This window comes from Rosa rugosa, chromosome 5, assembly GCF_958449725.1.
Source record: "Rosa rugosa chromosome 5, drRosRugo1.1, whole genome shotgun sequence".
NCBI lineage: Eukaryota > Viridiplantae > Streptophyta > Magnoliopsida > Rosales > Rosaceae > Rosa > Rosa rugosa.
Window position 1 is genome coordinate 2292815 of NC_084824.1, and position 134879 is coordinate 2427693.

The 134879-nt window shown below is 39.2% G+C and overlaps 20 protein-coding genes, 1 long non-coding RNA gene and 1 pseudogene across 37 annotated transcripts; 9 read left to right on the forward strand and 13 right to left on the reverse strand.

The window, feature by feature from the left end:
• Positions 1–11851: 11851 nt before the first annotated feature.
• LOC133712081 (uncharacterized) lies at positions 11852–13066 on the forward strand. The gene has a single exon (XM_062138158.1). It carries the CDS (start codon positions 11987–11989, stop codon positions 12926–12928), a length of 942 nt encoding a protein of 313 aa, XP_061994142.1. The 5' UTR covers positions 11852–11986; the 3' UTR covers positions 12929–13066.
• A 141-nt stretch (positions 13067–13207) lies between these two features.
• On the reverse strand, positions 13208–19225 carry LOC133712080 (DNA (cytosine-5)-methyltransferase CMT3-like). 2 transcript variants are annotated; one of them, XM_062138157.1, is made up of 20 exons: positions 18624–19225; positions 18485–18519; positions 18275–18365; positions 17774–17881; positions 17560–17676; positions 17368–17467; positions 17051–17184; positions 16577–16642; positions 16203–16460; positions 15921–15979; positions 15773–15839; positions 15336–15665; positions 15193–15261; positions 14949–15120; positions 14404–14516; positions 14178–14282; positions 14017–14060; positions 13869–13938; positions 13619–13722; positions 13208–13519 (listed from the first exon to the last, which is right to left on the reverse strand). In XM_062138157.1, the coding sequence occupies exons 1-20, from the start codon at positions 18930–18932 to the stop codon at positions 13354–13356; spliced, it is 2517 nt and encodes an 838-aa protein (XP_061994141.1). In that variant the 5' UTR covers positions 18933–19225; the 3' UTR covers positions 13208–13353. The 2 variants fall into 2 exon arrangements, with proteins under 2 accessions (XP_061994141.1, XP_061994140.1); XM_062138156.1 differs by having other exon boundaries at positions 17051–17262.
• A 3654-nt stretch (positions 19226–22879) lies between these two features.
• On the reverse strand, positions 22880–24876 carry LOC133711960 (probable carotenoid cleavage dioxygenase 4, chloroplastic). Its single transcript, XM_062138031.1, has one exon. The coding sequence runs from the start codon at positions 24766–24768 to the stop codon at positions 23017–23019; it is 1752 nt and encodes a 583-aa protein (XP_061994015.1). The 5' UTR covers positions 24769–24876; the 3' UTR covers positions 22880–23016.
• A 997-nt stretch (positions 24877–25873) lies between these two features.
• LOC133711961 (spermidine synthase) lies at positions 25874–29189 on the reverse strand. 2 transcript variants are annotated; one of them, XM_062138032.1, is made up of 9 exons: positions 28914–29189; positions 28050–28126; positions 27849–27971; positions 27490–27594; positions 27140–27212; positions 26971–27042; positions 26674–26869; positions 26282–26402; positions 25874–26167 (listed from the first exon to the last, which is right to left on the reverse strand). In XM_062138032.1, exons 1-9 carry the CDS (start codon positions 29089–29091, stop codon positions 26102–26104), a joined length of 1011 nt encoding a protein of 336 aa, XP_061994016.1. In that variant the 5' UTR covers positions 29092–29189; the 3' UTR covers positions 25874–26101. The 2 variants fall into 2 exon arrangements, with proteins under 2 accessions (XP_061994016.1, XP_061994017.1); XM_062138033.1 differs by lacking the exon at positions 28914–29189 and adding an exon at positions 28300–28561.
• A 2557-nt stretch (positions 29190–31746) lies between these two features.
• Positions 31747–33842, reverse strand: LOC133709134 (dynamin-related protein 4C-like). The gene has a single exon (XM_062134769.1). The coding sequence runs from the start codon at positions 33840–33842 to the stop codon at positions 31779–31781; it is 2064 nt and encodes a 687-aa protein (XP_061990753.1). The 3' UTR covers positions 31747–31778.
• Positions 33843–37888: 4046 nt separating this feature from the next.
• Positions 37889–44217, forward strand: LOC133709138 (legumin type B-like; annotated as a pseudogene).
• Positions 44218–46162: 1945 nt separating this feature from the next.
• On the forward strand, positions 46163–48935 carry LOC133712721 (uncharacterized). Of its 4 annotated transcripts, none has more exons than XR_009847568.1 (6): positions 46163–46602; positions 46905–47005; positions 47544–47735; positions 48152–48270; positions 48370–48471; positions 48584–48935. XR_009847568.1 is itself a non-coding variant. In XM_062138821.1 (3 exons), exons 1-3 carry the CDS (start codon positions 47731–47733, stop codon positions 48792–48794), a joined length of 318 nt encoding a protein of 105 aa, XP_061994805.1. In that variant the 5' UTR covers positions 46786–47730; the 3' UTR covers positions 48795–48935. The 4 variants fall into 4 exon arrangements, 1 of the variants encoding a protein (XP_061994805.1); XR_009847569.1 differs by having other exon boundaries at positions 47567–47735; XR_009847567.1 differs by having other exon boundaries at positions 46905–47735.
• A 1383-nt stretch (positions 48936–50318) lies between these two features.
• LOC133712601 (uncharacterized) lies at positions 50319–53560 on the reverse strand. Of its 2 annotated transcripts, none has more exons than XR_009847499.1 (6): positions 53178–53560; positions 52972–53069; positions 52016–52116; positions 51829–51920; positions 51641–51710; positions 50319–51045 (listed from the first exon to the last, which is right to left on the reverse strand). It is a non-coding gene; the product is annotated as an uncharacterized LOC133712601 (long non-coding RNA). The 2 variants fall into 2 exon arrangements; XR_009847498.1 differs by having other exon boundaries at positions 52003–52116.
• A 426-nt stretch (positions 53561–53986) lies between these two features.
• Positions 53987–58241, forward strand: LOC133709200 (aldehyde dehydrogenase family 2 member B7, mitochondrial-like). The gene is made up of 11 exons (XM_062134863.1): positions 53987–54143; positions 54936–55088; positions 55214–55356; positions 55466–55619; positions 55709–55938; positions 56068–56157; positions 56889–57062; positions 57169–57306; positions 57455–57592; positions 57684–57745; positions 57825–58241. The coding sequence occupies exons 1-11, from the start codon at positions 54077–54079 to the stop codon at positions 58096–58098; spliced, it is 1623 nt and encodes a 540-aa protein (XP_061990847.1). The 5' UTR covers positions 53987–54076; the 3' UTR covers positions 58099–58241.
• A 212-nt stretch (positions 58242–58453) lies between these two features.
• LOC133709201 (probable xyloglucan endotransglucosylase/hydrolase protein 33) lies at positions 58454–59922 on the reverse strand. The gene is made up of 4 exons (XM_062134864.1): positions 59661–59922; positions 59462–59562; positions 59129–59337; positions 58454–59038 (listed from the first exon to the last, which is right to left on the reverse strand). Exons 1-4 carry the CDS (start codon positions 59890–59892, stop codon positions 58654–58656), a joined length of 927 nt encoding a protein of 308 aa, XP_061990848.1. The 5' UTR covers positions 59893–59922; the 3' UTR covers positions 58454–58653.
• Positions 59923–62147: 2225 nt separating this feature from the next.
• LOC133709320 (U-box domain-containing protein 19-like) lies at positions 62148–64459 on the forward strand. Its single transcript, XM_062135021.1, has one exon. It carries the CDS (start codon positions 62196–62198, stop codon positions 64221–64223), a length of 2028 nt encoding a protein of 675 aa, XP_061991005.1. The 5' UTR covers positions 62148–62195; the 3' UTR covers positions 64224–64459.
• Positions 64460–64609: 150 nt separating this feature from the next.
• LOC133709321 (probable serine/threonine-protein kinase PBL22) lies at positions 64610–68357 on the reverse strand. Of its 5 annotated transcripts, none has more exons than XM_062135025.1 (9): positions 66866–68355; positions 66452–66709; positions 66314–66361; positions 66050–66175; positions 65856–65966; positions 65435–65659; positions 65249–65364; positions 64893–65153; positions 64610–64804 (listed from the first exon to the last, which is right to left on the reverse strand). In XM_062135025.1, the coding sequence occupies exons 1-9, from the start codon at positions 67140–67142 to the stop codon at positions 64610–64612; spliced, it is 1617 nt and encodes a 538-aa protein (XP_061991009.1). In that variant the 5' UTR covers positions 67143–68355. The 5 variants fall into 5 exon arrangements, with proteins under 5 accessions (XP_061991009.1, XP_061991010.1, XP_061991007.1 ...); XM_062135026.1 differs by having other exon boundaries at positions 66452–67024; positions 67192–68352; XM_062135023.1 differs by having other exon boundaries at positions 64938–65153; positions 66452–68357.
• Positions 68358–70364: 2007 nt separating this feature from the next.
• Positions 70365–72170, forward strand: LOC133709432 (equilibrative nucleotide transporter 1). Its single transcript, XM_062135170.1, has 2 exons — positions 70365–71063; positions 71259–72170. The coding sequence occupies exons 1-2, from the start codon at positions 70508–70510 to the stop codon at positions 71987–71989; spliced, it is 1287 nt and encodes a 428-aa protein (XP_061991154.1). The 5' UTR covers positions 70365–70507; the 3' UTR covers positions 71990–72170.
• Positions 72171–73154: 984 nt separating this feature from the next.
• LOC133709430 (RNA-binding motif protein 25) lies at positions 73155–78270 on the reverse strand. 3 transcript variants are annotated; one of them, XM_062135169.1, is made up of 9 exons: positions 77715–77855; positions 77240–77320; positions 77004–77096; positions 76091–76347; positions 75837–75989; positions 75288–75696; positions 74459–75142; positions 73760–74349; positions 73155–73665 (listed from the first exon to the last, which is right to left on the reverse strand). In XM_062135169.1, exons 4-9 carry the CDS (start codon positions 76313–76315, stop codon positions 73414–73416), a joined length of 2313 nt encoding a protein of 770 aa, XP_061991153.1. In that variant the 5' UTR covers positions 76316–76347; positions 77004–77096; positions 77240–77320; positions 77715–77855; the 3' UTR covers positions 73155–73413. The 3 variants fall into 3 exon arrangements, with proteins under 3 accessions (XP_061991153.1, XP_061991152.1, XP_061991151.1); XM_062135168.1 differs by having other exon boundaries at positions 76091–77096; XM_062135167.1 differs by lacking the exons at positions 77004–77096; positions 77240–77320 and having other exon boundaries at positions 77715–78270.
• A 2790-nt stretch (positions 78271–81060) lies between these two features.
• LOC133712367 (ubiquitin-like-specific protease 1D) lies at positions 81061–86185 on the forward strand. 2 transcript variants are annotated; one of them, XM_062138475.1, is made up of 14 exons: positions 81061–81547; positions 81897–81942; positions 82081–82178; positions 82274–82548; positions 82725–82767; positions 82927–83006; positions 83114–83146; positions 83258–83353; positions 83578–83680; positions 84157–84254; positions 84888–85010; positions 85125–85236; positions 85496–85603; positions 85686–86185. In XM_062138475.1, the coding sequence occupies exons 1-14, from the start codon at positions 81197–81199 to the stop codon at positions 85827–85829; spliced, it is 1710 nt and encodes a 569-aa protein (XP_061994459.1). In that variant the 5' UTR covers positions 81061–81196; the 3' UTR covers positions 85830–86185. The 2 variants fall into 2 exon arrangements, with proteins under 2 accessions (XP_061994459.1, XP_061994460.1); XM_062138476.1 differs by having other exon boundaries at positions 81062–81547; positions 82277–82548.
• Positions 86186–86504: 319 nt separating this feature from the next.
• On the reverse strand, positions 86505–88427 carry LOC133712339 (serine/threonine-protein kinase STY13-like). Its single transcript, XM_062138445.1, has 5 exons — positions 87900–88427; positions 87650–87759; positions 87187–87555; positions 86961–87095; positions 86505–86849 (listed from the first exon to the last, which is right to left on the reverse strand). Exons 1-5 carry the CDS (start codon positions 88186–88188, stop codon positions 86667–86669), a joined length of 1086 nt encoding a protein of 361 aa, XP_061994429.1. The 5' UTR covers positions 88189–88427; the 3' UTR covers positions 86505–86666.
• Positions 88428–88548: 121 nt separating this feature from the next.
• LOC133712337 (uncharacterized) lies at positions 88549–94953 on the reverse strand. Of its 3 annotated transcripts, XM_062138442.1 has the most exons (19): positions 94656–94952; positions 93655–93692; positions 93535–93557; positions 93197–93303; positions 93060–93111; positions 92875–92959; positions 92200–92290; positions 91805–91843; positions 91589–91656; positions 91413–91475; positions 91120–91175; positions 90964–91037; positions 90764–90856; positions 90580–90681; positions 90336–90416; positions 90157–90248; positions 90025–90040; positions 89483–89593; positions 88555–89385 (listed from the first exon to the last, which is right to left on the reverse strand). In XM_062138442.1, the coding sequence occupies exons 1-19, from the start codon at positions 94740–94742 to the stop codon at positions 89263–89265; spliced, it is 1401 nt and encodes a 466-aa protein (XP_061994426.1). In that variant the 5' UTR covers positions 94743–94952; the 3' UTR covers positions 88555–89262. The 3 variants fall into 3 exon arrangements, 2 of the variants coding, with proteins under 2 accessions (XP_061994426.1, XP_061994427.1); XR_009847299.1 differs by lacking the exon at positions 90025–90040 and having other exon boundaries at positions 88549–89385; positions 94656–94953; XM_062138443.1 differs by lacking the exons at positions 93535–93557; positions 93655–93692.
• Positions 94954–95544: 591 nt separating this feature from the next.
• Positions 95545–98357, reverse strand: LOC133712338 (uncharacterized). Its single transcript, XM_062138444.1, has 8 exons — positions 97932–98357; positions 97753–97855; positions 97563–97660; positions 97274–97404; positions 97063–97171; positions 96658–96849; positions 96397–96533; positions 95545–96172 (listed from the first exon to the last, which is right to left on the reverse strand). The coding sequence occupies exons 1-8, from the start codon at positions 98238–98240 to the stop codon at positions 95884–95886; spliced, it is 1368 nt and encodes a 455-aa protein (XP_061994428.1). The 5' UTR covers positions 98241–98357; the 3' UTR covers positions 95545–95883.
• Positions 98358–98738: 381 nt separating this feature from the next.
• On the reverse strand, positions 98739–102300 carry LOC133712336 (uncharacterized). 2 transcript variants are annotated; one of them, XM_062138439.1, is made up of 2 exons: positions 100451–102299; positions 98739–99037 (listed from the first exon to the last, which is right to left on the reverse strand). In XM_062138439.1, the coding sequence occupies exons 1-2, from the start codon at positions 102166–102168 to the stop codon at positions 99031–99033; spliced, it is 1725 nt and encodes a 574-aa protein (XP_061994423.1). In that variant the 5' UTR covers positions 102169–102299; the 3' UTR covers positions 98739–99030. The 2 variants fall into 2 exon arrangements, with proteins under 2 accessions (XP_061994423.1, XP_061994424.1); XM_062138440.1 differs by lacking the exon at positions 98739–99037 and having other exon boundaries at positions 100447–102300.
• Positions 102301–106036: 3736 nt separating this feature from the next.
• Positions 106037–108482, reverse strand: LOC133712649 (2-methylene-furan-3-one reductase). Its single transcript, XM_062138759.1, has 4 exons — positions 107989–108482; positions 107044–107367; positions 106781–106940; positions 106037–106431 (listed from the first exon to the last, which is right to left on the reverse strand). Exons 1-4 carry the CDS (start codon positions 108409–108411, stop codon positions 106166–106168), a joined length of 1173 nt encoding a protein of 390 aa, XP_061994743.1. The 5' UTR covers positions 108412–108482; the 3' UTR covers positions 106037–106165.
• Positions 108483–118833: 10351 nt separating this feature from the next.
• LOC133712143 (uncharacterized protein At4g28440-like) lies at positions 118834–121888 on the forward strand. Its single transcript, XM_062138232.1, has 3 exons — positions 118834–118991; positions 119473–119707; positions 121347–121888. Exons 2-3 carry the CDS (start codon positions 119485–119487, stop codon positions 121535–121537), a joined length of 414 nt encoding a protein of 137 aa, XP_061994216.1. The 5' UTR covers positions 118834–118991; positions 119473–119484; the 3' UTR covers positions 121538–121888.
• Positions 121889–128637: 6749 nt separating this feature from the next.
• On the forward strand, positions 128638–131012 carry LOC133709722 (polygalacturonase 1 beta-like protein 3). Its single transcript, XM_062135557.1, has 2 exons — positions 128638–128801; positions 128937–131012. Exons 1-2 carry the CDS (start codon positions 128733–128735, stop codon positions 130761–130763), a joined length of 1896 nt encoding a protein of 631 aa, XP_061991541.1. The 5' UTR covers positions 128638–128732; the 3' UTR covers positions 130764–131012.
• The last annotated feature ends 3867 nt before the right edge of the window (positions 131013–134879 follow it).

Genomic DNA, 134879 nt, shown 5'->3' on the forward strand with positions numbered 1-134879 from the left:
AATTTTAAATTTCAGAGAAGAAGTGACAAAATATGCACATCGTTTGAAGTTTTGAACTTTGTATTAGTACCTCTTTTTACTTTCTTCTGCATGTCTTGCTTGTCTACTTGTCCGGCCACTAGTTTTTGGGAGATTCAACAACTAAAAACAAAGTAAAGTACTGTATGTTAGGACGTGCTCTGAGCATCACGTCAAATGAATACAATGACAAAGAACCAGCCGGAAATATAACATTGTTTTGAAATAAAATTGAAAGCAACTACAATGGATTAGATGTGTTAATGCTTGGATCCGTGGGGATCTAATTAACGATAAGTAAAGAGAAAGAGAGAGATTGACACGAGATGTATAGTGGTTCACCTCCCGCTAAGAGCGGGAGACTACGTTCACTTGAAAGCTTATACTAGTGTGTGTCAAGCCTTGCGGCCTAACATGATTACAAAGTGTGTTGTAATGGAGTGAATGGTGTTTAAGTGGGAGGAGAGTTCCTTTTATAAGTGAAGGAAGTCATCTCCTTTACATTGTTTTCGATGTGGGACAAGTAACAACTATTCTAGTGTAGAAAGCCTAGTTTGTGAGGGCAACTTTGCAAGGCCGGAAAGGTGGCTTCCCGGCGACGGATTTGCGACTTCCGGATACCGTAGCGTAGCTTGAACATAGGGCTACAAGATGCAAGTAGCGGTTGGGCCTCACCATGGCTTGTGGGTGTCCCAAAGAGGGTGTTACTTATGCTTGGTGAGATAGCAAATACTCCATATTGTTGGAGGTATGTACAAGATGAGTGACTGTTATTTTTTTAGATATTAAAATAACCGACAGTGCACTTGCACTGTCGGTGCATACAATCCTCTTCCCTACAATGGTTCCATTTTGTATTGTATATATTGAAGAGGCAACCATACCAAACCCACCTCATTAATTCAAACTTTGTAGCCGTACTGACTGACCGAAATGAAGAATCCGATAGAACTTGAGCAGATCAAGCCATGGTTTCTTGGCACCATTGGTATAATGGGATCAGCCATGAAAATCTTTTTGGGAAATCTCAATTTCATAACCTTCAATTTGATCACCTCCTTTCCTCTTTTCTGCATGATGAAGTTCATACCAAGATCACCTTATGACTTTTGGCAGCCTAGTTTCATCATGGAGGCATCATTGGAGCTAAGGCGGCTCATTACTCACCCTGGCACTCTGAAATCTTCTATACCTTCGATTCAAGATTGGACAATACGAGTACTCGATGCGTGGCTTTTTGACATGCTCAAGTTCCTCGTTGCACTCACATCTATCTACTCTGCTTCAATAATCTATACGACTAGTGTTGGCAAGTCAATGAGTCTCCGATATCTTGTTCAGAGTTCGATCACCAAAATTCGGTGGCCTGAGCCTATAATTACATATTTTTCTCTGTCCCTAATTTCCTCTATCTTTTTAGAAGGTTTTAGACATTGGTTAAGGGCAAGGCCTACAAATCTATACCTGATCATCCTACAATTTTTCGTTCCATTTGTGGCCGTTGCCAAATGGTTGGAGTTCAAAGCCTTGACTAATGTAGCTGTTGTTGTTTCCGTTTTAGAAGACAATATCAGAGGGCCTTTTGAAGCCTACTCAACCTCGTTGGAGCTAAGCAGAGGAAATAGACTAAGGGGGGTGTATTGTATTTGGATTTGTGCAGACTTTTTTTAAATGACAGACTTTTTGAAAAGTCCACAAACTCTTTAAAAAGTTGATAGACTGTTATGGATTTCTTAAAACCATTGAATTTAGCAACATATTTTTATTGATTCATGAAAATCTATATACTTTATTATGAATGACTTCTACAAATTTCCTAGCATGTACAAAATATAAAAACAAAAAACAATAAACAATAAACAAAAAAACAAAACAAAAGCAGCCCAAACACAAAACAATATAATAACTCGTTGTCTCTTCAATACTCAAGTATCTTCTAATAGAAATTGACTCAAATGAATGATCGTTAGTCTGTCTAGCAAGTTTGTTCTCATTCTTAATCTCCCAACAACATAAATATGCAATATAGATCACTTGATGTTGATGGTTAATTATTCTCATCAATTTTGTTTTCGCCGATTAACATATATTGTAGCAAATATTGGTCAATGTCTTGATCTATAATCAATCAATTGAAATTCAATTGTTCAACCTTTCTTTGAACCATAATATAAATTCAAATTAATGAGAATAATTAATTAATAAGATAAAATTTAGTATGCCATAGCAACACTATTCAAGGTCTTAGGGGTAGACCACAATATTTGGGTTTTAGGGTTTCATAAATCATTTTTATTGCTATTAGGGTTCGAAGTATCACAATTGAAAAAAAAAAAAAAAAATCACATTCAAGAACTATAATGAACATGTTGGGTATCAAAAAACGTTGATATCATAAAAAATTAGAGAAAAAAACAAAAAATTAAGAAAGAGAGATGATGAATGACCAACTTCTTCGTGCATAGAGAGAAAAACTTTGATAGACCTTTTTTTTTTTTTTTTTTTTTTTAAAGAGGAAACTTTGATAGACTTTTTCAAATCTTTGGTCTGGAGGCTGGAAATTATTGGAGTTTGGTATGTATAGTTAACACTACAAAGTCCATGATTTTCTAATTCCATAAGTATGAATGATATTTTGAATACCTCTATACTTTTATTCATTTTTAAAAATCCTAATTGAATACCCCTAGATTTTGGTGGAATTCATAAAGTCTTTAAAAATCTTAATTGAATACCTCAAGACTTTCATGGACTGTTAAAAGTCTATATTGAATACACCCAGATTTTTAAATTCCATAGATTTCTTTAAAAGTTCCACTAATTCCATATACAATACACCCCCATAAGAGGGTTGGTTTTGATAATTCTCCATTCTAGTGTGCTCTCAGGTTTGAAAAATCTCTTTAAGTGGAGTTTTTCCAGTATACCTGCATATCATTTCATTCAAAAAATCCTCTACTGTTTGCAATGGATTATGTTTTGGGTGGTTTTCACTATTTATTACTACGACTGTAAGAATCGTCACAAAAGCTTGTCATAAATTCTTACAATTCTGCGTACTAATTCAGGTGTAAAATTATGTACAACTTTCATAAACTATGTTCTCTTTGCATAAATTATTTGCTTCTCTATTATATAAGATTAGTCAGGCTTGAAGAACTTTATACAAAAAACTGTCTCGAATGGCTGGACTTCCCTTGATTATTAAACTGAGGGTCCAAGATGGCAAGCTGATCTTAAAAGACAAAAAGTCAATGTTTATAAACAATAGCTTCTGATGCGAAAAATTAGCAAAAATAACGGTGCAATGAGCAAGACAGTAAATTAAAGTCCTGAGTTAAGCTGATAAGTGATCAGATTCATTATGCTTGGAGGTGAAAACATGGAAATGGAAAGCAGCGTTATCATAAAGAATCAGAAGCTGCAAGCCTTCGATATTGTCAAAAAAGCTCTTATAACCATTACTGGAAACATCAAGTTCTTCATTTTCATTGTTCTTGTCACCTCACTTCCTCTCTTCTCTGTTTCTTGGTTTACTGCGAATCTTTTCTCCTGAAATTCCTGGTTGAAATGTCAGATGTTCTTCGACTACCTCATCAGTACATCCACTCTGAATGGCTCATACCAATTGGTATCATCAAAAATATTGAACCAAGACTTTCCTGATGGCTTGATTCAACTAGTCCTTCTCTATCTGGTGCCTCTCCATCTCCTAGAGCTCGGCACTGTGCTAGTGACTGTCGATTTGGCATCACGGATATACAAAGAAGAGAAACATTTGAGTCTCAAGGAAATGGTGCATATACCCTTCAACAAAACAAGATTGAAAGGCACTTTTTTTTACATCTGTCTACAGGCTTGTCCTATCGACTTGTACTCTATTCGTATCAACACGCTTAGCAACAACCTATTATGTTGCATCCAGGTACGCTAACAATGTGTTTGATGGAATGCTGTGTGGAATTTGAGCATTGTGACTTCAATATTGGAGGGGATACACGGAACAAAGGCATTTGCTCTAGCAATATATTACAGCATTGGTAACGAGTAGAGAGGGTCTATTTTGATGTGTATCTTCTTTGCTTGGGAAATATGTTTAAGACTGCCATGCTTATACATTAACTGCAAAGAAAGAGGGAATGGAATTCTTGCACAGGTTTGCTTGGTCTGCTTTGGGAATGTGGTGAAGTGGGTCGTGTTCATGATCTACTTTTACGATTGCAAGAACCGGGTTGCCGACAAGAAGTTGATGATGAAGGCTAAGAGTGTCGGTGAAAGATGTTGGTGAAATAGCACTATAGTCAAGCACATTATTTGGATGTTAATCTTGTTATCATGTCATGTCAAGAATTCCAGTTGTACTATCATAACTCAGTTTTATCTGATATGGACTATGAATTGAGGAGAAAAGAGCCTAAGCTAGTATAGATCATTTTAAGGTTTGAACTTTGTATTAGTCCCTGTTTTTACATTCTTATGGATGTCTTGCTCGTCACCTTGTCCTGTATTCTTTGGACATTTCAATACTTAAGAAGGTAGTGATTACTTTGTTTCATGATGTAGTTGGAATCATTGAGTCAGTAAACAAAGAAAATGAAGACAGCCGGTTCTTATTTGAAAAATGTTTAAGGATAATAGAATTGAGAGAGATTGATGAGAGAATTGTGTGTTCATTATTGAGAATAGGAGCCCTATATATAGGGATTACAAAGTACATGTTCTAATGTTACAAGGAAAACTAATCCGAGTAGGACTAGGAATTCTAGAACCTTCTCTCCTATTACAACCATGAAACTATTCCTAGTTTGATAAGGCACACTAAGTCGATTTTCCTTCAACACTCCCCCTTGTGCCGCTTAAACTTGGTGGTGACGCTTCATCCGTTGCCTCGTTAAAAACCTTGCTTGAGTGAAAAACCCTGTGGGACAAAAATACGCTCGAGGAGGAGAAAAAGAGTACAACTCGTCCTCTACTCTTCGAGATCGAACATGTAGACATCATAACTCCCCCTGATGTCGATATCTCCCCCTGATTGCTACAATCGTGGGAGTTTGGATAACTTTCTCAATACGATGCTCTTCACATGTTTCTCGAAGGTGGATTTAGGTAACGACTTAGTGAATAAGTCCGCTACATTATCCTCTGATCGGATTTGATTCACTTCAATCTTTAGAAGTGATTGTTGTTTCTGATTGTAAAAGAACTTAGGTGATATATGCTTGGTGTTGTCGCCCTTGATGAAACCTAACTTCATTTGTTCAATACAAGCTGCATTATCCTCATAAATGCATGTAGGTTCATCTGTGGTAGACTTCAAACCACAACTTCCTTGAATATGTCTAATTACAGACCTTAGCCATATACATTCACGTACGGCTTCATGTAATAATCTCTGCATGATTTGAGGAAGTAGCAACAAGGGTCTGTTTTGTAGACCTCCAAGATATCACAGTGCTTCCCATGGTAAAGACATAACCTGTTTGGGAGCGACCTTTGTGAGGGTCAGAGAGGTACCCTGCATCAGCAAAACCCATCAAAACGTTGTTGTCGTTTTGATGGAGGGGAATAGGGTGAGGCCGGCCACCATGGGCGGCGGCGGCGCTGGCTGTGACAACATGGCCGACGGTCATGGCGGCTCCATGCCTAATGGGGTCCGATCCCATTCTTCCATCATTCAACTTCTCTCTGTAGGGATAAAATAGGCCCACATCAATCGTACCTCTTAGGTATCGAAAGATTGTCTTTACACCAATCCAATGGCGGCGTGTTGGCGCAGAGCTATGTCGAGCTAACAAGTTCACTGCGAATGAGATGTCTGGTCTTGTGCATTGAGCTAAGTACAATAATGCGCCTATTGCACTTAAATAGGGCACTTCGGCCTCTAATGATTCTTCGTCCTCATCCTTTGGACGAAACGGATCTTTTCCGGGCTCAAGACTACGACCAATCATGGGAGTACTCACAGGCTTTGCTTTATCTTCATTAAAGCGCCTTAGAATTTTCTGAGTATATGCAGACTGATGGACCAAAATTCCATCACTACGGTGCTCGAGTTCTAAACCGAGACAAAACCGTGTTTTCCCAAGATCTTTCATCTCAAATTCGGATTTCAAGTATTTAGCAGTTTCCTTTAACTCATCTAGAGTTCCAATTAGGTTCATGTCATCGACATAAACTACTACGATTGCAAATCCGGAACTTGTTTTTTTAATGAACACGCATGGGCATATTTCATTGTTAATATATCCCTTCCCAATCAAGTAGTCACTTAGACGGTTATACCACATCCGTCCGGATTGTTTTAATCCATATAGTGAGCATTTTAATCTTATTGAAAACGCGCTCCGTGGTTTAGAGCCACTTGATTTGGGTAATTGAAGTCCATCTGGAACCTTCATATATATCTCTAAATCTAGATCCCCATAGAGATATGCTGTAACCACATCCATAAGCTGCATGTCAAGTTTTTCGGAAACTACCAAACTGACAAGGTAGCGGAACGTTATAACGTCCATTACGGGAGAATATGTCTCCTCGTAGTCGATTCCAGGGCGTTGTGAGAAACCTTAAGCCACAAGGCGGGCTTTATATCTTACCACCTCATTTTTCTCATTACGCTTTCTAACAAAGACCCATTTATGGCCAACAGGCTTTACATTTGGGGGTGTCTGCGTTACAGGCCCAAATACCTGTCTCTTTGTTAGTGAATCCAATTCAACCTGGATCGCATCTTTCCATTTAGGCCAATCTGCTCTTCGTTGACATTCTTCAACAGAGCGAGGTTCGATATCATCATATTCTATAATTCCTTTTGCAATATGATATGCAAATGCATCATCAATCGCCATAGAATTTCTATCCATCATCTCATGTACACTAGTGTAATTTATGGAGATCTCTCTACTCTCTGGAGTTGGTTCTGACATTGGAGCGTCCCCCAATGATGTCTCTTGGACATAACCATAATCCGGAATATTCTCATGAGATGGATTATTCACATCAATGATCAATGGATTATTCTTTGTCAAACTCGCCTTCTTTCTTGGGCGAGAATCCATCGAACCTATAGGCCTCCCGCACTTCCTGGCAGGAGCCATGGGCCTAGCCACAACGTCACCATCACTATGAGAGGGGACGTTGGCGCCATGCTCAGTTGCCCTTGAGATGGCGTCATGTCCTCTATTTTTAGGGACATCAATCCTTGCAGGCACGTTTGCAGCAGGTATGTGTGATCTCGTCACTTTAGCGATATCAGAAAACGCATCAGGCATCGATTCTGCTACGTTCTGAAGATCGAGAATTCTCCGCACTTCAATTTCGGACTGTGCGGTTCGGGGATCAAGATGAGACAGAGTGGGGACAGACCACGACAATTCCTATCGTTCCTGTTGAACATTGATGTTCTTATCTCCCCCTAACGACGGGAAGACTGTCTCATCGAAGTGACAATCCGCAAATCTAGCGGTAAAGAGATCGCCTATCAAGGGTTCTATGTAGCGGATAATCGTTGGAGAATCATATCCAACATAAATGCCTAATCGTCGTTGAGGACCCATTTTGGTGTGCTGTGGCGGCGCAATTGGCACATAAACTGCACACCCAAATATGCGTAAGTGTGAGACATTAGGCTCATACCCAGTCACCATCTGGGACGCAGAAAAGGGTTGAGTGGCAGTGGGCCTCAGACGAATAAGCACAGCTGCATGCAATATTGCATAGCCCCAAGCAGAAATAGGGAGATTGGTGCGCATTACCAATGCCCTAGCGACCATTTGTAGTCGTTTAATGGCGGCTTCTGCGAGACCATTTTGGGTGTGAACATGAGGAACTGGATGTTCAACTTCAATCCCAATGGACATGCAATAATCATCAAAAGTTTTTGATGTAAACTCCCCAGCGTTGTCTAATCTTATAGACTTAATAGGATGATCAGGGTGGTGAGCCCTTAACTTAATTATTTGTGCTAGGAGTTTAGCAAATGCAGCGTTCCTTGTGGACAATAGCATGACATGTGACCAGCGTGTCGATGCATCAACCAACACCATAAAATATCTAAATGGTCCGCATAGTGGTTGAATAGGTCCACAAATATCACCTTGGATTCGTTGTAAGAATGGTATGTTTTCTTTAGTGTCCTTTGCATAGGATGGTCTCGATCCTAATTTTGCTAAAGAGCAGGCTTTGCAGAACGAATGATGGGCTTTAGAAACAACCAATGAAGATTTTGGTTGAGCCACGAAGTCATAATTGACTTTAGAAGCAAAATTTGGAGTAGAAAGAGCATTGGTGGCGTCAATGCCACCTTGAGGCCGCAGGGGGACGGTGGCGCCGGCCAAGGATGGCCGGTTCTGGGGGTGAACAGCGCCGTGAGGCGCAGGTGCTCTTTCGGTGTCCAAAATCCGATTTTTACTTCTTTTCGTTCTGAAAAATGGATGTCCGTGTGAAGTTTTTAATATACGGATCATCATATCACGACCTGGGTGTCCCAAACGGTCATGCCAAAGCCTATATGTGTCAGAATCCCATAAATCATCTCTCATAACATGATTGGATTCAATTATTCGAATAGTGGTTGCATACAACCTACTAGATCGACACATAATTAAGTTTCTCTAATACTTGTTTATGTCCGTAGTCATTAGAGGTGATGCAAATGAACTCTTGTCCATTCTCACAATGTGTTTCCACATGAAAACCATTGGCTCTTATATCTTTGAAGCTCAAAAGGGTTCTTTCAGCCCTAGAAGCGTAGAGAGCTTCAGTGACATTAATGATTGTGCCATGTGGCAACAAGAATTGAGCTGGTCCTCGACCATGAATCAATTTAGATGACCTTGCCATCGTAGTCACTGAAGATCGAGTAGGCGTCATCTCAAGAAATAACTGCCTATTTCGAAGTATGGTGTGCGTAGTAGCACTATCCACGAGGCATTCTAGCTCTCCGGGAAACATACTTGAATGAATAAAGTTCGAATCAAAATCGACACTTTATTTCAATGAAAGCCAATGATTACGTCAAAGTTTCTAAATTTAATCCAAAAAGGATAATCAAGCATAGACAAGTAGTAGTTACTCAATTCGTTTGGTAATTCCAATTTGGTTGTGACCAGGTAAGGTAAGGCGAGATTTTGGTGGAGCGTTGCTCACTTTTAAACCGTTCTCTCAGTTCAAACATTTCCTAGACATCACAATTACTCTTGAGTACGCCTAGTGAGAAAGAGTTATAACCACTGTCTATGTTGATAGTTTCCAAATGTTTGGATTTGGATTGAAACCAATGACGTTTATATGGTCAAATTTTTTATGCTTACGAACGCTCTTAGTCCGTAGCCTACGAACGCTCTTAGTTCGTAAAAATCGATGCTCACGGACGCTCTTAGTCCGAAGATCACGAACACTCTTAGTTCGTATATAGCGTGAATCCCCACGATTTCGCTTTTAGCAAATCGAACCCACGTTACAGAAAGGTGGGATGTAGAAGAAAGGATTTTGTAAGTCCCCGAAAAAATAAAAATAAATTTAAATTTCAAAAAATGGGAACAACTTACTAGTGAAAACTTACTCATGAATTTCAGAATTTGAAATTCTCAATGCACGCGCGTGTTGATGCAGGCGTGCTATCGATCCTGGGTCGGGGATTGCAAACTATCTTTCAATCCCTGCTGTGTGGCCGATACAGGTCTGGCCGAGGTAAGCCGAGGAGCTGGCCGACGGATGCGTGCGTAGAGGCGCGTAGGCGCTGCAGGGGCAGGCACGTAGATGAGGCTAGCGTGGGCTAGGAGCTGCTACAGTGATGCTTGAAGGTGGCAGCAGCGGTTTTCAAGGATTTTTTGTTGAAAATCGGAGCAGATTTGCCTCTTAACAGCTTTCACTTCGATTGGTGTACAGGTCTCAAAACAACTCCAATAAGGCTGAAGTTCGAAGGTCAGATAGAAGAGACAGAGACGAACAACTTTGATGAAGGAAGAATTTTGATTTGAGGTCCTTATGAAGACGTTTCGGGGATTGCAAGAAGGCAGATCTGCACAGGAACGAGCGTCCTGCTGTGCTGCAGGGGCAGCAGGCGTGCGGCGATGCTGCAGGGGCAGTAGGCGGCACACAGGTGCGTAAGGGCTGCAGGGGCAGCGTGCAGCGCAGGGGTGCGCAGGTGGGCAGCAGCGGCTAGTCTAGCCCGGGCTAGGTGCAACGGTGAAAAGATGATGTTGAAGAATTTTCTGGTTTTGGATTTTTGATCTCAAGTTAGGGCTCGTGCTGATAACGTGTTTAAGGATAATAGAATTGAGAGAGATTGATGAGAGAATTGTGTGTTCATTATTGAGAATAGGAGCCCTATATATAGGGATTACAAAGTACATGTTCTAATGTTACAAGGAAAACTAATCCGAGTAGGACTAGGAATTCTAGAACCTTCTCTCCTATTACAACCATGAAACTATTCCTATTTTGATAAGGCACACTAAGTCAATTTTCCTTCAACAAAAAAATAAAAAATAAAGAAGAAGAACGGGCTAAGCTTGCATCATATATAAAGAAAATAATGAGTGAAAAAAACTTTAAAACCCACAATAATCAAACTTGGAAATGAAGAATCCAATAGATCCCGAGCAGATGAAGCTCTGGTTTCTTGGCACCTTTGCCATAATCATATCAGCCATGAAAATCCCCTTCAGAAATCCCAATTTCATAACCTTTACTTTGATTACCTTAATTCCATTATTTTTCATAACGTTAATACCAAGACTACTTCATATCCAGGATCCGCTTATTAATTTGTTCATAGAGGCATTAGAAAAGCGAAAAATTCTTACTTACACCTCCACTTTCGCCACCATAAAAACCTCTCGGGCTGTAGAACCGATCACTCAGTTTCCGAAAGTGTTCATGGATGACCTGGTCAACTTCCTCACTGCACTGGCAACCATCTATGCTTCCTCAACAATCCATACTAGTAATGGTGATCATAAGGCCTCAATGGGTCTCAGAGATCTTCTGAAAAGTTCCATATCCAAATCACGGTGGCGCGACGGTGTTTTCACATTCATTGCTATGTCCATGTTGTACAATATTTGTTTACCTTATGTGTCCTATTGTATTCATGTACAACAGCTGCATTTATCAGGTTTTAGAGACAGTTTAATCTTGAAGTTTGTACATGTTGTGGTTCCTGCTGTGACATTTTCTATATGGGTGGAGTACAATGCCTGGTGGAAGCTAAGTGTTGTTGTGTCCGTTTTAGAGTTAGAGGAGCAGAGAGGATTTCAAGCATTTTCAACCTCAACACAGTTAATGAAAGGAAACAAACTACGAGGATTCGTCTTGATGCTTCTTCTTTGGAGCTCGGATTGGCCAACCATCCTTAGAGGACAGAGTTCCAATTTGCCAACCCTCCTTAGAGGACAGAGTTTTTACGTTCCAAGTACAGATATTGCACATGTTTTTCTTCACGCAGGCCTATTGTGTTTAGGGAAGGTCATGACTTGGATGGTTTTCACAGTATATTACTTCGATTGCAAGAATCGTCGGCAGAAAAGGTCCATTTATTCTCTAGCTCTATAGTTTGTGATAAGTTTTTGTTTTGTGTTTCAGTTTGTACCACTTGGCAAGGTTTGAACGTCAAATAGCTCTTAAGCCATGTTGAATACTTCTTAATACTGTTTACTACAACTCTTAGCAATAACTCCCATGAAAAGTACTCGTTTAGTGATGTAAAATCAATTTTTGGTTCATTTTTCTGTTATGTGATCGTTGCTCTATTGAGTCTATTCAATGTCAGATTCAAAGTGAAAGCTGCAGTTTTAGAAATATTTCTGTGTCTAATAGACTATAGAGTAACAGGTATACTATCATTTTCAAATACCAACCAAAACCAATGACCTGATGCCCACTGGGTTTGAATTGAAAGTGATCTGATACAATCTTGATTATATAACCCCCTTCTTAATTTGCAGCAAGTGAATTAGTGAAGGGCATGGATATGGAAAGCAACCATATCATCATGTTGAAGCAAAAGCTTGGAGTCTTTGATATACTCAAAGAAGCTCTTTATTTAATCTGCAAGAACCACAGCTTTATTGTACTCACCTTTCTCACCTCTCTACCCTTTTTCTGTTTCTCAATTTACTATGAATCACACCTGAAAAGAACCCTGGTTCAAATCTCAGAGTTTCTAAACCAAAATTCTGGTTTTTTCAACTACAATTGGCAAACACAGCTGCATACTGCAACAAGTATGGCCCAGATGTTTTCCAACAACTTGATACAACTGGGACTTCTTTATCTGATACCTCTCCATCTCCTAGAGCTTTGCAGTGCTTTTGTGATTGTCGATTTGGCCTCAAAGTTAGGAGGAAAAGGGAAGTTCGGGGAGGTATCTGGTGGTGGCAGTGTTACCAGAATGGTGCGCTTCAAAGGAACTCTTGTCACATCCATCTGGGTACTTTTCTTATCAACTTGTACTGTAGTTGGATCAATATGGTTAGTCTCAGTATACTATGTTCTATTGAGAAACTTTGGGTACTATAATACATATTGTAGAGTGCTATACAAGGCAGCTTGTATGGCACTGCTAGCAAATTACTTAGAGTGGGGTGCTATATGGAACATGGGCATTGTAATTTCAATACTGGAGAACAGACATGGGGCTAATGCACTCATGTTCTCAGCCTATCTAAGCAGAGGTAGAGAACGACGGCAAGGACTTGTTTTGATGCTTATTTTCGGTGTCTGGGGACTCGGTTTAAGGCTGGCATGCCTCTTCTTTAAATGCTATGAAGGAAAAGGTGGAATTGTTGCTCAGATGGGCCTTTTCTGTACTGGCAATGTGGTGAAGTGGGTTGCGTTCATGATTTATTCCTACAATTGCAAAATCCTGATCTCAGAGAAGAGAGTTGATGTGGAAATTGGACTCTAGTTGAGAAGTAATATGTCAGTGCCATTATGAGCTACACTAGATTCCTTTTTTTCCTGTTAGTATACATCAATTACAATTAGCTGTTACGATCCTAAGTCTAGGGTATTAACTATTAAGATATAAGCCAGGCCATTTAGAATAAATGATGAATGTAGACATCTATATGTTGACTAATTTTTATTTTTTTTTTGAAGATATATGTTGACTATTGAGAATGTGGGTTTGACAAGCAAACAAAATCTATGATAACCAAATTACCAGAAATGATAACAATCTGTACAAAAACAATTATTAATGAATAATGTTCTTTTGTTTGATCAAGAATAATGGACCATGAATGATCAATAAGTAATCTAAGAAGATTGTGAATAATCTGGATTCTCTAGAAGGTCATCATATATTGGTTCATTGTGAAGTGGCATTCACTATTCTCTAACTTCTGGAGAAGGAATCTCTTCCAGATGATTAGGGAACCCATCAGGCAACTCAAACATAGAACGATGATCAACTAAACCACTGAGAGCACGCCCTAGTGCATATCCCAGAGCACGCGCAACAGGAACTGCTACGGCATTCCCAACTTGAATGTATCTAAAACATTGCCAAAAAAGATGTAACGATTAGTCAGTCACTCAGTTTGATTAAGTGTACTGCATCGTCAGGAAAGACAACAATATAATAACAAGATACCTTTCTTTAACTGGCCCGCAGAGTTTGTAATAATCAGGAAAGCCTTGCAATCTTGCATTTTCACGTATAGTCAACACTCTGTCTTGATCAGGATGCAAGATAGCCTGTACAGAAGTCCAAGTTATGTATCCGATAAATTATGTATATATAAACAATTAAACATATATTTGAGAAATATATATATATATATATATATATATATATATATATATAATATGTCTAAATTTAATGCCACAAATATAAAGCATGCCTGATTGTGGGGCTCGGCCCGAGTGACAACGGTGGACACTATTTCGTCCCACCACAAACGTCCGAACGGTCTACAAAATTGTATGGAGCATAGATGATGATAATGAACATTCAAATACTTTTTTGGACCAGAAAAATAAAACACTTACTTTGATGATTTCCCTTTCACAAATGACATAGCATAGTCAGGGACCTACAATTACAATGCCAAGACATTTAAACAGTATAGTAAAACAAAATGTTACAGCAAAGTACGGCACAAAATAAAGTAAATCAGCAAAGAAAAATTTCATATAAATACTATATTTACCAGAGGAGCGCCAGAGTCCAAATAAACCCTGTCTACATCAGGATTCCATTCAACTGTTTTATCAGGACGCACTCGAACACCAGTTAGGTTTCTAAAATTCGCACCCTGATTAATGTGAAAAAGATAATTATTTGTTTCTTATGGGAACACCAGTCAGATAACAGGATTATATCAATTATGGGAAACTAAATACATGTTATCATGTATTAGAGATGAAGTAAGGAACCTTCTCTTTGGGAATGCGACATATACGAGCATAATCGTCAGCATTCACTGTCAAAGGCTGGTGATCATATAGCATCACATTATAAGGCTCACTCTTTGAAGATCCCAATAAATCTGCATTAAGAGAAACACATAATTTATAGGTTGCTCAACAACTACAAATAACATAGTGTGCAGAAAAAGATAATTATTTGTTTCTTATCATTATTTAACCATTTACCTGTAAGAGATGATCAAAACATGTTTTAAAGTTTAATTCATGATTTCTATTGTTTCAAAACATATAAACGCATCATGAAAATCAGTTTTTTTTTTTTTCTTTTCTTTTTTCTTTAAATGCCTGCAACAGTAGTATCACAATGTGCCTACATTCTTCCACAAGTACAAAACAACCCATAAAGTTCAAATCACTTCAGACCACATTTTGTACCTATTTACCACTACCATCTGAATACTGTCATAGCTATTCAGCAATACCATTTGAAACAACGAAAAATGAAACAGATCAATGAGAATAAATACACCAAAACCGAAGCAGCATCTTACAGTTTCTGGTAAGTCTAATCATCTTCTGGAACTCAGTCTGGGGGAGACTTCCATATGGCATCTCATCACGGCACTCATTATTATTTACAGCAGGAAGGTCAGATAGAGCATCCTCCAAAAAGAGCTTTTCTTTCAATGTAGATTGATGCCCTTCACTACAAACTGCATTCTCCTGTAAATATTACTTTTAAGATGCGAGAGCATAGAGAAGTCAACTTAAAAACATAAATATTGAGACTCATACCTCCCATTCAGTTGGAGTATGACCCTTGACAACAACATCATGGGTAGGAAGCGGGTATTGTGGCAACCGCTGCAGAAATCAAATAGCCCCCATGAGATTAAAAACCAGCCCAATGATAAAAATGAGAAACTTAACAAACATACCTCAGTAGGACAGGCCCCCCATAGAAAAACCCGCATACGGAATTGAGGAAGACCATATGCTCCTGCACACATCATACCGATCCTTGCCTGATAGTTCATATCAACAAGACGTCCAATGGCATATCGCCCAAGGAATCCTTCCGCAAATTTCAAAAGGTCGACCACGTTTTCCATCAAGACATACTTAGGCTTAAGGTACTGAACTATGTCCATAAAAACAACCACCTGTTCATTTTTCTTATCATTCAAAGGATTTTCCTTGTCCCTAAATCGGTTGAATCCGCTTATTCCCTGGCAAGGAGGTCCACCACACACCACATCAACATCTCCCTATAAGTAAAGAACACAACAATTTTACATCAAGATTCAGTTACAATTATTTACATAAACAAACTACAATATCTAAACCAACCTAAATGGCACAAATTAAAACTTACAGGTAACGGCAACATTTTTGATCTGAAGCCACGAGAAACAAATTCTTGTACACTATCCTTGCAATCCCTGCTTAACAGATAGTTATAGCATGATCTTTCTGGACATAAACTGCAAAAAATGTTGCAGAGATCATAGAGCAAGAATTACCTCAGTGACTCAATAGGCTCCCAAGTATCTTCATCTGAACCATAGCCCTTCCAATGAACCTACACAGCATACATCACAAAGTAAAATCCATATATTGCATTTTGGAAAATTAACACAAACAAGCCATTTATTAAAGGCAAAAGATCAATTATTCATTACAAATGAACACAAACAAGCCATTTATTAAAGGCAAAAGATCAATTATTCATTACAAATGAACACAGGCACAAACATACATTCACATCCACAAATAACTTTTGCTTAGGATTATAAAGTTGATACCTTGAAGTACAGCCCCCTATCTTTCTCTTCTGGTTCCCCATAACATATATCAAGTATTTTTTCGACTTCATAAACCTCAGAATCTTCAGCATTATCCTTATTCTGGTCCTCATCCTCTTCTTCATCTGAAGGGTCATTTGTTGCAAAGAAATTGACCGGTATCTCTGAATTCTCGCCCTCAACCAAGTTAAAAGAAATGCATAGTCCCTTCCACTTCTTCAGCAAAATCAGAAAGTTTTCCGCATATTCCTTTCTAACCTGAAATGAAATGAAAGTTAGCCAATAAATGATGTGAATAGAAATACAGGAACTAGAAAGCTATAATAAAAGAATAGGAACAAATGAATAAACAAATGAGAGCTATTAACACATACCTCAGTTTCTGGATGATTAAGCTTTAGACTTTTGAGCGCATATTCATTTATATCAACAGCCCATCTCTAATAAGAAAGGAAGTGAAATAAGCTAATACTATCAGGAGAGAAACTATGGTGTGTGAATCTACAATCATATTTAATTAAAAGCGCAAACTTAAAACATTTCACAAGAAACAAGTCATTCTCACAGCCTCCAAGAGTGGAGGAGATATAGAGACAATTAGAATATGAATAGAGAAATTTCCCATGTGCTTTGGTACTTGTGTGAAAGGCATTAGGGATATCAAAATTGGAATCCTTGTTGATAATTGGTGCACTGATGTTTATTACCAAAAAAAAAAACTGTTAATTTTGTTCTGTTTATTTATGTTGCTACTAGTCTTAGAACAAGAAAAAGGAATGTCCTGAAAAATATGTTAATTAGTTTAGCAAATTCCAAAAAAGATAGAAATGAAGCAAATTAAAACTTACCGTGACAAGATTTACATTGGATAATCGAGCACCCAAACATAGGCCAGTTGACATCCCACCACACCCAGCATATAAGTCCAGCAATTTAAGTTCTTGTAAGCATTGCTCCCTGACTATGGAGCTTTTCATAAGTTCTGAGTTAACATGACAAGATTCACCAACAACCCCACAAGAAATTGTTGATGGAATATGACTTCCCGATTGCATATTTTCTGTGAGTTCAATACATGTAAAAATTTTATATCCTTGTGAACATTGGTTTGTTCCAAATGAGGCATGAACCAACTTCTTGACAGCAAAAAATGAAAGACAATAACCTGGTAGTAAATTGACAAAAGTTGAATGAGGCAACAAGTATTTGGTGTCACAATAATACTTGCACTCTTGAATAAGTTTGTTCTTAACATCAGGATCAACCTAGGAAAAAAAAATATTGTTATTAGATTGCTAGCTTTATATGAAAATGATAGGAAAATTGCATGAACATAGAAATGAAATTTCATGCATACATTTAGAGCCAATCTAACAATAGTAATCTTTTCAAGAAGACATTCCAAAGGATTGCGGTCCTTCACATCTGAGAAGAAAACACGTCTACTATCAATCTCAACACAGTCTTTGATGACCTGAAACAACAAAAGAATAAAAGGACTAGAATTACTTAAGACATCATGACAGTCAAAGATGGAAAATTATAATGAGATATCATGTGATGTATCTTACAGTGTTTTGTACTCGGTAGTACCATTGAGCTGTAAAATATAACTGCCCATCTACTGCCTCAAACATCTCAACTATCTTGCAAATGTATTGTGGCTCTCCTTCTCCAGCCTGAAGAATCAATCAAATAAACCAAACAAAATATTCAAATACTGAAAAGGCAGACGAAAAGGATTAGAAAACATTTCATGCCGGTTTATCTTATTCAGCAAGGTGATACCATTCAAATGTCTTAATTAGTTATACACAGTAATTCACTAATTACAGAGCACATGTGTGAACCTTGGATTTTGCTTTATATAAAAAAGTAAATAGCCAATCTAGAATGATAGGTTTAGTGGTTTGCTTCTTTCTGTCCTATTATAATTTCAATTTGAATTTAACAAGTGCAATTCTTATGACATGTACAATTTCAATTATGAAAAACAAAACAAAAAAAATGTCTGTTTGCTTTACTGCTACGATACTACAGCATATCCCCAATCGAAGAACAACAAAACTTACCAGAACATGAGCATCATCATACAGATCATATCTTATACCATCCACTTCAGCCATTGTAAAGTGAGAACGAGCCTGAAGAGAATCTTCATCTCTAATTGCACAATACATCAAAAAATACAAATAATCAAAATGCAGAACAAGAATATGAACCAACAATCGTATATAAAGCACAAGCATTAAATATAAGAAGCTAGTAATTCAAAAACTCACCCCTTAGAGCTGATTGGTCCAGCAACTTGCTTCTCCTGAAATATCAATAGGAAAAATATATATATATATATATCAAATAAAAACAGGAGAATTGGAAATGAACTTAAGCAATCTCACCACAGCGAACAGAAACCCTAACCTTTCGGTACGATTCTGGCCATCTCCGCCGAGCTTCCTCGTCGGTAAGCGGTTCGCCGACGAACGTAGGCTCCGGGCCGTCGACGACAATGGAACAAGGACCTGCCTTCGGTTTGGTTCTCTTCGACTTCTTAGGTTCCGGAGCCGAGGCGGGAGGCGCATTGGACTTGTTCTTCCTCGCCGATGGATTCATCTCTCCGCCGTCAACGACCGTGGAAGAAACAGGTACCTCCGGTGAAGCTCGCTCCGGATCGGTTGTCTTCTTCGATTTCGGAGACGCCTTAGGGTTCTTCTTCCGCGGCGTCACCATTGAAATTCAGAGAGAGAAATTACAGAGAGCAATTTGAGAGAGAGTGAGGGTTTTGGGAGGAGTCGTGACTCGTGAATGAGTGGGGGTAAAAATGAGTGAGCAATTTATATAGTGGTGGGCCACACACGAAATTAGTGGTGAGCGGGATGGGCGGGAATTCCGAGTTGTACGGGAAGTGGATTTCAATTTGAATTTTGGGATTGGGTTGACTTTTCCCTCTCTTTTCTTTAGAACGTTGCGACATCTTAGGGGTGTTGGGTAGGGCCTTTGGTGTGTGTGACTGTGTTGGGCTATTGGCATCTCGGGTTTCAGGTTATCTTTTCCCTGTGGCAATGTTGATCCTAAAGCTGTTCATGATATTTTCACCAAAAATTGTGAACTATAACACACAATTTTTGTGGCCAAAATCTCACGTTCCTTATGGTGTAGTAGCTCGTAGAAATGAGTCCTCTCATAAAGTCATAATACCTTTGAAGTGTCAAACCATGTCAAGCTCCTTATTTTTTAGAATTTTATTGTATGGATATAATTAAAATTATGATCACCATTTTTTTTTTTTTTTGAGGGAATTATAATCACCATTTGATCATGCTCCAATGGTTCACAATTATTGGCGAATAAGAAGAGGGTTGACTACTATACCATCTCTCGTGGTATTCTTTTTTCTTTTATAAAATTTGAAAATAACTTCTAATGAAATCTCTAAGAAATCATACATAATAAAGTAGCCATGGCTATCACTAACAGACTTGCAATAATTGAGCAAGAAATACTTTAGGCGGAAAACGAGAAGCTCCAACGGAGCAAAGCAAATTTTGAGACTTTCTTTGTCCCATCATTGTAATGAAATATGATCCGACTTCTCTGCTATAATATTAGATGCTAGGTCCTGCTAGATTTTTTACGTGAGTCCACCATGTCACCACAATCTAATTGAATGGTTGAAAATAAAAAAGATACAAAAATCAATTTTCATGTTGCTGCAGCATGTCTCTCTCTCCCTTGCTTTGTAAACCAACCGCGAAAGATAAAAGGCAGGACTACACGAGGAACGACCCGATAAGACGCCAAGCATGAAAGGTTGTATTGAATAGCTAGCCATTTGAGTAAAAATAGAGAAGAGCATTGACGAATTTGGAGAAAAAAAAAATGGTATTTTGTCCCTTGAATCAGTTAAAAATCCTAACACCATTTTTGAATTGAACTTAATTCTCTATTTCCTTCTTCTTCCATTTTTGATGGACTATTCTTTAATTCTTGGGTTCGCTTTTCTTGCACCTTCGGTTGAAAGATTTACCTGGAATTGCAGTGATTACATACCTGGAAAAAGAGAAAGGAACAGAGGAGAAAGGAGGAGACCATCCATTTGAAAAAAAGAAAGAGATCTCAGGTGACACAGAAGGAAAGGGGAGAGAGAGACAAAGGGGATATTAATCTTCTGCTTCAACATCAATATTAGAGCAAGTCCACCAGTTGTCAAGAAATGTCAAGGTCGAAAAGTCAAGGGGTCGACCAGTCAAGAAATTGTTTACTGCCACTAGACATGGGTTTCCACCCGTTCTGTTTATTGACCAGTCAGATTTACTGTTCATTGAAATTTTATTATTTTTTTTATTAGAAAATTGAAATAGATTTGATGTAAATAGATGGTAATAATGGAGATTTGTATTATATTTAATGTCAGAATTGTGATTGCTATAGCTTTCCGGAATGGGAACAACGCTAGAGAGAACTCGTAGCCTTGCCACGACGTGTGGGGGTTTTTTGGGCTTTCGGGATCGTTTTGGACCTCAAAACTGCAATTTACTATTTTCATAATATTTTCAGTGGAAATTTTCAGATTTTTTTACAATTTTTTTTCCTTACCTTTTTGTTACCGTTATATACATATATAGATGGATTAATTATACGCCGTTAGATCTCTCCATTAATTGAAGTCACGGTCCAGATTTAATGAAAGTTTGTTTCAACTTTCTAAAGCAACCAATGGCTAGCTTCCACGTGCAATCATGCTGTCTCATTCAATCATGCAATCATGCTACACGACAAAGTCACCCATTTACATAATTATTTTACTCCACTTGTGTAGATGATGTCACCCACTTTATCAGTTGGGCCGAGCTGGCAGATGGATTGGCTGGATCAAGGAAAATGTCATGCCGTTAGCTTTTTTCTTGGCATCAGTCAAGAAAGTCTGGATTTTGGCTGGTCAGAAGCCCACCGCTGGAGCCCCGTTTTTCTCCTCCATGGTCACCACCTCAGCTTTTCCTAGCTGGTGACCGGTCAAGAAGCTACCGGTGGAGTTGTTCTTAGGCTGCGTTTGGTTCGCGGAAAGGAAAGGAAAGGAAATCAATTCCTTGCTCTTTCCATAGGCATGGGAAATTGCAATTCCCAGCAATTTTCTTTTCCAGTGTTTGGAAAGAATAGGAATGTAGTAAGAATACACATTTTAGTTTTCACTGCAGGGGTAGTGCAAAAATCATACAAACAACAAATATAGTTGGTTATATTAGCAAATAATGATTTTAAGCAGGGACAATTTAGTCATATCAGTTTGCAAGTGGGTGGGGCCGGGGGGGGGGGGGAATCAGTTTCCTGAGGTGGGTAAGGGGGAACAAGTTTCCTCCTCTTTTTCTTTTCATTTGGGAATCATTTTTTGTACATACATGTACATTTGCAAGCATAATTAGCTCTAATGGGCTACGCTCATTATACTGCCAAAGGTACTAATTCCAATCAAAGGAATGACATGCAGACACACCGCCAGGCGGGCTACAGCCTCAGCGTCGGACCACCTCCAGATCGCCGCCGACGCGCCGCGCCAAGATGACATCAGAAGCTTCTGAAACTGGGAACTGAAGCATATCAGTCTCACATCGAAGACGAAGAGAATATCAACCTCTTCCTCACCTATAAAAGGTTCTCTCCTCTCTCCTCATTAATTACGTTTTCAATACTTACCTATTGTTACTTTGTCAACATAAATACACTGACTAACTTAGGCATCGGAGAGTTGAAGACCGCCCAGCGCGGTCTCCCTCTGACGCCCTTTGTATTTCACTTGACAGGTAGCGGAGGTTTTGAGAATACCGCAAGTATCGATCCGCTCACCGGATCAACGTTAACAAAGGTTCAGCTACCGCCGGACTTTTAGACATTAACATTTTCCCTTCCTTGGCCATCCCAAACACAGGAAAATACAAGAAATGAAAGACTTTCCTTTCCCAATACCCAGATTCTGTGAAACAAACACAGCCTTAGGGTGCTAGAAATTTTTCATCTTAGAACCATTAGATCGTGATTTGCTGATGTGGCAGCCTTAGTTGCTGATGTGGCAGCCTTAGATTAAATTATAGCAAATCCTAACATCTAATATTATAGCAGAGAAGCCGGTCCAATGAAATAAGCAACCCTAGTGACTTCTCAAACTTAAAATCAAAGCACACGTTTCTTGTTTGAAATGACCACACAATCATTTTCGTGTTTGAATGACCACACAATAAATTTTAAGAAGAGGATTCAAAAATCAACATACACTTACACTAACGTAAATGAACGGTTATATTACATTAAATATATAAATATATATTTTTGTTTATTAACAAAAATATTAAATATAAATATGAAGAGTTGAGATCATCTTATAAGTTGTTGGTCACTTGCACAGACGGTGCGTAAAAGAATATATATGATTTTCAATCCGGAAACAACTTTGAAAATCTCTATAATCAATTTGAATATTATGCAAGTTTAGTCTTGTCTCCTTTGACTTGAACATAATGCAAGTTTAGTCATTTCACGAACGTGAATTGCGTACGCAATAAGAACATGCAACGTAAAATGAAAACCATGTCACTTTAAGATCTTTGATTAATTAACTACAAATCCAACAAAAACTATATTTAATTTACCATATTTAAACGTATTTTGGTCGGGAATGTAACATATACAGTACAATAAAAACTTTATATATACAACAGTCACAACGTTTGTGGCCACTGATATTGTCACTATTTATAGTGGGGTTCACATATTTAGTTATTTACTACATATATCACAACATGTGGTGGTTAAACGCCGTCAACTACAACTTCTTCAGGTCACTCTCCCTCACAAACAGTCCGTGAAAACCGTACGGCACCCGCCGCGGCAGCTTAACTTCCGCCACGGTTTCCAGCTCAGACGACTTGGCGTCCATCACCAAAAACCTTGACTCTCCCGTCTTCTCATCATGAACATACGACACCACGTACCCGTCGTCCTCCTCCGCCTCCGGATTCTCCGGCTCCCTCGCCACGAAAAACGGCTCTCCCCCGAAGCAACCCTGACCGTACATCCTGCTCGCCACTATGCTCTCCTTGTGCTCATCACCCGACACGTCGAGCTTCACCACTCCCGATATCTTCGGCATCGGATCCCCGACCCCCGCGTACACGAACCGGTTCTTTTTCCCTTGGTAAGCCGGGTTTATCACCGCGAAGTCCAGATTCCGGGTCGAGATCGGTTGGCGCGAAACGATCCCGGTCTTGAGATCGATCCTCACTTTCTCCACGAGCGCGTGGACGAGCTCCATTCTCTCGAGAGTGTGCTCCGCCGATAAGATGTTCGGCGCCACCATCACAACGGCGTCGTCTTCGTCCCATGCGTTAACCGCGTGCATGATGTTGAACCCGGGCACCTCAAACCACCTCATCTCGGAATCGTCCTTCGCGTATTTCGGAATTACTCCTATTCTAGATACTTTAGAAGCGTCCAACCCCACCGGAGATCCGCCGCCGATCATCTCCATCGGGTTCATTCCGATCTGAATGTCGGTGAACACCGCGTACTTTTTAGTGATCGCGAAGTCGTGGAGCATAGAAGGACTGGTCAGGGAGAACACCGGCACGTCGGGTTGTTTCGCTCCGGTCGGGTCGAACCGGAAGTAAGTGAGAAACGGCGGCACCGGGCCGTAACGGAAAGCGAAGGTCTCGCCGGTGTCTGGATCGATCTTCGGATGCGCCGTCATGCTCATGAACAGCTCGCCGTTAAAGTCGTTCCGTCCCAGGGTGTCGACGTCGCCGTCGGCCGTCAACCGCACGGCGTAAGGAAGATCAGACTCGGCGAGCGCGTAGAGACGGTCGCCGAAAAACGCCAAGCTCGTGTTCGCGTTGCCAATGCCGTTGGCGGGATTGTACAGCCCCGAGGCCACGCGGGCAGCGGAGAGGGCGCCACGTGTCGCGGAGGCGGTGAGGCCGTTGAAGCCGGAGAAGACGTTGGGGAGGAGAGGGAAGCCGGCGTCGCGCTCGACGGTGTACTTGTAGGTCTTGACGTAGCGGCTGCAGAGGACGGCGCGGCCTTGGGAGATTCTGATGGAGTGGAGCATGCCGTCGCCGTCGAAGAGGTGGTAGGGCCCGCGCGGGAGGTACTGAGGGTTGGGGCCATTGCGGATGTAAGCGCCGTCGAGACAGGAAGGTAATGAGCCTTTGATTACTTGACATTCGGTTGGTGGAAGTTCAGTTACGGGAGCGAAGTTACCGGAGAGGACGCGTTTAGGGTCGACTGAAGACCGGACCGGCGGGTCGACGAAGTTGTTGATGAAGTCGTCGAAGAGGTTGAAGATCACAGCGGGAAGTGCTGGTGCATTAGGTTTTGTGGGTGGTGGTGAGGAGTAGGATGGAGGAGGAGGAGGAGTCTGTTTTGGTGGTGTTGTGGTTTTTGGAGGTGTTTGGGTTGTGGGTCTTTCTTCAATTCTAACAGAGGAGATGTTGAGGGATTTGGCTGGGGGGAGTTTTGGTGCTGTTGTTGAAGATCGAGTGGGGAATGTGGAGAGGAAAGAAGAAGACAAGGCATCCATGGCGAGGGATGAGAGTGAGCTTAGAGGTAGAGTTGATTGGAGTAAATAAGGGAGAGATCTAGTGCGATATTTTGAAATGATTGAGCTGGACAACCTAACCCAGAAACTATCAGAGGGACCACATTCTGGGGTTGATCTCAAATGAATGGTGCAGGAACAGAGCCATCAGTGGATGTGGGATTAAGATTCTTATGAAGACATTGGGAAGCATTCAATTCAGTGGGACTCTGATTTCTCGCATCCACCTGGGTCTATTTTCTTCTTGTCTAAGTAGTGAAATATCGGGAATAGCACTCCGAATATTACAGCTCCGAAATTAAAAGTTATATACCATTAGTTCTTAGTTCATTGTGTGAGTCACACCACAAACAGTGATTAGTGTAACGACTTACAACTCTAAAATTTCAATATAGCACTTTAAAACTTTCGATTCCATTGTCAGCGTGGATCACTCCAAGCATAAAATGATTCAGAGCTGCTCACTTAAAAGAAAGACAAGTGCATCTGATGGTTAAGGATAAATTCACAATTTTAAATTACTATAATTTTAGTATTTAAATTTAATACACGTGTCTGTGATTCACAATCACTAAAAACTTTATAAAAGCTTGTATAATGATCTAAATGTTGAGTGTGTTCAGGGTATCTAAATGGGTTTAGCTTGTGCGCCACTCCTCAGCTTGGCATTTTATTTGGAATGGACCCATCTATCTAAATAATGAGTTTTGTTGTGTTTCAAGCGGGAAAGCCCAAGGAAAGTCCCACCTAAAAAAGTGAATGATACGGTGATACCCATCAATGGCCACCATGACAGATCTTAGGTTCACCCCATTCTCATTGACATAATCTCACTTGCTATAGAGATGGTCCTAGAACAAGAGGGAAATGGTCCACAAAGTCCAACTGCATGTCTAGGCTGATTTCTGGTAGGAAAAGGAACTGGAATTGTTTCCCATTTGGGACCGAAGCGAGAGCTGTAACATGGATTTGGAGGACGAGTAATTCAAAGAACGGAGAAAACAGAACCTGGTTAACCAAAACTGCACCTCAATCACCCACGGCAAAACCACAAATATACACAAACAGAAGTAATGAAAATTAGATGGGAGGCAATAACTTGCTTGCATATATAAACTATCTCTGACTAATCATAAGGAAAGACAATTTGACATTCTTGATCCCACTACAGCTCTAGATACCCCAATTGGGACAACAGCAATTTAAATATCAGATTATTCATGGTTCATTGCTAAATAAACCATTTCAACTACGAGAAAAGGCAGGTAATCAAAAAGAGCATATCTGCTTGTTTGATGCCTGGTGAGAATTTTCCTCATTTTGCCATTGATTCAATCACCTTCTTTGCAAAAGATGGTAGACAGAAAGCAGCTGTATGAATCTGAACGTGAAAACAAAAAAATTACTAAATGCAACAGAAATAAGCTGACCGAGTACCAACAGGAATCATTATTGATTAGTTCCAAAACACGGACAGACAAAAGCAAAATCGTACCTCAGAGTTGTAAAATTTCAAGGGGTCTTTGGAACCGTCATTTTCAGCGATTGGATTCACAGGGTGCTTAAAATCAACAGGAGGACCCTCGGTCGAACAAAGCATAAAACCAATCACTCCACTGAAACACACAATAAGAAGCAAATTAAATCAGCAGTACAGATAACCGCAAGACCACCAATTGTTCTGTAACACTCCACAATGCAGTTCCAACTTCTCATAATCCAAGACCCCAGATCGAGGGTATTACTTTCAGCAAAAAATAAAAATAAAAATTTAAAATATTGCAAAAAAAAAAAAAATAAAAAAAAAATCACAGGCATGCAGGAACATCTTGTATAGTATGTGTGTGTGCATAAGAGGATATAAAAGAGACTCAGAAAAGTGTATGCCTTGGATATGTAGGGACTGTTGTCCATGCGTAGTTGACAGAGCCTTTGAATATCTGGTGGCAGTTCGACACAATATCCTCAATGATGTGCATGTGAAGCCATATACTCTCTGCCTGGGTGCACACAACTCCTCCTGGACGGAGAGCGTTTGCTACCGACTGAAAGAAGGGCTTCTCAAAAAGCTCTTGTGCAGGACCTAATTAAGAAACAAACACCAAAACCAGCAAGTTCACAGAAAAATCCTATGTTTCCAATTGGGCCAAGATGAATATTGATTTCTTAGTATTACAGTATTACCTATGGGATCAGAAGAGTCCACAATTATTGCATCATAAGTTCCTGCAGGAACAGCCTTTAAAAATGCGACTCCTACAACATTAACAGAGAGCTTATGAGGGAGCTGTTTGTTTGGGAAAAAAAAAAAAAAAAGGCAAAGTTAGACAGAAGAAGAATGTGATGATCTTACCATCACCAACATTGAGTGTCACCCTGGGATCCTCATATCCAATAGCCACACGAGGGAAAAACTGTTTTGAAACCTGGAATACAGAAGCAAGAACAATAAATTATTATTTATCCTACAATTTCCCCAGTCCATTAGTGCCTCAAAGGAGAACCTTGTGGTCACTTGCATGTTCTAGCCAAGTTGAATTACTCCACGTGATGTAGAAGTGCATATAAATACATATATACATATATACATACATATGACGTATCTAGGCATGCATGAAATATTCCACCAGCTACTGGGGATAATCAGATACTTTAACAGCCAACGAAGAATAAATCCAAAAGTTTCATTGTTTTTTTACTTACGTCAACAACCATCTTATCAATCTCACATATATCTATTTGCTCAACAGAAGAATGACGAGCCACTTCCCGCAGTACACCACCGTCTCCTCCACCGATAACCAAAACCTGAACAACACCAATTTGAAAAGATAATGAGTTGACGAGAAATTAAAATGAATGATACTATACCACATCACTAATCATCTTCTAAATGAATATTTGAAAAGAATTAGAAACAGGGTTCGCCAAAGTAGCTTCAACCCATGTGATATGTTCTAAAAAACAAAATGATTTGACAATTGTGCCAGTGTGTCTTTCCTCTTTAGGAAAGAAGTGCATATTTCTAGTTAAGTCCTATGTTTCACAGATAATAATATTACCTTCTTGGGGTTTGGAATTGAGCAGAGAGGAAGATGAGTAATCATTTCTTGATAGGCACATTCATCCCTTTCGGTCAGCTGAATCACCCCATCCAGGACGAGAACCTTTCCATAGGTTGATGACTGTAAACAGAATATGAATCATCAATTTCAGATGACTAGAAACAAAGTGCCAATAACATCTTCAAAACTGCAAGTTACCTGGAAGACCATCACATTCTGATAGTCCGATTTCCCTTGAAACAAAATTTTCTCTATCTTCAAGGAGTGTGCTTCTCCTGCAGTACATTAAATGTAAATCAATTTCCAAAAAGTACACAGCCAAGTCTTCTATCATTCTACCAGACAATGGGAAGATACAATAACCCAAACGAACACTCGGACAAAAGCACATCTGAGAAACTGACAAAGCTGAAAACCGACTCTCCATGTCAAACATGATGGTGGTTACCTATTTGAGTTAGAAAAACTGCACGTATTGCAATTTGCAACATGCTACCATATAGCATCAATAGTTCAAAATCCCAACTGACCGAGTATCACTAAACAAATGCCAGCTCCAAATAGCAAGCCTCGCAGTCCCAACAGTTAATCACATACAAAAAAAGAAGAAGCTCCCCACTGGCACATTACATTCATCAAAACATTATATTCTTGTGTTCATATCATAGGCCCCTGAACTCATCGATTGGCAAAACAGGTGGTTGGAAACAGCCTTTTAGAAAAGCATGCAAGTCTAAACAGAGACAAACAAGTACGAAAATCGACGTCAAAACCTAAAGAACCTATGATTTAGGCACACTAGCGAATCATCATAAACCGAAAATCAGATTCACATGAAGGAAATAACTCTAATACATTAAGCAAATGAGCATACGTACCGGCGATGCAATACCCAATTAACACGACTTCAATACCAAACATTTGTCTCACAAAAACTCATGATTCACAAGACCCATATAAAGTCCAGAACATTCATTACCGATAAACACTCTATTGGGACCGCAGCCAAACACATATTACAGTGAAATAAAATAAAATGATGGGATGTAATTAAAAACTAACCAGGCCACATTGGGCTAATCTCAGAGAACCAGCCAGGAATAACACCAGAGACGCAATCCGGGTCTTTGGCAGTCTCGGTCTCCATAGCCGCCGCAGCGGACGAGACACAGTTCTCTTCCTCCTCTCTGGGCCTCTTCGCCGGAAAATCAGCGGACCCCACCACACCGTCTTCGGCCATGAAACCCAAAAACACCGAAACGAAAACCTAATAGAGGAGGAGGAGGAGGAGGAGAAGGCGAGCGGTTTACAACTCTGGACAGACCACACAGTCTTGGCGTTGCGCGCTTTATATAAAGCCAGGAATATATTGGGTAATGAAATTTTAATTCGGTAAAAAAAAAAATTGGTTGGTAAATAATTTGGGGAGAGGCACAAAGATTCTGATTATTTTTCCACCTTTTTCGAAACTGTAAATTATATATATATATATTTTTTACCAAGTACAATATAAAATGATGAGGTTCTCGATTAGGGTTGGGTGAAATTGGCGTGTGGTGCTTTGTTGGGATGCCTAAAAGAAATGATCCAAAAAATCTGTGCTTTGGTTTGATATTTGTGCAGTGAAATGCCCTTTGAATTTGGAGTTTTTACTAATCCTGCCACTGGAGAGTTAATTTTGCTTTTTTTGGAATTAACTTTTGTGTTAATCACTGAATAGTGAAAGTCATTCGAATCAATTGATGTGGGCGGTGGCTTTTGAATGCACGGCAGTGATTGGGTGTTTTTAGGTAATGGTCGACAGGGCACATTAGAACTTTAGAAGTGGGGTAGCAAATCAAGTGGGATGGATGCTACAAAATTAAACAAATTTAGGAATGTTCGTTTTATGGATACGTTTCTTTGCTAGGGAATTTGTGGATGTTATGTACCTATAGTTGTTCGGAAAAGAGACAATGTACCGTATCATATGTCACATGCCTTTTAGTGTTGATTGGCTTGTACGTGTCAGAATTGTATTGTCTAATTTATGGGGTTTTGAGTTTATGCTTTCAGTTGTATGATTTGATTTCAAATGATATATAGGTGCGCGCAAGATTTACCTTTGTGTTAGACTGTGGTTTAACCATATTTTTAAAAAAATTGAAATAAAGTATGTATCACGAGAATCATAATCGAACTGAGAACTAACAAAATATAGTATATAAAGATTAAGCTTTGTTTTATCAAGTCTCTTTTATTGAAAGAGAAAAACAAATTATCAATTTAAAATAATCAAAATACATCCTAATCATTCAAAAAAAAAAAAACAAATTTAACGTTTCAAATCCCATTGATTTTGATGTACATCAATTTTCCGTTCCTCGGTTCAATGCATGTGTTGGAGGCTTGAGTACTTTGTAAAGTCCCAGCCTAAATGGGAATGATGGGTGCGAGTGTGAACAAACTGTTTGGTAATAATCAATTGTGGGCGAATTGCTTTCATCGTAAGATATATAACAACACCGCAATGATGCTCAAATGACTAACTTTTGCCACATTTAGGATTTCTTCATGATGGCCAGCCATGCATGAATTTGATATGAACTTTTGTGTGCACGATGATGATGATGATGTCCATTTGCCTTGTATAGTTCCCAAAATCGTGGAGATACAGATTGTCATTCTTTTTTTTTGGTTACAAGATACAAATTGCATTCGTGTGAAGGCATTTCTTTTTTTGTTTTTTTGTTTTTTTGTTTATGCAATGTTTTTATTTGTTTGTAGGAGAATGATAAGGATCAATGAGTAATTATATCGGGGAGCAAATATCTTAGAGGATACTTTAGTAATGGGGTATTTTTTTTTTTTATCAGAGAAAATATTCATTTAATTTTATCCATCAATTTCAGTTGGGGTTTAGCTTGTAATTGTTCTTAAAGTGAAGGCAGAAGTTGGGGTTTGAGTAGATTTTTATCCCAACAAGGCAAAAAGCCAAGAACAGAGAAAAATGGAGTGGAACAAATTACTCTATTGGTATTCTACAATCTAACATTTTGTACTTCTAAGTAACAATTTGCATAACAATTTGCATACCAACACCTCTTTAGAACCAGCTAACTGATCTCCTTTACAGTCAAGCTACAGGTAATTTACCCGAAAAAGGAAAAAAAAAAAAGGCTACTGCAGGTTGAATTATAAGTTCCATATTTCTCATGTCTTGGTTTGATTGTGAGTCTGTGACTTCTTCAGGATTGAAATACCAATCTTTTTAGTGTAGCAACAAATAGTATAAATCATACCATTACTTAATGTAAGATGGCAATGGATTAGTTTTACAAGGAATTTGAAAATGCTTCCTTCTCTTTTTCAGACCAAGAAAAAACCTAACACTGAATTTTTCTTTTTTCACTAGAATGGTGTTAAAATCAAGGAAAAACGTACACAAGGAAAATAAGATTGATTATAGTCAACATATTAGAACATAACATGCATACATGATTACTAGGATTATAGGATCCCGACTTGTTAAGTTGTACATGGATGATGCATTGCTGTATGTTGAAGGAAATAATCAACTATTGTTGTTCTGAAAAATATGAAGAAAAATCGTCTGACTTGCACAAGTTTGATTTTAAAGTTCGGCATCTGAATTTGAATTGAATATATGAAATATTAGTGATTATCTGTTACTGGTTTAATCAGCTGAATTACTTGCAGAATATGGGAATCAATGTCTGATTGAAATTAAAGAACAGGTCAAGAAAACAGCAAATAGATAAGCTGGAAATTCATAACATTTTAACATTCAAATACAAAAGGAAATGAAATCAAGAACATAAACATAACAGCAGCAAATCCAAATAACATAACCGAAATACAAAACGAGTTCCTCAAGCCCACAAATCCAAAAATGCAACTCTTAGCACTTGCTAGTAGATCGCTAGTTTAATCACCATAGCTAATGATGCCATCCATAATCTTGGCCACAACCTCCTTAGAGTCCCTCAGCTTCTTGATACTCTTGTTCAGCTTCTCACGTTTAACAGCCACAGCCGGTGACTCCTCAAGCATCCTCTCAATTCCACCACCATATGGCCCCATCAACTCATTAACAATCTCAACTTCCATCTCTTTGTTCACCAGATTTGAAACAGACAACTGCAAATGCAGTGCCATACAATCAACGAACCTCCTCAGCACAACTTTCCAATAAGCAGTCATCCTCATCTTCAGGTCAAAAGCCTGAGCAAGCACGTGAGGGTAATGCCTAAGGACTTCAACCTCAACCTCCCCAATACCCTGTATAGCTATAGTAGAAGGCCGTTCCTCATCATGCAGAACCCCATTCATAAATGCTTCCTGCTGAGCCATCAACTTATTCCATTCAGCAACATATTCAGGATCACATGTATAGTCAGTAAGCTTCTCCATTTCAACAATCTCCATCATCCACCTAATGGACCTATCCTTCATCTTAGCCATCAGATTATGACCAGCTCTTCTGGCAGACAACTGAAGCTGGTAGTAATTTTCCGAGTGTTTCATCAAGACTGATATTACAACATCCTCAATGTAACTCCAGACTTGATCTACAAATCCAATAGGTATGCTCGAAATCTCCCTCACTTTTGATTGCAAGATTAAAAGAAAAGCATTGCGAGGAAGAAAATTTGGAAGCGCAATACCTTTGGCTTCTTCCAACATCTTGATCTCATCCATCAAAAACCTGATCTTGGGGTCGCTCTCCGCACACTTGTAAAGATCATCAGAGTATTGATTGAGCATCTCAACCAACCGAGCTGTGCAGTGCATCCTTCTATCATCAGAATACTCTTCAAATTCGCCTCTCAGAAGAATTTTCCTGAGTGACTCCTTTGCACATCCAAGGATCTGCATAAAAGCCGTCATTGCCTCAGCAATAGATGAGAGACTTTTTGGCATTTTGTTCAGCTCGGAAAGGGTAGCATTGAGTCTATCATTGATCTTCTTCACAATTTCCGGCAAATTCCTTGCTATACTAGTAGCTTGAATCTGAACCAGCTTTTGAGCTAAAACTGGAATGCCAACAATAGATTTGTCAATCTTGGAAAGAAGAGGATGTGTTTGAAACAGCTCGTGAGCAATAGCAGTCGCCTCCTCATAAGTCTCATCTCCAATTCTGTTCCTCACACAGACATAGCCAAGTCCAATGTTGACATCATCAGCCGTGACCTTCTCTAACAGTCCCTCCGGAGCCTTGTCAACCTTAGTGACCACAGCAAGTGTCCTCTCACCAGTCTTATCCACGCTCTGCGACATCCTAATCGATTCACAAGTGGTAAAATCAACACTTGCAGACAGAACATTCAGAATAATGCTCTCTTCCGGCTTGATATACTCCATGATCATGTCTCTTATCTGGTCATAGATATTTTCAGGCTGGCCATGAACCGGAACTCTAGTGATTCCCGGAAGATCCACCATGGTCAAATCCGGTACCCCATTCTTCTTCACTAGCAATGTCAATGGGGTATTGGAAATTCCCTTACCGCCTCCAGCGATGACACTAGTTGCCTTCACAATGTCTTCAGATATGTTGTCTTCATTGGTGCGGTCCACTCTGCCATTGTACTCCAACGACAGCTCCGGCTCCACACTGGCATGGTGCTGCAGCCTCATAATGAGTGGCACCCTGGTGCAGATGCCTTGGCCACGTGGCAGGTTGATGCCAGCCAGAGATTCAAGGACGCTTGACTTTCCAGATGACTGGTCTCCTACTACAACGATTGTTGGGAGCTGGATGCCTTCATCCATAACCATCAGGTTCCGAAGCTTGTCCACTGCATCAAGGAGAGGACGGATTTTGTCGTTGTAAGACGACACAATCGGTGCGTTGATAGCGAGAGGTACTGCATCTTGCTGTTCTACTATGGCCAAGGATGAGTCTCCTAGTACGTTTGGGATTGCAGCGGTTGATTTGCTTTTGCTGGCAGTGCTTTTTGAAGCAGTGTGCTTTGCCCCTCCTCCCATTTCTGTAAGCGAATCGGAAAACAGATTAAGAAGCAGAAGAAGAACACAAACAAGTTTACAGGTTAGTGTTGAAGGTCATACATGAAACTAGCTATTTATAGTGTGTTTTTTAAACCATTTACGCACCCTTTCAGCTTCAAACATCAATCCACTCATTCAAAATAAAACTGAAGTAAATGAAGGATCATTCCCAATAGTGTAAATTACAGCACTAGAATCTAGATGATGCTTTTTCTTTTTCACCTGCTTGGCTAAACACACGTTTGGATTTCCAATCTTTTGGAACTATAAAGTCAGTCATAATAATCTCTTGGAAGTATCAAGTCTGTGCACGCTATAATAAATGGGTACTCAGATGAACAGAGACCCTCTCTAGCTACTCTCCAATTAAACTGTTATCCTTAATTACAAAGTTTTATCAAATAATTGGACAAAAAATTTCATATATTAAATTGAAGCGGAAGCAGAACACAAACAAGTTTACAGGTTAGTGTTGAAGGTCATACATGAAACTAGCTATACTTATAGTGTGTTTTTTTCCAACCATTTATGCACCCTTTCAGCTTCAAACATCAATCCACTCATTCAAAATAAAACTGAAGTAAATGAAGGATCATTCCCAATAGTGTAAATTACAGCACTAGAATCTAGATGATGCTTTTTCTTTTTCACCTGCTTGGCTAAACACACGTTTGGATTTCCAATCTTTTGGAATTATAAAGTCAGTCATAATAATCTTTTTTTTTTTTTTTTTTTTTGATCAGGTAGTTAGCTGTTAGTAACTCACACACCCATGCAGTGGTATCCCAGCGCCAGGACACCTGCACCGACATTGCGGCGAAAGCCAGACTAATCCACTGCACCGCAGACGCACGAATCCAAAGGATCCCTCAAATCTGCTGGCCACGGGATGGAGCTGGGATTCGAACGCTAGACCTGGGGGTTCCAGACTAGGCCGTTCGACCAACACACCACACCACACCACGTGGTTGTCATAATAATCTCTTGGAAGTATCAAGTCTGTGCACGCTATAATAAATGGGTATTCAGATGAACAGAAACCCTCTCCAGCTACTCTCCAATTAAACTGTTATCCTTAATTACAAAGTTTTATCAAATTATTGGACAAAAAATTTCATATATTAAATTGAAGTAAAAGAGCAGGTATTTATTTATAAAATATATTGCAACCCTCGTTTGTAATTTTTTTTTTTACAGGTAAAACAAACCATTGTGTTAATGAAACAACCACAATATATATATTTTTTTTAGAATAACCGCAATGGTTGAAATAATACACACATCAAAAAAGACACAGGCCTACGCCTAAATTGGTACATACACTACTCCATAATCAATAGAGCGCAAAGTTTATAGCTAGCAAATGCACTTCACCTATGAAGGAAAATATAGGCTATTACCTGCTCCCGCCGAGCACGCAATTGTGGTACGAGACATAGATAACACTTCTAACTCCTAAGAAGACTCATAAAAGAGGTTCGGCTAAAACAAACTAGACAAATGGACTATACACGATACACTAAAGACTAAACTAGGACATTATAGACCTAAAAAGAAAAACGGCCCAACATGGCCCAAAGGTGATTGTTAGCCCAAGCTCAGGCTCAAAAAGACTGACCTGGCCCAACCCCCTCCCACCACCAGCAACACAATCCCGACATCAGCCGCGATCTCCGTCTCCACCATTCCAGAGCCTAGCAACTCCCTTCGATGCCGCCACCCAAGAAATCACACCTGCATACCTTTTCGACCCGATCCCGACCAAAAACAAATCACCCGTGATGCAGGAACATATAGGGGTAAATTAAGTGACTTTAATATCAGCCAAAATAAACATGGCAGCAAATTGTTGACTTTAATATAAGGCAACAATAAACATGGCAGCAAATTAGTGTTGATTTCTTTTCATATATTTATTTGTTATTGCATAGATTTAGCGGTATTTTTATTATTAATTGGATAGATTTGATATTCGTTTTGTAATTTTCCATTTATTACTTTCCCTTATTTTGATTCGACTCTTATGCTATTTAAGCAAGAGTTTGTCATCATTGTAAGGGAGCTTTTTTGACATTATAATGAAAATATAGCTGCTTTCAGCTGTCTATAATGGTTGTGTTCTTCTTATTTCTGGTGACGTGTGCTATTACTTTTAGACCTGTGTTTTAGGACCCTTCCCCCATCAGCCCGACGGACCAAGCCGCTCCTCAATATGCTGTCAGCACCTCAAGAGCCGTCACCATATCTCCGGGAACATGTGCCGCAAACTGCCCTTGCCGCTAAAGAGATTGAATGGCACCGACCAGCCACTACCTAACCGGCTAACCCCCTAACCAGCGATACCAACGAACAACAAACACCCTCTTTTGTACATTGTATCTTGGGGTAAGGTTTTATGACTTTTATCCCCTCTTTTTTGTATTTTAAAATTGGAAAAAAATTCAGTTTAGTACCTTGTACTTTGCACTCAACATCATGTCAGTCCCTCCCTTTTAAATTTCATCAGCAACACCCCTGCACTTTCAATTCCAATCAATCGTGTCCAATTTTTACTGTTTCGTCCAAATCGAACGTTAAGCGATGATCTGGCAACAACCAACTGATTTAGTGGGCCCTTTTAAAAGGCTAAATTTGACATTTCACACAATTTTCGTAACAAAAAAAAAAATGGATCGAATGGTCTTGAATTTTGGAAGAACAACAGGCAAGTACTAAGCTACCGAAAGTATACTCATTCGATTGCAAATCAAAATCCACACTATCCTTCTAAGAATTCCAAATCCTTACAGCTGGGAGGCCTCCGAGCAATACAGAGCGACCTCGAGTGCGAAACCTAGGGTTTCGTGTGGAGCGGTGCAGTTTCCTTGGTCGGCGACGTCGGTTGTTCTGGGGACTGTTTCGACGGCCCATTTTGAGGTGGTAAGGCTCCGAGTGGCTGTGGCTTTTGGTAGAGGCGATAGAAGGTGTGGACTCTGAGCGCGGTGCATTTGTGCCAGGTTTAGTGACGTCGAGTTTCGTAGCGGCTGTAGTGGCAGCGGGGTTCAGCAGTCGATTCGAAGAGCACAGCGAGGACTTGAGTTGAGTTCGGGTCGGGTCGGGGGTTTCTTCCCAGACCACGACGATGGGGGGGAGTCGAGGACGGCCGTTGGAGGAGTGGACGGTGCGCTGCGCTCTGGCTCCTATCAAAATGACCTGATGGAAGAAAGGAAGGGGGTGGGTGATAGGTCTTGGGCCCTGTCTGGTTGGGTTGCAGAGAGGCGGTGAGAGAAGTGAAAGCAGGGTGTGAAGAGTGGCGGAGTTTTGCTTTGTGAGTGGGAAAAGGTAGTCTTGTAGTGAAGAAAAAGCGGAACGTAGTATTGTAGTGAAGAAAAGTGATGTGCTCTCTTCCATCTTCAAAGACCTGCCTGTTGTTCTTCCAAAATTTAGGATCATTTGATACTTTTTTTTTTTTTTGGATTAATTTCAGTTTACCCCCCTGAGATTTGGTGTCACCCCCTCGACTCTCAATTTTGAATTTTTACCCCCCAAACTTTTCAATTTCAGTCAGTCATGTCCAATTTCTCAGATTCCGTCCAAATTAGACGTTAATTCTGACGATCTAACCCACTTTGAAGCCTTTTAAGGACACATATGAGTTTTTTTTGTTGTCTTGAAATGACCATAAAAGGCTTTAAAGTGGGTTAGATCGTCAGAATTAACGTCCAATTTGGACGGAATCTGAGAAATTGGACATGACTGACTGAAATTGGAAAGTTTGGGGGTAAAAATTCAAAATTGAGAGTCGAGGGAGTGTCAATGACACCCCCAAACCTCAGGGGGGTAAACTGAAATTAATCCTTTTTTTTTGTTAGGAAAATTGTGTGAAATGTCAAATTTAGCCCTTTAAGTGGGCCACTAAATCAGTTGGTCGTTGCCAGGTCATTGCTTAACGTTCGATTTGGATGAAACAGTAAAAATTGGACACGGTTGATTGAAATTGAAAGTGCAGAGGTGTTGTTGATGAAATTGAAAGGGGAGGGACTGACATGATGTTGAGTGCAAAGTATAGGGTACTAGACTGAAATTTTTCCTTTAAAATTTTTTTCATTAATAAATTTTTTTGTTTTGCAAAAAAAAAAAAAAAAAAAAATAATAATAATTAAGAGTGTGGTAGACCTTGATCCTTTGAGATTGAGGATGAGACTTGTTTTCTACATCGTCTTCCTCCGAATAACTAATATCGTCTAATCCCTTATTGGTTTATTAAAAAAATAAAATAAAAAAATACTACCTCCCTCCAAATATTTCTCCTCGTACAATATGACATACTATTATCTTTCTCCTTGTATAAGATGACATACTCCTATAGTCATGCTATATATACACCCCTAAATATATGCACCTCCTCTTACAATATGACATACTATTATCTTTCTCCTTGTAGAAGATGACATACTCCTATAGTCATGCTATATATACACCCCTAAATATACGCACTTTTCATTGCTCACACACATTGTGCTTCATATTTAGTACTATCATCACTTGATTCACTTCTATCTTGTTTTAGGGGTTTTTGCTTTCTAGGTAAGAGAAAAGAAGGAGATTGATCTTACACTAAGGTTGGCTAAGAAGGTTTATATATGGAGGAGATAGTAGTTCATACTCTGCCTGGTCGCCATCAGAGCTTCATATGCTATGTGAAGGCGACATCAGAGCTGCCAAGCTCTCTCTAGAGAAGGACGGCTTTGCTCTTCCCAATTACTCCGACTCTACCAGAGTTGCTTATGTTCCTCAAGGTAATGGAGTAGTTGGAATTGTTCTGCCGAAGAAGGAAGAAAAGGTTCTTCCAGTGAATAAGGGTGATGCTATTTCCCTCCCTTTTGGAGTTATCACTTTGTGGCACAACAAGGAGGAAACTGAGTTTGTGGTTCTTTTATTGGGTGAAACCAAAACAGCTCACAAATAGGCGAGTTCACTAATTTCTATCTCAATAGTTCTAATGGCTGACATTTTCACTGGCTTCTCGACTGAGTTTGATGGTTGAGCATGGGATTTGGAGGAAAGTGTTGTGAAGACTCTTGTTGGCAAGTAAACATGCAACGGTATTACTAAGTTTGGGGGAGCTAACTTGCATGCGCCAAACAGGAAATATACAAATAAGATGACATTGAATTGCGAATAGGCTCCTCTTGATGTTGATATTAAGGGTGGTGGAAGAGTTATTGTTTTGAATACTAAGAACCTTCATTTGGTGGGAAAGGTTAGGCTTGGTGATGATCTTGTTAGGTTAGAAGAAACTGTTATGTGCTCCCCTGGGTTTTCTTGCGACATTGTTAGGGCAGTGGCGGTGTCCAAGTTGTTGATGTTGATGGGAAGAGGGTATTGGAAACAACCGTTACAGCTGGTGTGAAATCTTCTTGAAGGTAAATTTTCGCCAATAAGATTTTTGCAAGGCGATTTAAGTGACGAAATCTATTTCGGAAATTGTTATGGTGTCGAGACCACCTACTAGGCCGAAATTTAAACTTTGGACCAATGTTCTTTCATTCGGGCCTAGGGTGAAGTCGGGAAATAATTTAGGAGGTTTTCGACGAAAAACGAGTAAAAGAAAAGTTACGAGCCGAAAACCCGAAAGGAATCAGCAAGGAGATTTCCGTAATTTGTCGCAAGGGCAAGATGGGCATTTCACAAACATGAGTATAAATAGAAAAGGGGCAACTAGAAAACCCTAGAGCCCTCACTCTCTCCCTCTCGGCCGCACCCCTCTTCTCTCTCCCCGACCCATCTCTTTCTCGTCTTCCCTCTGCAACCACCGGAAACACAGCGTCCGGCCACCATCTCACAAAAACGACCACCACCAATCAACTCAAAACCTAAATCCGAACCAAACCCGAGAGGAATCGAAGCCATGCATCGACCCCGACCTCTCTCTTCTTCTCACTCTCTCTGCCATCGTCGGAGAACTCTATCTCCGGCCACCACCAATCGATCCAGTACCCAAATTCGACCCAAGCCCGAGCCTTACCTTCGACATACACCGCCAGCAGCCTCCGCGCGCGACAACCCAAAATTAAGACGCCCATGTTGCTCGACCTTCACCGGTTTCCGGTGATTTCCTCGCCCTTCCGCCACTGCCATTCTCCTCAGCAAGCAAAGCGGAGAAAAACTCAGAGACTCCTCCTCGCCGCCGACGCCTAACAACGCCGTTCGAGCCTCACCGAAGCTCTCGGCTCTCCATGTCTTCGTTTTCCGGCCTCCAGTCCAAATCGAGCTAAACCACCTCCATATATAGTTCGAACCAGCGTTTCACGATTTACACTAGCCCCAAAAATCTCGACCTCTAGCTCCGGCCAGAACCACCGCACTCGCCGCTGCTGGCGCGTGAGCCACTGCAGCTCCGCCGCTCGTGTTGCCATACTCCCAGGTCGTCACGATTAGGTAATTGTCACACCTTCCTTTAGTTGAAACATCCAATTTCAGTTTGGATTAGAAACCCTAACCTACTGCCATTTAATTAGGAATTGAGGTTTATGGAATCTGGAAAAAGAAGGGAATTGAAGCTTTGGGGAAGAGAGGAACTACTGGGACAGTTTCGATTTAAATCGATCAAGGTGAGGATCATAGACTCTGTTGGATATGAAACTGAATGAGGAATGTCTGTTAACTTGTGTTTTGCTTGCTAGGATTGTGGATGGTTAACAGTGGTGGAATGCAGATATGTTGAATTAGCTTTTAACCTGGAAAAGAAGAAATGGTAAGGGCCTGGTTTGGTGATCTTGCAATTGTTGTAGTTGAGTTGGGTGATTTGAGCATGTTGTTGAATGGGTTGGAAAATGGATTGAATGAAGTTGACTTAAGATGACATTTTCGAGTCAAATGCTTAAATAGTTTGGTAGTTGAGATTGAAACTGGTTGAATGTGACAGAGTTGGTTTTGTCAATTAAGAAGGTGTATCTGATATCAATTTTGGAAATGTATTTTTGCCGAAGAGTTTATTTTGGTGGTAATTGAGAATTAAAACTCAATGTGTTGAGTGAAGTCAAGGAGATTAAGTAATAAAAAGTTAGAAACTATCTAATGAAACCTAGCAGAGCTCTGCTAGGGCTACGAGAGCGCCGCCAATGGGCCTGGCGTCTCTGCACCTCCCTTCAGCCTAAACGGCGGGGTATTTTGGCATCATCTTTGGTGGTGTCTCCATTGAGTACGGCTGTGACCGTCTCTTACCATCCTCTGAGGTTCTCGGAGCAATCATGGCTAGCGCATTCGTGGGTTGCGGCGTTGGCTTTACCTTCACAATCGACCACTGGTGGGAGAGCTTCTACGCTTTGCCGGGAGAAGCGTCTGATCTTTCCTTTCGATGTGGGGCGGTTACGACCCAAACGTGGGAGGTTGAAGGCGTTCCTCGACGGTAGGTGTCTAGATCCGATCCGTGTCGTAAGGGCGGTTTGGTCTGGTGGTTTTCGGCGGATGCTTGTTGAGTGGAGCGTCGTCTTTTTTTTCCGACTAGCGACGGCGGTGCTGTGGTTTGATCCGGGTGCCGTTGGTATGGAAGCGCGGCGGCACAGTGGGCTGGACCTGCGCTACATCTGGTGGTGGAGGCAGGTGGAGTCTCGTTGGTGGAACCGGATTGTGCCTGCTCCGACGACGGGTGGTGCTGGGAGACAATCCAGTGGGCTCTGGGCTCAAGGCGTCTTGGGCTTGGGTCGGACCTGTACTGGGTGGGAAGAGCTGCTGTGTTTGGGCCTCCACAGTTTTGGATCCGAATTTGGGATTCGGGTGGCAAATGGATTCGAATTCGGATCTGGGATCCGGGTGGATGTGGGGCTTGGACTGTACCCCATTATCTTCTGTGGGCTGTTTGTTTTTCTCAATGGAATGGGGTTCTTGTGCTTTACTGGTATTGGATCCAGGACCCACTTCTATGGTATTTGTTCGTAAAAGATCGGCTGCCAACATGGCCATGTTCTGACAACCTTGGCCGGCTTCGATCTTTAGGTGGAAGAGTGCCTTCATTCCAGCGCCAAGTTGGCTTTTGTCAATTTGTGCATTGGAGTTCGATGGGTAGTCAAACCACCGACTACTCAATTCACTACACGGCTGCAATCCGTAGTGTAAAATTAGCTGGCGTTTCGACGTTGCTACTATTGCGATTTTCATATTTCTTTGTATTTCAGATGCTTTTTGCATCTTTTCCTTTCGTGTTGCTTATTTTCATTGTTGATGCATCTTTGCATCGTATCGTTGTAATCTTTCAATTTCAATAAAGGGCTGACCTCTTTTTACTCAAAAAAAAAGGAGATTAAGTAATCACAATTGTTTGAGAATTGATTATGAAAATGGTGGATTTTATTTGATTGAGCTAAATTAGGATATTGGATTAACGTTCTCGAAATAAGGTTAAAAATCGGAGTATTCTAGTGTCACCATATCCCGAAAGGAGTTTGAAAGGCGAAATCATTCGGGAGTGGTAATTATTATTTAATTGCTTAAGGTTTAGAAGCTAAATAAATTGAGGTCAAATTGGTTGACCGAAATTTTAACATGGAAAGTAGTGTGATCACCATCTATCGAATGAGCTTACTATGTTTAGTGGAATGTTCGGGAATGGAAATTATCATTTGTTTTCTTAAAGTAAAAAGAGTAAAGAAATAAAGGTCAAAGTACTAAGCATGACCACCATATCCCAAATGGTTCAAATGCAATATCATTTGGATTATTTGGGAATGGATAGAAGATTTTTATGTTAAAGGATAATCCGATGAACTATAAGGAAATTAAGTAAATGCTTTGTTTGCTCGGTTAGTTGAGTTATAATGACGTTAAGTTACTTATTGATTCGATTTTTATTATAAAGGACTCGAGCATGTGTACTTGGATTTGGACAAATGATCGGAAGTCGGGAACGAACCCGAATGTGGATGAGCACTCCATATCCAGGTAGGGTGAGATGTCCCTTCCTTATTAGAGGCTTTTCAGTATATGTGGAATGCTATACTAAGATAGTATGTTGCTTGTAAGAACATTTTTGGGTTGTTCATTAGTCGATGCCTCGTGATACATGTGTTTTCTGAACTGATAATTGCTAATTGCGAAAACCGAGGCTAGACTTGCATGTTGAGATACTGTACCCTTGTATGTTTGTACTTGTGACCTGAAAGTGAATGGGACCTAGACGCGTAGATTCCTAGGGATCCCACGGTGTCGATAACCGTGAACCTCCGGAGGGGGCCGTGCTCCTATGTTTGTCGAGAAAAAAGTGAGTATAGACAGTGAACCAGTCATAGGAGACTCAGGGCCAGGAAATGGACACTTTCGCTACTTGTAGTCACAAGTACTACAGAGTAGTTGGCCGGTTCTCGAATTCAGGACAAACCAGGTCGGTCACCGATTTATTTTATTTTAGCCGGCAGGTAAGTATCTCGGAGCTCCAAGTGTGTGAAGCACACTGCATATGTTTTATGAAAGAAAACAAATGTTTGTGGTTGCCTATTTTATAAGTATTTTCGATAAACGTGCACAATATTATATAGTATTTTCAAGTATATTATTATTTTCAAACCTAGCAAGGTTGGGTCGGCCCCTATTGGGCATGCGAGGACGAAAGCTCACCCCTACTATAGTGTGCATGTTTCGAGCATGTGGTCGGGAAGCGTACAGGGGAGGCACATGGCCCGGCTTGGCGCATTTCTCTTTAGTTTTATCAAGGAAGGTTATGGTCCTTTATCGGATTTTAAAGTAACTTATTTATTTACTTTTTATTTATTTATTTGTTTCCTATTTGCTTATTTACAAAAATTTCGAGAGACGCGTAATCCTGGGGCGCGTCTCTCATACTTGTTTTTACTTCGTGATTCGTTATTTTCCAAATTGGACTCCTATTGTAAGCCCAAATCTTTTAGCTCACTTTAAATTCCGCTTGCGAAAATATGTTGTTCGGTTGCTAGAATGTTTTGTGACTTTTGTCCAAGAAAGTGTTTTGGAAAGTGTTTTGTAAACTAACAACCTAAACTCAAAAGGCCTTGCGGTTTCGGGTTGATGAGCTATCGAGATGCCATTCGTGACATGTCGATTCCTCATTGGCTCGGAGTCGCGGCGCTGTGGGACCCCCTCTCGGGTCACCACAGCTGGCAACTTGTTCATCATTACTCGATTCTTTGTCATTTCAAAGATTGCTAATCCATAAGGCTTGGAATAGTTCTCCATCATCACCACTCCCAATCTAATATTCACTCATTTGGCTGGAAGTATTGGTGCTTGGAATACGTTATCTCCTCAGGTGCTTGAAGTTTTCTTCAATGTGGATTTAGATACTGAGAAACTCTTTCAGTCAAAGAGAACTTCTGATGCAATTTTCTTTCCTTCTTCGAAGTGAACCAATGAGCTAATATTAAGCACGTGTCATTTGCTTTAGGTTTTATTAGGTTTTTTAGTTTATATATATATATATATATATATATATATATATATATATATATATATATATATATATTTAGTTTTGTTGTTTCTTTTAAGGGGTCTTGGATTCATTTCCCCCTTTTAGGTACTACCTTTTTTATTTAATAAATCTCTGATTGCAGTTGAGATTTCTTTGGATTTTTTAGGTCCTCCATATTAGTTTAAAGATGTTGTCTACCATGCATTAATTTAGATTTTTCATAAGTGTTGACTGTAGTGGTTTTAGTTCTAATTTTTAACATTTTCATAGAGTTTCTTTCAAATATACTTTGTTGATTTTCGATGAAAAATAATATATATTGCAACCCTTTAAACTCAGCAGATCTGTCTGATAGTTGGGCTCCTAACATTTAGCTTACCCATCTAAACTGAATAATGCTCGATGCCTTACAAAGAAGATTGCGGATACATACTCAAACTTTTGCATGAGGCCGATGAGAAGGTCTCCGGTCAGTGGGGCAGAAGTGTCGCGGGACATATTCGACTCACTGATGCATGCTTACAACCTCGGCTGGTGGGGTTTTAGGTTTTTTCATATAGTATCATTAGTATGTAAACCCATATGTGATTTGCGATTATGATTAGTGAGGCTAGGATTGTCACTCGGTCGGTTCGAATCGATTATAGATATTACAACTTCAAAACCAAAGCTTTCAATTTCAAAATTGAGTTACCAATTACCAACCAAAATTTTCGGTTTTTAATTATATCTACCAAATTCGGTATTTCGGTTTTTGATATTACCAACCTTAGAACAATTAATTCTTTGTAATAAAAATTAGAATGAACAAAACTAGATTTTTCAATTTTATACTCGTAAAATTTGTACTCATCTACTAATTCTAGCTTTATTTTGTATATATGACATCAAGTTTCAGCCAGTTTCATTAAAACTAGGTTATTTAACCATCTTTGACTAGGTTACTTAAAATACATGTACTATTAATGTAGTAGATGTAGTAATGTTCATACTATTATGAAAAATTTTATGTTTATTTCTTAATATACATGTATGTGTATTGAAAACTGTAGTATATAAAGCTATTATTTATATTTATAGGTAGATTCGGTATTTACTAAAACCAAACCAACTTTTTCAGTCATTTTCGATTTTGGTTCTATCGGTCTCGGTTACCAAAAGTCAGTTTACCAAACTTAAAATATCGGTTGGTATTCGGTCGGTTTAGTAATTACCAAACTAAGTGGCAGCCCTAGGTGAGGCACACATATCATAATGACACTTTATTCCATCAAAGACTTTTTTCTATAACATTCTCAAAAAAAAGAAAAAAAAAAAAAAGGAGAATATTTCTTCACCAATTAGCTTGTATTTTGTTTTGGGCTTGGGCCAGTGTGGAGGCAAGAAACTATGGGCTTCTGTGATCGATTCATTCATGCGGGGACATGTATCTTCGTTTTGCAGATCTAATTTTTGGAGCAGGCCTAGGTTGTATCCAAAGGAATCAAATAATGATAACAAAAAACTATCATAGCTTCAGATGGCACACGAGGTTCTGAAATCTGGTCTTCCTTGATTAATAATGATGATCTTATGATCCTATTTGTTTGGACAAGATATTGATAACGATCTCTTCAGGCTTATCATATCCACACAAATAGTAGTTTAGCATATAAATAATTATAGTAAAAATAAAAAAAATAAAAAGGAACATGGCAAGCACACCCATCCTACCGCAACTTAATTATAGGGACAATGATAAAAGAGGTCATTTTAAAGTGTGTTATGATAATTCAGATAACACAAATGTCCTCATGATACTTTAGGTCACTCCTTATCAATCTAACACTAAAAATAACAACAATTACGAAAACTGCCACTGGCAGCTCTCAGTCTCCCTCCCTCCCGTTACTGGAGCTCATCTAACCCTTGTCCATTCGAACACTCGACCCCTACCAAAATCTCTCTCTCTCTCTCAAATTCTCTGCATCTGGATTATCTGTTCGTTCGTGAAGCTCAGAAATCAATGGCTTCTTCTTCCTTGAGACCTTCGTCGACGACAACGACAGCGGCCGTGGCAAACAATGGCGGAGCTGGAAGTTCCGAGAGGCAACAACTCCATCCTGCTCGGTAAACAACGTCGTATGTTCCATCCAAGCTGGCGTCTTCCTCGAATTCATGGTTGAAAGAGGAGGCGGCGCCGATGTTGAGCGTGGAGGCTTCTGCCACAGGTTCGGAGGTGACTGTGGTCGCGGCGGTAGGCGCCGCGGTGCTGGGCCTGAGAGAATCATGAAGATCATGCCGGTTCAGAAGCAAACCGTTTTGGTTAGAGGGCTTCTTCTGGTAAGTAACGATCTCTCGCATGTAGATCTTGGTCATGGAAATCTTAGTTGTTATTCGTAGTTGAGTGATTGCTAATTCAATTGAATTGTGGTTGAAGACACCCTGGATTATCATGATTGATTGCTAGGCGTTTAGTTTGTATGATTGAGCTGAGGAAAGTAGCAATAGTTATGTGAATTAGGAGTCTGAATACTATAGTATTTGTTGTGAATGACTGAATGTTAGACGAGGAACCTGCTTCGCATTGCTATATTCAATATCACTGGGTATGATATTGATGCATTTTCTGCTCACTTCCTCAGTTCCTCTATCTCGGCCATGTTCCCCAACCCCGGTTGGCCGTCCCACAAGGTCTTCAACAAGACGTCGTGGACCGACTTCGATTACTGCAAAATCCCGCCAGGTCACTACTCTCCTTCATCACCAATCAATCAATCTATCCAATTCAGTTTGCTTCTAATTCTGAATACTAGCCCTTCTTTTTCACTTCTTGGCTGCATTCTGAACATGCATGTTGTTTATTTGATTATTATGTCTCTCTGTAAAGTTTGGCTTTTTCTATAGAGATAATCATAAATTACTGCCCAGCTTTAATTATGAGGCTCATGACTTTATCATCTAAAGCTTATGAAGCTATACCCTATGCTTTGTATAGAAGATCGAGGCTAGGCTTTCTGGCTTTCTATTTTTGGTGAAGCTTGTGACCCAAAATAGGCCTTGCTTTATATGGCAACGACAGCATGGATTTCTTACATTGCATAATGATATTAGTTTAGTGCTTTTAGATTTGGTCTATTTTTCCCAAATGCTTTTAGTAGGTACTATCTATAGCTGCTAGCACTCGATGAAGTTGTAGAAATGAAGTAATTATTCAAACTGGGAGCATATAACTTGTATTCAAATATCTCATAGCTACTGATTTTGGCATTTGATAATTCCAGGAATTGTAATTTCTGTTTTGTAGTTGTGTTGGTAAATTTCTATTGGTTCTTTGATGATAACTTGAATATATATCTGAGTGAGGCGGCTATCAAGGAGGAAAGACATGAGGCACGGTGCGCTAAAAAGGAATTGAAGGAACTTTACTGGGGTGAAGCGCAGCATGCTTAGAGAGTAGATTCTTAATTAATGAGGTGAAGACTCCTTTAATGTGATCTAAATGTTAATTTGAATTTCTTCTGCTTGCACTTATTTTAAGTTTGTAATTGAATGGTATACTAGGTCCTGTATTGATTTGAGTAGTTCTTTCAGAAATCTAGTCGTAAATGAGGTGTCATTTGCGCAGAGGATCATATGGTTTGTGTTTATGAGGTGTTTGTACGTTTTTCTTCTAGACTCATTGGATTTGGCATGAAAACTCATAAAGAACGTTTCAAAGTTTCCAAGTTCTTGAACTAATGAACTACTGTTGCTGATTTGAAATTTTTATAATTATGTTATTTGATGTTTCATGCCTTTTTCAAAGTTGGAATGTGATATTTAATAGATTATATTGCATTGACATTCTATTGAATTGGCTTTGTGTTTGATCTTATACACTATAATGCAGTTTTTGTCAAGTGGTTTTGTTGTGATGCTTTTTCATTATGATGGTAACGTTGATGAGTGGAAGCAATTTTAATGGAATGATCTTGTCATTTATGTGTCTGCAGTCAATCAAACAAAATGGTACACATGACTTATCTTCATGCCTTCAATCATTTCATTTGTATTAGAAGTTGGCTTATTTTAGATGCGTTTCTGAGTGATAGCTTTCTTGATGCCTAGGTGGTTCACAAAGCGTTTCTTACATCCTGATATAGTTGATCAATATAGTCGCATTCTTCTACAGGATGAGGACCTTGGAGTTGACAATTTCAATCCTCAACGGTACTGTAGCTGCATTTCCTTTTAGCAAATTTAGGATGCTTGCTTGCATTTGAACTACTGTAAAACTCTGTTGCTCAAACTCTATATTCTTCTTCTTCTACAACACTTCTAGGTATGTGTCCATTGTTCGAAAGGAAGGGCTTGAAATATCACAACCGGCACTTGATTTTTCCAAGACAGAGGTGAACTACATGGAGAAACTTTTAAAAGAGGAGGGGATTCAGAAGAAACTCAGCAAGGATATTTTGCAATATAAAGCTCATATAATCAAGATATTTGCGGAACATAGGTACAATTGGATCTCTGCAAATTTAGAGTTTTAGAAATTTGCCTAAGGCTTAATTAGGATGCAAGTCACTGGTGAATTGTAAACTCCAGTTTATTAAATAAATTAGCTTTTTGTATATTTTTATGATGTCACTGTTATGTTTAGTTTTCCTTAATAAAACATTACTTTTATAGATTTTTACAGCACATTCTAATTTTTGGCATCTTTTGAATTCAACAAGTCAATGTCACTGACCATGTCCAAGGTTGATCACAAGTCAGTAGACAAGTCACTGAACATGTCACTGGCAATTGCATATCACTTGTCAAGTTACTGTTATATTCATGTCACTGGTTAGGTCACATTGCATTTCACTGTAATACAAGTCACTGGCCAAGTCACATTGCATCATTGACCATGTCACTGTTATACACTTGTCACTGATCAAGTTACTGGCCAAGTCATATTGCATATATTCATAGTAATCTCCTCAAGGGAAATCTGGATGAGGAGATATCCCCTCAAGACCAATATGAGTGAGGAGTAATCTCCTTAAGAAAATCTGGATGATGAGATATCCCCGGCCTCAAGGAAAATTTGAGTGAGGAGTAAAATAATTCCCTAAAGGCTAATCTGTGTGAGAAGAAATCCTCTTAAGGCTAATATGGGTGAGGAGTAATCTCCTCAAGGGAAATCTGGGTGAGGAGATATCCCCTTAAAGAAAATTTGGGTGAAGAGTAAAGTAATTCCCTAAAGGCTAATTTGTGTGAGAATAAATCCTCTCAAAGCTAATATAGGTGAGGAGTATTGAGGAGATATCTAGGTGAGGAGATATCCTCTTAAAGAAAATTTGGGTGAGGAGTAAAGTAATTCCCTAAAGACGAATATGTGTGAGAAGAAATCCTCTCAAGGCTAATATGGGTGTGTGGAGAAATCACCTCAAAACCAATATGGGTGAGGAATAATCCTCTCGAGGTAAATCTAGGTGAGTAGAAATCTCCTCGAGAGGAATCTGGGTGAGGAGCAAGAATTGAACCAATTTACCTGTGAAAGTAATTTTGATCATGGTTAGTTACATGATCAGTTACATGTTCAGTTACATACATTGTAAGTTACATGGTCAGTTACATGATCAGTTACATAATCTGTGACATGAGGTTAACACACGTTGTCAATGAGTTAGCCTTTTCCAGTGACTTCTCTGGCCAATGACTTGTATAGCGACATGGCCAGTGACCACACTGACCAGTTTCATTATATGATCCTATAAAGTATGTATTTGAACTAGCAACACTTCCATTTTAGTAAAGCATACAACCTAAACAGCATTACACACATTCATTATCTCCACATAAATGTCTATGTTACTGTCCATGTGTCTGTATCAATTTTTGGCCAAGTCAGTGGCTAAGTCACTGTCAATCTCTAGCCAAGCCAAACCAAGTCCCTAGTTAGTGAGGTCACTACCCAAATTATTGTTAACCTCAAGTCATTGGCCAAGTCACAGTCATAAACATGTCACTGTCAATCGTTGTCCAAGTCACTGTTAACCTCAAGTCACTAGCAAAGTCACTGCCCATGTCAATGACAACGATCAGTTACATGTTCAATTACTTGGTCAGTTACATACATTGTAAGTGACATGGTCAGTTACATGATCAGTTACTTGGTCAGTTACATGATCAGTTACTTGGTCAGTTACATGTCACAGTCATGACCATGTCACTGATCACGTAACTGTTAAAGTCACTGTCAGTCACATGTTATTTGCCAAGTCACTGGCCAGGTCATATTGCATGTCACTGTTATACACACGTCACTGACCAAGTTACTGGCCAAATCACATTGCATGTCACTGACCATGTCATTATTATACACAGGTCACTGATCAAGTCACTGGCCAGTGAAGTCATTAGCGTGACCAAGTCTCTAGTTACGAAGCAACTCGAAGAAGCTAGAAGAATAAAAAAAAAAAAAAAAAAAGTGAAATTCTCATATAATCTTGAGATGAGAGCTCGTTTAAGAATCGCTCCTCATTTAAGAATAAAAAAAAAGAATTTGCATTTCAATTCATCGAGTTCTGCTTCATCAGCAGATTTTGGTAATTGGTCAGCGCTAAAGCTGCTTGTGCAGAGCCACTCAAACCTCCTCCCCTGGCCATGTGATGGTTGTTATTACCATTAGCTTATTCAATGTGTTCCTATCAGTTGGCATGCCCTGAACACTTGCTAACTGCTCCATTTCGTGCATCCTTTGCATCTGAAGCTTGGTTGCATTCGCATGTCGAGGATGAACCTGCAAGTCCTCTGTAATTTTCAGCAGAAGGTCAATCAAAGAAATCAATATAAAGAAATAGAATCAACAACTGAAACAAGCAACAAGCAAAACACAGGAGCTCACAAAAAGTTTGGCACAACAAAGAGGGAGGAAGGAAGTGAGAAAGAATCAATGAGAGCAAGAAATAAGTAGCCAAATACCAACTTCACCGCATTATATATCAAATACAAGAAACAAGAGCAACATTACTTCCTACAAGAAAGATGTGAAGACGACAACAAGCTAATTCCAATCAAGTCTAGATCCACCATGTCCAAAACCTCCATTAACTTAATTAAACATAATACTCAAGAAGCATGCCTATTAGCTCCAAATTGAACACTACAACTACTTCACCAGAAGATAGTTAACTCATAGAATGAGTAAATTAAAGCTACAAGCAATACCAAGCGGATATCAGGGGAAAAACCATATAATGGTTTGTTCAAGAATCTGTCTAAGATGGTGCCGGAATACAAATATACAACTAATTGAACAAGAAATTACTAAAAATATGCTCAACTCCATGCAAAGCAGCAGCAGAGAACTACAAAATGGAAAGAGGAATGAAAAACAGGAAAATACCAATTGGGCCAACTTTGTTTTCCTGGCAGAATTCGATCAAATCTTTCATGTTGTTCACAACCTCTTATATCTGTTAAAAGTTAGAAAGTTAGCAACTTAAATAAAATTCAAGTATAAAGATATACATGACATAAAAACTGAACATTATCTAACTCAACGATCACGTCCATGAATGCAATAAAATATACCTGCAAACACCTCACATATCTTTTAGAAAAGCCAAGTCATTCAGTGACTGCAACTCCAAACTCTTTGCGAGCTACCGCCCAGCTGGCAGAACCTTGAAGGAAACAAACAACATCAGTGAAGCCCTACTTCTTTATGAGGAGACATTAAAATTGAATACCAAACTGGTTGATCACCTCAAAAACTCACAAATTACTATTTGCTTGTAGATCCTGCTGAGAAACCCCATCAGATCCACTTTCAACAATTGTACTCTGGCACTTCTGTGCAACCTGAACCAACTGATTGACCTGGAAAATATCATGCCTTGTAAGTTCACCACATGAGTCTATACTTAACCTTATCTACTTGTTTCTTACGTCACAGCTCTATCTACTTAATTCATCGGTTTTCATCACTTAATTACACAGCACACTTGAAATTCTGGCATTAAGAGGCGCATATGTTTCTTTCAAAAACACAGAGAAATTATCAAAGTAAAATTTCAGAACTACAACAAAACATAACTTAAGATGGCTCATTAGAAAAAGCAAAGAACGAGACACTACCTTACCAAATTATTGCAATCACTATATCTCACATAGTCAATTTTCTCATCCAAGAACATACATGCAATCACTACCTTACCAAATTATTGCAATGTCACTACCTTACCAAATAACTAAAAACACAGAAACCAGATACACGTGAGAGTGAGGAAATAGATAACCAAGTCTAGTACTTCATTACACAAATCTATTTCCCCTCCAAGAACATGAATTTTAATAAAGATCACTTCTTAACCAGCAAACATGAATTGATCACTCTAATTTACAACTGAGTTCACTCCGTGTTCCATGTTTTCAAACTTTTTTCTCTTTAGTTGAACAGGTTTTCACATTAATAAACCAAACAAAGAAAGGAATTCAATTCATTAACTCAACCAAATTGGTGGCTGTGCAACGCAAAATTTGATTGTACTCCTTAGAATCTCTCTGATGGTGAAAACTAATTAACCTGGACCGAGATTTCGACTATTCATTTAGATCCAAATTACAAGTGTTTCTTGTGCAGAACATAAACAACATAATTTGTAAGCCAGATTTTCATTTGATGTATGCCAGCAGATCTAAACTCGAAATAGTGAAAGAAAATAGACGAATTACCTTGCAAGCCGGAATAGTGGACACCGAGGCCAAGCTAGTAGGCGTAGCCACTGATTGGTGTGAGATCTTAGACATTGAGATAACCTTACAATTCACTCCTACTCCAACAAAATAACAAAAAAAACTATGAAGATTTCACGCAAGAGTCGATGCAATCTACAAAAACAGATCGAAAATCCAAAAGCAGAAAATTCAAAGTCCAATACCACAAGTCGGGATCAGCAATCGGCGACGAATCAGAAGCACATGCGCCGACTATCACGGTTGCAACAAAGCACATTCACTGGAATCGAGCCGCCGCCGCCCTCCGATTCCGGAATCCAACGGGAATTGGAAATTTTTTGCTCCTTCCCTTGGTCTCTCTCCGAAATAGCCAAGAACAAGAGAGAGAAGATTTGAGCTCTAGGATTTTTTTTACTCTAAGGGCATAATGGGAATCAGAAAAATTTAAAACTGACCTTTTTTAACATTAATTCATTACTAATAAGGACTAAATTAGTATTATTAACAATTCATAATGGACATTTTTATCAAGTGGAAAACTAGGTGACATTTTTATCATTTCACACTTTAATGTGACCTTTTCCATCATTTCCCTTTAATTATAATTAATTAAGACATATTTTTTATGGCACAATGAGATAACTAATTATGATTTTTCCAACTAATACGGAAGAATTGTATTCACGGGGCAGAGACCAAAGTAGAAACAACAATGTTCATGGAAAAAAAAGTCATATCTGATACAACTTGATTGTCTCTTTAATCTTTATCCATCCCATTGGTTTAATTCCACCAACTTATCCACAATAAAACCAACATTTTCTGCAAATTGCAAGCCTTTTTTTTTTTTTTTCAAATTAATTTCGTAATTATCTTTTTCTTTTTTTCCTATGCTTCTTGTGATATATATGTTGGGGTGGGTGGTGGAGCCAAAAAGGATTGATACCCATGTCATCATCGTGTCAGACCAAAAATAAACGTTTCCTCAAAAGTCATGAATGGCCATCTATATATAATTCGATGTGGCACTACGTTTTCTTATACTTGATACTTTTCACCTTTGAAGTTTGAAGCAGTCACCCACCAGCTACAGAGACTGATCATGGCAGCTCGGAGGCTCTCATCTCTGTTGTCTCGTTCTTTCACTTCCGCTTCTTCCTTTTCTAAAGGTACGCTATATATATATATCAATTCAGTTCCGACTTGGTTTTCATTTGTTTCTGTTTTGGATGGATCAGAGTAGTTCTGTTATTTTGGAAACCACAGTGATCAAGAAAAATGTAGGTCAAACATTGAAGCTTTTCTGTGATATTTACATACATATATAGGTCAAAGATTGAAGCTTTTCTTATTAAGACAAAGATTGGAATTGGGTTGAGGGTTTTGGCATAAACATACAAAACCCATGTCGACATACAGCAGATTGAAGTCCCTTTTTTTTTTTCTTTTTTTTTACTGAGAAAAGTTCTGATTTTCATTTCAGTCATATCTTGCATAGGAAAGATTTACAGTGGTCATGAACGTTTTTGTTTGTCTCTCTTATTCGTCTTCTTGGTGCTATTATTTTGAAACCGATTGATCCATCACAATCACCAGTGTCCTGTTCTAATAATGTTATACGTCTCTGTATTACCTGCTTTTCTGATCCCTGAGATTTTGATAGTGACATTAATTTGTATGGACATGATTTCACATCTCCTGAGGGTCCCAGTTAATCTACTTGCTTGTTGTTTATGGTACCCCGTGTCTGTATGTTAAGACTTAAGGGCTAATCAAATTGAAGGCGAAGATATTTGAATGTCTTTTCTGCACTCTCTCTTTAATGAAAATTTTGAAGGAACAAGAAAAAATAATAACAAACAAAGGGGACATGTAAAAACACTCCTGACTTCTTTATTCTTTTTGGGATTTTTATCGACATTTATGATTCTCTATGTCACTTACTGGCTGATACTACATAGGGAGGCCTTCTTCTGTAAGTAGAGGAATTGGTAAATATAGCACTGCTGCTGCTGCTGCTGCTGCTGCTGCTGTTGAGGACCCAATCACTCCATCTGTTAAAGTAGATTACACTAAGCTTCTGATTAATGGACAGTTTGTAGATGCAGCGTCGGGTGAGTTTCTTCATTAATGGGAATGTAGTTGTCTGAAAAAAAGTATAATGACTTCTCAGACATTTGTGTTGTTTGAAATTGCACTCGTCTTAGTTCTTAACCTGTGATGCTTGCTTTGGCCTCAGGAAAAACATTTCCCACATTGGACCCTCGGACTGGGGATGTGATTGCTCATGTTGCTGAAGGCGATGCTGAAGATGTAAATCGGGCAGTTGCTGCTGCTAGAAAAGCATTTGACGAAGGACCATGGCCAAAGATGACAGCATATGTAAATATTCCTTGTTTTACTTGTTATTTAGTAGTGCTAACATGGAATGTGGAAGGTTTCAAATTCAGTGCTTTACTGAAGTTTTGCTTAAAAATCACCTTTTGTGCAGGAAAGATCTCGGGTCCTTTTCCGCTTTGCTGATTTGATTGAGAAGCATAATGACGAACTAGCGGCACTTGAGTCTTGGGATAATGGGAAGACATTTGAACAATCTGCTAAAATTGAGATACCAATGCTCGCACGTTTCTTTCGGTATTATGGTGGTATGGCTATTTTCTATGACACAACTGCACCTTATGCTCTGTGGCCTTTCAACAAAATTTTATGATCTAATGTGGTGGATATCCCTCAGGATATGCGGATAAGATTCATGGTCTCACTGTTCCAGCCGATGGACAATATCATGTTCAAACCTTGCATGAACCTATAGGTGTTGCAGGTCAGATTATTCCATGGAACTTCCCTCTTCTCATGTTTGCTTGGAAGGTTGCACCTGCTCTAGCATGTGGCAACACCATTCTTCTGAAGACAGCCGAGCAGACACCATTGTCTGCTCTCTATGCAGCACAGCTGTTGCATGAGGTACTCATTCAATAATCAAACTTTTCTGTCTCAATTTTCACAATAAGCTCATTTCCCAGTGTGTTTATTTCAATGTCGGTTTCCTTTGCTAGGTTTTATGTTCAGTCATTTCACTTTTACTTTTTACAGGCCGGACTGCCTCCAGGTGCTTTGAATGTAGTTTCTGGTTTTGGTCCAACTGCCGGTGCTGCAGTTGCTAGTCATATGGACATCGATAAGGTAAATTATGAATTGGCAATAAGTACATATGAATTATGACTTTTGCATTTATTTATTATATCTGCAATTACATATTAGCTCAAGCGTAACTTCTCTACACTCATGAGTTATGGTTAATAACCATGTTGTTTAAGGGTGTATGAGATTGCTGTGTCTTTGTATTGGGTTGAATGAATCCACAATCATAACTCCAGTTGATAACAATTAGCTACTTCTTTCTTTGAATATATGGATATCACATCTATGTGTGGATCATAATGGCATATGCTCGAGTGTTTTCAGTACAAGCTCCATACAATCTGGATTGATGAAGGAAAAAATTAAGCAGTTTAAACTAATAAACTTCATATGAGTTGATTCTGTTGAGGGATGGTTTCAATTAATTATATAGAGTTGATTGATATATAATTCTCCAACAACAAGGTTGTTTCTAGTTATCGTAGTGAAGAATGTTGAGATTCCTCGAGCTTTTAGACAATCTCAAAAAAATTTGCCAACAACAAGGACTGGATGGTTCATATGAATCATATCTGATTCGGAATCTCATTTTGTACTGTAGATAGAATCAACTCTTTCACTTTTAGCATATTAGAAATTTAAGATTATATGTTTCAAATAGTCTTTCAAAATAGTGCAGTCAAATAATAGAAGGGCTACTAGCATTCCAGCTTGCATTAATTTTTTACCCAAACATGCTTTGTCCGCTAAAGGTATTGGTGATCTGTTTGCAGGTTGCTTTTACTGGATCAACTGATACTGGTAAAATTGTACTTGAACTGGCTGCTAAAAGCAATCTTAAGACAGTAACTTTGGAGCTTGGTGGCAAATCTCCATTTATTGTATGTGAGGATGCTGATGTAGACAAGGCTGTTGAGTCGGCACATTCTGCTCTATTCTTTAATCAGGTATGTCTAAACATTGTATTTAGTTCTACAGACAATTGAAATGCATTCGTTGATATGTAAAAGAACGAAAAACCATGTGCTGATTACGTTACACCTCTTTTTGTAGGGACAATGTTGCTGTGCTGGTTCTCGTACTTTTGTACATGAACGTGTATATGATGAGTTTGTAGAGAAAGCAAAGGCACGTGCTGCGAAACGTGTAGTTGGTGATCCATTCAAAGGGGGCATTGAGCAAGGTCCTCAGGTAAATCAGTGTCAATTAGGCAGCAATTCTGTTACTCTATTTATGTGTTTAAGGTTTGAACTAAAACTTATATGTTTTCTAATGAATCAATGTGTTGCATCAAAGGGCATTTATGTTATACTGATTGAGGCTTACACATGTTAATCAGATTGATTCAGCCCAATTTGAGAAGATCCTGAAGTACATAGATTATGGTATTAAAGATGGAGCGACACTGGAAACAGGAGGAGAACGATTTGGCTCAAAAGGTTACTATATTAAGCCCACTGTATTCTCAAATGTGAAGGTATTATTCTACACTGCACCTCATACCACATTCACCTAGAATTCAAAAACTTGAATATTGTTGATCTAAACTTCATTGTCTCGTGGATTAGGATGACATGCGGATAGCAACGGATGAGATCTTTGGTCCAGTGCAGACCGTCTTGAAATTCAAGTAAGCAATAAATCAGGTTTTGGATCTTCTCTCTTTACGGCCCTGATATCAATACAACTAACATTATGGCTAATTGCAGGGAACTTGATGAGGTGATAAAGAGGGCAAACAATTCGCGCTATGGCCTTGCTGCAGGGGTCTTTACACAGAACATAGATACTGCAAACACATTGACACGCGCATTGCGGGCTGGTAGTGTATGGATCAACTGCTATGATGTGTTTGATGCTTCCATTCCTTTTGGAGGGTACAAGATGAGCGGAAATGGAAGAGAAAAGGGCATTTACGGCCTCAATAATTACTTGCAAGTCAAGGCTGTTGTCACGCCCCTCAAAAATCCAGCATGGCTGTAGTCTTAAAAGCTTTCCAAATTGTCAAAAATAAAGAGACAAGTAGAGAACCGAAGCTTGAATTTTAATGATGATGATGATGATGACCTTGCTCCTGTGTAATGAACTAGCTCAATTTATTTATGTCTGATTAATGGTTTAGTGAATTAAGAGTCTTGTGGTTTGGTCTCACAGTTTATCTATCGATCAATAGGCTAATCCAACAGCAACAAAGCAAGAAACAAAACTAATGAAGGAGGTTGTTATGTCATACTACATGATTTACTATGCTAATAGCTTCAATGTCAACATTAGGTACATGATTTAACAGGCTAACAGCTGTTTATTAGTTGGATTTTATGCATGGGTGGGTGAGAAGTGATCAATTAATGGCTGAATGCTTGTTTATTAACCAGACAATGACAGTTACATATTGCAGATCTGAGGACCTATGATATGGGCCCAATAAATCAATCTTAATTAGGTACACATGAACCAGATGAACATGTTGAATATTGAATATGAAATTGTATGTGGATCTTTGAATTAATTGTGTTCTAATTTGATGATCTTATAGAACTATCTGCACTCTGGTGGCATAACTTTAAACCTAGATGTATCTTTACAATAAGAGTAAAACATTAGCTTCCTTCTTGCCCAATCCATAGCACTAGCTTGTTGGTTAGTCAACTTCACAAACTCTGGTCCTTCAACTGGGTCCAAACTTGAAGGAGTCTTAGAACATGAAGAAGGAGAGGCACTGGGATTGGATATGCAACCGCTCATCTCCATTTCTGCAAATGAAACTGTAAATGGTGCGTTCTTATAGTTGACTGGGTACTTTCCTCCATGTGTTGCCCACTCTGATCCATCCCATATTGTTGCGTAAACAGACATCGGTTTTGATGGGTAGAATGTGCTGCTATGCTGAAACTCTCTCACTGGGATGTTGTCCACTAGAAACCTGAAATTTTACGAAACTTTTAGAATTCGCTAAGTCTGATTAATCTAACTGATACATATTGTATATCAGTTAGTTTTCTTTTCTTCTTACACTGTGTGATGGTTGTTCCAGATGATGGTGTACTGATGGTGCTGTGTTGTTGGGTCAAACCAGAGGTAAAATTTCTCCTCTCTTCCTGTGTTGACACTCCCATTTGCATACACATTTGTTTGGATGACCCATTCATTTCTCTCGTCATGGCCTAATAGCTCTATGTCTATTTCATCATGATTGTGGGGGAAAACATCTGCATTAGACAACTGAAAGCGAAAAAATCCATGCATTAATTATTGAAATTATTTCAGTGAATGAGACCTCTACTTAATTTAACATGCATATATATACAACAATAAAAAATAGTTAAACATATGCATATGTACTTACATAGAAAGCTACTACAACTCCAGAAGAGTCTCCAGGAGGCAGCTTGATAGCAGCACTGAAGAATCCATAGTGATATTTGTTTACTGATGCCAAACCAGAACCTGCATATTGAAGCAAAACAAAGGACTAAAGCTTAGATATGAATGAACTCGGAAACGCTATGACTTAAAGTCATCAGGGTACTATTGAGTAACTTCACCTGAGATTTTGTCAAGAGCAAGAGTGGCCATGGATCCATTACCAGTCACCTGAACATTCGAGCCTCCAAAAGCTTTCGAAAACACATTAGTAATCGAGACATGAGGGAAAACATCAGTTAGCCGCGGCACGCTTGGACTTGTGTAGCGTCTATTGCGTGAAGAGGCCAATACTGAATTCATACACAAGACCAGAAGACACAAGAAGACTAGTTTTTCTTGCAAAAATGCCATGCTAAATGTATTAGAATATGGCTGAGGGAACAATGCTTCAAGTTGTTGGTATTTATTGTGAGGTTTTAGAGAGGTTCATAGTCATAATTCATAATCTTGCTTAGTTGTATATTAGCTGTCTGGCTCTATATCTTTCTAGTACGAAAGCTCTTTTATTAGGAGTTTTAAATTTTGCAAGGCACAAGATAGCATCAGAAAGCTCATCATGTGGTGAGACTTTGAGAGGTTTGGTTCACCTTGTAGGGTTGCCTAAAAGTGATCGAGGACATGCATGATTTGGACACTCTTTCACTTAAATGGTTGATGGGTTAATTTCCTATCAGAATGTCCTTTGATCAATTAATTGCACCATTCAATTCTAGATGTGGTCCTTGAAACCAGAAGGGATTGAAGTGCAATTGACCACCCTAAACAATATAAAGCTCTAATACGATACAATGTGTGACAATCACTCGATTCCAAAATCTTAAGCTGTCAGAAAATGAGCCAACAATGTATATCAAACTTACGAAAAACACAAGAAAACGGGATATTACAAACTCATATGCATTCTAGTTCATCTAATACGCATAATTTGCTGAGGATTACACAAGGATTCTGGCTTGCCAAAGAACAATATGACCAGAATGGCAGAATCCCTTAACAAATTGAACAGATTTGCCAGAAGTGTTGTAGCTGGCTGAGATAGGTGTATGATAGGACAGTGAACATGTTGTGACATATATAAAAGGCCCAACAAGTTGCCTGGAAGTGTATGGGACTAAGGGGAAGTCACTTTTTATTTGACCAAAAATTTCAGAATTTGATAGATGTGAAGCTATAATTGCAGAGAGGGGGATTAATATTCCTGCAAATCTAAGCCAGGCTGTTACATACTATGATGGGTAGGACCAAGATCACTATGTGCCAAATACTGTTGGAATTGGGAGGCTGCTAGGAAGAAGAAGAAGCCAACCAGTCTGATTTCCTACTTGCACAAATGGTCAAATATTCTATAATTGCCTTTGTCTCTAAAGCCCACATATTCTTAGGGACCCCACTTTGGTGAACCGAACCCGCTTTCTCATTTTTGGGCTTAACCTAATGGAATTATAGGCCCATTTTTCCTTTACTTGAGCTGTAGTGGGTGAACAATAGGCTCATTTACATTCCTTTTGGGCTAAACATAAGTGACTTCGAATAAATAATTAGGCGTAACAATAGGCTCATTAAATTGTGGTCAGGCCTACCAATTATACTAAAGTCTCAAGACCAGCCCAAACCAAAGCAAAGCCCACATATTCTTAGTGGGGCTGACTTTGGCGGACGGAAATAATTATAATAAATCTTGCTTTCATATTTCGGGCTTAGCGTAATGGAATCATAGGCCCATTTTTTCTTGTACATTCCTATTAGGCCAACCATAACTCCATAAGTAGACTTTGAGCCCATCTATTGTTGTGGTGTGACAATAGGCCCATCTAGTCAGACCGTATAATTAAGTTACATCATGAGCTCCCACCCGAGCCAAAAAAACTCCCGAAGTTGAAAGTTGGTTAGATTAGTCACTATTTGTTGTACACCTTACATAATGAGATGATCTAACAGATTTCGATTATGAAATTTCAATATTGAGTACGTTGTTGTCAAAGCTTGTTGAAAATTTTCGGTCTAAATCAAAGAATGATATTGAGTACATTGTTATGCAAAGGTTGAATTTCATTATTTTGTCTAAGCCGAAGTATTGGGTCCATTATTATTCTCCATGGTCATTGACCACAAAGGAAGGATACATCGATGCTCTTGTAAACCTTCCTCCTAAGACGTTACCCCATCATCCAACCTTGACTCTACATAATTTAAGAGAGAATAAAAATAATTACTCAATTTCTCATGAATAATTTGACTTTCTAAAAGAAAATGTAATAATTGCTCAACAAAAAAAAAAATTCACGCGACTTCCTCCTAATAATTCAGTGTCGGCTACCTCCATTCACGAACTTTCTACTTTCCACCTGCACGAGCCCATCCCATAATCCTCGCGCTACGTGTCACTCTGTACATTGCCCCAACCCCCAAATGAGAAACTCCCAACGAAGCCGCAATTCCCACATCCTCGCCACGTGTCCCTCAGTCAATAGCAATCCTCGTTACTTGGATCCCGCACACCAGCAAACCCAATAGTAGCCCACCACATGTCTCCATACTTCTCTACCACGTGTCCTCAACCTCATCGCCTATATATACATCTCGAACGCCTCCCCTAAAATTCAAACACAAACGAACGAAACAAAAAACTTTCCTAATCCAAAAATCTTCTTTCAATGATCTTTGGATTAACCTCGGGTCGTCGGATCCTAACCTACCCGGCGGTTCATCCCTGCGAAGCCATAGCTCCGGAGACGCTTCTGATCTCACTCATCGCTCTCACCCACAACATTTGCTCTTACAAATCCAAATTCATCGCCAGCAACAAGCGAAACGCTTTGGAAGCAATCCGCCAAATCGGAGTGATTCGGGTTTTTTTGGAAGAAGAGATCCAGGCCGCGTTGCCGGGTCTTCCGGATTCGACCGTCTTGAGCTTCTCGGAGCTCCATTTGGCTTTCCAGAAGCTTCAGTACTTGCTGGAAGACTGTACCCGGGACGACGCCCGGCTATGGATGCTGATGAATTCGGAGCGGGTTGCGAACCAGTTCCGGGTCTTGATTCGGGCCATGGCGACGGCTCTCGATGTTCTGCCTCTTGATGGCATCCACGTGGCAGTTGAGGTGAAGGAGCAGGTCGAATTGGTGATGAGGCAAGCGCGGCGGGTGAGGTTCGAAGTTGACCCGGAAGATAAACGGGTCGTCGAGGCGGTTAAGAAAGTTTTGATCGGGTTCGAGAAACGGGTCGACCCGGATAGGAGTGAGCTGAAGCGGGTACTTGATCATGTTGGGATTCGAAGATGGAGTAGGTGCGAGAAGGAGGTGAGATTTTTGGAATCTGAAATTGGGTTTGAGAATCTGAGAGAGGTGGGGTTGCTGAGCGGCCTGAAGGGGTTGTTGTGCTACTGCCGGTGCGTCATGTTGGGGACTGTGGACGGGTTACCCGGCCCGCGACCCGAGCCCAGTAGCCGCAGCGAGCTGGTGAGTTGCCTGAATTTGGAAGATTTCCGGTGTCCGATATCGCTGGAGATAATGACGGATCCGGTGACGATCGGGACGGGTCACAGCTACGACCGGAGCTCCATTATGAAGTGGTTCAGAGCTGGAAAGCCGATTTGTCCGAAAACAGGGGAGAAAATGAAGAGCATGGAGGTGGTGCCTAATTTGGCACTGAAGAGGTTGATTCAGCAGTACTGCAATGAGAATGGGATTCCGTTTGGCGATTCGGGTCGTCGGAATCGCGACATTGGGAGGAGTACAGTTGCAGGCAGCTTGGCGGCTGAGGGAGCAATGAAAATGGTGGCGGAGTTTCTCTGTGGAGGTGTTGGGACTGGATCGAATAAGGCTGCTTATGAGATTCGGCTTCTTTCGAAAACAAGCATTTTTAACAGGTCTTGTTTGGTGGAAGCTGGAGTGGTGCCGCATTTGTTGAAGCTGTTGGCTTCTGCAGATTCGGAGACTCAAGAGAATGCAGTTGCAGGGTTGTTGAATCTGTCCAAGCATTCGAAAGGGAAAGCTGTGATTGTTGAAAATGGCGGTGTGCATTTGGTTGTGGATGTTCTGAAGGAGGGTCTCAAAGTTGAGGCTTGCCAGCATGCTGCTGGTACATTGTTTTATCTTGCTTCGATTGACGAGTACCGGATATTGATCGGAGAAAACCCGAGGGCCATACCGGCTTTGAGGGAGCTGATCAAGAACGGTTCTGATCGAGGCAAGAAGAATGCATTGGTTGCTATATTCGGCCTGCTTACACACCCTGCAAATCATAGAAGGGTGTTAGCAGCTGGGGTGGTTCCTTTGCTGTTTGAGATACTGACGTCTTTTGACAGTGAAGTTCTTGTGACAGATTCTCTAGCGATTCTCGCAACTCTGGCTGAGAAACCCGAGGGAGCAGTTGCAATTTCGCGTTGCAAGGCTTTGGATTCGATTGTGGGGATTCTGAATTCTTCGACTTCAAGGGTGGCCAAGGAGTTCTGTGTGTCTTTGTTGCTGGCTCTTTGTGCAAATGGTGGCCACAATGTGGTTGCTCTTTTGGTTAAGAGCCCTTCTCTTATGGGATGTTTGTATTCCCAACTTAGTGAAGGCACATCTAGAGCAAGCAAAAGGGCCAGTGCTCTCATCAAGGTCCTCCATGAATTCCATGAAACAAGATCGTCTGGTCCAGTCACTCGGGTTCTTCCACAGGAGCGATTTGTTCACGTTAGGTAGCCCAACATTTTTATGGGTGTACTTGACACAATTGATTCTTTGCCGGCCTGTAAATTCAGGGTCTTTTGTGTAGATAAGTGTGTTTGTATATCTAGTTTAATTCATTATTAGCTCGGTTTTTTTAAGAGCTAATAACTGTATGATCAGCTTCTGCTTTTTTGAAAGAAGCTTTGTACAGAAGGATTATGTTACATTGTAATTATTCATTTTCTATGAATGAACAATAATTGGCGCGATACCTTTCCATTACTGAAAATCATACAGGGTTGTTTCAATATACAATAACTATCTGATAAGATTTCTTTTGTTTAAAGTCAGGACTTGGTGCTTTCTGCTAGGCTTTTTCTTCGATTTCAAGTCTTGATTGGTGCAGCACGAGAAAATGACTACATTTGTGTGGAGATATGTAGTGCCTTTTCTAGTCTTGATACCACCTCCTCCATGCGTGGTCTTTGTTGCTTTAGTCCTGTGCATGACAAAGCTAGTTTGACTATAATTTCAAAGGCTGCAACCGAGTACTCCCTGTTAAGTTTGGGATCAGCAAACTCCATAACATCACCGCCTTTTGTGAGACCCCTGGCCTGAAGAGCAAAGACATGAAACAGAAGAGGAATCAGTGACATGAACAGGTTAGTTTTTCAGAAATGTGGAAGATATCAACTTTCTCACTATCTTATTAAGAGACATTGGTGTGTTGGAATTCAGATTGATAACCCTGCGCCCTGAGATAAGTTGCAGAAGAACTATCCCGAAACTGTAGACATCTCCTGAAGCATTTACATGGTGATTCTTTCGGTACTCAGGATCAACATAACCAAATGTTCCTCTCACTTCGGAGCTCACATAGGACTGCCCCACGTCCATAACTTTAGATAACCCAAAGTCGGACAGTTTTGCTTGAAAGTTGGCAGTGATGAGTATGTTTGTTGGCTGCAAATAAGAATTGTGGCAAGAAAAATTGCTTGAAGAAAAGAGAGCAGGATAGAAAAGCAGAAGATGAAGCAGATAGATAGGACAGGCTTTACCTTGACATCACGGTGAACAATGCAGCCTTGCGGAAAAGTGTGAAGAAACCAAAGACCCCTTGCACTATCAATTGCAATCTCAAGTCTCTGAATCCATGGTAGACTTCTATCTTTTCCTGTAATCATCTTTCAGTTGGCCATGAAAATGGTAAAGAAAATGCTTCGAGAATGGAAATGGAAACATACCAAATAGCCACTCCGAGAGGTTCCCATTGTGGCACAATTCATACACCAGGAAACATTCTTCTGTATCTACGCAATGTCCAAGTAATGCTACAAGGTTTGGATGTCTAACATGTGAAAGGCTTGTCACTTCTCTGACGAATGTCTCGATGGATACATATCCATCATTGATTATGTGCTTGACTGCAACCTCAAGCCCATTTAAGAGTACACCTTTGTATACCTTTCCTGGAATATTATCAGAATGGCATCAGTTCTGTAACAAAGGTTCCTATTTCAACTAATCTTATGTTATTTTTAGTTTTCACGGCAAAGGGCAAACCTTCTAGTGTCTGATGGTCTCAAAAAGTTCAATTCTTAGTGAGTTATCTTCCATTCTATGCCAATAACAAAAGTATAAACATCGAATCAAAAATGTTCTCACCAGCTCCACCTTGGCCAATGAAGTTCGATGCATTTAAATTGTCGGTTGCTGCATAAATGTGTTTAGTTGATATTTTGAGGCTGGATTCTTGAGTCAGTGAATCATTTGGATCTGTCCAGTTAAACAACAAGGTTTAACATCAATTCACTAATGCTAGGTTTCAAGTAAAATTTGAAATTTCTGGAGAAACATACCATCTTCTTTTTCATATTTTGCAGTTGAAAAGATCTCTACTGGCTTCTTTTTCTTGCATAAGGTCCACATACTTATTGCTAATATTACAGTAATTCCTGCTAGACCACCAGATAGAATCCAAAGACCTGACAATCGATCTCAAAAAAATTAATTAAGACTACTGAGAAACAAATCTGCTGGAAACTTCTTACAATTTTGAACTCAACATATATGGCTATGAATTGTGATTTACCATTGTTATGTGACTTATGTCTAAATATTACCTGTCTTCAGTTTTAGAAAGCTGCTTTTTGGTTTTTTCTGCCGCTGATCTGCAATGGAAGCAAACGCAATCTCTTAGCTGGAGTTTAAGTAACATAAATGAACAAGTCATCTTTAGACTGAGATTGGCATGTGCCTACCTCCGGAATCTGAAAGTACATGATTTCCAAGGCATTGATAAACTGCTTGAACCCAATTCTTGTCATGAATCCTGTTGCTAGTTAAAGACACCAAAACTGCAAAACCACAAATAGTGGCTTCAACTTTTGATGACTCCCTACTATCTGATGATGCAATAATCTCTTCCCACTTTCGCAAACAAGAACTGCAAGCCTGATCAGATATTCCAGCTGTCCCCAGAAGTTTACAGTCTTCACCTAAATCTTGCAATGTGCTACCTAGATTATGAACAACATCTAGTTTAGTATAGTCAGAGCAGCCACCACCTCCACTCGTTAGCTTATCAATTCCACAACTGAAAACATCACTTTTGATACTCTTCATCAAATCTAAGCAGTTTTCCTGCCCTGTTGAATTTAAGAAGAGCTGTCTACCAGTGTGGTTTGCCCTGCGTCCCAAGGCAGATAGGTAGTCATCAAAAGCTGCTCCGCAATTACAATTACTGACAAACCCTCCCCAAGTGCCTGCTTCACAACTTGAGCTACTCCAAGATGAAGATTGTTGAATATCAAGGACACATACTGCACCAGGGGCTTGTGAGACAACAAAATTCAAGGCAGTGAGGAACACAAGGACTAGAATCAAAAGGGGTGGTACTCGTCTGTACTTCATTTGACTATAACTACAGAAAATCGAGATGAGTCTAGCCATGGCTGCAGTCCTAGCTGAGACAAGTAGAGAATAAACAAGAGGTAGATACCAGAATTATGCCCTCCTTCAGCCGGCCAAGAAGACTATCTAGCAATGTCTTCTCTCCGAAAGTATGTGCTTCTGTAGAGAAGGGAGTGATGCTCAAAATTTTGAACTAGGTCCAAAGAATCTCTGAAATGTTTACAGAACCTACAAAGGAAATGAAGATGGTATAGGGATCATAGGCATGGAATATGGAATTCGGTCATATATATCAAGGAGAATAGTTTTGTGCACAACAGACGGCTGTGACATATAATTTACTCATTCAATTTAATGCAAGTACTTGAGATGCCATTAGAGGAGAGGGTTTGGAGTTATTTGGAATTTGGAATGTGTACAAGGCAAATGGCTGTAGAAGAGGCCATATAGCTGTTCTAATGTCTTTATAGTAGATTATGCAGGCCAGTTTCAGTCATGGACTCATGGTCGCAATAAAACTATATTATTTAAGAACCAACGCCACCGTTATATATAGAACATTTTTATTGAATTTTTAAAGGGTAAATTCCTCCTATGGTACCTGAGGTATTGCTACTTGGACAGTTTGATACCCGATGTATTAAAGGGGACAGTTTGGTACCTGAAGTTAGACTTTGTTTGACACTTTGGTACTTCTGTTAATTTTTCTGTTAAATGTAAGGATAAAATTGACATTTAGAATATATGTATAAAAACATAATAAAAAAACATGAGTTTGTGGGTTGATTTTCTTCATAATTTTATAGGTATGAATTAATGCTTATGGGTTATGTTGAAGGTGAAATATTCGAATTTTATGTTTAAGAAATATAATAATCATATAGTGAACATCCATGAGAGTACTCCATTGAAACTAGTCTCGTACAACTAAATTTTTTTAAACATAAAATTCAATTATGTCAACTTTAACATAACTCAAAAGCATTAATTCATTTTCATTTTCTCCTAAATGACCCAAAAAATGATGAAGACCTAAAATAATACCAAATAATATCATCGCATTGTGTTTATGAAGAGGAGGAAAAATAAGTGGATTCATAGAGAATAGTACAAAAAAAATATCTGATTATTATATTTCTTTAACATAAAATTCGAATATTTCACCTTCAACATAACTCATAAACATCAATTCATACCTATAAAATTATGAAGAACGGCAATCAACCCACAAACTCATGTTTTTTTATTATGTTTTTATACATATATTCTAAATGTCAATTTTATCCTTACATTTAACAGAAAAATTAACAGAAGTACCAAAGTGTCAAACATAGTCTAACTTCAGGTACCAAACTGTCCCCTTTAATACATCGGGTATCAAACTGTCCAAGTAGCAATACCTCAGGTACCATAGGAGGAATTTACCCAACAGGTAATGCCGAATCTTGAAACCTCAAAGAGATTGTGAGGTTAAAGGTAGAGACATGCAAATAAGATAAAATGCTGGTATATTACTCCTGCTGCTTATGTCTCATTGGAGTAAAAATTTATGTCAGGAAGAAGTAAGAATACAAGAGACTTAACCTTGCAATCGGATTAGGGCTAAACAGCTTTTGATCATTGTATTGGTGCCCTGAGACAAAGATGCTGCGTCCAAGGCGAAGATTCTTGACTTTAGTATCTATGAAAGAAGTTTGGATCATGGCCCTTGATGCTGGTATCATGCATTGACAATGATATCATTTTTCATCGTAAAACAATTTCTAATGTAAGAAACACTTTGTAGAAGCCGCACTTCCCAAAATAATATATATTGTAAAACTGGATTTTGTTGGGTCTGCTTCTATTTCTGGTTTGACTCTTGATTACAACTACCAATTACCAAAAGGCCAAACATGATGCCCTTCTCAAATGTTGGCCATTGCAAATGAGGAAAGTGCTTACAATCCATTATTCCATTTCAAGACTAGAGCAAAGTCTTCGACCTGTCATAATGGTCCCAACTGAATACCAAGAATGGGTTTTTTCACAAAGACATAAATCCAACAGTTTAGCTTCAAAACAAGAAGCACAGTTAGAATTGTCGGCTGGACTCCTTTATTGCTAGCTCATCCAACTTCTTTAAGTAACATATCCGAGGTTCTTTTTAAGTGTATTAATTGGATCTATAAATGGTTCGGATTTGATCCAGTTCGGATCCGTGGTTATTGGATGAGTTTAGATTGAAAATTTGATCCGTTAATGGTCCGGATTCGTTAATCCGTTTATTTAGCAAATCAAACATGGATTTAGGTTGATCCGATCTGTTAATGATCCGGTCCATTTTTATAAATATTTAATATTATTTTTTTATGAATACAATACTTTACTCACCTTAGTGTATTGTTCTAAGGAGTAATTTGATTATTTAATTCAACATTCGGTGATGCTTTTCATCCATTTGAAGTTTTATGGAGTATCATGATAGAAAAATTAGTATTATTATTTAAAATCTAAGAATATCCATTATAATATCAGTGAGCTGTGACATGTTAATAAGTTATAATTCTAACATTGTAAAGGTCATGGTTTCAATTCTTACTTATATATGTAAGGTTTGGACTAGTGGATCGAATATCCATTAATTCGCCGAGTATGGATTTAGATCAAGTTGTTAACGATCCACCGGATTATCGGATCGGATCGGGTTGAATTTTGTTGTTACTAAACAAATTCGAATTTAGGTCGATCCGCTCTAAACTCGATCTATTTACAGATCTCGTGTTAATGGATTTAATGCAACGCTATGTTAGTGTGGACAAATTTCATGTAACGATGGACCACATTTAAATGGTGAATTATTAGTTTATCATTGTATTAGTACATAAGCCACGACAAGAGGTTCAGTAGATGCACCGGATCCTCTTACGAGAACGTTAAAGATGTGAAACTCTCACATCCAGTTCGAATGCTGGGTTTGCTTAGTATAACGGATGTGAAAGCTGATCTACATTATGTGTCAATACACTCGAACAATTTCTCTAAATGTCATAAAAAAAAAAAAATCAATTTCTCTAAATGAGTGCTTTTAGAGTTTTAGAGAACAAGTGGAGGTAAGAAGCCAAACCTTCTGATTTGGGCAGATCCCTGCAAAGTTTCAAACTTCAAAAGGCACATGTTTTTACTTTATTGGTTGGCCTCTCCTTCACTCTAGACTCTAGACTCAATTATTATTGGCTCAACAGCCACAAAACGACACCGCTTCACTCTTTGCCCACTCCCACCAAGACTTTAGACTTCCATCACCACCAGAATATCTTCATCAAAATCTCAACAGAAACCAAACCCAAGATTCAAGCTTTCACCTTTTCTAGCTGACTCTCATCCAACGTAGAAACCCATTGAGAAACTTGACCCAATTCCCGATGGGTTTCGCCGCCAAAACCCCCGAAGAAAACTCCGAATCGAGTCTCCTCCTCCCCACCACCACCACCACCCCCACCCCCGACGGCGCCGCCGCACCCAATAGAGTCCCAAACGACCCTTTCCATCTGACCTACATCATCTACTTCACTCTGGGCCTCGGCTACCTCCTCCCATGGAACGCTTTCATCACAGCCGTTGATTACTTCACCTACCTCTACCCCGACGCCAGCGTCGACCGTATATTCTCCGTCGCGTACATGCTCGTCGGCCTCGTCGTCCTTCTGATCATCGTCTTCTACGCCCAGAAGTCCGACGCCTACGTCCGGATCAACGTCGGCCTCGCCCTGTTTGTGGTGTCGCTGCTCATCGTGCCGGTGCTGGACTTGGTCTACATCCAGGGCCGGGTCGGGTTGTACTCCGGGTTTTACGTCACGGTTGCCGCGGTTGCGCTTTCGGGTCTGGCTGATGCTCTGGTCCAAGGCTCGCTGATCGGCGCGGCGGGTGAGTTGCCTGAGAAGTATATGCAGGCCATTGTGGCTGGCACTGCTGGTTCAGGTAACAACAAACAAAGCTGATTTTCTTAATTTGCTTTCGGTCTATAAGTAAGTGTTGGATTTACTCCATTTTGTTATCAAAGTATAATCAAAAGTGGTCGCTATGAAATGAATTGCTTAATGATGTCTAACAGACTCTAGTTTATAACTTTATGGAAGTTTTGGGTCTAAAATGTGGGTGTGGTTTAAAATACAGGAGTGCTTGTTTCGTTTTTGAGAATCCTAACCAAGGCTGTATATCCGCAAACCGGTGAGGGACTGAGGAAAAGTGCAAATCTCTACTTTGCTGTGGGGATAGTAGTTATGGTCATATGCATTGTTTTCTACAATGTGGCACCGAGGATTCCGGTTATGAAGTACTATGCAGAGTTGAAGATTCAGACTATAAATGAGGAGAAAGAATTGAAAGGTCCTCTGACGGGGTCTGTGTTGAGATCGACTCTGTGGGGTGTAGTTGGGAGTGTCAAGTGGTATGGTATTGGCGTTCTGCTTATCTACATTGTGACTTTGGCAATATTTCCAGGGTATATTACCGAAGATGTGCACTCTGATCTTCTCAAGGATTGGTACGCGGTCATCCTTATTACTGGTTACAATGTGTTTGATCTGGTTGGCAAGACTCTGACTTCAGTATATCTCCTTGAAAATTCCAAGGTTGCAATTGGCGGCACAGTGGCCAGATTGCTATTCTTTCCTCTGTTCTATGGGTGCTTGCACGGCCCGGCATTCTTCAGAACAGAGATTCCAGTGACAATACTGACTTGCCTTTTGGGCCTTACTAATGGCTACTTGACGAGTGTGTTGATGATTTTGGCTCCCAAAGTTGTCCAATTACAACATGCCGAGACTGCAGGGATTGTGATTGTCTTGTTCTTGGTTGTGGGTTTGGCTGCCGGTTCACTTGTATCTTGGTTTTGGGTCATCTGATCTTAAGCAAACTGTATTATCTTCAAGACTCGGACCTACTGTTGGTGCCACATAACTAACACAGTTGCGAATGGGAGTTTAATTTCACTTTCTTAACTTTTTATTCTCCTTCTGTACATCTGTGTTAACTCAATATTTTCTTGTTTTTATTGAATGTAAATGGTTGATCTTTGAGTTAGGAGATTCTGGATGTTGCTTTACTTATGCTATCGAGGGGCAACTAATATCTATGCTGACTTAGCTGTTAAGCCAAACTACCATCAAGCAGCAAAGATTACCCATCTAATTTGAAATTAAAAGGAACCTTTTTTGGACATTTGTCAGCAGAAATGATCAATTGCCACCGAAGTTGCGTCGTCAAAATTGATAAATGTGTCAATGACTTCGTTTTGGATGGATGGGTCCAAAACAGACCCAAAGAAAACAAGAACCAAGTTATAGAACTACAGACTTTCCTACATCTAGGAACTATATTTCATCGGCAAAGTTTTTTTTTTTTGATACGAAAAGACTAACAAAACAAGCTAAAAGGAGGCTCCTCTAGAGCAGCCTGCGCCAAACAGATCAAAGCTAATAGCTGAATTAACACTCGAGGGAAAGTGACTGGTCCAAGAAATGAGCTCGTCCGATCCATGGCCTATGGAGGCAAGGGCATTTGCCACAAAATTAGCTTCCCGTAAAGTGTGGGTGACAACGACTGAATTGAAGTTGGATGCTAGCTGTTTGATGTCCTGGATGATAGACTGTAGATGCCAAGGAGTGTTGGTCTTCCCAATAACACAGTGAATGACCAGTTGGGAATCCCCTTCAATCGACAGGTTGGTGTAGTTAAGCTCTTGAGCTTTTAGGAGGCTTTCCCGGAGAGCAACAGCTTCAGTCAGAGGGACATTAGCTTTCCCAATTCGTTTAGCACAAGCAATAACAGGACAACCAAAGTTGTCGATATCTGAATCACCCCTTCTTCGATGATAACAAATGATAAGAGTTCAATGTCCATGTTCGGGCTTCAACTTTCAACTAGGTTAAGTGTCTAACTTTGTCTTGGCCTCTGTAGTAATCTTTCATTTGATGGCATGCTTTCCTTGATTGGTCTTTAAAAAAAAACCTTAAAATGGCAGTGTACTCGATAATCCAATCATCAGTATAAATCTTTTCCAACAGCTAATGAAGATCAAACATTGCTTCTTTTTCTTTTTGTTTCACAAATATATAATGCAGTTCAGGATATCTAATTCACCAAGAGGACATCTAATTGATTCGAATCTACAAACAACCCAAGTGAGCTACAAGACAAAATCGGGTTTATTTGTTCATGGACTAAATGCATTTTGAAGCAATAAAGACTTGAAAAATGTGGTTTAACCTTGAGAAAGAGAGAGAGGAGGGGTCAATGGAATAATTATACTGACTACATGAGACGACCATCATGATCTTGTTTTTGAAGGTAAGCCTGTCTCTACCTTCTTAATTTCAAAGATGAGCATCCTCCACATCTTGAGAACAAACATTTCAGCTTCCTCGTCTAAAATGGATTGAAGCAGCTGTAGCATGCGTTCTGCTCCCACATGTTCTTGAGTACTAGATACAATATAATCTACCAGTGTGGTTTCTTCCTCTCCAAGAAACTCTGTAATCTTCTTTGAAATCCATGGTTTCATTCTCTCATGAAGTGCATGCTGTGAAAACAAATGCATAACAGTAATGAGAACCACAAGACAATGAGGATAGTAATTAAAACCAAAATTCTAAATGGGATAGGTTTGAGCTTACCTTTTCATAAATAGCCCAATTTATTTCATATGAGAATAACTCCTCTTTGGTCCTTGGAATCATATCAATCAGTTGTTTTGCGTCCAAAAGCTTCTTATTATCTGTTGTCCTTGGTTTATCCCGCCCATGTTCCCGGTCTGTATCACGGTCAACAGTCTTCTCCTTGTTCTCATCTCTAGTGCGGTTAGTGTCATCATCATTCCTATCCCTGTCCCGTTGACTCGACCTATCATTGGCACGTCTATTTCTCTCCTTCTCTGCATCGTGCTTCTCTTCTTTAGAACCAACATTTGATATTCGCTTTGCAAATTCTGCAGCTGCAGCCAAATTTGGTGGCGCTTGCCCAGAAGCAACCGGTTCGACAGCCTGTAGTTCTTCAGTTGAATAGTCAATAGGGACCAGGGGCCTCATCTTTTTGTCCTTGTGTGCATCATCATCTTCCTCGTTGAAAACAGAAGGAACAGAAGTACGTTTCCCAGAGCCAACTAAACCAAAACCCAACTTTTTGGCTGGGGCACTCCCACTCTGCTGGGGTTCTGATGTATTGGCTGATTCATCCCCAGTGTTACCATTTTGTAGAGTCCCATCACCTATCACATCAAGCAAAACCACATAAGTATAAATGAAAAGGACATTAAGAGAGAGGAGAAAAAAAAGAATGATTAAGGTAATAACTAACTTTAAACGTAATCTGCATACCTATATGGTTCTCAGGACCAGAACCAGTCTCATTGTCCTGTTTAATGGCCATATCTTTCGATTCCACACAGGATTCTTCAGCCAAATCTGCCGTTTCTCTTCCATCCACTAAATGGTCAGATGAAGCCTTCAGTGCATCTCTCAGTTGCTGTAGCTGCTTTTCCTGATCAGCCCTCCTGTTGGCCTCAGCAATTTCTTCCTCTTCTCTTAATCTGTCAGCCAAGTCATCTTCCTTCTCCCTCTGTCTCCTCTTCCTCTTCTCCTCCCACGCATTCCTGCGCCACCTTTTTCTAGAATCTTCTTCCTCATCATCTTCTTCATTAATTATATCTTTCTTCCGTTTGCGTTCCCGTTCTTTCTCCCTCTCCTTTTCATATTGCCGCTGTTTCTGTTTCTCCCTTTCCCTATACTCCCAATCTTTGAGACATTCTTCAAACTTGCGTTCTGCGTCCTCAATTCTCCTCCTCTGCTCTCTCTCCTTCCTTATCCGTTCTCGCTCTGTTTCTCTTTCATATCTTTCAATCTCACGCTCCTTTTCCTGTTTCACATCTCGCTCTCTGTCTCTTTCTCTACTTTTATCAGGCTTTCTACTCCTCTCAGGTGAGCTTGTTTCAGGCCTATCCTGCTCACTTTCAGCTTTGTTGTCACTAGTTGTCTCTTCATCATTTTTTTCTTCAGAAGCATCTGAAAACAAAAAAATGACTTTAAAAACAAGAACAAAACTGGCACTAATAAAGGGATAAACAATACCAATTCTTCTCAAGTACTCAACATATTACTAGCACAAACAATGTACAGTATGTTAGTAATTTAAAGTTTGAAACTTTACCATTTCTTGTTATATCCACATCAAGGTCTCCATCCCTTGACTTAGCTGGAAGCTCTGAGATTGAATTCCCAGTACGATCACCAGGAGCAAGTGGAGGCGGTGGAGGCAGAGGATTTGTTTTTAATCTCTCCTCTATCAAGCTTGTAAGCTTCTCCATGGCCACCCTGTCAGCTTCCTTGTCTTCATCGGTCACAATCCCAAAGTTCGTAGTGTTGCTTTCTTTGTTCCCTGTATTACTATCCTCCGCCTTTGAATCCACAACAGAATTTGGAACTGCAGTCTTATCAACGTTACTCTCACCCTCTTTCTCATCTCCCTCAGCTTGAGTGTCTTTCAGCTTCTTTGAATTTTCAGTTTTCTTTTCAACAAACCGCTCTAGATACTCTCTTGTTGCTTGATTTACATTTAACTGTTTATAGTTATACAAGAGTCAAACATTGAGAGATTTAGCGACTGAATTGTATGCAAAAATATATATACAGGTTATGGTTTCAAAAGTTGTATGGCAATAACAACAAAAAGATAGCTAAAGTAGGAATTATGACATACCACCAGCTCCTGCCCATCGATGTTGAATTTACTCAGAAGGCGTAATGCACGAAGAACCCCTTCAGCTGATTCAAAATCACAAAATCCAAAGCCTCTAGGAGTCCCATCTGTGGGATCTTGAGCACGCTTCCAACTCTTGACAGGTCCACATAACTTAACAAAATGTAAAACCATTATAAACCACACACCAATAGCTCCAACATATAAATAGAGTTGATATAGAAGGACATAGATCACAGAGTTTGATAACATACCTGAAGGAGATATAACATAAAATCATTGTTTACTGTTGGGGCTATCTTGCCAACATAGACGGTTGTTTGTGGTTTCTCAGCTGGAGTAACACTAGGAACAGCTGGCCTAACAACAGGAGGCATAACGGGGCGAACCCCAGGAATACCCAGCATAGGAGCGCGCTGTACAGATGGAAGCAAACCAATTCCTCCCAGTGGCCGTGAGGGAAAACCAGGTCGAAGCATTGTAGGATATGGAGAGGGATAACGAATAAGTCCTACATAAACAAAAACAAATACCTTGCAAATGCATCAGAGCATGTTTGACATAACAGAAACTACCAGATAACCATACCCCAAACTAAACATATGTACAAAAAAAAAAATATATGATAATAATAATTGATGTTTGTTACCACACATAAAAGAACATTAGAGATGGCAGCACAGGCATTTCAGCTATCACCAGCCCTGAAGGAGAGATTAAGAAAAAATAGCATCGTGTTCATAAACCATGTATGAGTAAATTGTGCTTACCTTGTGCATCCACTTGCACGATGGTAGTCTTCAGAAAGTCCCATCGACAAAGTGCATATTTTGAGATTCAAGTAAAATGAACATCCAACATCTCAAGTGTACGAATGACGATCATGTATATTAAATACATTGAAAGTCTAATGTCTCTCAAAAACTTATCAGCAGTTGATGCAGCATGAGAACAACAAAAAATTTAAAATACACAAACACAACAAAAATGCACAACATATAGAAAAGAAAACAATCAAACACATGTATAGATTTCTAGATACAAAGATAGATAGATTGACTGATAGATAATAAGATAAGAGGAAGGGTGCTGGATGGATATATAACATATATTTATGTGTGCATACATCTATGGATAGAGAGACTGCAATTGGAAGGATTGTGATACCTTATAAAACAATGCCAATGAGCACTCAGTTGCAAAACATTGTCTGCTTCTGGAAATTCATAGACCCATGACAGGGAAAGTATCCTTAAAACACTACCAGAAAGAAATAAACACGACATAATACAACTTTAGCGTGGCAAGTTGAACAGTAAACTGTTCCAAAGTGGGAACATCATTTTAACTTGTAAACTCCAAGACCAATTTGAGCCAACATAAAACTTAAAATATATGCATACCAAAAAACGAGTTGTAGGGGGGAGTTCTCAAAGCATTATGAGCAAGCCTTCCAACCTTTCTCACCGTATTCAATCAAGACACTGTAGGAGAAAACATCCTGTCATCGATACCCTTAAGTTTTTTTAACAAACTCCGCACTCTAATTCTGCTCTAAGAAACACTTCCCAGTACATTATCCCATTAATCTTTATTTTACTCTCTATCCATCAATTAGATGCTACAAAAGATTACTTCTTTAGTTCTTTTCAGCTTAGTCCGACTGTAAAGGACTTCACTTTGGTAAATTCAAGCAAGATTAGATTGCTGTAACCCTAAGTTTCTTAAACGTGGAAACACATAGCAAAAATAACACCCAGCAATTACATTACCATCACCAAAACCAACATTCAAAACGAAAATCGACAATGAGATGGCAAAAAAGATAGCTAAATTGATAAAATATTTATATATATGAAGAGAGAAGCAAAAACCCACCAGGCGGAGGAATGGTGCCCTGCGGCGGAGCTGAGTAGCCATTCGGCATTGGCGCGTAGGGTCTCATCGGCTGTTGCATCTGATAATGCATCATATGTTGCGGCACCGGCAACGGAGCCCCGGAGCTGACACCCGGCGGAGGGACGCCGGGAGTTTGATAATTCGGTAATGGAGAGAACTGAGGAACCGGCCGGAAAGATGGCGCGGCCGGAGGAACGGCGAAGGCGGTGGAGAGCGGTTGCGGGGCGTAAGAGACCGACGGCTGCGGCGGCGGCGGCGGCAGAGAAACTAGAGGCGGATTGTTTGGATTGGGGTTGGGGTTTAATTGGATTGGGGTGGATGATGGTTGCGGTTGCGGTTGCGGTGGTGGTGGTGTAGAAGCGGGTGGGGGATCGGGTTGTTTGGATTGGGGATTCGGGTCTTGCGTCGCCGGAGTAGGAGGATCGTCGGCCATGGTTATTGAGGAGTGAAGGAGTTTGGGGGTGAATTCAAATCCAGTTTATGATTTGGTGCCCTAAGAGAGAGAGAGAGAGAGAGAGAGAGAGAGCGAGAGTTTATGTAGTTTAGGGACTGGGGGGGGTGGGAGTTTAGAACGTGATTCGTGACAAGTACAATTTGTTTGGTTAATGATGATGCGTGGCGCTTTTTGATTGGTCGAAATTCTAACCTTGGTGCCGCTATTGTTTTTCTACTTTGGTACTTAGGTAAATACTTCATAATACACGGACTCGTTCGGGAATTCGGAAAATAATCGAAGATTTAAGTGTTTAAATGTCGGTTGGTAAAGTGATTGGGTTAAGAAATCTCTAATGAGTAACGGTAGCGTTTTGTAGTCATTTTTGTTGAGGTTTTTGGTAGTGAATGGTGGGATGCTCGAGTTTCAGTCCTTGTTCAAATACTTTTGTCTCACTTTTTTGGCATTCCAATGTATTACTCAACGAATAATTTTAAAAGACCGTTGTTAGTTTCACGCCATACTAACTTATATGTGCGGTATCACAATTTCGCGCCTTTGCGTACCTTTTCGCGCCTTTACGAGGGTAATACAAATGAAGGGGCCATTGATGGTGGATTGTTTGTTCGAGAAATTTTCTTTTCTTTCCTACTTGGTCATTATTAATAATTGAGTTACCGATTAGAGAGTTGTATTACTCAACGGAGAATTATAAACGATCGTTATTAGTTTCGCAACAAACTAACCTGTAGTTTAAGTATGTGCAGTATCACAATTTCGCGCCTCTGCGCACTTTTTCACACCTTTACGAGGGTAATACGAATGAAGGGGCTTTTTTTTCTTTGCAAAAAAAAAGGATCAAAAGATTTCACTCCTACCCCCATGGTGACTCGAACCCATGACTTCGTACATAGATAGTAGGGCTATTAATGGTGGATTGTTTGTTTGAGAAAATTTTATTTTCTTTCCTATTTGGTCATTATTAATAAGGTGAGTGAAATTTGCACTCCCCTTTTTGTAAACCACACTCCCACTTCCATTTTAATATTTTTATTTCCACAATTAGCCCTCTAGCTTCTCCATCTCTTCTTCTTCGCATCTGGTTCTCTACATACTCTACTCCTATTTAGTTATCACATCCAGTTGCAGAAAACTTGAAGCCACAATAATCTGACAGAGTGAAGAAGGAGGTTGCTTAATCTTTATGCAGCTTTAGGAGGCAATCTTTGTTATGTCATAAAAACCGGCCATGTAATGACAATTGTGTAGAGAATCTAGAAGAATAGTGGGGATTCGGCTTGTTGAGGTCTTCATCAAGTTTAGGAACAGAGGGGGTAAAATATGCCGATGAAGATAGTTCTGCTACCCAGCTGCGATTATGGGGTTTTTGCTTGTGCTTGCTAAAAAGTTTATCCTTTTGATTCTTTGAGCTAGCTCTTGAACAAGTGGGTTGCACCGGTGCATTCCTCGTGATATAATAGATTAATTTTTGTTTGGGTGTGATTTTCTCACCTTCTCCCTGTTTGGGAATGGTTGAAGGATAACAGAACACGTCTTCATTGAATCTTCATTAGTGAAGTTCATTCTTGATAAAAGAAAAAAGAAAAAACTAGGACTTTTAGATTCTGGTATTGATTGAGACCATAACCATTTCTTTGATTGATGAGATTTTCTGGGTTGTCACAAGAGTGGTTGCAGCTCACCACCACTGTGCTTTTGTGCGTGACCCGTTGGCCTCTTCTCCTCTCTTTCTTATCTCTTCCACACCTCCATTTTCACACACTCAATCTCTCCCTAATCATGTAAACCCTCCTCCAGTAAACCTCCCAAAATCTTCAATCCTTTACGGAGTTCACATATATACCCATATATCAGACGAAAAAAAAATAAAATCACATACTCATATAGAATACACAACCATAAAGGCTCTCATGGCTGCTTCTCAGCTTTCTCTTCTGGCTCTGGTTTCTCTGACCCACATTGCTATGCTTTCGACCCTCTGATTAAAGGGGACAAGGGTTTACAAGAAAAGGGGAAAGGGGGAAGTCAAGCAGGGAGATGATAAAGACGATAAGGGTAAATTGGAACTTTCCCTAACAAAGGAGTGTGATTTACAAAAAGGGGAGTGCAAATTTCACTATCCTATTAATAATTGAGTTACTGATGAGATATCGAGTAATTTTGTGAAAAACAACACCTCGACTTTGATTAAATACTTTCAACCTTTGTTCCTCTAAAATATCACATATAAACATTGAACTCAAGAAAAAAAAGCTAGCATTAGAAATCTTAATCCTCATTTTTTTTTTTTGGTTGACAAGGGAAGAGTAAAAGAAACGATCAAAATTCAACAATGTTATGATTTTAGTTATGGAATTCAATACATAAGCTTCAAACTCATAACATCCCACTTATGAAAGTGAAGCTAATTTTATTAGATCAAATACATTGAGCTAAAGATTATATATTGGATGACTACATGTAAACTTTTGAAACTATATCAATATATTGGTTGAGCAAGCGTTAGACATCATCATATTAAACCATATTCACGAAATGAAATTACTCTATCATCCACAATCATCACAAAGTTATGACACGCGTACTTATTTGATAAATAAATATGAAATACGAAGAAGAAAATCCTGATATCCGATCTCCTCTACGTTTATTAAAACAAAACAACCAAGAATATGCATAATTTATGTAAGTAATCCCGATTCCTTCCTTGGAAATCGTAGTAGTAGATGAGTACCATATTTTCTAAAGTAAATAAATACGTCGCACTAGGGTACAGCACAGTTGGGCCGATCAAATTAATTCTCCGATTGCCCCAGATAAAAAGGAAGCACAGAACCTAGTAAACGCATAAATAAGAAACAAGAAAATTGAGGCACACACTTATATAGTGCGAGCTGTTGTGACACCACCGCTCTTTGACCCCCATTATTACCAGAACAAGGAAAAAGGAGAGACCTTTTCTACACACTGGACCATCATTTCCAGGGCTCTCCCCCAAAATCCATGCATGGAAGGAGAGAGAGCCGAGAAGAAGAGGCAGCTTGATCTTGACTTTAACAAACTCTTGGAAGACAATGACGATTCTGACCCGCCGGAGGTCCTGAGAGTGAAGAAGCCCAAACCCATAGCCACCACCGCGGCGGCCGACGAGCCACCGGCGATGAGCGGCGGCGATCAGCAGCGGGATGAGGAGCTTGAGAAGATGAACAATAATGAGCTCGAAGGAGCGATTAAGCGGCAAGTAGAAAATTTGAAGCGGATGGGCTCTATATTGCCGGACAAAGGCGAAAAGCTTCGGATTTGTCTGAAGAAACTGGAGGATGAACAGGGGAGGAGGAGGCTTGAACGTTCCGAGAGGGTATGAAAATCTTTTGGGTTTTTGTAAAGTTTGAGTCTTTTTGATTGTTTGGGTTGTTAGAAATGGAGGAAAAATTGAAGGGAAAGTTTTGATTTTTATGCTTGTATTAGTTGTGTTAAGAACTTAAGATGGTATATGTGCAAGGTTCATGAGCAGGGTTATGGCATTGTGATTCCTAATGTGTTTTTAGGGATAGCAAACCGATTAATGTGTCATATTGGAGGTTCATTTTTGTAATGCTGCTTCATGTGGGCTTTTAGTTGGAATGTTTAGGGTTTAGTGTTGTGAATGCTCATGTAAAGTAGTTATCGAAATGGGTTCTGAGTGTAGTTGCTTTTTCATTGAATAGGGCACCAGTAAGGGGGAGAAGCCTACCCGAGCCACAAGCTCTGCAGGTAAGGTTCTTTTTATGGATAATGCTTTTTCATCTAAAACCGTGTGCTGAATTTGATGTGATTACGTACTGTGGTATAGCGAAACTCACTATCCGTTTCTGAGAGTCCCTTATTGAGAAACCTGAATGTGGCTTCTAGGTGTTTCTAATGGCTTCAGAGATAAGGAGGCTACATCACCCCCGGGCGAGCTACAGTCTTCATTTAATAAATTCTTTTCTAAAAAGTTGGATGACAATGTAATGAGCTTCACCATGTCTTTCTTTCTAATTTTATGGAAGGGCCTGTTTCAATTTGTAATATAATTGCTTCAACATATTCTTAATCTATTAAGCAGAAAGATTGTAGCAAGGGCAATGCATTTGAAAGAGAGTTATCAACTTTGGGTCACTGCAACCGCCAGAAAAGGAACAATAATGGAGAATTCTTGCAAAAGGGGGCACAGAAAGGTCGATCTTCATCAAGACATCTCCCTTCTCAAAGCCCTAGCAACTTTTATCGTGATAAAGATAGAAGTTTTCTCTCAAATGGTGATCGTAAAGGCAGAGCTTCTTCCAATAACTCAGGTCGCCACGGTGAGGAAGACTTCTCTAGCAGCTTTGCAAAAAGGTAATGATTTTATTCTTTACCTGGGCTATTCTTTTCATTTCTGCTGTTTCCTTGAAATTTTTAACTATAGCGCTGGTAGCTTGGTATTAGATTATGCTTCCTTTAGCAGGCTTAAACAGCTTGGATGAATAATTTCCATTTGATTTGGTTTGTTCTATTTCTCTTTTCTCTGACAGGGAGGAACCATATCAACTTCGGAATAGGGATAGGAATAGGAAGGTACAATATTGGTGTTGTTTTTAATTCTGCATTTTAACTTTCATCTACCCCTTTTCAAGTTGGAATTATTGGAAATAGCACAAAGTTGCCTTGATAATGAAATTCTTTTTCAAAATGGGATGTCTTTCATTTGTTCTTTCATCTTTATTGTTACAATAGAGTCAGACCATTTTACTTGTGGATGAGGAGGAACCCGAGTTCATGGACACCACAGAGCAAATAGAAGAAATTCCTGAGAGGTAACTAGGGCTTCAAAGTTGTTGCTTATAGTGCACTATGTTTCAGAATTCGCAGATATGGAGTTTGATATCAGCAATAACCTGTTTTTGTTCGTCTATTTTTTCAGCATGAAAGACTCTAGAATCTACTATCCATCAAGGTAATACCGTACACTAGAATAGAAATTTTGTAGATGAGTAAAACTCCTTGATTATTAAAGATTTAAATGTGCAATTGCTCATGGTGTGTATATGGTGTTTTGTTTATTCAGGGATGATCCACATTCTGTTGAAATTTGTTATACAGACACTAAGTGCCTTGATCCTCAAAGCTACTTGACATCAGCTATTATGAATTTCTACATACGGTAAACTGAATATGATATAATTGCATATTTATGTACCCAAAAAGTAATGGATGTGTGTATATTATAATTTTTGTATTGCTATCAGCTCGTTGAAGTGTTTATTTTACTTCATATTTGATATAGGCAATATATGGAGTACTTTGTTCATTTGAGTGTTTCCTGACTGGACATGTAGGGCCCCATTAAGTTAAAGTGTTTACTCACCATTGGGATCTTGTGACCAGGTATTTACATCAACAAGCATCCCCTACAGACAGGGGAATATGTGCGTTTCATTTCTTCAATACCTTTTTTTACAATAAGCTCAAAGATGCTGTATCAGAAAAGGTAATAGTTTATCTTGGTTTCTTTAAAAGGGTTTGCTTTTTCTTCCAAAAAATATCTCTAGTTCTTAACTCTCCATAGTCTCTTTCAATTGGGTTTGTTAGTAAATTTGGTAGCAACTGGAAAATGAATAAGTTGATAGTGACAGTCCATATTGTATTAGATATTTAGAATCCATTCATATGTTCTTAGGCTTGAGGTGCTTGACCAATCTAGATCATACAAGTCCTAAAGAGACTGTTTGCTATATTTCTTTCTGGAGTTTCAGAAACAATAGGTGAAGACTTATGGCGCATTGTAAACAAAAAACCGATACCAAAAAAAAAAAAAAAAAAGAGTTGATCTTGTCACTGACTTGGAAAAATATTATGTATAACCTGTGATATCGATATTCATTTATTTTATTGAACATTTGTAATACAATGCCTGTGCCTGTTTTCTTCCCTTTTATTTTCTCTCATTTTTCTTGTATTATGTAGGGGACCAACAAGGATAGCCTTTTTGTCAAGCTTAGAAGGTGGTGGAAGGGTGTTGATATATTTCAGAAGGCTTACATACTTATTCCTATTAATGAAGAGTAAGTTTCTTCTGAAAGTATGAACTTGTAGGTTAGTGCATGAGCATAGGAACTCTATAACCTGAATAATGTGTTTGACGTTAAGACGTTATGTGTCTTGCTGGCTTGCTGAGTTGTATTAAATTCACAAGAACGTGGAAGAAGCCATAATCTTGCAAGCATGCAAATGATCTTTTATTAGCTTTCTGATAGGAGTAATCCTGTTTAGGACTGATATACTCTTACTTGCTAGCACTGTTGATAAAAGCACCTGACGGGATGAATTCTGCTCTTTAACTATGATAGGCTTGACCTTTGTACCTGGATTATTGGTACATTAAACATGAACTAAAGTTAATATGAGACAATGCTCAATAAAAGGGACTTATGGATGCGTTCTGGTTCAGCATTTCAATACTCAACAATATCTAAGTGCTATGATAAACAGATGTCATTACCTCTACCACTATAGCTATATCTGCAGTTATGCACTGTACCTGGTTTAGAGAACACCCATGTATTTTTACTTCAATTAAATGAGCAACTTACATTACGGACATTTTAAGTTTTGTTCAGGGTATTGTTTCTGCTTCCCATATTGTCTTTCTTTCTACCACTCCTCTTTAACTTCATTATGGTGTTTGATGCATGCAGCGTTCATTGGAGTCTAGTCATTATCTGTATCCCTGACAAGGAAGAAGAATCAGGACCATTTGTTCTTCATTTAGACTCATTAGGACTCCATTGTAGCAAATCAATTTTTCGAATTATTAAAAGGTTAGATAAAGATGTCGTTGCTGATTCATTAAGCAATGATCATATCTTATATTCACTCTTTTAGGGGTTTCAGTCATTTATCATTCACGAGTTCAATGCTAATTTGGTATGCAGCTTTTTAAAAGAAGAATGGTGCTATCTGGATGAAGAAGTTGATATTTCAGATCTAACAGTTTCAGACTGTTGGAAACGACTTCCTGACCATATTGAGGAGAAAAAACTTGTGGTAATTTCCGTCCTCAATGCCATATATTACACTTACTATCTTATGGAATGATCATTAGTTCACTCACATTTGCCTTAGTCATAGTTTTCAACTTTAATTAAAATCATAAAGCTCTTGAACTTTATTCTTGAACTTCAAATTTAGTATTGCTAATAAGTTGGAATTCTGTTAAGAGCTATAACATACTCAGGTATCTCGAAATGCCATGATTTGTTGCGGTTTACTTGGTTTAAAGCTTACCTCTTTCATTTTCCCCCAGGTCCCGCAACAGAAAAATGACTATGATTGTGGTCTCTTTGTACTCTTGTTTATGGAACGCTTTATAGAAGAGGCCCCTAAAAGGCTGAAAAAGAAAGATTTAGCAAGGGTACACTATTTTGTTATTTAGTTCTGTTCTATATGGTGGTGGCTTTTATGATCTTCCTGACTGATCTACTTTGAAATTTCAGTTTGGAAGGCAGTGGTTCCAACCTGTAGAGGCTTCTAGGTTGAGAAGTAAAATCCGGAAGTTACTCAAGGAAGAATTTCAAAATGCATCCAAGTCAAACTGCTCTAAAGAATCTTCTCCTCTGACTGATGCTTCTGAAGATTGAATTGACACTTCAGAGCCTTTCCGAATCTGCAGACAGTTGGTGCATAATACCCAACCGGTCAATCAGCCGTGTAAATGATCTTTTGAGTCAAGTAACTGGAAAAATTGGTCTGATTTCGAATTTCATGAAAGATAGTGAATACCATTGCTCAGGACAAGGCATAGATCTTAGTCATTTACATTACTGACCATTTTTGGCGAGTTAGAATCCTTCTCTAGGATGAGGCTTCAACTGTATAGTACGAAACAAAAAAGTGATGGTGGACTTTTCTAGGTAATGTTCACCATGTACATTGTAGCTGTTAAGTAGAGATGCTGTTTTTATAAAAGTAATTTCCTCCGTTTCGCTTTGTAATCTCTCTGTGTGTTTTTGCTTTTATCTGCAGTTTTCAATTTTTTTACTTCTGCAGTTGTTTCATTGTTACGGCTAATGCTGAAACTTGAATGGACTGTTTGTACTGCGTAGGCCCATAATGTAAGTAATTGAAATACAGTAATAACAAGTCATGCAGATGAGTTGCACCTAACTGATCCCATTCACATAAACAAGTCATGCATATAGACAAATTTGCTCACTTAAGGGACTGTGAGGAACAAATGCATCTTAACTACATGTATTAAATATAAAAGTAGAAATTATAATAACTTAAAACTGCATGAATCAAATTTTTGCCCCTAACTGATCCCATTCACATAAACAAAAAGATTGAGTTGCACCCTTTTCAATTACACTCTCCTTTTCAATTAACTATAATCAAGTAATAAGAAACAATTATGATGTCGCTAAATACTTGTAATTTGTAATATCTACAACTTATGTGCTTTGCTAGCTGCATGCCTATTTAGTCTCTAGCATGGAGAAACAGAAGCAACCGTGGGGATGTTTTGATTTGTCAATAGCCTCTAACATGGTAACAACTTCATCCATTTCTGGCCTTTTGCTGGGTTCTGCATCCCAACATCTTTTCATTACTTTGGCCAAGGAGCTTGGACAACTTTTAGGTATTTGTGGTCTTAAATTCTGCATTAACAGAAACAAAGCATATGTAAGTTTGAGTCACTACTTTAAACCAAACAAATATGCAACATTCCAGGAAGAAGAAGAGAGAATTCTGTGTATAATTATCCGTACTTTATATACAACAGCTGAAGTTAAATCTGAAAATGAATGGTTAGGGTACGGCATTTGGCAGCAGCAAATCTCCCATAAACAAATTCCAAAGCTATAAACATCGCATTTCTTGTCATACGGCTTAGACTCCAATACCTACATATGTATTTAGATAAACATTTGAATAATGTAATAGTAATACTAATTCAAATATGTATCACAAACAAAGTTTAGAATTATTCACTACCTCAGGGGCCATGTATCCAAGGGTGCCAGTGTTGCCTGTCATCTCACTCAAATTCGAAGCCTGAAGACGTGCAACACCAAAATCTGCTATCTTTACCATCCGATTCTTATCAAGAAGCAGATTTTCTGTTTTCACATCTCTGTGAACGATGTTCTTCGAGTGCAAATAGCTCAATCCTCTCGCAAGATCCAGTGCTAGCTGCAACACATCCTCGATAGGCAGCTTCCTTTTGCGGTACTTAATGAGGTAAGACTTGAGAGTACCTCCAGAAAGATACTCGGTAATTACACAAGCAGAATTACTACTTAGCTCCGTGTTATTACTTTGTAATTTTAATTTTGAAGTTATCGCTGTTGTAGCTCCAATGCACTGAAAAGAAACCTTCAAATTTTAGCACATACAGTTGTATAATCGACTGATTGATCAGTATTGCTCAGCATGAAAAGTAAAGAGAAAAATTTACCTTAGTAATATTGACATGTTCAAGCTTATACCAAGCAGAAACTTCGCGCTGAAAATCTCTTTCCAAGGCTTTTGTTCTTTCTCCTTCTTCTCCCCAATCCAACACTTTAACTGAAAACAAAATTATAGAGGTTCAGAGTGCAGCATATATCATCTTAATTACAAGCATACACATAAAAGTACACGAGGTGATTAACAATACATTGAACTTTTTATCTAAGTTTGTGAAATCGATTCAAGTAATACAATACCTGCAATTGGTTGGCCATTGTAAAGGCCTCTGTGAACAGAAGCAAAGGTGCCACGCGCAAAGGGTTCATTAATAACCAGTTTTTCGGGATCGATTTCCCACTCTTGTATCTCTTGTATTTCCATGGCTCCAACTCTTTCTCTAACTTTGTAATTGTCTTGCTCCTTCTTCTTCTTCTTCATCTCTATGATGGATACTCTATCAAGATGCTTCTGTAGCTGATCGTCCATACTCTTTATGTCAATCTTGTTCTTCCCCGGACGAAACTCTTCTCTTTGTTCCTCCTCCATCTTTGAATGTTTTCTCTCACTAAACTCAGAATTTTCAGTCAGAGTTCGAGAGGTTTGGTTTTCTAGCTAATGATATATATGGATGTAGTCGCTTACTAGGGAAGGGTTTTTCTTCCCTGATAAGTAAAGGAAACAATATATAGGCGGCAATGTGGAGAAGGGCCCGGTCTATATATGCGACAATATTGGTTTCCCTTGTACAACCAATCTTCTACTGCAATTCTAACTCTGAACTCTAATCGCGCCCCCCCCCCCCTCCCTCCCTTTTTTTTTTTTTTTCCTCCTTTTGAACCAATAGGGAGGGAGACCAAGAACCTCTCTCACCTACCACATCCAGATTCATACGATTTCCTCTACTAATTTCATTTAAGTCTTTGATTAAGTATTTGAAGTTTCCTTATAGGAACAAACAAGGCTTTCCTTTGTGAAGCATGCTCTTTCCTCCATCACATGACTAAAAGACACATTTATACTCTTTGATGAGTGATTTAGGTCCAGTTTGACATAGCTTATGCTTTGCAAAAAAACTGCTTAACTTATAAGTTAAGTAGCTAAAGGTGTTTGGTAAAACTAAATAAGCAGCTTATTTTAAAAGTTACACCATTAACTTATTAACCTATCCCAAACTGGGCCTTAGACCCCTCATCGTTGAGTTGAATACTCGCTACATCTCATAAGCCTGAGCCAGGCATACAATGAACCAGTAGGCAAATTATATATGAACCAGAAAATAAAGTCCAAATCATGATTCTTGTATACCAATTCCGTAAAGCGATTTTCTCAATGACTGTAGAACAACACCTGAACACATTCAGATGCAAAAAAGCAGAACACATGGGTTTACCCATTTTCTCCCATGGCTTTCATGAGTTTCAGACCAGTGGATTTGCAGTGTGTGCATAGGTAGATCTACAAAGTTACTGACTTCCTAGCCTAAATCCAAAGTATGTGGAACTAATCGTTTGCTCAGTCAGATAAATGGATGTAATGGCAACTTTCCTATTCCAATTCTGCACAGCATGTACGTTTTCCAGCCAAAAGTGAGATGGAGGAGGTAGGAGTAAAAGACATCACTCACTGCAGCGCTAAGCTTCGTGCAGTTCTTTTTTTCTTTTTCTCCGGAGTTGAATGTACTTGTACTATCCTCCCATATGTCTTCAGCTGATAATTCTCAAAAGCATCTGCAACTGCTGCAACCTGAATGATCATAGTATCTCACTTATCAGTCATAGGAATCCAGCATATGCAATTAAGTTTACGAATTAACAATGACAGCATATATAAAGGGACAAACCAGGTTTGGCTTCTTGGAGTAGACCCTGACTATCTTGTCTTGATAAAATGCAGGAAGCAAGTGACTTACACGATCAACTTGGATTCGGAATTTATCAGTACTCTCATAGTCCTGATAAAAACCAAGTAGTCAGATTCACTTTGCACAATCCAACTAAGCTGTGTCTACTTGAAGAAGTTTGGAAAACAATGATATGATTGTTATCTCGATCAGGAAGAATTTTAAATCTGGATTCATTCTTTCAACCATGGGAAAATAGTAAACAGATAATATGAATACAAAAAGATACACAAGTACCTTACTCTAAAACGTCATTGATTTAACCATCAGCAGTATCACAAAAATTTTAAATTAATCAGGTTAAATTTGATGATTTACCAATAAGAGTAATCTTACTGAAGATACAATCATAGCATTTGCAGTCACAGTATTGAGGCTATCAAATCATGATAATTAACAGGGTGATAATGTTCATGTAATCAGAGGCTTGAAAAGTAGACTGATAAAGTGCAAGTATCTAGGCCATGGAGGTGTGATCTTACATTGAAGAAATGGACTCTGGATGAGGAAGTACATGCATCGAGAAGAAAGTTTGTCAAATTTCAATCACTATATGCAAATTCAAAGTTAACAGTGGCTTAATAATAAGCATTATTTGATTTAATTTCAGGTACCTTTCAAGAGGGCTGTTCCTGTCATTAGTCAAATCAATTTTAACAGTGATCACAACCACATCTTCCTCCTGTAGTGTAACATTGCCAGCTTTCTGGATGGAAATTAAACAGTAGGTATCAGTGTGTACTTTCCAAATATAACAAAAGAAGAAAGAGAGAGCTAGTACTATATTTTCAACCTGAGAACAAATTATATCTTTGGCTGTAATATCATTGAAGTAATGTAGTCTGTCCTTTGGAACAGTTAACTCATTGCAGAACTGCAAAGCAAATAAAGTTGTAACAATTGGATTCCCTCTGATCTTCAGAATGAATGAACAAAAATAAAGAATTAAGACTAGGAAAAGCAAAGATACTGAGATACATGAATAATTTATAACATCAGAAGCTTTTTTCTTGTATGTGATGGACATATTAAAATACCTGGTAGAGATCCCTTCTTCGAATGCGTAAGATCAAATCCCTTGCCTCCTTCAGTTCAGGGTTGTCAGACGTTTCAATTTTCTTCAGAATTGAATCATCTAACTGCACTTTAAGATAGATAGCATTAGTGTTGTAATAATAAAAAGCCTTCCTGAATATATACTAATTGATAAAGCTCTTTAACCTTCCAGAATTCAGATGGTTTGTGAATGGAGTCTGCAATCCCAAGTTCAGCATTTGCTTTGCACAGAGCATCAACAGCCATGAGTTCAATAGCCTGATTAAACAGTGGTGTTTACACCAGAATTTTTCATTTCAGATATATGGTAACCGTACAGCCACAGTTTGATGTTTCAGATAAAAATGGTTAGTTCTATCTACTACCTTCACTTTTGCATGCGTATAGACAGTCCGATGCAGATTAGCCCGAGTCATAAACAGCTTGTTGATTGTCAGATCTGACCACAATATCAAATTATTATTAAAGAGTATAACTATGGTTGTTGCAGAAGTAATGACAGAATATAAATATATACTAACATTCACTAGCACAGTAACATATCTCATCCTCCATAACTCGCATAGTTTCCATCAGCCTGAAAGTTTGAATGAGAAAACAAGGTTCTGTCAAAAGCTTCTGTATGCAATCATACAGTTTCTGAACATAGAGTATGTACAAAACTACAAATAACACAGTAGACCAAGTTCAAACTTCTGCACAAAACAGAAATATCAGAAAAAATGAGTGGACTTGAGCTGAAGAGTGGACCAAAGCAATAAACATATATCTTCTATGAATTTATGCCCTCGTGAAATTGAAAGTTGATCAATACCTCTCAAAGTGAAAATTACAGCCTATGCCACAGGCACGGGAGTCACGTTCAATGTAATCAAACCTGTAGAGAAGCGGTATAAATCACACTCATTATATTATCAAATAGCTAGTAGCATTTCAAGAATCTCCAAATATAATGCCAAGCAAAAAGTTAAGAGAAATCAAGTCACCTACTTGTCAACATCTATTCCAGTGCGTCCATTAGCAACAATATCATACAAGAACTGCTTTTCTGGTGCAGCCTACATTTAAAATGTACAGAGGATAAGGTGCTGAAGTGTAGAATATAAAGTAAAAATTTTAAGGGGAGAGAGAAGTTAATAAGATGTTCTGAAGAACTGAATTATTATTATTATTTTTCAAAATGGAAACTTCTCCATGATAACTTACATTCTGTGCCTCATGTTTAGAGCTAGCCAGGATCAGGTCCTGTAAAGATACACAAAGGAATAAATACATTAAATCAATAATTAATTGCATAAACATCAACCAGAATTCATGTGTGCAATTGCATACATTGAGAAAATAAAGAATCTTCCAGAAATAGAAGTGATATGAACAGTGAACTGTAACAAGAAAATGAAGGCATAAATGGAGATACATAGAAGATGACATCATGCAATGAAAGACTTAAGCAACTAAAAATTAAAATTGCTTTCCATTAGTCATTTCCCTAAAGGAAGCACAAAATCTGCATGACATTCCGTCTTTTCAATATTGCTCCACAGAATCTGGCGGTGGGAAAAAATATGTTAAAAGATATAATTGAAGATAACAAGACTAACCTTCACTCTCTTTAGCTCTTCAGAATCAATGTCAATGTGGTGCTCGTCGACAATGTAGTCAATCATCTTCACAGACATATCCTCATGGGACCTGCAGTAGTCAAATCATTTCCCCCAATTAAAGAGGATTAAATCTCCTGACTAAAAATAGAGACCATTTACAGCCATCGAACAAACATAAACCATCCAAACTAAAGTGCACAATATTCTTTCACAGACCATGCTGTATCTGCTTAACAAAAGAACCAAGGACATGCTGCATGTCCAAGTCAGAAATGAAACAGAAAATCAATCATGTTACTGCTTGTTCATGATTAAAATGCCAGAAACGCTGTCAATTATCGAAGACATGTCTTCAATTACAAAATTTCTTTAAGATGAAATGACTTTCATATCTGATTTTCTGATTAATGGTCCTACTTAAAATCTTGACCAGTATATCAAAGCAGCATTTTGACAGTAAATCCATAGTTTTTGTCTTGGTAGTGGGGATAAAATATCATTAAAACCATGTCTCAATCCAACCAATCAATTATTTATGAGCATATTAATAGAAAGCTGTAAGGTGTAAATGCAGTCCTTTAAAAATACAAAAAAAGCATTGCATTGAATCATTAATAAAAAAATACAAATAAAAAGAATGCACTGAATTCTATTCAAGAATATAACAATCACCATTTGTCACCAGAATGAAGCCGAGGAAGAAATGCGCTCTCAAACATGTGGCTGAAAGGCCCATGGCCAATATCATGCAGTAGTCCTAGAAAGAGATTTGACAAAAAAAGAAGAAGAAGAAAAGCACATGTTGGACCACCTTACTTGAAAGAGAGCATCTATTATAACAGATATAGTTTGTTTACCAGCAAGTTTTACTGTTCTCACATCAAAGCTGTCAATTCCAAGCTCCTCGCCCTGAGAGATGGTACATAAATAGGAAAGGGTTAATTTTAGGTTGCATTATGAGAATGCTTAGACTGTCAGCAAAACACATTCTTACTTGGTAAGTTTTGATTTTATTGATAGCTTCACCAGCAAGCCAATACACCCCAAGTGAATGCTCAAATCTAGAATGTACAGCTCCAGGGTAAACCATGCTGGTCAGACCTGGATCAGAAGTAAACGTAAAATTAAACCTGAATTTGGTGTGATGAATAACAATTGAATTACATTGATAGAGAAAGTAAACAGATGAATGCGAAAAAAGGTGATCTCAACAATACATTCAAAAATGTGTCGCACTAATACAAATCAGCATATCTACAGCAATTAATATCTGATCCTAATTATTTATAGATCGAATCCGGTTGAGAATATACTTAGCAAAATTGAACTCACCAAGTTGCTTCAGATCACGAAGCCTGCAACAAGTGGTAAAACTATGAGGAAACACAAAGACTAAAAGTTACTTGATGAGAAAACAAACATTGCATAGAATAGATTTTGATTAAAACTTGCCTCTGAAACTGTTCAGTGTCAATAAAATTCAAGGAGAGCTGCAACAAATCAAAGAAAGAGATAAGCTACCGAAACATAGTTTCCATACCTTACCAAATCATTTAGCTGTTTATCTCAATCCTATCTTTTCAAAACTATTCCAATATTACAATTTCTTTCGAAGACAAATTCAGTACTGGTTTTTGCATGCAAATCAAAAGTCAAGTTATAGATACTCTGTTCCAAATCTTCTATGATTCGGTCACTTCCCATATGTATCAGTTTGTCAGCAAACAATTTCAATGATCTGTCTACTTTGACTAGAAATCCTTCAAAGACTTCTTCCTTGCTTTCTCACACCCTCAGTTCAGAAAATTTAAAGAATATGCAGCTTTTTATTTACTTAACTCTTCAAGACTAAAGGACTCAAATCACCACAAAAACATTAATATAAGCATATTTAATTTCCAAATATTCCTGTGTGCAATTTCCAATAGATTCTTATTTAAATTTCTGCCACATCACGGTGCCTGATTCTCAAAGTTGAATTTCCGTCATTTATTCTCCAAAAATTTCAGTTACAGTTCTAATCCATATCCTCTCAGGTGAAAAATCGACGCTCTCTCATCCATTGATCCATATACACACATACGTTTTCAAATCGCCGTTGCTATATTGTCTCTTTAAATTCATATACAGTTCGAGAGTTACGAACTCAAAATCTATTACGAAGAATGCATTTCCGGAACTCTAAACCAAATCAAAGAAGAAAAATAAAATCAAACTCAAACAAGCAGCTCGCGAAACAAAAAAATTGCAATGTTCAACCGCAATCGATTCAAACACAAGTTTTACAGCTCAAAAGCAATCCCGATACCGAAATTCTACATTTCATAGAGCTACGAACGAACTCAAAGCAGGAAGCAGAAGCAAAATTCGAGAAGCATCAAGCAATTTCATCACTATACAATGCCGAATACGCAAAATGAAGATAAACGGTGGAATAGAGGCTGAAATATTACCGGCTCGAGGTAGACGATGCCGTGAACGTTATCGTGAACTAGCTTCAAATTCCGGCGATCCTGAAAGTCGTTCGCCATAGCCGCCATTGTTCGCTCACTGAAATTTGAACGCAGAGAGAGGAAGACGAACACGGAGTGATGGAAGCTCCGAGACTCGGAGACTAAGACCTAAGGAGCACTGCGACGGTGATCGAAACCTAGGGTTTGTAGAGAGAGAGAGAGAGAGAGAGAGAGAGGAAGAAGAAGAAGAAGAAGAGAGAGATAGAGAGAGAGTTTGTTAGAGTGAGAATGCAAAATGGAGGAGGGAAAGGAGTGAGGGAGCTATTTAGGCACTCCAAAATTGCCTGTGGTGGTCGTGATGCCGCCAAAAAGAGCTTCCTCTCTCTCCTGGGGCGCGTGGAGGTCACGGTCCAATTATAATGGTCTAATATATTTTCCTTTTTTAATCAAAATTGCAGTCTACTTAAACAGGACTGGTGACGTGTACATTACGACAAATTTTAAAAAGAAATTATGAAAAACATGTGGTTCCCGTTCGTTTATTGTAATCCACGTGTAACTTTTTAAATTTAATTACTACTAGGTTCTAAATTTTGGCTGCTAAACATGTTTAACGGTCGGCTAATTTTTTTTGATACATTCAATTAGTTTTTTTCGCAGACTATAAGAAGAAACTTATATCACTATACCAAATAAATTTGTTTGCTTATTTTGCTAATGTGATTTTGGATTATTCAATCTTGCACAACAAGAAAGCAAGTGTAGCAAGCAAGATAACAGGAATGTGTACCAAAAAGGGTCCAGGGCATGTGCCAGAGAAACTCTTTTTGTGCAAGTGTCAAATCAATTGAAAAGGAAAGAGTACCTTGTAGTGTAGGAAGTTGGAACAAGAACAAAGCAAACGAGTATGTGTCGGTCATAAATGACTGATGGTGATAAGACTGTATTGTGTAAAACACATACACCAATAAAGTAGTGTGTACAAATTTGATAACAACATTAAGAAACAACTTTAGGCAGGGTTTTGCAACCCTCTGTAACAAAAGCTAGTCTGAATCTTCTGGCCATGGTGATACGAAAAGGTCGGATACCCCAAGACCCAAGTTATGTTCCATGAGACGGACAACACGGAAATGCCAAGGCATTGCAATCGGAATATCACATGGGTGCTTAGAGTTGCTTTATCTTGGATGCAGCAATAGGCGTGAGGAAGATGATGTTCAGATAATCACACTACCACTTGGGTCGCCGTTTTGAACTTCTCTGGCACGCGGAGCATGGGAGCCTGGATTTCGCCAGGTTTGCCAAGCTGACCACAGGCCGCCATCTGATCATCGCCTCTACTCGGCCGCATGAAAACAACGCGGCCTGCTCCAGCCAAATAATTTCTGAACTCAACCATTTTCTCGTCACTGGTTGGTCTGAAATGGGATCCGCTATGAGGATTAAATGAGATAAGGTTGATCTTGCATGGAATGCCCTGAACGAGATCAGCAAGCCTCCTTGCATCCTCAATGCTGCAATATGCAAGGCACTCAGTCACACATCAAAGAAATAAAACAAGGAATCCCTAACTGAAGGAAACAAACATTGCTTTAAACAATTCATAATCAAGTAATTTGAGCTTGAAACTGCTGTGTAAATGTCTATGATGCAACAGCATTCCATTACACACTGCTAAAAGAACTTCATATTGACGTAAACAAGCCAAAACCACTTATAAGTCCAAAAGTTATTTTACCTGTCATTTACTCCTGCAAGCATTACATATTCAAAAAGAACTTTGTAGTTATTCTTGAAGCGAAGTTCCTCTTTAAGAGTCCGAAGAAGCACAGCTATATTATACTTCCGGTTAATTGGCATGATCCAGTTTCTGACCTGCAACCATTATCACTTATAAGGTCATATGACTGTGCGCATGTGTGCGTATGCATGCGTGTTTTGTACCAAGTAATCACATAAGTATGTAGTTTACAAGTTCAAATAAACTGAATGGAAATACCTCATCCGTAGTTGCATTCAAACTAACAGCTATAGCACAATTAGACTCTCTGAGGTAACGCCTCAGCTGAGGGACAAGCCCACTTGTTGAAACAGTTATCTTGCGAGGACTGAAATGAAGGCCTTGATCATCCACCATAATGTCTGCAGCTTTAATAACATTGTCAATGTTGTGAAGCGGTTCTCCCATTCCCTGGAAATACAAAGTTATCCCTATTAGCAGTTGTACAAACTTATGTTTTGGTGACCTATATTAGCAGAAGATACGTAAAAGAAGGTTCAGTAATAGCACTTTGGGTCCAGAATACAATAGCCAGCATAACCAAAATAGATTTGCATTTTTTTTTTCCCTGACTTAGAAAAGCTCGCATTCATTTGAAGATGTATCCTAAAACTGTTAACCTACCATGAATACAACATTGGTAATCTCGCCAACTTCACTTGTGAGCAGGGATCGCGCAAATACAGCCTGCTCTACAATCTCAGCTGCAGTCAGATGTCTCCTTAGACCCATCCTGCAAAATGAAAGGACATTAGAACCAACATTTTAACTAGGTAGACTAATGAATCATGAAAGCACTAAGCATTCAAAGCTTGCAGAGGAGAAGTAAGCTTGCCTGCCGGTGTAGCAGAACTGGCAATTCATGCCACAGCCCACTTGACTTGAAACACAAACAGTATTCCTGCTACTATCAGAAGGTATGACAACGGTTTCAATCACCATCCCATCTTCCAAAGTGAATAAAATCTGAAACCTCCTGTGAGTATCACAATCAATGATAAGGTTCTCAAATAAACGTAACTATAAGTACCTAAAATTCCCATATATATGCCCTAGCAGTTCACTAGTTCTACACCAAGTAGATATTAAACAATCCAAGGGCAGGAGGAAACAATTTCATGTACCTTCCTAGTTCCATCCGCTGCGGTAATAATTTGCTTCAAAGACAATGCCTTGAACTCGGCATTCTCACTCAACATCTTCCTAAAATCTTTGTTTAAACCTATTAACATATCGAAAACAGAATCCATATAAGTCTATCAATTTTTGCTCACTAAAACAATTGGATAAGGCAAGAGTGGGATAGGGTTAAACCTTCCAACTGATCACTGTGATGCGCCCAAATATAATTCCCATAGAGACGTTTCCATAGCATCATAGCTTGGCCGGGCCTGTAGCCTTGTGATTGAACCCATTTCTGCCAAAACCATTACAACTATTACATTCACAACCAATAAATTAAACTAGAAGCAAACTTGGAAAAAAACAATCACCTCAAGCTCATCGTATCGCATCCCTTTAAGAAGCACCTTCGAGCTTTTGTTCGAGACTCCAGCTGTAAACGTAAACGAAGGCTCACCAAAAGCGGGGGCAGTGTCGTCGACGGAGGCGAGAGTGTCTGGGAGAGAACAAGCGGTGGTGGCTGTGGAAAACGAGAGGCGGTGGGACGAAACGAGAGGAATGAGGAGCGGTGGTGAGTGTTTCAGGAATCGAGAGGAGAGAGTGGGAGCCTTGTGGAGAGGTAGAGGGTTCGATCGGAGTAGGATTCGTCTCATCCACACGCAGCTCATCTCCGTTGCCATTTCTCACGACAATGGTAGCCGGTGACTAGCCGCCAAAAACTAGGTAATTTCGCCGATCCTATGCTAGATTCCTAGATAGTGTTTTCTATCATTTGGGCTTCAGTATTTCTGGGCTCTGAGATCCTATGCTAGATTCCTAGATAGTGTTTTCTATCATTTGGGCTTCAGTATTTCTGGGCTCTGAAAGGCCAAACCCCAAAGAGGAGGGAACTGGCTCCATGCGTTAGTAGACTGGTTTGTACCATATTGAATTAACGTCAATTACTATCTACTTGATATATATCTATCTCGAACAAAATCTACTTGGTGTATCGGTTAGAACTTCTCTATTACCATTGAGACATGTTTTGAACTTTCAAGTATAGACAGTGCCGAGTGCAACAAAAGCAAAATCAGTCGTACATGCACCCATCACTGCTCAAACGAGACAGGAGAAGACTGCAGAGCTTAGCTGTCGACTTTTTCAGACGGTTAAAAATTAAGCAACAGCAGAAGACATTGAGGTGGCATGAAATATTAGCGCCATTGTTAAACTGCTAAAACTCTTCAAAGACGGTTCAAAGTACAAAACTGTATGATTTGTATTACGAGTACATGTCCAGCATAATTGGATGACATTGGTGATTTCAAGATAAAGATGTTGGCAGAATTGGTCCTGCAATCTTCTATATATCATTGTGTCCCGCAATCCCCAAGAAGGGTGCTTCAAATGAACATTGACATCACACCCGTACTGAACTGAAATGGTACATTGAATTCTTGGCCGTTTACCAAATTGAACTGATTGCAGCTAGTCCCTGAAAGACATACAACAAGATCACAGTTAGGACTCGCAAACATATATTAACAGGAAAACACAAAAGATGAAATGTGGTGACCAAAGAATGTAAGCAACTACAACAAATCTCCACAATAAATGAAAAATAGGTGAGACAGACTTTGTTTCATGAACTATCCTATTATGTAGTAATAATTAATGTCCACGGCAAGGTGGCATTAATCATTGTCACTATAATTTTGCAAAGCATTTCAAATTTCAACGGTATTACTACTTTTGATGGTCTGTACCAAGCTTGTTGATCCCATCTACTTGCAAGTCTAAAGGCTAGTGGTGGGAACAAATGTTGCCCTTCCATGTTAGTCTAATGAAGGGATAAGTCTTGAATTGCACAAAAAGAAAGATAGAACAGATGCAAAACTGTAGACTTTTCTTCTATTCATTACCATGCTATTTCTAATTAGATCATCCGTCTCTCCTAAAGTTCTTGAACCTTCAAAAATTCAAACTGTGACAACTGACAAGTATATGTAACAACAACAACATATCTACTAACCTGACAGTCCAATATTTCCAGCATAATAGAAAAGTTCCTTGAAAAATATAAATCAAAATGAAAAGAACAGAAAGAGTACAACGGAATACTAAAACTTGTCTTCTACTGACATGCTACTGAAACCATCTAGAAGTTAAGAAGGTGACGTAAATGAAACAGACGATAACTACTAGTGAACAGAACAATTCTACATAAGAAGAAGAGTGCATGTTTCTCTCTACCAGTATTCTGAATTATTATTTTAGGAGTAAGGTGCTAACAGACAAGAAAGGAAAATAAGTATCAAAAGCAAACGAAGAAATATTAGTATGATTAAAAGTAAAGTGACATGACTGTTATATGTTACCATCAAAACATCAAAATAAAATCTCACGGCTTAACCAAATCAAATATCTCAAACCACCACAAATAACTGAAAGGAACAAGACTGTAACTATAAAGGTTATAGAGACAGGGCATCATCCGAGCACCAAAGTACAAGATCAAGGCAGGAGGAAGAAATTCCTCCCATCAATCTCCTCATTACACTAGCATTGTATCCTAAGAGGGTAAATTATTGATACCAATTCCCCGCTTATAAAATCTCAATTTCGACCCCATCCTACCTATATTTGTAAAGTAGATGGAGGAAAGGAAGTTACTTCTGGGAAGAAACAACATAGATATAAGTCGAGTCTGGAATCCTAAGGTCACCTCTAAGCTAAATGGGCAAAATATCCAGAGCTACCACATAATCAGCCGCGCTTGAGTGTCAATCAGATACTATGCATGAGCAGACATGAACTACTTTAGCCAAATAAATCAGAAAACCAAATATTGAGCATATGACATAGGTGTAAAGTGATCTAAAGTGTTATGAAATGAAAGATTACTCACCAATATTTAATCAAGCCATCCCAGCCACAAGTTGCGACTTTACTCTGCTCCAAGGGATGCCAAGCTGCCCCAATGCACACTCCATCATGACATCTGAGAGTTTTGAAGACTTTGCAAGTCTTCCAATCCCAAAACCAGCATCGACCTTCACCATCACCCGAGAAAACAAACCGTCCATCAGGCGAGAAATTCACTTGGCAAGCATACCCCGCAACAACATGTCCTGCAAACCTCTTCTTCTTATTGAGCTGAAACTTCTCCCTGGTACTGTAAATAAGAATCTGGTTGTCCATACTCTGTGCTGCAAGCCAATTCGAATTGGGGTGCAACGAAATCGATGGCATAGAATGCATGTGAGGCTCACTAATATACTTGATAACCACAGGAATCCCAAACTCCCATACACGAAGAGACTTGTCATCACTGGAAGTAACAAACCTCCGGTTATTATCAACAAATGTAATAGTATTCACCGCACCCAAATGCTGATCATACTCTTGAGTGATCTTCCCCTCATTCATATCCCACTGAACAATCTTCTTATCACTCATCCCAGCCAACAACACATTCTGCTTATCCTCATCCGGATTAAGCTTCACCACATACGGAACCTTCCCAGTCGAAAATGTAGATATCACCTGCCCAGTTTCCGTATCCCAATACTTGATATTCTTATCATAACCAGCACTCAAAAACTTACTCCCATCATTCGAAAAACAAATATCCCTAACACCCTTCGAATGCCCCATGTAAGTTCTCATACACTTACCAGTGTTGAACACATCCCAAATCTTCACCTTAGTATCCAGCCCTGCAGAGAGAATCAAATGCCCCGAATTCGGGAAGAACCTAATAGCAGACACACCCTTGGTGTGACCACTCCAAGTATGCACAAGCCGTTTTGGAATGTAACAGTGATCATTAGTAGCCTTGGCATCTCTCGGCGGCGCAATCCAAGACCTTCCTTGATAGTCTCTCTCTTCTTTGCCGTGGAAAGTAGTCTTCTCAACCACAGCCTCTCCCTTGTCGCCGGCACCTTTCTCTTCACCTTTCTTCTTCGCATATTCCTCTGCATATTTCTTCTGCTCCTCCGTCAGCTCCGCCGGCAAACCCTCCTTCTTGCCGGCCCAGGGGCTCTTCTTGTTCTTCATCAGCCACGCGTCGCTGGCCGGATTCGCCACCTCCTCCGGGTCCATCTCGGCGTCTTCTTCACCATCCTCGTTCTCCTTCCTCTTCTCAATCTTCCTCTTCTTCTGCTCGTGCTGGGGGATGTTGTACACCGAAACGGCGTCGTTTTTCTGCAGGGCGGCCAAATCGCCAACGTAATTGTAGCCGGCGGAGGCGGAGGGGTCGGCGGCGTAGCCGTAGTTCTGGAAAGTGTTGTACTGCTCGTCGAAGATGAAGGGCTCGATGGCGGCGTCCTCGACGAACCCTAGCTTGTGGTTGCGCATGCCCTGGGCGAGGCCGTCCTTGGCGTAAGGGTGAGATGGGCCGTAGATTGGGGCCCAGAGCTGGTCGTAGGTCGGGTTGAAGTCGACGAGGTGCTGGGTCGGGTCAATGGGCCGGGACAATACGCTGCGGTTCTTGGCCACCGACAGGGCCAGCATGGTGTCGTCGACCTGGGGCGCGGCGGACTTGGGTGGGAGGAGCCGCGGAGGAGAAGATTCCGGGGAGGAATTAGGGTTTTGGTCGTCGGAGTAGCCTTGGAGGAGATCCATCCTAGGGCACGGTTATCAGAGAGCTTTGAATTTGGGATGGGATTTTAGGGTTCTCAGGGTTTATGTGTAGTTCTGTATCGTCGAGATCGGAGAGTAGGAGAAGAAATACAGAATTGGTTTTTTAGGGGAGTGAGGATATTGTCGGTATTTTATAAGACTTCTATTCAAACAACGTCATCGAATATTTGCCCCAAAAAAAAAAAGCAATGTCATCGAAATTATGAAAATTTTAATTAAATTTTTTGAATAATACCAATTTCTAAAAATCATTAAAAATAACTCAAGTTTCTAAGACTTATAAACTCGTAACAACCTGTAATTTAATCTTATGGATTATAAAGATAAAACTTGACAAAACAAAAACTTTGGTTTGATATTTGTTAAGTCAGTTTTCCACAAAACTGGCAGGTTCATCAACTTCAGCACAACCGCTTGGTCCACTTCTATCCACATTAAGCCTCATTGATCCTCTGAACATGTAAATTTTGGCATCTCCACAGGGTTACAGTTGAATTTTGCAGCCATGTGAGGAGAACAATTGGTAAAAGGTAAGGTACCAGCTGAATCACTAAGCTTCCAACTCCACCAACACCATTCAAAATAAGTAATGATTTACCAGTAAAAAATCCTGTTCTTTCGAGACCCTCGCAAGCAATCTTGATTGCAAGAGGCAGAGAAGCATTCTAAGCAAAGTCTAGAATCTCAAGTTTTAGTGCTATTAACCTATTTTCAACAGCAATGTACTCAGTAAACAAGTATGGTTGTCCCAATCGAAGATGAGGCTTAAGGTGTAATTATAACCGAAGCCTTAGGCTCAAGGCATAATTATAACCGTTAGATTTATATCCAACGGTGATTAACACATAGTTTTCATGGTCAGTTACTGATCAGGTGAACACCACTGATAAGACTATAGGATATGAATGTATCTCAAAAATAAAAAATAAATTGGATATGAAGCCTTACTTTTTTCTTTTCTTTTTTGTGAACAAAAAGATACAAAAAAAAAATCGAATTATTGTCAAAAAAGGTATAGACTTTATATGATAAGAGCATCTCCAACAGTAGAATTTACATTTTAGTTAAATTTAGCTAGAGTGAAGAAATATAGCTATTAATTTAACAATGTTGCTCAAGTAGTAGTAGCTCTTTGTGACTGATATACTATATTTTATCATTGTAAATTGACATGTGGACAAAAGAGGAGAAAGAAATATAACTTTTGTTTTAGCTATTATTGATTGTCTAGCTAAATATAACTAATCATTTTAGCTAAAGTTAAATTTAACTTAGCTATAGCTAGTATATTGGAGTTGAGTTTTTCTTAAAAAATAGTTATATATAGCTAAAAATTGAATTTAGCTATTCTGTTAGAGATGCTTTAAGACTGTAAACTAGCTTTTGATTTTGTCATGGATCAGTTTTTGGTACCGGCCATAGTGGAGACTGACTCTCAGCTTGTGCAGCAGCAATTGTGCAGGTCTGAGGGGAGTAATTTCTCACAGCTTGGGAGGCTTTATGATGATTTGGGCTCCACCTTGAGAGCTCACTCTAATTTGAAGGTAGTTTATACTAGAAGAGGTGCTAATAAAGCAGCGCATCTGATGGCTGCATCTGCTAGTTCGTTATCTCGAGAATGTTTTTATTTTTCTCCTCCTCCCTTTCTGCTTGCTGTTATTGCAGCTGAGCAAGACCATATGTAATTCTTATTATTATTAATAAAAGTTGACCTCTTCTTTTCAACAAAAAAAAAAAAAAAAGACTATTATTTGAATATGTTCTTTCTCAAGTAGTTATCACTTATCGGGCCTTTTACTATATCAAGCCTTTTCATTTTTTTATTTCTTTAATTAGGTAAACATTTTTGTATTAATGGGCTAAAATGAGGCATTCTCAAGCCTAAGGCCTAAGACGACCGCCTTGGCCGTTTGCCCTTTGGGCTGGCCCGGCAAGTGAGCCAGATTGTTGTTAGGCCCATTATCATTTTATTGTGTTACCAAAAAAAAATATGGGGCAACATTTAAGATGTAGGCCATGAAAAAGACTTCGAGATCAAACAAATGAGTGATCATCAATTGTCATGATCGACGGGGTGGCAAAGCCTCATCTGAACCCTTGCTTGTGTGCTTGTTATGAGAAAGTGACGGGATGGCCTCACTGGAGCCACCGTTTCCATGGATTACATGGAGTGAAAACGCATCCCCACGGCACCGTGTAATACGTGAACAGCCTCTGTTATATATAGACATTTTTTTTTTTTGAGAAGAAAACATAGTCCTTTATTCAATAACAAGCAAACAGACTACATAACACGGGTGTGACAAGCCGCGACTTCACCCTCATCCACAGGTCGAATGATTGATGAGTCGCGCACAACCCCTTCCAAGCTAGAACCATAAGTGGCAAACCAGTCAAAACGACCGACCTCCGTGAGCCAAACAAGCCCAACTACCACCCACCAAATTCGCCCATTCACACGGGCTACAACATGAGACCACTTCCGAGAGTAACGATAAGACCCTGCATCCAACATAACAAACAGCCACCTATCCACAAACAGCACCGTGTCCCAAACCAACCAGACCACGTGCGTGAACAAATGACAATTACGTTGACAACAAGAGAACATCGATAGTAAACCAAATAGTCCCCGGAAAAAACACCATGTCCATGGCACAACCTCCATACTCCCCCAAGAGGCAACGCACATCCCCGCAGCCAACCTCAAGAAGAAAGCCACTCCCTCCAGCACCATGACCCAATACCGCCAGACCATGTGCGGGAGCTTCTCCCCATTACTTTGACCACCAAGAAATGAATTGCGATCCTGAGAATAAATCAACACACTAAACAACCGAAAACACCCAAACCCCCGCTCAACAGAGGGGGGACTTATGCTTAAACAAGCAACAACTAGAAACAAACAACAACACACTAAACTGAAAACAACAACAAAACACCCAAAAGGCCCGAGAACATTGGTACGGCCCAAGGCCCACTTCCCCTTGCCAAGACCATGCGCAGCAAGAAGCCACCCTCGCCGCCGAGAAGCCCGATCGCCACCAGACCGCCACCACACAGCAACAAGCCGCTGCGCCCAATCCTTCCGTCGCAGCACCGCCTTGTCCCGCCATAGCCAGCCCCTACACCAGACAGCCACCCACCAAACAAACCCAGACCAGATCGGAGACAGATCCCTTTCGAGATCACCACTGTCTCGATCCGATCTCACTCGCCACAGCCCCAACCCATGTAGGAAAGGAGACGCAAGAAGCCACCACCGGAAAGCCAAAGATCGCAGCTGCTGCACCTCAGCCGCCATCCCGGATCCGAACAGGACAGATCGAGATCGATCCATACCATCCGAAGCCGGACAAAACTCCACCCGCCCTGGACCAAACCTCTGTCCTGAAAGCCTGCACCAGCTCCGAAACATCACTCCTCTCCCGGACGGAACACAGCGGCAAGAAAGCCTACCGTGTTCGGCCGGGAGAGAGATCCCTCGACGGTTTTCCTTTTTTTTTCCTGGGCGCGTGAAGCGCGTACAACTCAACTTTTTTTTCCTGTTATATACAGACATTTGAAAATGGAGGCAAGCAAATTCTAAACCGGCAGTCAGGTGTTTCTGATAATGCCCTCAAAACAGCATACCAAATGAAGCTAATGTAGGTGGCACTGCACATGCTGATTAGTACATGAATGCAAAGGAGAAACAGTGCTACTCGTTTCGTCGTCGCAGCCATTGCAAATGAAACTAATGATCATGAGATGCTCAAAATTGGCTTTGTTGGGGATTAAATAGGCCATCTTAAGCCGTTTCGTTAATGAGTTTATTGATGACAGTGAGTAAATGTAAAGCAAGCTGAAGTACTTCTTAACGCCAATTAGCATTTAATCAATCTTCAGAGTTCAGATACATTTTAGTGTTCTTCACTCTTAGTATATATACACTACGTAATACATTGCAAAATTGACTCACTGTTTTCTTTTTTCCTTCTCATTGAATTGAATCTATGACTACCTTTCCAGTGGCTCGATTTGTTTCGAGGTAAGTGAAAGCCTCGACGAGCTTGGAGAAAGGGAAGGGCCCTTTGGGGTCTATCACTGGCTTCACCTTCCCACTTTCTAAATATGGGTTTAGTTTCTTCAGGACAGCTCCATTGGATGTCACTACGAATCTGAAGCCTGGAGGTGTTACTGCACCTGTTAGAGCCACCACACTGCCGCCTTCTTTCACCACCTTCACTGCTTTATCGCATTGACCTGTACGTCATTATACAACCAGATCAAACAGAAACTCATTTCAGGTAATAGAATGCAACAATGGAAGCTGTAAATTATGCGGGGTGTAGTTTTTACTCTCCCCGTGAATATGCAGCAGATAGAGGAAAATTTTCAACTTGATTCAAAACTACAAAATACGAAACAGCATACAAACTACAGTATGTGACTATCTACCAAATATGTCAAAGGGAGTCTATTCGATCAAGGTAGTTCAAACTATTCAAAATCTTTGTAATTTTGATATGAGTCACTATCTAGCCACAGTCTGATAATTCAAATGTCTACTCTAGCTTGAAACACCCTGTAGTTATACTTGTATCAGTCTTACCAATAGCATCATAGACAACATCAAACTTTTCTGGTAATTCTTCAATGTTCTCCTTGGTGTAGTCAATTGCCAAATCTGCCCCCAAGCTCTTCAACAACTCCAGTTTTCCAGTGCTTGAAGTGGCCGCGACTCTTGAAGCTCCAAATACATGTTTTGCTAGCTGTTTCAACAAAGAAATATACAAAGCATAAACAAACATGCTCCAAAAGTAATGTATTACTTTGCAGCCAGGGGAGGAGAACAATTGGTAGAAGGTAAGGTACCTGAATCACCAGGCTACCGACTCCACCAGCACCATTCAAAACAAGCAATGATTTACCAGCAGAGAACCCTGTCCTTTCGAGACCCTCATAAGCAGTCTCGATTGCAAGAGGCAGAGAAGCAGCCTGAGTAAAGTCTAGATTCTTAGGCTTTAGTGCAATCAACCTCTCTTCAACAGCAGTGTACTCAGCAAGCGAGCCAGATTGTTTAGGCCCATCCAATGCTTTCTCATGTATGTCCCCATACACTTCATCCCCCACCTTAAAGTCCTTTACTTGACTCCCAACCTTCACCACCACACCTGCAACATCATATCCCGGAACAGTCTACAGCAAAACAAAGTTAGAACCCCAACTTTGACAGACCAATATCATATATAGGAAAAGAACAATTTACTATCTTTCCTTTATTCACTTGAATTTGACATTTTAGAGCAATGAAATTTATCCCAAATGTTTCTGTAAATTATAGGCAGAATTATGCCCAATTAGCAATACAACAAGCATTGCAATTTGTCACTCTTAGACTTGAAAATAACAACAATCATTCTAATCCCAACACAAATTCACACACTCTTAACACAATCTTGAGCAAAATTTTAACTCACATCCTCCAAAAATTTCATCTTTTCTTTTTGCTAAACTTAAAACATTCAAACACAGACTAGGCTTCTTTCTCTTACATTAACTGATCAACTCAAAACAGACCAAAAATGAAAAAACATACAAACTTGTAACATCTACAACAAACATTCTTATCCCTCTACAAATTCACAATCTCTAAACACAACCTAACGCAAAATTTCGACTCTCATTCACCAAAACTTCCATATTTTTTCGGTCATCTTAACACTTTCAAACTGGATCAGGTTAGTCTTCTTCTTTCTCACACATCCTCATCCAAAAACAACTAATAAACAAGAAAGAAGAATACAGAGAAGAAGTTACCGGAAGCGGAGAGTCAGTGTTCTGGAACTTCCCCTGCCTCCTCTTGAAGTCAACCGGGTTAAGCGCGGCAGCCATAACCTTAATCAAGACTTGATCGTCCAGCAATTTAGGCACTGCAACTTTGGTATCAAACTTCAAGACATCAACACCCCCATATTTGTCATACACCCACGCCTTCATTTCCGACGGCACCGTGGTGGCCTCAGCCGTAGCAGGGGCAGCTTCGTAACTAGCAGACACTCTCAGAGCAGGGAGCTGGCATTTTTGGCGAGTGAAGCTTGTGAGAGTTCGTCTGGCTCTGTTGTTGGTTACTTGTAACGTGGAGGAGAATCTGAGGGAGATTGGGTTTGAGGATAGAGAGTGGAAAAGTGGTGCGAGTTGGGAAACAGAGGAGGAGCTGAGAGTGGCAGTGTTGGTTAGCATTGTTTCCAAAACAACTCAACCTTAAACTGCTTATCCTCTCGATCACCTTAAACCTTATATTCTTCTCCAGTTCAGCAGTTCTTATATGGCGCTTTAAAAAAAAAAAAAAATTGACAATGTTATTTTAAGGTGCTTATTTATTTGTTTTTGGATCTCAGTTTTTATGTTTCAGAATTTTTTAGGGCTCATATATGGACATATGGTACCATTTATTTAGGTTTTATCTTTCATCTTCATTATATTGATACTGACACGTTAGTGTTATTGGTTTACGGGTATGTTTGGAATTATTTTTCGAAGAGTTAGCAACGTTTTTAATTGATAAAGAAAACCAAAAATTGTTTTATCTATCTCGCTGTCTAATTTTTTTTTTTTTTGAGAAGAAATAAAATTCATTAATAACCGAAAAGATTACAACGCATTGGAATGACCGGTTAAAGATCCATAGTTATGGGTCCGTCGCTAATAGCAACATCCATGAGCCAAATGAGCCCAATCCCTAACCAAATTTTAGGCCCGAAACCACAAGCTACTTCCCGAGAGTACCGGTACAACCTCGCTACCAACATTAGACAGAGCCAATTTACCCTCTTCAACACCGTGTCTAAGTACCGCCAGACCACGTGCAAAGGCAATCCACCCTCATGTTGACAACCAGAAAGCACCGAAATTAAAACCCATAATTCCTCGGAGTAACGCCACAATAATGGCACGCCACAATAATGGCACGCCAAACCTAAAACGACTCCCAAACCCTAGCTCGAAGGAGTAGGGACTTATTGAACCTAACCAAAAAACTACCAAAGTAAAGAAAAACCTAAAACGAACCAAAAAAGTGCTGCAATACTCAACATACTTGTCCCAAACAACTGCCACGGGATAGTTGATAAACCTCATCGCCGAACAGATGACGGCACCATCTTCCCCTCCAAAAGATCTGGACCACCTGTTGGACACCAAACAAACCTGCATATTCCACCGCCATAGCAACCCATCCCGGAGCATGCTTCCTTGCCCATCTGCAAAACCAATCCCAGGTATGCCGCAAGACACCATCTTTGATGAATCAAGCCCTTCGCCGTCAAACCGCCCCCAAGAACCCATAAGCACAGCCGCATACCTCCACCCACAACCGTCAACATCCAGATCCGATGAAGGAGGCCGCCGATCCCGTTTTCCTGTCAGGCATGAAATCGTAGAACTGTCATCGCCGCCATCGAGAACAAGTAGCCATATTGCACCAGCGCCGCGCCTCAACCACCACAGAACCTCCCAAAACCCGTCCAGCAGCAAACCCCCCACACCGGTGGAGCCAAAGGCCCACGCCGACGCTAGGGCGCCGCCGGACGAGAGCCACCAAGTAAAACTGAAGAAAACCAACTCTCTGTTTTGCAACCCTAGAGCTCCGAGAAAAGTGGAGTAGAAATCGCTGTCTAAATTTGTATCTAACAACTGTAAAATATCTAACTGCATACTAAGCTTTTTATCATTAACGACTCGGTGCCTGTATCCCATAAAGTGTTACTTTGGTTGTATTTGTTAAGTCACTCTTTCCTTCGATACCAAATCTAGTTACCTAGTTTGTCTCAACTTATGCTTAGTGTTGAATCTAGTTACCTACTTAGTTTCCACAAAATTGGGAGTCTCAGCAACTTAAAATTATGCAATTATATTACTGGCATATTTACTTATTTGGAGTGGAAAAAATCATTAATCGGAGACAACTGAAATAAGAGAAAAAAAAGAATCGATACTGGAATCATTCATAAACTCATAAGCCCATTGGTTATCAAATTAAGAGTTATTCAGGAATTGATTCCTGATAATGAGGTGAGACCCACACTCATATGTATGTTAGTAAATACATGAAATCTCATACACCGAAATTATTCCCTTTAATTCTATTCTTATTTCATCATACATGTAATGCAGCAGTGTTCCGATGCAAAACAGTAAAACCAGATCAATGCTAAAGCCAGTTAAAGATGCAATTCTCAGAGTAGTTACTAAAGAAAAGGGATAATGACCACTTACCCAGAAAATACCAAATACCACCCCATACACTCCACCAACTCATTTTAAACCCCATTCACACAAAAGTTTTCTCCTTTTTTCCCAACTATTCTTTTCACTTAAATGTTTATCTCATAAGTACCCCTCTCTCTTATTCCAATTTTTGCTTTTACTATTATTTTCCTTTGATGAAACGTGGTGGGCCCATCTTGAATTTATTTGTCTAAATTATAATTGCAGCTAAATTTCATCCTCGATCTCGAAGGTAAACAGTTAGTTTTACTATTCATAATTTCGATCGTTGACAGATTTGAATTAAATGCTATTTGTAAAAGCACTAGCAAAGAATTGAAAAAAGAAAGAGAAAAGTTGAAAAAATTGAAAGACTATAGAGAACGTCTTAACAGAGAAACTCCCAACTATTGGGATATTATTTATAGACTCCAAACCATGATCTATAAATTAGAAGAAGATATTGATAATCTTTTATATGTACTTGGAGAGGAACAAAAACCTCTTGACTACCTGAGCATTGGTTAGATCCGCAAATCACTGGTATCAGAGCTTGTAAAATAGCTCAGCAGGGGAATCCCCAATGGGGACGATGTCTGATTTAATAATAGAGAGACTGAATTCTCTATTAAAATCTTCTGATGAAAAATATCAGATCCTGCAGCAAGAAATATCTAGATATCAAGAACATCTAGAAAAATTTTCTGTTATAATCCACCAGTTAGAAAAACTGGAAAACAAAATGGATTATATCAAAAATCTTCCAAAAACGGAAGAAGAAAAGCTAACAAGTGTTAGTAAAAAAATCACTGAACAGCAAAAAACGCTGGATTCTATGAAAACTATACTGAAGGACAAGAAAGTGCCTACAGTAAAAAAGAAAGCTAATGGATTCAAACCATTAGAAAGACCAGAGAATCCTGTTCCAAACTTGATTTTTCTGGATCCCTCAACTAGTTCTACTAGTATTCGGTATGAAAACCCGAAAGAAACTCGAAATGTCAATATGATGAGCATCTTCGGGAAAAAGAAAGGAGTACAACTCCTAAATTCTGAAGAATTTGAATACAATGAAATCGAGCATGAGTTAAAAAACGCCTCAATTCCAAAGCTAGATTTCAAACAAATATACAAAAGGGGAACATTTGACCTGATGGACAGCCATCATTTCAAATTGCTGGAATTTACAACCCCCTCTACAACAGGAGAAACAGATCTACTGATGATCACTCCAGATGAAGTCGCCAGAACAAAAAAATATCAATTTATGCATATTGGAGCAGTCCAAGTAGGCATAAAGCTTCTAGCTCTTGAAGGCATAAACTGTTCAGTTCTATGTGTCTTACAAGACAATAGACTGGAAGATTTTCAAGCTAGTCTTTTGGGAACTCTTGAAGCATCTCTGTGCAACCAAGTAGCATATTTCAACTGCTTCCCCAACTTCTCTACCAGCTTGAAAGATGCAGCTCACTGTCTCAGACTGAGAGTCAAGACAGATGGCATATCTATGAAAAAAGATATGCAAGAATTGGCAATAGTATACAGGATATACTATAAACTGATGAGTACTACAGTAGAGCCAAAGACAAGGATATCAAACATCCCTGGTCTTACTACTGGATTCCTCACCAGTCAGAAGAACCATTCACAACAGATCCACAAGGTTACTTGGAATGAAGTAACGTTTCCTATTGAATGGAAATTATCTGGTCTGAAGCTACCAGCAGAAAGTGCAAAAGCTAAAATTTATGAAAGCAGAAAGACTGGAGAAATCAGTCTAAATTTTGACAATCACAGAAAAAGTGATGTCTGTCCTGAGAATATCAGGATAAACAAAAATCTTCTCAGAAGAAGCTACAGCACTAGAGAAGCTAGTACTAGTGGCTCAAAATCCACTATTGAAGATCCAATTACTGAAGAAGACCTTGAAGCTGATCTAAACAGACCAGTCAACATGCTTAGAGCACAAAAGCTCTATGATCTGTATGAAGAAGCTGAGAATTGCGAAAATCCTGAAAGATTAGAAAAACTAATCGAAGAAATGAAAAATTTCAATCCAGGAAAGGAAAGAAAACTCCTTCCCTACCAGGATGTTGAAATGGAGGAAGGAGAAAGCTCTAAAACCTCCATCACCAGAGAAAAAGGAAAGGTAAAGCTCCCTATACAGAAGGCCCCTACGGGCAGAGATGGAGAAAGAAATTCTCAAAGATTTGTCCCAGAGGACAAGATACCCAGAGTACCAATTACCAATTTTGGTATCTGGTTAGATCTGGATAAAACTCTAGACAAGAGAAAAACTCTTGACCAATGGGTAGACAGCCTGATGATGGCCTCTGCTCTCACCTTTGGAAAATTCGAAGCTCCTGATCTTCAGATGTACTTTGAAACTACTCTCACAGGAGTAGCCAAGAAATATTATTTCTCTTTCAAAGAAACGGCCAGAGGAAAAGAATGGCTTGAAGATATCAAAGCTTCAAAATCTCCGTATGATTTTGCAGTACCCCTGTACGATCAGTTCTGTGGAGATTCTGCAAATATGAGTGAAAAGGCCAGAGAAACGGCCAAATCAAATATTTATGCTCTCAAAATTTGTGACATGAGATATTTTGAAGAATACTTGAATGAATTTCAAGAATATTACTGTACAATTGGAGAACTAGAAAGCACTGATCTAGTCAACCTGTTGCACAGGAAACTCCCTGAACCATGGAGAACAGCTGTGCGAGAAAGCATAGCAGAAAAACCAATTGAAAGATTTTCAGTTGGAGGAATTGCCGACAGAATCCGGCAATTACTGAAAGAACAATGCAAAGCCAATCTTAGAGCTAAGATGGCCAAAAAACAACTTAAAGGAGTTGAAAATTTCTGTTACGGAATACTGGATATGCCAACCAACTGGGGATGTCATGAATCCAAGTCCTACAGAAAAAAGAAAGAAAAATATTACTCTAAAAAGTTCAAGAGGAGCAATCAAAGGAAGAATTGGAAATTCAAGAAAAGTTCCAATTACAAGAAACAACAGGAGAAAAATCCTGAAAAGAAATTCTTCAAGAAAAAGAAGAATACTCATCAACATAAACAACCAAGCAAGAAAGCTTGCAGATGTTGGTTATGTAAAGCTGAAGGGCACTATGCCAATGAATGCCCGAAAAAGGGTAAAAGATCTACTAAGGCTCTATTTGAAGAATATGAGCATATAGTAGAGTCAGCAAATATGAAAGGCTACGAAATAGCCTATTCTGATGATGAAGAAGACGACAGGTCAGTTTACTCTGCCTGGTCTGAAGAAGAAGATTCATCTGAGTCTGAGACAGATTCTGAAGTAGAGTACTTCGAATCCAGACAAATGAATGTTTTGAGAATCAAAAACTGGGAAGAAAGCAAGACAGAATCCTTAATGTCTTCTTATCAGGTGAACCCTGGTACATTCGTTTGTGACTACTGCTTATGTCATGAAAAGAATGGTCTCCCTATGTTCTGTGAAGAGTCAAAAAAGACTTATCACAAAGAATGCTTCATAGCTGAAGCAAGAAAAAAAACCAAGAATGGTCTTGTCAGCCAACTGGTTGAACAAGAATATGAAGAATATTTCTCTGAACAAAAAAGAGAAAGAAGTAGAAACTTTGTTCCGGGAAACCATGGAACCATCTTCCTCGAAAATGGGAGACATCATCGAAGAAAAAATCGATGACAACTTTGAACTGGTTGAAATACCAGAAAATATAGAACTGGTGAAACCACCAGAAACTGTTCATCTCTTAGAAAAGCAAGAAGCAGCTATAACAGTTACTGAAACATGGGATCTACTTGGCCAACCTTCTGGCAAGTATGATTATAAAGTCCGATATGACCCTCCGTCATGGTTCAGTAATCCAGATAGCAAAGAGATAATTCCTACAGACTGGGATGATACAAAACCTTCTAGTTTTGATAAATCTCCCACTCAGAACAATGTTCCAGAAGAATGTAAACCATTCATTCCAAAGGAACAAGCTCAAGAAAATGAGCTTCAGCAATCGAAAGTCGTCTCTACAAGTAGATACAGCAACTACATAGAGATTGGCCTAAAATTCCCTGATCATAAAAAATATCATCTACATGCCTTTGTAGATAATGGATCAGGATTTACAGTTGCAAAAAGATTTGCAATTCCAGAAAAACTCTGGAAAGAAGAAAAGAAAACAGCTACTGGTGTTACTTTTGATGGAAGCCATCTCACCATGAATAAAGTAGCAAAAAATGTTCATATCACCATTGGTGGAGGAACATTTATCATCCATAACGTCTGACAATCTGAAGGCCAAGGCGCAGATTTCTTGTTGGGTAATGATTTCATTCTCCAACAGCGATTTATTCAGGATGAAGAAGCAATAGGCTTCAGAAAAGGAGAACGGGTGTTCTGGGCAGATAGGCTTACTCAAGCCAAAAGTGTGGTAGGACCAAACTTCACTACCCAATATCAGAGATCGCAACAGAATAGTGGTGATCTTACCTACAAACCCAAATTTGAACCCATACTCCAAATCAAACAACAAGAAGAATTACTTGTTGAAGAATCTTCTGACGAAGAAGAAGAAGAAGCAGAAACTAGTGAAGAAGAAGAAGCTAGTTTCATTCATGAGCATAACCTCAAGCACTTTCAGAATAAGCTTGAGTCTCAGAAAATTCCCAATCTTGAAAGAATCAAGAAACTACTCGAGCAGAACATCGATGTAGATCCTCAGAAGTTTTGGGAAAAAGACCCAGTGGTCTGTGAATTAAGATTGCATGACATGAATGCTATCTGTCATGTCAAAGCCATTCCTCAATACAAAGAGGAAGGCCAAAAAGAATTCAGAAAAGATATTGAAGATCTCCTGAGCAAGAGATTAATTCAACCTTCCACTAGCCCTCATCATGCTCCAGCATTCTACGTAAGAAATCATGCAGAAAATCTAAGAGGAAAAGCTAGAATGGTGATTGACTACAGAGATGTCAACAAAAAGACTGTCAAAGACGGTTATCAAATTGCTCAAGTAAGAGTGCTGATCAACCAGCTCAGAGGAGCTAAAGTCTTTTCGAAATTCGATGCAAAGTCGGGTTTCTGGCAGGTCAAGATGCATCCTGAGAGTGTACCTCTCACTGCATTTGGAACACCTCAAGGACATTACGAATGGTTAGTAATGCCTTTTGGTCTAAAGCAAGCTCCCTCCATCTTCCAGAGAAAAATGGATAATATCTTTAAACAAGTTGCGGAGTTCTGCGTCGTCTACATAGATGACATTCTTGTCTTCTCCAAAAACAGAGAAGAACACATGAAACACCTCCATGAGGTTGTAAAGCTGATAGTTCAGCATGGAATTATCCTAGGTGAAAAGAAAATCTTCTTTATCCTTGATGAAGTTGATTTCCTAGGAATAAATATCAAGAATGGAGTGATAAAACTCCAACCTCACATCCTTGAGAAAATTTGGAAATTCCCAGATAGAATTCCTGATGCCAAAAGTCTAGAGAGATTCCTTGGTGTCATAAATTATGGGAGAGATTTCATCCCCAAGATCTCAGGGTTAACAGCAATGCTATCGCCTAAAACAAGTTCCAAAAGAAAATGGAACTTCACAGAAGATGATGAAAAAACTGTGAAGCAGATAAAAAATCTCTGCAAAAACCTCCCTCCTCTTCAACAACCCGAAGAGAATGACGAGATTATCCTCCAAACATATGCGAGTGATAATTACTGGTCCGGTGTAGTTCTGGCGAAAGCGCCTGGAACTAACATTGAAAAAATCTGTAAATTTTGTAGTGGCAAGTTCAGCCCTGCAGAACTAAATTATCCCACAGGGGAAAAAGAAATTTTGGCTGTCAAAAAAACAATTTTAAATTCTCCAGCTTTCCTTGGAAAACCCTTTACTGTCCGCACCGATTGTGCCAGAGTAAAGAATTTCAAAAATTTCAAACTTGATAAAGCTGCTGATAGAGGAAGACTAGCTAACTGGCAATTATTCCTTAACCAATATGATTATGTTGTTGAATTAATTGCAGGAAACAAGAACTATCTTCCAGACGCCTTGACAAGGGAATTAGCCATGTTCAGTAAAAGAAATGATGACGACGACGAAGGGCGCAATCCCAGAAGCAGAAGAGCTGGGAAAGAACATGAAACCGATGAGGATCCCAAAGAAAAATTCCTCAAGAGGTTCCTGCTAAGTTCAAAAGGCTTAGCCACAACTGATCAATCCCAGGGTAAAGGATTGACTAGCCCGTCTCAAACGGCAGACGGTAAAGGCTCATCAAGACCGTTGAAGGCTGTTGCTTTGCCAAAAAGCAAACCTACTCCAACTGGAGTAATAAATGTTTTCAATTATGAACTTCGAACGTTCGATACTCATGTGTTCAGAACTGGCAGGAGATTAGCTTACCACCAGAAGGCAATTCTGGATAATCTTTTATTTGCCTTTCAGGAAAGAAGCAGTGGTCTCATGTTTCCAGCTCTCTTTGCATTAGCTGAAGAACTATACGAGAATGCAAGACCACAGTTCGAAGAATTACAGCAGAGTGCTGATAAGAAAGAAAAAATTAACTTCCTTGAACATCCAGAAAGTGCTAGGATCCCTATCATGGCACTCACTGAATCAGATTGGCATGATTTCCACAATCTGATAGGAAGACACAATTCAGAAGACCTTGTTCCTCCAACCCTCTTCATTGTCTCAGGAGCATACGTTGGAAGATACTTGGTTAATGTTCAGAGTGAACATCCTCAAGAACACAAGCTTTGGCTTGTTGAAAATGGTTTTGTCCATAATCTATGGAGCAAAACAAATGATGATCTAAAAGGTATGCCGCCCATCATTGTCAACACAGTCAAAAATATCAGAAAAAATGACTGTACACTTCGACTGAAGTTCAGATCCACTCCTCCAGAATGGATCCAGAAGGCAAACGGTAAGGTTGAATATATTCCTCCATATCATTATGTGAGAATTATTCAAAGGAAATATCTTCAACCAGCCTGTGTAGCATACAATGGCCAACCAAACTCAAGCATCCCATGGATGAAAGCCATGGCCTTAGACTACATCAAGAAGATCATCTCTGAAGATGTCAACAATACCTTCCTGGCAGCAGGAGAAAAGACAATCATCACTGTTTACGATCACCGTGACGTAGTCAGCAGTGACCTATTCCTATCTCTCACCAGAAATGAGATAGACTCGACAATGGCATGCATGCAATGGGTGGAAAAACTTGAAATTGACAACCACTACAAGATGTATGTTGATACAGACGTCGAGGACAATGCGACAACCACTCGCATGGCCCAGACAGACAACAACTCCTTTGTCTTTGGCCACCACTCTGAAACAGACGAGAACATGTGAAGCAGCAGGTGTAGAAAACACCGAAAGTACTTTTGGACTCTTCCCAAAAGCTACTTTTGCTTTTCAAAAAAGGAAAGGTGAAAAACATTTCACCCAAAAGGGAACCTGCCTTTTCCTTGTCCGACCTCCACCAACAGGAGCACTCAGGAAAGCAGGAAATCACGGAGTTGAACTGTATATTTTATGTTTTTGAATTTAAGTTTGGAGTCCGCTCTCTATATAAGGAGCTTGATTTTCATTTGTAAAGGCATCGAAAAAACCCCACACATCAAAAAACTTCCACAACCTGTAAGATAGCTTAAGAACTTGAGCAGAAGAGTCTTCTCTCAAGAAGTAGCAGTGTGATCTTTCTTTCCTGTCTAGTGTGAAGTGTGCTTTCATTACAAGTAAGTACTGTAACTCAGTCTCATGGATAGCTAAACAGCTTTTTAGCTGTTTACCTGAGAATGAGGCTCTGAATTCTTAGCATGTGATTATGTTTATATAAATAATTTCAGTGTGTTCACCCACTTCATCAAATTTTTATTTCAACAAAGTTATCTGTTATCTGTTGTTTTACTAATTGTGATCTGCCATTATCATATACTCTCTTTAGGCTCAGATTTCCTTTAGCTTAGTAAAACTTGGCCACAGCTTTGGATAGAAACAAGCAGCAGTGATTCCGCCTGTTAAAGTAACCGTTAGGCAGGAGCCGTTAGGTGAAAAACTTAGGCATGTTGAAGGCTAGTTTTGTTTTTCTCAAAAGTTGGAACAGGGTTTTCTAAGAAAAAGTGAATTTTGAACCCAAAAGTCAGCATATGATATACTAGGCACTACTTAGAAAGGACTACCCTTATGAGTCTTTTCCCCTAAAAGTTGTGTAATTGGGCAAAATACATAGATGTTGGATCAAATGGGCAAAATACCATGAGTTTTTGGGCATACGGGCTTAACCCCTAAAGAAAAAGAACAAAAAAAAAAAAAATCCGTAACTAATGAGATTATGAGAATTGGTAGAGGACAAGTGGACGCGTAGGATTACTCCTGACTAGATTGGAGATGGACGGTTAGGAACTCGTTGCTGATAGCTAAACCCTTTTTCACTCTGCAGTGCGTGCTCGACGACTTCGGGTTTTTCATAGTCTACGAAGATCTTCCTCTCTCTCTCTCTCTCTCTCTCTCTCTCCCCAGTTGTGTTTGAGCCAAGCTCGTAAGGTAACCTCTAGCCCTAATTCCCCAGATCCGTTATTCTCTTTTGTTAGATTTGCATGGAAAACTTGTTTCATAATTTATCGTATCAATCTCTAACATTTGTGATCTTGTTAAAATTGTTGTTTGTTTCTTAGGTAATTTGTAAATGTTCTAATCGCTCGTGCAATATGTTCTATCTGATCTGATCTCCAAATCTGAAATTGAAATTTTTTTGATCGATTTACAATACACGACTTTCTCAGATTACAATTTTAAGTTTCATTTGGTTTTTGCGAATATGTTACATTAAATTTGAGATCTCTATTCTGTTCTTTCAGCTTCTTAATCTTTGTTTCTGAATCCCATATTATGAGAAAAACGAAGCTTGAAGACTATGTTATAGTTCGTGTGGACACACATTATTGCATGTTGACAACTATGTGTTTAGTGAAGTCGTTATGGGTTGATTTAGTGCTAAATAGTTTGGTGGTGTGGATTCTGGTAGGTCTTTTCTCAAATGGCAGACTCGAAACAAGCACTGAGGAAACCAACCTTCACAAAGGTCGGGCAGCTCCGCCCAAGCACCTCTGGTCACACTCTCACTGTAAAGGTTGTTAGTACTAAGATGGTATTGCAGAAGGGACGTGCTGATGGCCCTCAAGTACGCCAAATGCGAATTGCTGAATGCTTGGTTGGCGATGAAACGGGAATGATAATCTTCACAGCTAGAAACGATCAAGGTGAGTAGGAGATCATGACTTTGATGTATGTTTATAAACTATAATTACACGTGTCGTGCTTGCTTAATAAGCTCTTTCCATTCTCATGTAGTTCAAATTTCCCTCCTGTTGTTATACAACTTTTAATTTTTTAATTTTTTTTTTTTCTGATAAGAGTATTATAGGGCCTTGGTTGGCTGCTAAACCTAGAGTATTGTTATTCATTATTAGAGAAGGTCTAGACTCTCAGCCTGTAGGGTTCCAGCCTTCAGGTGACGAAACTAACGGGTCATTGCTCAAACAATTTTATTTCCGTTATGAACTGAAGTTTTGATACCTGGAAGTTCAATTTGGTACTTAAAATTGATGGCTGGAGCAACCTCAGTTCGGGAAGATCATGTTAGTGATAACAGTGCTTTTTGGTTACAATAGCTTGTAAATATTTGGATGTCAATTAAGTGTTTGAATTTGTGGATTTACTATAAGATGGGTGCCAAACAGCAGGTGAACTTTTGGTTCTAATGATCTGTAATGTCTGGAGCCATTTCAAGTAAAACTCTCAGTGTTATACATGCAGAAGATTGATATTTGTGTTAAACGTTGTAGGAGCATCTATTGTCCTTAAGTTTTATAGTTTAGGTTTGTTCTCTACTGGCTTGTTTAGTTTCTATATTTTGTGGTTTTGACTGTTGAATTTCACTTTAGTTGGGATGTCAGAGTTCTGTACAATAAAAGTGACTTTGATCCTTTGAATATAAGATCATTGGAATCTATATGCATACTGCTTATTACTTCTATGTATTCCGGTGTTTTTCCATGTGTTTCTTGTTACTCTACTAGGAGCTTGGTTTTGAATCTATATGCTTCCCAGATGTGATTATGTTGAGTTTTCCCATATCTGATATGGGTTCTTTCTCAGTTTATGTTTGTAAAAGAATAATTAAGAGCACTCAATTAAGATGTGCATGATTGACCTTCCTGTATTGTCTAAATTAGGATTATCATCTGGCATCCAATGCTCTGTGCCAATATTTCAGTTTGTGTTTGTAAAAGAATAATTAAGAAGCACTCAATTAAGATGTGTATGATCGACCTTCCTGTATTGTCTAAATTAGGATTATCATCTGGCATCCAATGCTCTGTGCCAATAATTCAGCAGAAGAATCTTTTCAGTTCTACCCAAGCCAATGTCAATCCAACCATACAAATCCATGTTTTGATGATTAATCAGTTGTTGGTTTTGTTCTTTGGTCTTGGGGCTTCTAGAAAATTGAAGAGCGAAGCCCAATGACTTAACATGGCTCACTTTAAGAAATCTAGAAATCTCCTCTGATGGAGTGACAGAAGGGGAAAACCCTACCTCAGACATGTGACAATGAAAGAGGGTGACTGGAACTGTAGAAATGTGATAGAGAGAGAGGACCTGACAATGTAGAAATGTTGTTGGATTCAAGCCCGTATTACATTGCTTGTCTTAACAAACAATCCAAACTGAGAATTTTGGCACTTTTTTTCTTTTTCTTTTTATAAACCTATGTCTGAGAATTGCATCTTTTACTGGCTTTAGCATTGATCTGGTTTTAGTGTTCTGCGTCGGAAGACTGCTGCATTATGTGTAATGTAGTTACATAGTTTTAATTCCCTGTGATGTATTGTGCAGTGGACTTGATGAAAGAGGGTTCGACTGTAACCCTGCGGAATGCCAAAATTGACATGTTCAAAGGATCAATGAGGCTTGCTGTGGACAAATGGGGCCGAGTTGAAGTTGCTGAGCCTGCCAGTTTTACCGTGATGGAAGATAACAACCTTTCACTCATTGAATATGAACTTGTCAATGTTGTTGAAGAGTAACTTTTCTGAACAGAATCGGGTTCTCTGGTGACCCAAAAAGAAAAAGAAATCCAATGAAGAAAAGTTCTGTTGTTATAGCATCAAATATCGAAAATGTTCTTGAAAGTGCATTTTAGGAAGAAGAAATCTTGAAGCTAGTACCACCCAAGTCGTTTCCTTACTTTTGCAGCAAATAGTTTATGACCTTTGGTTGTACTGCCAAAATAGATGTTGATGGCTGTAAGTTGTTGAAGATAAGGAAGCTGGCTTTTGGACTTTGCTTTGTCTTGTTTACTATCTATTTTAACTCTTTGGGAAGTACAGATGAGACTTATATTATAAAATGTCTAAACATTTTGCTGTGTTACTTCACTTCAAATTTCTTATGCAGTAAGTGTTGAATTCCTTGCATTGTTTGCAATTTTAGGAGTCAACTTCTACCCCAGCCCTTAGTGGTGCTTTGTCTGGGTAGTTAAGTAGAGATCAAGTATAAATGTCAGTTGGTGGCCTAAATCCATGTATTTGTCATACTTCTTTGGACTTCCTAGCAGGTTTCGACAAATCTTTATGTCTCGAGTCATGATGCTTGTAATGCTCAAGTCACCTACTCATTCTTTTGTTCGTGTTTCTGGAAGCAATTAGTCCCAGGCTCCCAGCACATGTCTAACATTAAACTAATAATGCTATGCCTTTCAGCATTAGGTGGATCACGCACTAAATTTGTCATTAGCTGAACACAAACTTGTTATGGAGTTATCAGAATGGGAGCTTAAGGTTCTTAATACATCCATTGCACGACAAAATTTGACGTAAGCTACACAATAACTCCATATAGAAGAAGCCATAGCTGATAGCTTATCTATGTACCTGCTCTTCAGGATCGGATTCGAGGATTACAAATAAGTGGAATGCAATGTGTTTTGCCCACCCCCAAATGGAGGGTGTCCTACTCTCACATGTACAAAACTGATCTTTGTCCTTGTGTTGCTGGAACTTCGGCTCCATACGCTATCATTTACACCCTTAAAACCTAGTGCAGGGACCACTCACATGCCCAGTTGAGAAGAAGAAATTGTGACGCATATTATTGAAAATCATAGTCGTATGGGGACTACGATTGCCTGACGTCACCTGCATATACGTTGAGTTTTTTTTTTTTTTTTTTTTTTAAATTATACGTTGAGTTTATAGAGTCGTGGTTCGAGTTTGCATCAACCTAAGGATTTCGTCACCTGCATATAGTCTGTTTACTCTTCTCACTTCGATGTTGGTCACATTCTCTTGTTATGTGCATTAAGAACGATCTCTACTTCATAATTTAAGTACTACTGTGAAGGGATAAAACCGCTCTAGGGTAGCCAAATGAGACAACTCCGCATTCTTGATTTCCCAAATACATGCAGAATTCTCTGTTCATACTTATGTTATATATGTTATTTCACGTAAAATGTATAATAAAGATTTGCATTGATCGAGCCTCCGAAATCTCGAATATGATCCTCTCATGGAATATCGATAGTGTCGACAGTGCTTCAACTATTACACCTACTGTCAGTACGCTGCAACCAACCATTACCAGCAATTCCTACCAATTTTGCACTAGCTAGTCTTGGTGCTTTTTAATCGAATATGAAGTCTTTCCCAACTGGGTGTGTGCTTATATGATTATCCTATGGTAGTGCGCACACGTCCATGAAATATTTCAGATCAACATCATCGGTGGAATTAGTGATGACTTTGAGCCCACAGAGATTTCATCTGTCGTTAATGCATTTCTGAACTTGATCATTCTCGTTAAAGAAGTCAAGAAAATTCACTCTCGGAAGTTTAGTTTTGTGTAAAGCAAATACAGATTAAGTTCATGCAAACGTTCAAATCTCTATTGCATCAAATCCAAATCCCATTTGCATATCCATTATTTTAAAGTTTGCTTTGTGGAAAGCACAAAGAGAAAGGCAGAAAGCATCTATGTTTTATCTTTGTACATTGAATTATTCTATGATATCCCATTGTTTTTTCTATGATGCTGTTGCCCTCCTTTAGTTTTACTGTTTTAGGCACTCTGATGTGAAATTTCTCCTATTTCTCTTTTAAGCTTTAAACGAGTTGTAGTTTGTTTTCTCTATGAGCACAAAAAGTTGGGTTCTTCTCTGAGTTCAGTGCATTTGTGGAATCAGATCAAGAACAATTTTCATACAGTGCAAATTCGATAACACAAGCCCATGTCTCCATGTTCACTCTGCAAGTAGCAGATCTATAAATTCTGGGATTTGATTTCATGAGTATAGCACATGCACATAGGTGTTTAAGGAAATGCCTCAGTGGACTTTTGAGACTCAAATCATGTAATGTACTCTTTTTCCCACATTGCTTTGATCAGAGTCTGTTAGTGGCTGGACAAAAGCTTTGGTCTTGGATGCTTATAAATTGGGCAGGGAAGAATCCCTTTTGTCATAATTTGGTCCAAAGAAAAAACAGAAAAGAAGGTCTGATTGTTGTCTTTTTCAGTAGCTATAATTCTTTAGAAAAAGAGAGAAGGAGCTACTGAGATACTAAAAAGAACAATATTAATATTGTATCTGTGGGCATAGGCACAGCAGGTATTGTAGTGGTTGGTAGAATCTTACTGAATATGACTGCAAATTTGACTTAAAACTCACTACAATTAATGAGTTGTTTTCTATGCCCAGATTGGCTGTCCATGTGGGGAAGCACATGAACCAATCAGACTTTAGGGTTTAATTTAGATCCAAATCATGAACAACTTGATCAGATATAACCCCTAATTTCTTTAGCACATATCTGAATAATTGTCAGCCACAGTGAGACAGGTATGTTCTCCAGATTATCCTTAATTATTATGCAGAAACAACTTGATCAGATAGTCTGCAATTCTGTAATTTTATATATGATTATCACCGAAAACAGAGGTCAACCATTTCATTTTCAAATTGATCATTTCATGTGGGATTTTTAATTTCATTAAATTTAAGTAGTCTGCATCAGTTCTAGCTGGTTGGTATGTGTGAATCTGATCGAATCTGCTCTAACCTCTGTGTATATTTTTCTGAGCTTTGGGTTCTGCTACTGTGGCTTTGGACTTATCAAAACAAAGCTAAAGTCATAGTATAATTGGTATTCTCTCTGTTTTCTATAGATGGTTAACAGGCAAATGATTTAAATGTGGTCACCAAAGCTCAAAGAAAAAGAGTACGTCCAGAGACAGCAGGCATTTCAAAGCGAGCTAGTGTAATAATTCGTTATAATATATGCTTCTGCTTTGATATTGGACAATGTGAATGCAAGAATAAAAGGGTTTCCCTTTATCTGTTTCTTTCATAATAAGCAAACTGCATGCAGGAGAAAGAGATAAGGGAAGAGGGACCTCATTCATGCCATTTTTTGGAGCAGGGATCGAGAGATGCAGAAGTACTAGAGGAGCATCTTTGTGTGCTCATCTGGGAAGAAGTATGAATTGAATAGATCTAGATCTAGAGGAGATATGGATATAAACCCTTCTTAATTAGAAAAGTCTACGATACATTAAAATTTAGCTAGTCTAGCTCTAGCAATGTATCAAGTGAGTCATCAAACATAAACTACATGATCTGAACTAAAAAGAGAAAAGTGACCAGCAGAGTAAAACACAGAAGTTGAATGGATTTTTTGTCTGGTGGCTTTATACTTGATTGACCAGATCGAGAGTATAGGAGAGTAGGTCATGAAATTAAAAATTGCAGGTAGAATAGAAAATCAGTGATTAAAGTTTGTGCCAACTTTACTGGGTGTCATTTAAGGGTGTCTGAGAACAACAGAACAGTACTATATATGGAATTTGGTCCCGGTCATGGTGAAATTTTCGTAAAAGTTAAAGTTTGGCTGACAGCAAAAGCTGTATAATAATGGGAAGAAAACAGTTATGGAAAATGAAGATCTTTGTTGTTTTTTGATTTATGGATAACTATGATTATGTTGATATATATTTCGCGTAAACAACCATAGTCTAGAACTCTCAAGTTTAGAAAATTTCGTGCAATTTATTTTTTCATCCGCATTTTACGGCTCTTTTCATTTTATAAAAGAAACGAAGGCTGCACCTCAGTTGTTTTCATTTTACTTTTATCATCGCGTTCACCTCCGTCGCCACCCAACTTCGCTGCCCACCCCCAAATCTGCAACGAAGGCTGTGCTCGTGCTTGAATGCATTGTGGGTATGTAGATGTAGTGTATAAGTTACTTAACGTCCAAAAGCCCAAACATATCACGTTGATATATAATTACATATTGTACTAGCCGTCATGGACACAAGTCGCACAACGCATGCTTTGATTTTGAGCCAACAATTACTTTCTTGCTCAAATGGACCAGACCCTTCTCCCTTAATTAGCTTCTTTCAATAAGAATCATAAGATTGTAATATATATATATGGCTAAGAAATTAATTAAATTGACATAGGAAAATGAAGGCAGATGATATATTAATTCGCACATGCTGAAATTAAAATCCATGAAATAATTCCATACAAGGTTTGTCCATGGTGATCAAGAGATGGGGTTGGTCAATCAATTTCATATATAAAATTATAAATAGAAAATCCCAGGGCCAGTAGGTCCAGATCGATCATCCTTCCTCATTTGGAAGTTCGACTTTCAGATGCTCAATCATGAAAGAAAGAATTCTTCATTTTTGTGTTTGGTCGGAAAATTATTTGTTGCTATTGTTTTTTTCTTATTTCACTTGAGAAAAAATATTTTTGTTTTTTTTTTAAACAAACATATGATTTGATATACCCATGATGTACATTATTGGCAAGAGGTTTTCTATAAACTAGTCATTCTCCACACATGGTTTGTATGTGCAAATATTTTTTATTTTATTTTTTCAGAAATAAAAAAGAAAACTATCATTACAAAGAGAAGATAGTGGGAGTAAAAAGTGGGTTGTGGGTTTTTATTTTTTGATTTTAACAAACAAACCCTCTTCTATTAATAATAGTATAGATTATGTATCAGATGGATGCTTAACCGCTGGAGGGAGAGGTTATTGCTAGAAATATTTTTTAGGCGACTGTTATGATGTAAAGATGGTCCAAGATTTGAACAAAACAAAAGCCATGTATCCTCCACCACATGCCCGGTTATAGTAAACGATACTCCTATACAATATATTATTTACGTCTGAATCATATTAAGATAATCACTCTTAAAATGAAGCAGCATGAGTCTCCCAGACAAAAACATGTACGAGACCGTGTAGAAGCAGACTGCCATTTTGAATTACAAATCACAATGCCCGGCCTCCAAGTATAATAGAATGATTTACTAACCATTGTATTTCTTCACTCTAATAATGCACATTTGAAATAGATTACACTCTTCGTTGTGTTGATTTTGTAGATGACGAAAGCATTTCTAGTGGCCATGCATTTCTACATCATAACTCTTGTCTATACTTGATTTATTATGGAAAATTCAAAATATTTCTAGCGACAACTTCAACCCATAGTTTAACATGGGAAATCCGAAATCCTATACTTGATGGTTCGATATCATCATGTACACCAATTACTTTCCTATAATGGAAGGACTTTCAACCCACCCAAATCTTGCCTCTTTCTAACTCATAAATATTCGGACCAAACAAGAAAAACCTCATAAATACGACCAATAAATTAGGTGTCTCGCACGTGCGTGTTGATGAGTTCATTTTCATGCTTGATCAAGAGTTCAAGACCTACAAAAGTACAAATCATTTCAATACCTATCAACAAAGAAAAAAAAAACAAACAAATCATTTCAATAACCATCAAGCATGCGAGTTAAGCCGGACAGAATTCCAAAATAGCCTAGCATTCATGTTAAAACTACGAAAACTGCCATTATCACGAGCTTTGTCACTGTCCAGGTTAAATCAATCAAATAATGCCTCGTGTTGGAGAGAGAGGGTTCACGAAAAGAGAATCCCTGATTACGCTACAAAAACATTAGCGGCTAAACGCGTCAACTATCTCGACCCACCTCCAATCCCCGCCCGCCACGTGTTCTTAACACGTTTTCTTTCATTCCGTGCCGCCCCCTGAGTCACTCGGAGTCAGAGAGCTCTCTCACTTCGCAGCCTTTGGACTCATATCGCACCCATGACGTGGCATCTCTAATTCAACGAAACAAGAGTTTTACTGTGCTTCAGAATATTGAAATTTTAGAGCAGAAAGTCAATAGATCGTTAATTGTTTACAAAGTATTATTGATATAACAGCTTCGGTCTGCAGTATTGAACGAAATTTCAATACTGCAGAGTACTGTAAAACTCTCTGATTAACAAAGTCGTTAATTAACTTTTGGAGTGGGGTCGATATTTGTGACTGGTAGCTCTTGTATATTTTTGTTTTAGACAAAAAGCTTTTTGCGATTCTTCTGAATATACGCGTTGTTGATGTTATGCAAAGACAAAATTCTGGAATGTTTATTTGACTGCCCCCATGGTGGATTATAGATTGATTACAGCTAAGCTAGATTGATTCACTTTCCTTGTAACTAGTAATCTTTTATTTATTGCATGGATTTCATATGTGATTCTCTATTGAAAATAATCATATATGACAGAGATTTTTATGAATTATATGATTCTGCCTTTATGAATCCAGCTATCTGATGCAGCACATTTACTTTAAATAACGGTTCAAAAAAAAAAAAAAAAAAAACATTTTGATCTGATTTTATAGACTAACTCTTAACTAGGTAACATATCAAATTCCAATCAATGCCACGGATTAATAACACAGTTATGTACTCATTCAATAAATTGGAAAAATCGAATATTCATTAACGTACTTGCACATCAATAGTAAACCATCTCCTAATAGAACTAGTTTATCGTTTTATAAAATCAATATATCGATACATAATGTACCGTAAACGACAGCTGGTAAACTTTTGCAATAGGAAAGTTTGGAAGATTTTGATCATGCAAAACTTGTTCACCACGATCTACGGATTTGTTTTGAAGTTGTACATGACCTACTGCTAACTTTGCAGGTAGGCCAAGCACAAAGCCCAAACCCATTTTGTAATCCTCACCCACTTCCACACCAATATAAATACCAGCTGAAAACCCACAAATCCACCAACATTCTCAAGTCTCAACCTTCCTTTCAAAATAAGTTAATTAAAAAAAAAAAAACAAACAAACCAAAAAAAAAAAAAAAAAAAAAAAGGTATGCAGCAGCACAGAGAACTCAGCCTCGTGACTCTTCTCTCTCTGTTCTCTATCTTCTTCTCTCTCAATGTAAGCCATCTAAATTTCTCTACCCAGATGATAATATTTTCTGCGTGTTATTTCTATTATTATGGTGCCAATCGTGTTTCTGGATAAGTATTACTATTATCCCTGACCCATCCGCCATTGCCATGCCCAATGCAGGTAGCTACGGCCAGCGCCGGTGGGAAATCCGTGGATGAAAACCCATTTTCGCCCAAGGCCTATCTGACCCGTTACTGGAACAAGGAGGTCCGAAACGACGCCGTTGGACCGTCGTTTCTGCTCTCCAAAGCCTCGCCATTGACTGCGGTGCAGTCCGCTAGTTTCACAAAGCTTGCTTCCCAGAATGCCCTCCAGACCAAGCTACCGGAGTTCTGCTCCGCCGCCAAGCTCCTCTGCTTCCCCGATTTGGGGCAGAGTCTGGAGAAGCACGAAAGAGACGTGAGTTTTACCGGCTACTCAGAACGGAATTTCACAAACTACGGCACGGATCGGCTCGCCGGAGCCGACAGCTTCAAGAACTACTCGCTCGGCGAGAACTTGCCTATAGACTCATTCCGCCGCTACAGCCGCGACTCGGTGAACCACAAGGACAAGTTCAACAACTACGCCGCCGACGGCAACGTCGTCGACCAGAACTTCAACAGCTACGCCGCCGGCGCCACCTCCGGGACCGGCGATTTCAAGAGGTACGCCGACTCCACCAACGTCCCCAACCTCCGATTCACCTCCTACTCCGACGACTCCAACGGCCGGGCCCAGTCCTTCACCGGCTACAGCGAGAACGCCAACGCCGGCCAGCAGAGTTTCACTAGCTACTCCAAAAACGGCAATGGGGCCCCGAACGCGTTCACGGGCTACGGAACCAGCTCCAATGTGGCCGGGTCGGACTTCACCGGGTACAGCCAATCCGGAAACGCACCAAACGACACGTTCACAAACTACGGCAACGACGAGAACAATCCTACCGAGCGGTTCAGGAGCTACGGCGACGGCGGCAATGGCGGGTCGGAGAAGTTCTCGAACTACAGAGACCGGGCCAATGTGGGTGAGAGCTCGTTCCAGTCGTACGCCAAGAACTCCAACTCCGAGAAGGTCAATTTCGTCAATTACGGGCAGAGTTTCAACAACGGGTCGGATTCTTTCACCGGGTACGCTAAAGCCTCCAAGGGCGGGTCGACCGGGTTCAAGATCTACGGCGTCAACAACACTTTCAAGGATTACAAGGACAAAAAGACGACGAAGTTCACGGAATACTCGGTGGGTGAAAAGTCCAGTTTAGCCTCGAAAATGGCCGCCAGTGGCAGTTTGGTGAAAAGGTGGGTGGAGCCGGGCAAATTCTTCAGGGAGTCTATGATCAAAAAAGGAACTGTGATGCCATTTCCCGACATTAAAGATAAAATGCCCGAAAGGTCGTTTTTGCCCCGGACCATCTCCTCCAAATTACCTTTTGCCACCGCCAAAGTCTCCGAGCTGAAGAGGATTTTCCACGCCGAGGACAACTCCACCATGGAGAAGATCATCACCGACGCCCTGCAGGAATGCGAGAGGGCACCCAGCAAAGGCGAGACGAAACGGTGCGTCGGCTCGGCCGAGGACATGATCGATTTCGCGACGTCCGTCCTGGGCCGAAACGTCGTCGTTCGCACCACGGACAACGTCAATGGTTCGAAGGGCGACGTGGTGGTCGGGGCGGTTAAAGGAATCAACGGCGGGAAAGTCACGCAGTCCGTGTCTTGCCACCAGAGCTTGTTCCCTTACCTACTCTATTACTGCCACTCGGTTCCGAAAGTCCGGGTTTACGAAGCGGATCTACTGGACCCGACTTCGAAGGCCAAGATCAACCGCGGCGTTGCCATCTGTCACTTGGACACGTCTGCTTGGAGCCCCACTCATGGATCCTTTGCGGCTCTTGGCTCGGGTCCGGGTCGGATCGAGGTCTGCCACTGGATCTTCCAGAATGACTTGACTTGGACCATTGCTGACTGAAGAGTGTGAGAGTCTTAGCATGTTTCGGTAAGTAATTTGGGCTCGAGTCACGTGTTAAGAAGTGTTAGCAGGTGGCTCGAGTTCGAGTTAGATTATTTATAGCTGTATTATTATCAAGTAATAATTTTCTCTTTTTTCTTTTACATTTCGGAACATGTCTTAATTATTATATGTTATCTTCGGGTAAATGCTTATGTTGCTTCCTCAATAATTGGAAGCCAGATTAATGAAGCCAATGGGTTTGATTAAGCATTAGCGTGATTAATTTATAAGACAACTATAGTTTATAAGTTGCTAACGTGAATTATTAGTGTTTGTCCAAATTTCATTCGTATACGGCTAAATTTCTGCCTGAAAAAACAAAAGGGAACAAGCATGCGTACAGTATATTGAATATCAGAAACAAAAGGTTGAGAAAAATTCGAAAATGAAGTATGGAGGAGTATATATGTACGTATTATATACGTAAATACAGGATGAGGTGGTCCAGAGGGCCACACACGGTTTCTTCTCGCTGGAAAATGTGTGGGAGTGAGAAAGGAGATGATCCATGAGGGACAGCTGTAGTTGGAGCTCACTGCTCTTCTTCTTTCTTTTGTTTATTGGAAGGGAGTCCACAATTCCAGGCAGTACTACACCAATTGAAGCCAAACAGTTTCACACAATCTATGGCCAAATTTTTGGCTTAATTTATAGTAGCACCCACATAGAGTGTTTTTGGATCTAATCAAATGGATCCAGGTGATAAAGAATGTGAGATCTTTTATAATAGATTCTAGCAAAATGTTCTACGAATTGTCTCAGAGATAACAATTGATCAATCAAGTATGCAGAAAAGTTAGGAGTGTGAGTTGCCAGTGAACTGTGACATATTGGTTAATATTTGCTGTGCAAATCATCAGTTTAAACCTCACAGATACTATAGAATAAATAAAGTAAAACTAGGCGCAAGTGTGAGTTTCTTCATCTTTCCCGTAGTAAAAAATTTATAAACTTCATGCCTATTGAAACTAGCATTGGAAATATGCTTGAAACCCAAGCAAAGGAACCGGCCTTAAGAGATTTATATGGGCAAAATTATGGTAACAACTTGGGAAGGTGCATTCCAAACACAACCTGTGGGCAAAGTGTGAATGTACGTGATTGTATGTATCTGTTTTTTAAAGGTTCTTTTTGAACTTTTGGTAGAGGATGATTTCAAATATTGTTTTATACATTGTCCGATTTATTAATTCAAATCTTCAGAACTAGATATAATGAAGATATTATATATAATATACTACGTATGCAATAATAAAGAATCGACAAAAGTGAGAGTTTTTCCACTCTGAAGTGGTATCTGAACCAAACGAAGGTATAGCTAAATACTAATAATAGTATTACGATGACCCATTTCGTATATTTAAACAATCTAATCATATATCCCACTTGAAATCAGGTTTGAATGCTGAAACCATAATGTCGACCTTGATGCGCAACAGCTATCAAAGAAAACGAAAGTGTGGCGGATCCATTGATCTAGTTTTAAATCGATACAAAGACTAACGAACTACAAAATCTATAATAGTCCGAAGTATGATGCAAGATTTTAATTTTAAAATATACATTATAAAGTGGTGTACAATTCGTGTTGAAGGAGTAGTCAATTAGTCATTAAATTATCTACAAACATCAAAAATTTAATCACAGTGATGCATTCGCTTGCTCGGTTTGCTATACATAAAAACGATTTACATTATTCTTATGAGAAGAGATGAGTTTGGCTGGCTTTCACTGATTGCATTGAGCATGATCTTCGTACGACAATGATGCTAGCTAGCCCCAGTAGTCCATTTTGTGAACTGGGAATTTTCTTTCATGGCATTATTGCTAGGTCGAGGACATTTTCTTTTAATGCTATGCAGTACCCTCCTTCAAGGACATATCTTGGATTCACTATGAGGGAGACATTTTTTTTATGAGGAGTATTAATGCATGAAATGTGCTATCATTTCAAATTTCAACTCACCCACTAAAGTTACTATTTCTCATCCATTCAAATACCCATAGTGAGTTTCAACCAACCCATGTACCATCTTCACCAGTTTCACCCAGATTTTGCTATGGTTTTATTCACAGTACCTGAGGTAACTAGCTACATATGCACAATGCATGGCTCTAGAGCCCTAGGCTTTATACAGATTTTAATTCTGGGCATGGGCGAACATGCACTTTTCCATGCCTAGCTGATTGTACTCGGCACCATATACCAGATCTCTAGGTCCATCGTTTATGTTATGGCTGAAATATAAGGAAGTAAGATATATAGTACGCTAATTTTACAAGCTTGACAAGTATAAAACTGGAGAGTTTTTGAACTTCCAAAACTGCAAATTGCTATGGCTTTAATATCCCAACCAACCATATAGTTATTTCATAGTCAAGAGCTTTGAAATGGGGTTCAAATAATTGGTGTCAAGTCTTCACCATTGATTATTACTTAACGAGCTTTGTAAAGGCACTCTGTTTTATGGAGCCAAAACAGGGGCTGTACAGATATTGGTGAGCTAAGCTTTAATAGACGACGATCAAATATGGTTGGGATTCAACTACTTTGGTATACAGAGATGGGCTACTGAGATTGAGACCAAGACAAGACAAAGCTAAGACCATCACGTACTTGCATTAAAGTCGGTAGCTATGGAATCGGAACTAACTGTTTATGAAGGTGGTATGTATATCTTTAGGGTTGCTCTGCATTTGCTTTTGCAACATATCATAAGCATTGCTTAATTGAAGATATGGTGAAGATTGAAAGCAGCGCACTTTATATTACTCTGTTTGATTTGTTGTGGTCGGTACACTAGAATTAAACCCCCGACAGAGCAATGACATGGTTGAACGGAAAACCTGCCAAGTTCAAGGTAAAAGACAAGAATGCCATTTAATGGGGTGAAGAAAACAGCTGGGAAGTGAAGGGCAACTAGGGTTAGGGTAAAATCTGAGCTCTCTGCTCGATCTGGTCTTTGAAAATAATGTATATGATGGAGTCATGGCAGATTGAAGAACTCAGAGGATTAAATGCAACTGCACTACCGCATAACTGTTGTTGTCCTTGATATTGTGATGATGTCTGAGTGATGTAGCAAGTAACTCCAAAAATACATCTGGTTTTGAAAATTTTCTGATCTTTTTACATGCACCCTCGATCATATATAGTTAAATCGGGGTTCCTGCATGTGTGTCTCAGTAAAAAGAGATGACCTAAGCGATCCTAAATTTGTATGCTTCGATGAACACAGATCCTATTCTCTAAGTCTTACACCGTGTATGCTTTGATTTACTAGAAACCAAGAGATGCATTTGCCTAGTTTAGTAGTGCGTTGTTTCTTAAACAGTTTAATTGGGAGATTTTTTTTAAACACTTTGTCATCATAATCTTGTCAAATGCGTGGGATGTGAAATACGAAGCCCTTTCATAAGTCATAACTTACAAATAAGTCGATTAGAATTGATTATTCATACTCGCGCCTTATCCGCCTTGATTCTCTCTCCTTACACAAACTATCTTAAGCATGGTGTACCCTTATCCAACTAGAACCGCAGAGACATGAATGAGGATAGAAAGTTTAATCAAAAGCTGAAACAGTTGCCATGCTCTCATTAGTCATTGACTTAATATGTCTAAATTTCAATGTCATCTCTGATCTCTATGTCCCATAAGGATTTTACTTCTCTTTTTTTTTTGGGCATTAAGGATTTTACTTCTCTTTGATCATATCAATAGCCTTAATATATGCTATTAAAGGGCATAGCTGTCGTTATGCTAATCATTCATCCCCATTACTCACCAGTCCCTTATCCCATCAAGTTCAAATTGGAAACAAAACGTGCCCCAGAACTGCACCATGTATAGAAATGAAGATGGCCCTCCGTTTGTTGACTTGTTCAGTGCTTTGCGCTCAATGATTTTAGCCATGTCATTACTTAAAGAGTTCTTTAATGCTTAAACCTGTTTATATAAATAACTTTTAGAACGGCTAGACTTGGACTGATACATTTAGCGGAACCCTATCTGGTGTTATATATTGCATGTAAAAAGTTAGGGTTCTTCTTCAATTTTGGCATAATGACAAA

Bases quoted from the DNA above. Each gene is read 5' to 3' on its own strand.
- LOC133712081 (XM_062138158.1), top strand. From the start codon at position 11,987: ATGGATATGGAAAGCAACCATATCATCATGTTGAAGCAAAAGCTTGGA.
- LOC133712080 (XM_062138156.1), bottom strand. From the start codon at position 18,932: ATGGTGACGCCGCGGAAGAAGAACCCTAAGGCGTCTCCGAAATCGAAG. The intron at 17,677-17,773 runs GTAAGATACATC...TTGTTGTTTCAG, and splicing joins ACTACCGAGTACAAAACACT to GTCATCAAAGACTGTGTTGA. The intron at 15,980-16,202 runs GTATCAACTTTA...TATGCTGTGTAG, and splicing joins ATAGGGGGCTGTACTTCAAG to GTTCATTGGAAGGGCTATGG.
- LOC133711960 (XM_062138031.1), bottom strand. From the start codon at position 24,768: ATGGATGCCTTGTCTTCTTCTTTCCTCTCCACATTCCCCACTCGATCT.
- LOC133711961 (XM_062138032.1), bottom strand. From the start codon at position 29,091: ATGGCCGAAGACGGTGTGGTGGGGTCCGCTGATTTTCCGGCGAAGAGG. The intron at 27,595-27,848 runs GTAATATTATTA...GGTGTTGTTCAG, and splicing joins CAATTCCAAACCCCAAGAAG to GTTTTGGTTATCGGTGGAGG. The intron at 27,043-27,139 runs GTAAGATCATCA...TTAATGTTGTAG, and splicing joins GACACTCAATGTTGGTGATG to GAGTCGCATTTTTAAAGGCT.
- LOC133709134 (XM_062134769.1), bottom strand. From the start codon at position 33,842: ATGGGAGGAGGGGCAAAGCACACTGCTTCAAAAAGCACTGCCAGCAAA.
- LOC133712721 (XM_062138821.1), top strand. The intron at 48,472-48,583 runs GTACTGTAGCTG...CAACACTTCTAG, and splicing joins GACAATTTCAATCCTCAACG to GTATGTGTCCATTGTTCGAA.
- LOC133709200 (XM_062134863.1), top strand. From the start codon at position 54,077: ATGGCAGCTCGGAGGCTCTCATCTCTGTTGTCTCGTTCTTTCACTTCC. The intron at 55,089-55,213 runs GTGAGTTTCTTC...CTTTGGCCTCAG, and splicing joins GTTTGTAGATGCAGCGTCGG to GAAAAACATTTCCCACATTG. The intron at 55,357-55,465 runs GTAAATATTCCT...CCTTTTGTGCAG, and splicing joins GGCCAAAGATGACAGCATAT to GAAAGATCTCGGGTCCTTTT.
- LOC133709201 (XM_062134864.1), bottom strand. From the start codon at position 59,892: ATGGCATTTTTGCAAGAAAAACTAGTCTTCTTGTGTCTTCTGGTCTTG. The intron at 59,338-59,461 runs GTAAGTACATAT...TTTCGCTTTCAG, and splicing joins GAGTTGTAGTAGCTTTCTAT to TTGTCTAATGCAGATGTTTT. The intron at 59,039-59,128 runs GTAAGAAGAAAA...GTAAAATTTCAG, and splicing joins TGGAACAACCATCACACAGT to GTTTCTAGTGGACAACATCC.
- LOC133709320 (XM_062135021.1), top strand. From the start codon at position 62,196: ATGATCTTTGGATTAACCTCGGGTCGTCGGATCCTAACCTACCCGGCG.
- LOC133709321 (XM_062135022.1), bottom strand. From the start codon at position 67,142: ATGGCTAGACTCATCTCGATTTTCTGTAGTTATAGTCAAATGAAGTAC. The intron at 66,362-66,451 runs GTAGGCACATGC...CTTCCATTGCAG, and splicing joins TGTACTTTCAGATTCCGGAG to ATCAGCGGCAGAAAAAACCA. The intron at 66,176-66,313 runs GTAATATTTAGA...ATCGATTGTCAG, and splicing joins CTTTCTAAAACTGAAGACAG to GTCTTTGGATTCTATCTGGT.
- LOC133709432 (XM_062135170.1), top strand. From the start codon at position 70,508: ATGGGTTTCGCCGCCAAAACCCCCGAAGAAAACTCCGAATCGAGTCTC. The intron at 71,064-71,258 runs GTAACAACAAAC...TTTAAAATACAG, and splicing joins GGCTGGCACTGCTGGTTCAG to GAGTGCTTGTTTCGTTTTTG.
- LOC133709430 (XM_062135167.1), bottom strand. From the start codon at position 78,168: ATGGCCGACGATCCTCCTACTCCGGCGACGCAAGACCCGAATCCCCAA. The intron at 75,990-76,090 runs GTATGTTATCAA...CATTTTGTTAAG, and splicing joins TTATGTTATATCTCCTTCAG to TTATGTGGACCTGTCAAGAG. The intron at 74,350-74,458 runs GTATGCAGATTA...TTGATGTGATAG, and splicing joins TGGTCCTGAGAACCATATAG to GTGATGGGACTCTACAAAAT.
- LOC133712367 (XM_062138475.1), top strand. From the start codon at position 81,197: ATGGAAGGAGAGAGAGCCGAGAAGAAGAGGCAGCTTGATCTTGACTTT. The intron at 82,768-82,926 runs GTACAATATTGG...TTGTTACAATAG, and splicing joins ATAGGGATAGGAATAGGAAG to AGTCAGACCATTTTACTTGT. The intron at 84,255-84,887 runs GTAAGTTTCTTC...TGATGCATGCAG, and splicing joins CTTATTCCTATTAATGAAGA to CGTTCATTGGAGTCTAGTCA.
- LOC133712339 (XM_062138445.1), bottom strand. From the start codon at position 88,188: ATGGAGGAGGAACAAAGAGAAGAGTTTCGTCCGGGGAAGAACAAGATT. The intron at 87,760-87,899 runs GTATTGTATTAC...TTTTGTTTTCAG, and splicing joins CAATGGCCAACCAATTGCAG to TTAAAGTGTTGGATTGGGGA. The intron at 86,850-86,960 runs GTACGGATAATT...CTGTTAATGCAG, and splicing joins CTTCAGCTGTTGTATATAAA to AATTTAAGACCACAAATACC.
- LOC133712337 (XM_062138442.1), bottom strand. From the start codon at position 94,742: ATGGCGGCTATGGCGAACGACTTTCAGGATCGCCGGAATTTGAAGCTA. The intron at 93,558-93,654 runs GCAAGTTTTAAT...CACTTGTTGCAG, and splicing joins GACACTGAACAGTTTCAGAG to GCTTCGTGATCTGAAGCAAC. The intron at 91,038-91,119 runs GTTAGTATATAT...TATTGTGGTCAG, and splicing joins ATGTTACTGTGCTAGTGAAT to ATCTGACAATCAACAAGCTG.
- LOC133712338 (XM_062138444.1), bottom strand. From the start codon at position 98,240: ATGGCAACGGAGATGAGCTGCGTGTGGATGAGACGAATCCTACTCCGA. The intron at 97,661-97,752 runs GTTTAACCCTAT...ATATGTTAATAG, and splicing joins TCACAGTGATCAGTTGGAAG to GTTTAAACAAAGATTTTAGG. The intron at 97,405-97,562 runs GTACATGAAATT...AGGAGGTTTCAG, and splicing joins CAGCGGATGGAACTAGGAAG to ATTTTATTCACTTTGGAAGA.
- LOC133712336 (XM_062138439.1), bottom strand. From the start codon at position 102,168: ATGGATCTCCTCCAAGGCTACTCCGACGACCAAAACCCTAATTCCTCC.
- LOC133712649 (XM_062138759.1), bottom strand. From the start codon at position 108,411: ATGCTAACCAACACTGCCACTCTCAGCTCCTCCTCTGTTTCCCAACTC. The intron at 107,368-107,988 runs GTAACTTCTTCT...GTTTTGCTGTAG, and splicing joins ACACTGACTCTCCGCTTCCG to ACTGTTCCGGGATATGATGT. The intron at 106,432-106,780 runs GTAAGACTGATA...AATGACGTACAG, and splicing joins TGTTGTCTATGATGCTATTG to GTCAATGCGATAAAGCAGTG.
- LOC133712143 (XM_062138232.1), top strand. From the start codon at position 119,485: ATGGCAGACTCGAAACAAGCACTGAGGAAACCAACCTTCACAAAGGTC. The intron at 119,708-121,346 runs GTGAGTAGGAGA...TGTATTGTGCAG, and splicing joins CACAGCTAGAAACGATCAAG to TGGACTTGATGAAAGAGGGT.
- LOC133709722 (XM_062135557.1), top strand. From the start codon at position 128,733: ATGCAGCAGCACAGAGAACTCAGCCTCGTGACTCTTCTCTCTCTGTTC. The intron at 128,802-128,936 runs GTAAGCCATCTA...TGCCCAATGCAG, and splicing joins CTATCTTCTTCTCTCTCAAT to GTAGCTACGGCCAGCGCCGG.